This window comes from Ptychodera flava, unplaced genomic scaffold, assembly GCF_041260155.1.
Source record: "Ptychodera flava strain L36383 unplaced genomic scaffold, AS_Pfla_20210202 Scaffold_34__1_contigs__length_2629520_pilon, whole genome shotgun sequence".
In the NCBI taxonomy this organism is placed as follows: Eukaryota; Metazoa; Hemichordata; class Enteropneusta; family Ptychoderidae; genus Ptychodera; species Ptychodera flava.
Window position 1 is genome coordinate 2,255,226 of NW_027248356.1, and position 130,251 is coordinate 2,385,476.

General features: G+C 37.2%; 3 protein-coding genes and 1 long non-coding RNA gene across 4 annotated transcripts; 1 reads left to right on the plus strand and 3 right to left on the minus strand.

Moving 5' to 3' along the window:
- Positions 1 to 489: 489 nt before the first annotated feature.
- LOC139127659 (dehydrogenase/reductase SDR family member 4-like) lies at positions 490 to 8,224 on the minus strand. Its single transcript, XM_070693572.1, has 4 exons — positions 8,076 to 8,224; positions 6,298 to 6,475; positions 1,337 to 1,392; positions 490 to 1,203 (listed from the first exon to the last, which is right to left on the minus strand). The coding sequence occupies exons 1-4, from the start codon at positions 8,222 to 8,224 to the stop codon at positions 1,089 to 1,091; spliced, it is 498 nt and encodes a 165-aa protein (XP_070549673.1). The 3' UTR covers positions 490 to 1,088.
- Positions 8,225 to 12,038: 3,814 nt separating this feature from the next.
- On the minus strand, positions 12,039 to 27,232 carry LOC139127660 (dehydrogenase/reductase SDR family member 4-like). Its single transcript, XM_070693573.1, has 8 exons — positions 27,084 to 27,232; positions 23,512 to 23,589; positions 22,903 to 22,926; positions 21,969 to 22,039; positions 21,301 to 21,352; positions 19,628 to 19,762; positions 12,385 to 12,440; positions 12,039 to 12,153 (listed from the first exon to the last, which is right to left on the minus strand). Exons 1-8 carry the CDS (start codon positions 27,132 to 27,134, stop codon positions 12,039 to 12,041), a joined length of 582 nt encoding a protein of 193 aa, XP_070549674.1. The 5' UTR covers positions 27,135 to 27,232.
- A 26,183-nt stretch (positions 27,233 to 53,415) lies between these two features.
- On the plus strand, positions 53,416 to 65,936 carry LOC139127680 (uncharacterized). Its single transcript, XR_011551081.1, has 3 exons — positions 53,416 to 54,020; positions 54,606 to 54,727; positions 64,024 to 65,936. It is a non-coding gene; the product is annotated as an uncharacterized lncRNA (long non-coding RNA).
- Positions 65,937 to 104,264: 38,328 nt separating this feature from the next.
- On the minus strand, positions 104,265 to 117,505 carry LOC139127630 (dehydrogenase/reductase SDR family member 4-like). The gene is made up of 5 exons (XM_070693547.1): positions 117,439 to 117,505; positions 116,156 to 116,207; positions 106,265 to 106,399; positions 105,448 to 105,503; positions 104,265 to 104,773 (listed from the first exon to the last, which is right to left on the minus strand). Exons 1-5 carry the CDS (start codon positions 117,450 to 117,452, stop codon positions 104,659 to 104,661), a joined length of 372 nt encoding a protein of 123 aa, XP_070549648.1. The 5' UTR covers positions 117,453 to 117,505; the 3' UTR covers positions 104,265 to 104,658.
- Between the last annotated feature and the right edge of the window lie 12,746 nt (positions 117,506 to 130,251).

Here is a 130,251-nt window from a genome sequence, read left to right on the forward strand (position 1 = left end):
GGTCAAAGCTCCCATCTCTTGTTATTTTTAGAAATTCAGAATGTGACAAGTGGTTGACATTATTTCAACCAGGCGTATTCGTGTATCGACTATTTGAACTTTGGTCCTACTACCAGATAACACACTGCAATATTTTGTACAGCGTGGTGCAAAGTGTACATCAGCAGTTAAAATTCCTTTTGTCTGTTCACATTTTAGAATGAGCCTCGGAAAGAGAAAATTTGACTCTTTAAATATTTACAATAGTTTAATTTGCCGGCAACTAAATTTGATGAATATTCTTAGGCTATTATAGTACTACTTAAACTTGTATAAAGGACCTTACTTTTATCAGTATTATTTATTGAGGACAATGGCTCGAACCCAAAACATACAGCATCCTATCACCTAGCAGAGAAGCAACAGACAGAACCGCTCGGCCAAATCCCCCGCACTCAAAAGAGTTGTTCAAAAATGTCGCAGACTTTCAGCTTCGAGGCGCTTACTATCTTAAGGTAGTATGCACCTCGAAAGTGAAAGACTTAAACTTTTGCTGTAACTTTCCTCAAGGAATCTTTCAATCATTCTCTTTCAAAATCAGAATAAAAATAGGGGGTCACCGTGCAAATTTTGGTACTAGAGAAACAAATTACCCAAGATTTACCGATATTAGAAATTCAAAATGGCTGCCATCCCTGTGTTAACTCTATGGAGAAAAATAAAAATTTTCGAATTTCGAAAAACTAAGCCGGTGAAAAGTTTTCTTTCACCAAGAGCTTTAAAATGAACCCCCACATGTGGTATATCAGAACAGAATTGTAAAAGTTTGAGAGTCCGAATGTCTGTCCCCGAGGTGCGTTCTACCTTAAAGAAGTGCCAATATGAAAGCCGACGAATTATCTAATTGCATTCGGTAAAAAGTATAAATACTTGGTGCAATTAACTCGAATACATTAAATTATTTGAAGGATAATGTCGTTTCTCTGTTTATCAGACATTCTTAACACAACAGTCAATACGACTCAAATTTATAATGATAAAATCCACACAAACAGTTCACCATTGCACCTCACTATTGTAGGCCCCTGCCACAATAATGGTATCTTCCATCACAGTCTGGAATCCATACCCCCGGCAACGACTATGGTTTCTCCAGTGATAAACGACGCGTCATCAGAACAGAGAAAGGATGCTGCGCCTGCACACTCGTGTGGCTCGCCAAACCTATAAGAGAGTGTAAATACAAACTGTAAAATAAAATGTCAACAATTTATGGAAAGATTCACGTTTCTGTAAAGTTTGTCGATTTCTTCCAACACCTTCATGTGATAGAGGTTGGACAGACGCTGCAACTTACCTCTTCATTGGTGTCAGGCTAAGACCAAGATTGTGCAATTCATCGTTGTTTGTGATCTATGAAGAAGAAATGCAAAAATGTACTTCATAAGTCTTACAAATTACAAAAAAAACAACCAAAAAAACGTTCGCATCTGGGAGGTCGAATCCGAGAGAAAAATAGCTAAATTTTCTATTTATTTTTCCGATTGGGTCGGTGGGTGCAAGGGCCGTATTTAGTAATTGTCCATGTACTATCGGCATGGACGAATTACCATGTGAAATCCATAGTCAACATGACAAAACTACTTAGTCAATTGTCCAAGTACATTTACTACCGTATCTCTTCGACAATGACTATGGGTAACATTTCGCAAGGCAAATGATGTCGATCAGCACATTGCAAACTAAAAAGTCCTCTAACACGGCCAATTTGATCGCATTTTGAAACAAATCGACGTGCATCTGTATGGGGTAGAGTACTATCCTTGTGCACAGTTTGAAAGAAATTGACCTGGGCATGTCTGAGATATCTGCGTGAACGGACGGACGGACGCACGCACGCACGCACGCACGGACACACACACGCACGGACATGACCAAACCTATAAGTCCCCCGGACGGTGTCCGTGGGGACTAATAAGGCATATAGACAACATGTACAAGCTCTCTAGGGTGCTTGTTGTTGTTCGTCCATATCAATCTTTGCCAAAACAATACCAACAGCCGCATTTACTAGACCAGTGATGGAGAGACTGTGGTGGAAATTCATTTAAGATTTATTCTAACTGTAGCTATAGTCCGGTTTGCTGTTCATTCTTCATTATATACCCCAGAACTCTGAAATTTAAGTGTCTTACCCTCTTGCCTCCATATAAGGTACAGTTTCCTTCGTAAGGAAAAATGTACTATGAACATTCACGTGAAAAATCTGAAAATGATCCAAATAACCTTTTAATTATGCAAACGTATAATTTTACCATGGGGCAATAACAAGACTTGGTTATCAATGAGGCAGACGTGAACAGTCAAACTTTGATAGTGAAATTGCAAATTTAAACATCATTTTCATATAGTTGACATTAGTTGACAACCCACTATCATCGTGTGTTTAGCATTTTGGTGGGGATTTTATAGCAATATGTACATTTTGCATGTTCAGATTACAGCAATCAGGAATCTATCGAAAGAGTGATTCCATGGAAGAAACAACGCGCTGTGGAAGTTCATCTTACCTTTTCCCACTGTGACTCTGTCGTCTGGAAGGAACGGATGAAGGTAGGATTAAAAAATGTACAACTTCAGCAATTTTATTTATTCATTTTATTTTTCTACTTTCATCCAACAGGCGAACCCAATTACAGGATGAGGTACACATAACCCACTGCCCTATGGAGTAATAAGGAGTAAAGTGCCTTGCTCAAGGGCACAACACCGTGCTGGAGTCTCGAACTCACCATCACTTTGACAGTGAGTCCCTTATTGGAGAGAGATTTTCTATAGTATTGTTACAAATACCACATACCAGAATTGGCCATTATAGGAAGGACAAGATCACGTGCGTGTAAATATGGCAATCCTTGTCGTTGAACTTGGTACGTTTATAAGGGCAAGTATCGCAGATGCAGTCATTTTGTTACGGATTTTTCCTGAAATATGTTTGTCGCCCGGTTGCTTATTCGTTTGGTGGGATTCAGTACAATGCACGAAAAGTACGATAAGCAATCAAAATTTCATACAGATCTCGCGAGGGTTTGCTATTTAACACACATTACTAGTAGGGATAGTACGAGTGAACCTGGGTGATATGACGGGTGGATAAATAAACCCTTACAAGCTATTTTTGTCCAAAGTTCATTTGCTAATGCCCCTATGAGTTAAACTTTAAACTCTACCTATTTCAAAAGGTAAATAGCGTGATCATTTTTTCTCCAATCGTGTCACATTAACCTACGTTAACCCATTAAGGAAGCATTGAAGAAACATCGTTGTAACTTCAGGGACATTTATTTTGACTCTCAAACCTTTTCAATTCTTTTCTGATCTACCACTTGTGGGGGCTCATTCTAAAGCCCTAGGAGTAAGAAAAACTTTCCCAGGCTTAAATCAAAATATTTTGTCTCCACAATATCACATGAAATATTGTCGCGATCTGGGTTTCATTTCGCGGGATTACTTTGATTTAATGAGTAAAACGGCCGATCACCCTGGAGATGTGCAAAAATTTACTGGTTACTTTTATTCACAAATAAGATCAAGATGAAATTTTGATACATACAGAATGCCCTCTTTACCAATCAGACATGCGGATTCCATCACGTGAAATTGTCATGATCAATTACTGTCTTGCGCTGTCCCCATGCAAAGGGAAGTCGGCTATGGCCATCGGCTTCCGAGATATTACCGCTCTAGGCACTGGCAGTCATACGTACCTATTATAGCCGAAGTTATTTGAAATTTTCAAATTTATTTATAAAGGGAAAGTAGTAACAAGATCGAAATAGAAGTTTTTGTGCTAGGAGGTGTCGTGGCTCACAAAATATCACAGGCTTACGATCTTTGCGAGCTCGGAAAGTTCCGTTCGATGGCACCAGTGCCCACTGTGACCCAGGCTTCGCATACCAGGCCACAACAGGCCGGCACCACTCTCAGCCGGTGTCAACTGGCCGATCCCGATCTCGGTCGTCTCGGACTTTGATGTTTGCAGTTACACATATCTCGACCGTAGATACATTCATATTTTTCACTTGACGGAAACTCTGTTCTGTTGCCCGTGTCAGCTGTCGCCTCCACAGCGCTGCACTTAGAGTTCATGCTGCACTTGACAAATCGATGCCTTTGTCGCTACAGCCCTATGCTGCAAGTTCGATTCCGATCGCGAATGTGCGGCAACTTTTTATGTGATGAAGGAAATTTATCGTTGGTCGTTGAATGACTTGATTGTGCCCTCTATGTCGCCTTCCCGAAAATCATACGGTAATTCGGGTTTATCACCAGGTATGACGTCCACTTTGAGCCGTACAACCGGAAGCCGCGACGTTATTAGGCTACGCGTCGACGGCACCCCCATTCTATTCTTGGGAATGTTAGCTAAAGCTTTAGCGACTCGAAATTTCGTTGGTCATGCCTTCCATGCTTCCATGTCCGGATTTATTGGGTCACTTTTTAGTAAAAGTGTCATGACAACACGGCATCGATCTCGAAATATCGGTCTGTGCACTCAAACGTCGCGGCGTGCATCTAGTCTGGAAAAAAAATTCTGTTGATGACGTAGGACAGGGGTCATTATTTTGATTATGATAAAAATGTCACCAATCGGTTATTCATAAAATGGCGGGATTTATGTCCGAGGACAATCGTGCAGCGGAGGTATTGTCCGAGAAGTATAGCGTCGAGGACAATATACCTTCGCTGTACGATGTACTCGGACATAAATCCTGGTATTTTGTGACGATTTGATGAATAAGTTTAACCATGCCAAGTCACGATACAGATTTGTTATCTCGATAAAAATACATCATCAAATTAATTTACACCTGCGTCTGTAACCAATGGAGTTTCGTCGTACAGGAAGTTTCGGTAACAGCAGACGCGGAGTACAATAACCTCCATTTGAACTTTGACGTCATAACACTTTACGCCAACACGCAGGAGAAAGAGAGATTTCACATTTTTCAGGTGCCGCCAACGAACAATGCACTTTTAAAGGGGTACTAATTACGATAAGATATACTGTGCAGGACTAGTAATGTGAACTGACTAATTTTAAGTCATGAGGGTAATTAATCAGCCGTTTGTTCATAATTTGCACGCCAACTGATTTTGTTACTTAGCCCCGCACTCAAACTTCTTTTTATCCCCTCCCCACATATTTTTGCTGTTTCACCAACCCGTTTTGAATCTGAAGCCCCCCTGCCCTGTGGCGAAAAAAAGAACTTGTCGATTTCCCCTGCCCTGTGAAAAAGTTTCCCGAGAGTCGAGAGGCTGAGCAGTCTGGGTAACTCAGGAGACACTCATTAGAATATTACAGCACTCGTAACAGGCATAAGTACTTGCCCTGTGTCCCCAATTTCCTCTGTCGGAATTTTACAAGTAACTATCCTTCTCCTCATTTTTCCCCTATCCCGGTCCCAGGCCAATCATGCCTTTCCTGATAAAGAACTGCTCCCTGCCAGCTAAAATATGTCCCCTCCCCAAGCAAAATTGCATCTGATTTTTTACAAAAAAATACTTCGAAATATTCAGTTCTTCACTTCTGGCCTATAATTCTACTACCTGCGCTGCGCTGCGCGGGTTGAAATTTTGTTCTCTGCGGCGCAAGGGACGTGCTAAACCTTAAACGCGTTCTCAGTGTGCTTGCGATTGCTCAGTGCAGTGCGCGACGGGCATCCCCAATTGCCTACAAATTTCGACTTTTTTTCTGGAAAATTTAACTAAAAAGTGTATAATAATAAGTTTATTCTGATATGGTATGATATGATATGATATGATATGATATGATATGATATGATATGATATGATATGATATGATATGATATGATACGATACGAGTACTCATATTCTTTGTTTGAGGACACTCAAACTTGGAATAGCTGGTAAGCTGTTTAAATAGAAATAGGAAACTTTGCACATGCCAGTTTTGTATCTACACGTAGTTGATTGTGTTTATCTAATAAGAATGCCAATTAAAAAAAAATCACTGCATAAACTTCTTTTACTACTCCAAAATGTACACTAAGATGTTACATGCCGCAAGCATGCGGAGGTTTGAAGAACATTTACGACATTTGTGAACAAAGATTTTGGCAAAATAGCTCTTTGTACACGATCCAGATGTTATGTGTTCTCTTTTCATGGAAAAATCCTGAAGCATATATTCGCAGAGACACAAAACTAAAACTTTTGCCATTTAGGTCGAACCATTCAAACTATGACGATAACTTGATTTGGAAAATGTGTTACAAACAAATTAAATTTGCTTACTGTTGCTAACAAGTTCTTCCTTTCCTCTGCATTTCCTATATGACAGATGGTGCCAGGCACATCCAGGTTTTCAGATGTTAGTGTCTTAACTGCTCTATCTACGTTTTCTTGTCTTCGGCTACTAACAACCACGTGTGCACCGTCTTCAGCTAATCTCTTGGCGATGGCTAATCCAATCCTATGAGAAAGAGCATTGTTTTGAAATGCCATAATCTGGAAAATATCCATACTTCAAGTTATCATACAATATTAGATGCAGGAAACAACGCTATATCAGAAAACGATAAACTATTTTTTATAAGATGTAAATCAACTGTGCAAGCAATGTAAGGAAAACAGTGATCAAAGTTAATTTCAAAGTACATGCCATTTTTGTGATATCCTTTCCAGCTTTTTCGTGGTCACTGTATTATTTTATAATCACAGCGATGGATAAGTGTATATTTTAATAAGTTTCTCACACTTTGGTTATGGTACTTGTAGTATGCGCCTCGTACGTGTAAGACTTTGCTCAAACTGTCCTCAAGGAACCTTTCAACCAGTCTCTTTCAAAATCAAGAATAAAAGATGGTCGCAGTGCAAATTTTGGTACTATAGAAACAAATTACCCATGATTTACCAGTATTTTAAATTCAACTTGGCCGCCATCCCTGTGTTAACTTTATAGGGACAAATAACATTCGAAAGACTAAAACGGTGAAGTTTTTTCTACAGCAAGAATTTTAAAATAAGCCTCTGCCAGTGGTAGATCAAAAGAAAATTGTATAAGTTAGAGTTTTAATATCTGTCCTTGAGGTGCATCTACCTTACATGAAAGAAAGAGAGTTGTTGGTCCAGTTGAATGTACAAAATGTTGATTTTTAATATTGTCATATTGCATTAAGGCTTATATAGATCACATAGTGTTTTTGGATGTAACTGAAATGCCTCCTTTATCTTTATTCCTTAGAAGATGAAGTCCTCCTTAAGGTAGGGCGTACATCGAGGACAACTCTACAGGCTCTCAAATTTTGGCAATTCTTTTCTGATCTACTACTTGTGGGGGCTCGTTTTAAGGCTCATCGGGTACGAAAACTTTCCACCTGTTTGGTTTTGCGAAGGTAGAAAATTTGATTTCAATTGCGGACCCCGATGCTAACAGCTACACAATGGTGCAAGCAATAAAACCTTTGATGAGAATAACTCTAGTTTTTTCCCAACACTTAGGTGTTCATATGCCTTTTATAATTTCTACGCCAAGCTTGAGAGTAATAGTAATACTTTTCAACCACTAGCTGGAGGTACCATGAACATACATCTACAAAATGACTATTTTATTTTTATTTTCTTCTATAGGATTTCTTCTAGTAATGACAAAGAACAGCTTTCTCTTCATTTGACGAAGGAATTAACGGACCAGTGCATTTTTCCTTCTTTTTCTTGTACAGATTTTCTTTACTGGCTTGTACTTACATTAAGTCAATCATAGTGGCATTTGTTTTGTTTGATCATCGAAAATCCGATATAGAAAGTAAAACAATTTTGCTAGACATTTGTTTGCAATTTAAACTTTTTTCAAGTAAATTCTCTAAATGTTACTGTATTTTAAGGGTCACAGCCGATAAAAAAATCATTCAAAAATACCTAACCTAAGTTTTGAGGCATGTTACTAGCAGCACAATAATTTGAAATTTTGCAAGATCTCCAATATTATTTGATTTGCAGAGTGAAACGAGATTTTATGCAATTTGCTGTTATTTTTCAGACCGTTAAAAATGGTGAAAAAAAGAATTCCTTACCCATCGGTAGAGCCCGTTACCACGGCAACTTTGCCTTCCAGTTTTCTGGCCGTTACTTTCGATGATGACGTCATTTTCATCACACCGACTGGACGAAATCTACTTTGGTTTCTACACAGAGAAACCAGACACCTGTTAAGTATAGACATGGTTGTGTTCGTAACGTCAAACTGGTCTGCTAACTTAGACTACCTGTCTGTCCCTATAATGCAATATAGAAGTGTATCACAGGTCACGTGATACAACTCTCTTGTTATCACAGCATTGTGTTGCGTCACTCATGTCGATGAGTTCCAGGTCTTGAAAATGTGTATCAGATAAACAAACTACAAGGTACACATTCTAAAGTGTTATTTATAACTCTGTGTTTTTACACCTTTGACCCATACTAGCGGTACAGTACAGTGGCCGTTATCACCCAGTTTAACCATCGTGTGACTTAAGTCACGCGCTCTCATTGCTGTTATCTATCCGACGTGAGGCTGTGCCAGACAGCAGCTTATTGAAATGACAATGTACCGTTAATATCACTGACCCTTCATCAAGGCGATGGTACCAGAAGAAGACAAATGTGCTTATCTAGCTTCCTAAGGTAAATTTCAAACCTCATTATTGGAGTTTGTACCATATGACATTTCCATCTACCATGATTCAGCAGTGTTAGGGGACCGTGCCTTCACATTCTGACCTCACTACCTCATTATTTTACAAGGGTCTAATATTTGAAGTTAGGTGCGTAGTGTACTGTACGTGCCTTCGCCTTTTTGACCCAAATACCTGATTATTTCTGCAAGGTTTGCAAGCCTATAACACTGCGTGCTTATTTGGTTTTTAATCAAGTCATTAAAATTACCGTTTATTAGATAAATATTGAGTTTATCTTCAGTATCTTCAGTAAACATGAATAAATGCATTCAGATTTTTACAGTAAGGTAGAATGCGCCTTAGAGACAGATATTCTGACTCTCAAACTTTCACATTTTTTGGGTCTTGGTGAAATAAAAATTTTGAACGTTTTAGTTTTTCCGATTCACTCTCTGAAGATGATGTCTGCCGAACAAACACTGATGTTGACTCATTGCACAACATAATTTACAAAGGTTAAGTATTCACCGGCTAATTTTTGTGACATGGAGTTTAAATTTCCATGGACATACCACAGAGAATACCTTTCGATTTTTTTTAAAATTGCAGTTTTCTGGTAATTTTCGGTAAATCGCTTATGTGATAATCACAAATTGCATGGAGAATAGCGAATTTTTGCTTCATCGGAAAAAAAAATATTCAAAATTTCGAAGCTTAGAGTATCTGGAGCTTAAGTAAAAGAAAGCAATGTTCTCTTCTAGTGTGAGTGTTAATTCCCTTATGAAGAGAGTGTCGGCTCACTGTAAGCTGCAACATTTTTTTATCTACTGGTAAAAGTGGGAAATGGAGAACGCCCTTACTGATTCTACAGATTGAAACCAGTTCTAATTATTAATCTTTAGCATCAAAACTGTAACACTACGTCTGCGCAGTGAGCAGTAATAAAAACATCGAAGCCAAGGCAATACCTCTTTCCGACATTTTATTTGATACAACACTTGTAAAAGTACAGACAGTTTATTGGGCTGTTATTGACAAATCTCATTGACATTGTTTGATATTTTATACTTAAAAACTATCTACTGTTGATTGACCAATCAGAGTGCTCAATTCAGGGTGTTTTATCTACTCGTAAAGCCTTGGTCACCAAATTCCAGAAACGAATGACAGCGCCGTAGTAAAGTACTGTCCAATCAAAAGTGAACATGTCATATTCTGTAGACATCTGGTACGTTTAATATTCAAATTTGGTAACACAGCGGAAACCAGCTGCAACACAAAATCTGCTGTGCCCTAGGGCATTTATATAATGTGCCCTAGGGCATTTATAGGATGTTCCATTACATTGGAAGGCTATTTCACAAATAAAAGTTTTAATTCATATCCTAAACATGTTACACTGACAAAGGGGACGGTTGACGTAAACACATTGAAAACGAAAATATATCAATTAGGGGCGATAGTTTTTAAGTCGGATAAAACCCTCGTACTTGGGCTCTTCTGGTATATAAAGTCCAACCCTACGATAAATGTCTCGGCCTGCGGCCTCGACATTTTATCGTTGGGTTGGACTTTATATACCAGAAGAGCCCTCGTACTCGGGCTTTATCCTATACATAACGTACCGTGAACTGCTAAGAAGCTGTAAAGAACTCTCGTAATTCCAAGGTTGTGTCGACATTTTGGGACTCATCAAACCCGATCCATTACAGCCTCGCGTTAGGGGTGGACCATTTGATATCCTGGGGGTGGGGCTTGGAAGATTTCGCAAAAAAAGATTTTGAGGTCACCAAAAATAAAAAAAGATTGCCAGCAGATATGAAGTAAAAAAATAATGCTCGGACAGTTACTTAAAGTCTTTCTTTATTTTATTTTCGGCGTGCCATTCTAGCAGGGGAAGAGAAAAAAACGATCCCAGAGTTCACACGGTTGAGAAAAAACTCCGGTAGAGCACGGAGAAAAATGGTACTCACGCGTCACGGTCAATCTCCCGACGACCCCACCGAAAATCAAGTGGTCCATTCCTTAACGTTTTCGGAAGCAATACGACGTGGCAGAACGTGAGATTGCCTTCGGATACCCTGTGACGGTTCAGGGTACGCTGGACTTCGAACGGCCTTCCCCCTAACGCTGTTTTATTGTTAGACACTCGGGACGTGACAATTATTTTATAATGGGAGCAGTTGTTGATGTCGAAGTTGTCGCTGTTGTTGATTAACTTGGACTATCATTGCTGTGGTCGACCCAATTTCAAATATTGTGGTGATAGGTTCAAAAAATGCTTTCATTGTTCACGACTGGGTGACTGGTTAGTGCCGTGACGATCCTTGGACGTTAGTTCACCTACAGTCCCTCCACCCGCTCTGGGTGGAGGGACTGTGGCTCACCTAAAGATGACTTAGTCGTTGACCAGCGTCCAAGTTGTTTTGAAACACCATTGAGAATTGCATGAGACTATCATCTGATTAAGGCAGTATGCACCTCGGAAGTGACTTTAATAAAAACTCAAACTTTCCTCAATTAAGCTTTCAACCATTCTCTTACCAAATCAAGGATACCAATCTTGGGTTACCGTACATCGTTTGGTGGTAGAGAAACAAATTACCAGACATTAAAGGAGATTTGAATTCAAAATGGCAACCATCCCTGTGTTAATTTCTATGGGGAAAATAAAATTTTCGATTTTCGTAAAAACTCAGACAGTGAAAATATTTCTTACACCAAGAGCTTCAAAATGAGCCCAAAGAGTGAATACACAAGGAAAGAATTGTAAAAACTTCAGAGTCCAAATATTTGTCCCGAGGCACATGCTACCCAGCTCAGCACAAACTGATTTTTGCATATGATGTTTTTCCGTTGTCTAGTTCCTATGCCATTTGATTGGTATTAAATGCAGCACTTGTTAAAATACACATAGTTTATTGTCAGATATGTTATCGATAACAACTTTCCTCGCGACTCTTGACTTCTGAATTGTGGTTGGACCCTTGGACACGGTGTAAAACCTCAAGAATTCTGCAGCCTGGATGAGGTATAGATGAACAGTTATAAAAATTGATTCTTTCGGTGATTTTTCTCCTCGATCCCTTTGCATCGTGCTTGGTGGGATAACTTCAAATGACGCCACAGCTTACCACAGCTTCGATGGATAAATGGGTAATAAAGAATGCACTTGAAAAGCGATGTCTTATCAGATTTCAGTCGACACAGTCAACGGAGTACAGTTTAATGGGTAATGTTGTAGCTCCCCTAACCACACATGCGTCACACAGAATGTCAATTTCGCGACAATTTCCGTTCATTATAAAATTTCTGAAAAGCAGTTTTCCCTTCTAACGCCGCCAGAGAATGGCCCTGCCTCAATAATGGTATCTTCCATCACAGTCTGGAGTCCATACCTCCTGCGACTACGACAGTTTCCCCGGTGATGAACGACGCGTCATCAGAACAGAGAAAGGATGCTGCGCCTGCGCATTCGCTAGGCTCAGCAAACCTGAAATGGAATTATAATTAAATCAGTAGATTATCAAAATATGTTACAAATGAGTCATGATAGGACAAATTATGCAATCAACTGGTCTATAGCTAGTGCCGGGTATTCCATTACAATAATTGGAGGACAACCATCTCAGAGTTGTTCGTGGCCAGCCTTTGAAGTGTATGGTATTGATGAAATATCTGGATACTTCATCAGATTTTCTCTTTGTTGTGTAAACCTGCTTACCTTTTCATTGGAGTCCGGCTGAGGCCAAGATTATGCAGCGTGTCATTGCTTGTGATCTAGAATTAACGAAAATGTAAATCAGTGCAGCTTAAATGCTTGATATTATGGAACATTGATGCGGCGAACTTATCATCACCACCATGATGATTACGTCAGCGTGATTTTGTTCTCATTTTAATTTCCCAAAACTGCCGAGAGAGGGCTCCGCGGAAAGAGCAAGTGACATATCAATGTAAGCTATGCCATTTCATAGATTTATTGTGTGTGTCTGTGTACTAGACGAGTTGACTTAATGTTTTATACAGAACAATATTCGACTACAGTTGTTGTATTCATAAACTCTAACAAGGCACTGATGTCCAAGCCCGATCATACGGTGCAGTATTGTTACGTGCAGAGAAAACGAACAAAAGGGTGAACTCAGCAGTTAACGTTTAAACAAAATTTATTACGAAAATAAAACTAATTGCTAAGTCAGGGATAGAGTACAAGCTTTAAAAGTGTACAGACTACTTATCTCAGCTGGGACGGCAAAGCTCCAGTCTCAGAGTTGTGACAGTCAGTTGGATGAATGAACAGTCCTTTGGCTTGCAGGCTTGAAGCTACACAAAGTCCACAGTATAAATCCAGCGTTGGCAGTGAAGGTCTTGAAAAGTCTTGAGAATGACTACTGCTGGAGTTTAGTAACACACAAGAGACACGATCCCAAAAGTCTGACTGGAAGCTGTGCACGTCCCTTTTATAAAGGCATATAAGAACAATCTAGAACTTTTATTGACATGCTAATTACTGTTCTAAAATTATCTCCCTTACACAACTAATCAACTTTCCAGAACATTCCAAACATGACTAATTGAATTCAAGGTTGTGAGGTCATCAAGGGCAGTGACCTTGAGAATGTTCTAGACTAATTGAACTCAGGTCATGATGAGTGTGGGGGAAATGACCTACATAACACACCCCCTCTTCAAAAAAAGAAAATTTTTCAAAGAAAAATCTTTCTTTTACAAATGTAATCTTGAAAAGGATTTAAGTACTCAAATTTTGTTTTACTCTAAAGTAAAATTTCTTGAAAGTGAACAACAATAAACTGTAAATACGAGAGAGACAGCCTGCAATTAAATTGTCTCTGCCTTTGATATGTCTAATGTCAAGATTAAACTCCTGTAACATTAAACTCCATCTTAGCAATCTCTGATTTTTGCCTTTAAATTTCTGCAGAAAACAAGAGGGTTGTGATCAATATAAACCACTATTGGCTGATTTGAAGAAGTAACATAAACTTCAAAATGCTGTAAAGCTAATATCAAAGATAAACACTCTTTTTCAATTGTAGAGTAGTTTCTCTGGGATTTGTTAAATTTGCGTGAAAAATAGCAAACAGGATGATCTATACCATGACTATCCTCTTGCAATAAAACAGCACCAGCAGCCGTATCACTAGCATCTACAGCTAATTTGAATGGCAAAGTGAAATCTGGTGCAGACAACACTGGGGCACTTTGCAGTATGGCTTTAAGTGTATAAATGCCTGTTGGCATTGCTCTGACCAAACAAACTTTACTTTCTTTTTAAGTAAGTTAGTCAAAGGCTCAGTAATTGTGGAGAAATTTGGACAGAATTTTCTGTAGTAACCAGCCATACCGAGAAAGCGCATCAGTTGTCGTTTGCAGTTTGTATGGGAAAACTTGAAATGGCACTGATTTTGGCATCAACAGGTTTTACCTCACCCTGTCCTACAGTATGTCCGAGGTAAGTTACCCTCGCCCAACCAAACTCAGATTTGGCAAGGTTGACAGTCAACATTGCTTTACTCAGTCTCTCGAAGAACTTCCGCATGAGCTTGATGTGTTCCTCCCAGGTGTCACTATACAGGATGACGTCGTCAACGTAAGCTGCACACCCGTCTAGCCCGGATATGACGTCGTTGATCATCCGTTGGAACGTTGCCGGAGAGTTCTTCATTCCGAATGGCATCACCTTGTACTGGAACAATCCGTCTGGTGTAACAAAGGCGGATATTTCACGAGCACGATCCGTCAGAGGGACTTGCCAAAATCCCTTCAGTAGGTCAAATTTTGTCACATACTTGGCTTTTCCCACTCGGTCGATGCAGTCATCAATCCTCGGGATTGGGAAAGTGTCTGTCTTTGTTAAAGTGTTGACCTTCCTAAAGTCCGTGCACATACGATAACTGTGGTCTGATTTGGGAACAAGTATGCACGGCGAACTCCAGTTACTTTTACTGGGTTCAATAAAGTCATTGTCCAGCAGGTATTTGACTTCTTCCTGGAGATATTTCGCTTTTGTTGGATTCAGTCTGTATGGATGTTGTTTTACAGGCTTACTGTCCCCAACATCAACGTCGTGATAGATGACGTTTGTCCTCGTTGGAACATCTTGAAACAGGTGTTTATATTCGTGGAGCAGTTCTTTCACCTGTTGTTGTTGTTCTGGCTGGAGGTGTGCCAACTTTGTAGACTCCAGCTTCTCCAGGATTTCTGAGTTCTGAAGCTTGACCGAGCCCAGCTTTGAGTTTAGAGTATTTTCACTCAAGTCAGTTTCAGTATCACTATCTTCATAATGGTTTGAACTGACTGCACTGACAGGCTGAGTTATAGTAGGATTATCCCTATCCAAATATGGCTTAAGCATATTTATGTGACATAGCTGTTTTTGTTTTCGCCTGTCAGGTGTTATTATGATGTAATTTAAATCACTCAATTTCTTATCAATTAGGTATGGCCCAAAGTAACGAGCATGGAGTGGTTTGCCAGGAACCGGAAGTAGAACAAGAACTTTTTGACCTGGTTCAAACTTCCGTTTTGAGGTGTTTTTATCATATTTGGTTTTCATTGACTGCTGAGATGACTCAAGATTTTCTCTGGCTAATTCACATGCTTTAGAGAGTTTTGTACGAAATCTGACACATATTGCAAAATATTCAGACAATCATCATCGTCTGATAGGAATTTCTCTTTAACGAGCTTAAGTGGGCCACGGACTGTATGTCCAAATACAAGCTCAAATGGGCTAAAACCAAGAGACTCTTGAATTGACTCTCTAACAGCAAAGAGCAGAAAATGAATTCCTTCATCCCACTGCTTCTCTGTGTCAAAACAGTAGGTCCTAATCATGTTTTTCAAAGTTTGATGAAATCGCTCAAGAGCACCCTGACTTTCTGGATGATAGGCGGATGACCTATACTGTTTAATGCCTAGCTGATCCATTACTTGTTGAAAAATACCAGACATAAAGTTGGAGCTTGATCGGACTGGACACATTTAGGGAGGCCAAATAAAGTGAAAAATTTGACTAAAGCTCTCACTATAGTCTTTGTCTTTATATTTCTCAGTGGTATGGCTTCTGGGAACCGAGTTGATGTACACATTATTGTCAGCATGTACTCATTTCCTGATCTTGTTTTTGGTAGGGGCCCAACACAGTCTATTAGTATCCTACTAAATGGTTCTTGAAATGCAGGAATTGGCTGTAAAGGGGCCTTTGGAATGGTCTGATTTGGCTTTCCTACCATCTGACATGTGTGACAAGTTTTACAGAAATGTGCTACATCCTGCCTGAGATTAGGCCAATAAAAGTGACTGAGAATTTTATGATAAGTTTTCCTGACTCCTAAGTGACCAGCCCAGGGCGTTTCATGGGCCAGGCGCAATATTTCAGCACGATAGGGCTTTGGAACCACAATTTGATGTTTTATAGCCCAATCGTCATCAACCAAAACATCTGGAGGTCTCCATTTACGCATGAGAATACCAGATTTTGTATAATAGGAAACAGAGCTATCTGAAGTTTTATCTTCATCATCTACCCTGTCAAACAAAGACAAAATATCTGGGTCTTTGTGTTGTTCTGCAATGAGATTTGATCGAGAAAATGTCTGACTTTGGTCAGCAGAAGTTTTACTGGAAGTTTCAAATCCACGAGGGATAACAGAATGCTCCGTGTCAAACACCTGACTGAGAAAGGTGTCATTTAAGTCAACATCTGTGACATTATTTTTGAGAGTATTTTGATTCTCAGAAGTTTTCTTTGACATGGCTCGAGTAATGGCACATGATGGGAAAGGCCGGGAATGTCTTCCTCTATTGGCTCTGGATTTGATCTAAACTAGGATTATCAGTCACAAGTGGATTAGTAATGACCTTGTCCCCAGCAAGGTCGTTTCCAAGAAGAAGGTGAATCCCTTCAAAAGGCAAAAAAGGCCTAATACCTAAAGTCACAGGTCCAGAAACAAAGTCCGAAGACAAATAGACATTATGGAGAGGAACAGGAATGTAGTCATTACAATCTACCCCCTTAATAAGAACTTTAGAACCTGAAAATGACTTTTCAGAAAACGGCAGGGTATCTGCCAACAAAAGAGACTGGGAAGCCCCGGTATCTCTTAAAATTTTGACAGGGGTAGCGGAAGAGAAATCACTAGAAAGTGATATAAAACCATCATGAATAAATGGTTCGAAAATACCCATAATGCTATCTTGAGAAGAATTGACCTTGACCTCATTAATTGGGGATGAGAGGGGTTTAACCTCAGAAAATGTGTTGCACACATTATTAGACTCTAATTGAGTTGATGAAGAAATAAAGCCGGTGGCTTAGATCCACTTTGACCACTTTGACCTTCACGTTTTCTTTTCAATTTGAAACACTCTGACATTAAATGGCCGTCTTTCTTACAATAATTACAAGAAAGTGTACCAAACTGTTTTGTCAGAAGGAGATTGAGACTTGGGATCTGATGATGTGGGAGTGTTACTTGAACTCTGTGAACTGTTGTCATTTGATTTTCTACTGTCCTTTGAAAATTCTTGGATGAAAAGGAGGAGTTAAATTTACCTGCATTGTTCTGTATGAAAAGGACTGGGATGGTTTGCTGAGAAATGAAGATTTGTGGGTCAATGAATAATCATCGGCCAAACGTGCAGCAACCTCTAATGTATCTGCCTTTTGTTCATTGATAAACGTCTTGATGTCACTCCGGATGCACCTTTTAAATTCCTCAATCAAAACAAGTTGTCGTAATTTGTCATAATTCTGACTGACCTTTTCAGAAGAACACCAACGATCAAACAGTTGTTCTTTTGTTCGAGCAATTCAACATAAGTTTGATCCTTCACCTTCTCACAATCCCTAAATTTCTGACGGTAAGCTTCAGGCACCAACTCATAGCCCTTGAGAATTAATTCCTTCACAGAATCATAATTTGAAGCCTGCTCTACTGACAATTGAATGTAAATTTCTCTGGCTTTAACCACCAAAGCACTCTGCAAAAGCATAGACCAGGACTCCTTAGGCCAATTCAGACTCTGAGCAATTTTCTCAAAATGGAGAAAATATTTATCAACATCCTTTTCTTGGAAAGGGGGACTAACCTGAAATGCTTAGTGATGTCAAAATTGTCTGAAGGGAAGAATTTTCCTGACTTTCTAAGCTCTAAACGTCTCATTTCTAACTGCAGTCGGTGTTCTGCTAATTCTCTTTCCTTTTCTTTTTCCTCTCTTTCTTTCTCCCTTTGTCTTTCTTCCATTTGCAATTCTTTTTCTTTCATTTCCAATTCCCTCTCTTTCTGTCTTTCTTCTTTCTACCATTTCTAATCTTTCCTGCCTTTCTTTTTCTTTCTGTCTTTCCTCCATTTGCAATTCTTTTTCTTTCATTTGTAATTGCATTTGTATTTTTTCTTTTTCTAATGCCAATTTTTTAAGCTCCAAATCTGCCTGAATTTCTAATTCTAATTTTTTGAGTTCGAAGGAAGACTCAGGCTCATAATCTTTTAAGGCAGACTCTTCAAATGGCCAAATTAACTAAATGTTTTGCAATCTTGAATTGAATTTCTCGCTTGCGCATAGATCTTTTGACATCTACTTTAAGGAAATTTGCCAGTGCTATGAGGTTGTCTTTTCTGAGGGAATTAAATGTGTCCTGATCAAGGTCATCCATAAATTCGTCTGGCTTGAAATTCCGCCATGATTGAATTTCGCTGAGTTCACAGTATACAGTAGTTTTGAAAAGGCAGGCAAAATGTTGTCAAACGGCTCAAAATATTCGTATCCCGGACGAGCCCCCAATTTGTTACGTGCAGAGAAAACGAACAAAAGGGTGAACTCAGCAGTTAACGTTTAAACAAAATTTATTACGAAAATAAAACTAATTGCTAAGTCAGGGATAGAGTACAAGCTTTAAAAGTGTACAGACTACTTATCTCAGCTGGGACGGCAAAGCTCCAGTCTCAGAGTTGTAACAGTCAGTTGGATGAATGAACAGTCCTTTGGCTTGCAGGCTTGAAGCTACACAAAGTCCACAGTATAAATCCAGCGTTGGCAGTGAAGGTCTTGAAAAGTCTTGAGAATGACTACTGCTGGAGTTTAGTAACACACAAGAGACACGATCCCAAAAGTCTGACTGGAAGCTGTGCACGTCCCTTTTATAAAGGCATATAAGAACAATCTAGAACTTTTATTGACATGCTAATTACTGTTCTAAAATTATCTCCTTACACAACTAATCAACTTTCCAGAACATTCCAAACATGACTAATTGAATTCAAGGTTGTGAGGTCATCAAGGGCAGTGACCTTGAGAATGTTCTAGACTAATTGAACTCAGGTCATGATGAGTGTGGGGTAAATGACCTACATAACAATATATATATTTTTTTTTATGAAACATAGGTAAAATATCATTATGTATTACGAATTATGTGCTCATGCGTACTGTCAGTTATCACTAAAAATAGTATGCATCACACGCCAATGGCGACGAAAATTAGTTTGAAAAAGCTGCACAAATAACAACATGGTAGTGTTTTTTTCGGTAAGTGCCAATGTTTTGAGTTTTTATAGTAAGTGAGCAAACTGCGAGATACGCTATGCAGTATCATCATCGTCAACCATCTTAGCTGCGAGTGTCCAGTAAATGTGAGATTTTTGTCTCATGTCGAATTCCCGTGGATTCACTTCACCAACGATTCCTGCCACTACAAATCTACCGACAAGCTCTCTTAATAATATGCACTGACCAATGATTGCCGCAGTTTGTTTTATACAGCTATCTGCTGAGTCATCTCTTTAATGCGCATGCGTACATTAGAGATCGCAAAGGCTCAATCGTTTCTGTAGACTCGGACGCACGATGATTCTTTCTATAGTTTGTTTGGTCGGGCTTTTTTCTTTCTGTCTGAACACGAGTATTCTCTGCAAATTTATAAAAAGATTGAAAACACTCACAACATTGGCGAATCTTGTCTTGAAAATTCCAGGAGCGATGCAGTTTACTCGTATATTCTTCTCTGTTAGTTGTGGGACCAGTGCCTTGGTTAAGCCCAGCAACGCTGTCTTTGATACGCAATATGCACCAAATAACTGAAATATACAAATTATACGATAATGGCATCATATACAGACCAAGTTCTGGTATCGTGTACTTCAAATTACGCAGCAGTCGCTGCTTGGGGGCCTCGATATTTCAAGTAATGCGTTCATCTTCGTCTTGTAGTGGTTCTATGAAATGCAATTTAAGAAATTCCATGCAGAAATGCGGTCGGACTCAACACGCTGAATTCGGTAGCCACCTAGTCATACTAATTTTAATGTTGATGTTTCCACTGACAGTATATGAATATTGATAGACTGGTGAAGAAACAAATGATGTAAAAGGCAAGTTGTCGTGTGTTGACCGACATGCATCGCCGCAAACATTTTGATTCTGCAATCTTTGCTACTTCTTTCGGCGATTGTTTACACGTCTTGGCTGCAAGTGAAACCACTGTGCATGTTCTGGGTAAGTGAAACCATTGCACTGTTTTTTGCCGTAGCTGTGGCCAAAGAAAACATTTTCTGGTAACTTGGTCAACTTAAAGTCTATTAAAAATAGTTGGATCCAAACATGCAAACTTGATGATACTTTCAACAATGTCTTAAGGTTGCTCCATCAAAATCATTTTCACGTAGAACTTATGCATCTCAAGAACAGATATGCGGACCCTCATATTTTTACAATACTCTTCTGGTCTACCGCTTTTGAAACTCTTTTTAAAGCTCTTGGAAGAAAAAAACCATCGCCTTTAACCATAGAATTGACACAGGAGTAGCGGAGTTTGAATTTCAATGTATTGGTAAATGTTAAGTATTTTGTTTCTATGATACCAAACGTTGGTAAAGAGTGTGGTTGAAAATTTTATGGTGGAAAGTAAGTTTGAGAAAAAAAAATTAACTCTTTCACTTTTAAGACGCAGAATGTCTTTAGCAAAGTGTTGAAAATGCCATATCATTTGAATGTCATTTTCGAATATTTGCGATCAAGTTCAAAAGAGCTTGTATCCCCAGTTAAGCAAATTCAGTGGTCCATACACCTTGGCGACTTTCGACTTTCGCTGACTACAAATTGCATTCCCTCCCTCTTGCCACGCAGACCACATGATATTGACGAGAATAAATTCATAGAAGACTGGCGAAGTTAACTTCAGAACCGCGGAAATAACGGGAATCCTATTCTGGGGACACAAGATGTGGAGCTTATGTGTCCTCTATGGTGCCACAGAGCAACATTACGCTCACTCACTTGATTCTGGCTGATGATTGACCAACCGTTCTTGTTTCTGAAAGGCTATTTACAAAAAACCTAAATCTATCATGTACCACTCAACTCGATTTGAGTCTGTCAATGCAGGTCTTGTAAGTGAATAAATAAATAAATAAATAAATAAATAAATAAATAAATAAATAAATAAATAAATAAATAAATAAATAAATAAATACTTAACTTTGCTTTAGTTTATTCGTTGATTCCCCAATTATTATTGTACAGGCTCTCTCTCTCTCTCTCTCTCTCTCTCTCTCTCTCTCTCTCTCTCTCTCTCTCTCTCAGTAAATCAGTAAAACATATTATGAAGTACCCTTACCGAAAATGGTGAATACGCACCCTGAGTTGCAATAAACAGTACCGAACCTCCTCTGTACAAAAAAGAAGAAATAACACAAGATTCGTCCATATCATGTAGCATTCGATAGACTGAAAATGACTTCCTATATAATTGAACTATTTAGAATATTTAAATCCAGTTAGATGTTTCTTTGAGCCTAAAGGTTCTATTTTGTTTCATGGTCGTTTTCGATAAAGTCAATCACCGTCCCTCCACCCACGAGGGACGGTGAGTCAGTATAGTCGTTGAATTTCGTACAGTAGAGTCCTTTATACAATGGCAAGTCTAAACGGCACACAATAGGTGTGAGCTATTTACACGTCCCAAGACGTTAGCTAATATCTCCGTGAGTGTAAATTACACGCATGCGCACACACTCCAAATGAAACACACGAATACACTGCCATGAAATCGAACCCACAAAAAAACAAGTCGCAAAGCAGATTAGACTCACGACAGTTCTAACTCAAGTCTGGTCTAGCATTAAAAGCCACAGCAAATAAGCTTTGCAGTACATAATATGTAGCGGTATTTCTATTCCCTTGGGTATTATCCTATTATAGTCCTTTATTTTTGATTTGTTGATTTGATGGTTGCTTTCCCCGCATAATTAAAGCTACATCCGGGGACGAAATAACTTAACTTACCCCCTCGCCTCCATATAAGGTACGGCTTCCTTTGTCAGGAAAAATGTACTGTGGACATTAATATAGAACACCTGTAGGAGAATTAATGTAAACCGGTGACTATAGGAGAAAAAAGACAAACATCAAATTGAAATAACTACTAAAGACGAGTTACCGTGGGAATCGGACATATGACAAATTGTCTCTGTAATATTAACATGAGGTGATGACGTAGTGTGTCTACGTAATATCGTTTGTGAAGTCTGCGTGTACAGTCGAATAGTTTGAAAGTTTAACAGTGTATTATGCTCGACGATACCTCGCTAGGTACGAAACAATGTAAAAATAAACTAATTAACTATCAAACTTTCATAGAACACAAACACACACACAATAAAAACATAAATGAATACATATATCTCGAAGTATATAGATCTACGTCCTTTTGGAAATCGCATTGCTCAATGCGAAAAGCAGAGCGTTATAAATAATAACACATATTACTTCAAGTAAAATCAATAAAACCTGTTAAGTTTCATGCATCCTGCAATAGTATTCTGACAGTCAGAACTATCTGCCTGTCTGTTCTGTATTCTGATCGTCAGTCTGAAGATTTTAGTTACTGAATGCACGAAACGTAATTTGTGTTATACACACATGTATATATGACACACACACAGACATATATATATATATATATATATATATATATATATATATATATATTAACAAACTGAAACTGAGAGTGGCGTACATTATAAATCGAATTTAGTAACGGTTTTTCTTCATAGCTACAGTGAGTTCGGTAAGGTCACAAAACGTAGCGGTAAACTTGCAAAGACTCGTGACGAAGAGCATTGCATCTGCTCTGACTTTAGAAAAAAGCTAACGTTACAACTTAAAGGAGGCAGACCACTTCAGTAAGACGGAGAACACTGGTGTCATTTCATCTTACCTTTTCCCACTTTGACTCAGATGTCTGCAAGGAAACATTGAAAAGACTCATCAAAAATGAGCAAAGAAGACAAAAAGACGTTCACATTTATCATTTGCTGTGTTTATAAAATGTTGCCGAGTGGTGTTAAACGTGTTTTGCATCACCTTGGTGTTGTGTGTTACCGCTATAGTCGTGTTTCTTAAATGCAAGGTATTGTTGTCTCATAATTATATATTCTTGTTCTGTTAATTTCCATGGTATGTAAACATGTTGCGATCCCTTGCTCAGTGCGCTGTGACACACATGAACATTGAAATACGTTATCATTACAAAAGCGGTAAGGATTTGCCCTTTAGTACCAAGGAAGTGAAAACCTCTCGTACATTGGTATTATTTTCCTATGATTTATGTCAGTTGCTATATCAACTACTTATTCCCATTGTTAAGAAACACGATGCTCATGTACAAATCTTTTCCCACATTATGAATAGTATATCAGGGCGTTTGATATACCCATGAGACAGTAGTAAGTGTGTTTATGGCATACACAGAATTGAAAATGAAGATGATCTAACTCACATACTGACAGTGTTAAAAGTATGAATTGATCATCTTTGATAAACGCACCTCAAGTATTGGTCCTGTGTGAGGGTTTACAGCAGCATTCTGAATTAATATATCAATACCTCCATGTCGTTCTGCTGTCTGAAGAGAGAGAGAGAGAGAGAGAGAGAGAGAGAGAGAGAGAGAGAGAGAGAGAGAGAGAGAGAGAGAGAGAGAGAGAGAGAGAGAGCGTCACAGAGCGCCATAGCAAAATATACAAAATCACATGTGAATGTACAAAAATAGTTGTTATTGTAACTAGAGCTCAATGGGTGTCACACGTATATCCATCTTTCACCTACCTGAACATGACCTATTAATGATAAAATGATGAACGAATTTTACAGAAATATCGGTCATTTGCCAAATTCTTAATTTTTTGCTAGAATCATAAAAGGAGCAAGAAAGGAACAAAAGATCTGATAAAAAATGTTGTAGAATTCGCTTGGGTTTGCTTGCGACAGCATGGATTTAATGTCCCTGAAGAATGTTTTCGAATGACATCTTCAGATCCAACAATGTACAAAGTAAACTACACTTTGTTTGAAGTGTGGTACCTATCCCTTAAGGTGTTATTGGCTTGTAAAAGTAAACCCATTGGTCATATTCGATGCATAGGGCCATGTCTAATAATGTAATGGGCAAGGTTGACCTGAAAAATTTACTTTATGTACATATTGATGATAACAGGACGTATTTGATATGGATGAAAAAACCCAAATTGACCACAATTGCGTCAATCTAAAATAAACGGAAATTGACTTTTACCTAATATATTATAAATATGCATGACATCTCACAGCTTGATAGTATAAACAAAAATTGTGATTTAGATTTAATTTTAGTAAGTTTATCATAGGTTACACTCGAATGGCTTAGTATTGTTATTGAAGAGGCTATTGTAACTGCTGTGTTTTCGTGCTCCTTATAATTAAGCTCTCGAAAAAAATAAAATAAAATGGTATTCAACTCAAGACAACAGGTCACAACCACCAGCAAACTACAAAATAGTAAGCCTAAACCTCGCAATATTACAAATTCACATTATCCTAGGGGATCCAGTTTTCTAACAGGACCCCCTGAGTTTTCATGATGGCGACTGGCATTGGCTGAGTATTTTTCAGCTACAGCCAATTATTTTCATAACTTCTCTTCTGAAAAGTCCATCATGCTATGCTATCTGCAAACTGCAATCACATCTTCTCCATTATCATAATGTGTTAATCATCTTATACACCACCGCCAGTTTTCCTATACTTGCCTTTATGCTACCATAGCAAGATGTTTTATTGACCATGTGGTAGGACAAATGTAATCTATAACACTAGGCCTCTGCAGTAAACGACATGCGGGTTATCAAATAGGTACAGTCCTTCTCGTTAACCATAAAGTACTTGTTATATGTTTTATCTTTACTTTGTGTCTGCAAACTCGCCATCTATGTATCTTCAAGCTTTTTATTTTATTTTGAACTTTTTATCCAACCCTACACAGATTCCAAATAAAGCGAATTACCTTTCAGGGATTTTCAGCGCAACATTGTACGGCATTAAAACAAGATCAAGAAACTCTTCAGGTCAACAAGCATGACGTTTGTGAGATGTCGTTAACAGTTCATGTGTTTTACTACACATGGAAATTGATTTTAATGCAGTTTATATTACTCATATTTTTGGCAAACAAACGCCATTTTATGGGTGCAAATGGGTTCCAAACAAAACAGTATCCTAAACATTCCCGGGGGGGGGGGAGATTTTACCTGTTCCGGCCATTTGGATTCTTTACAATTATGCATCTAGGTTAGTACGCGTGAAGCGGGTCGGGGTCATTCCGAGGTAGACAGAGACCTTGCTATTTTTACCCACAGTCCGTTTGCTAGTGCCCTGCAGTTTAACCCTATCGTGTCGAGGTGACCTATATTGAAATCTACTTTGAAATGATCAATGAACTTTTGAAGATCCAATGCCCTTTACTGCACTTCTTAAATCTTCTCTGAAAGGTCAGCTGGTTATTGTTAAAACGATGAAATAACATACTTTTCTTTTCATTAAAATAACCACGTAATGTGTTTCCAAGGATAGTGTGGGCCAGTGAATACGACTCGACTGCAATTAATCACTGCGACAAAGTTATTCAACGCAAAGCGGTTAGTCATTCAATGAATGCGTGAAATTCAAGCATGCTAGCAGTGGTGAGCACCAGCAAATCCCGACTGAAGACAAAGGCTTTGACAACACCCTAGTATAATTCAAGATTATCTTCTGTGTTTAGCAAGAACTGAGTCGAGATCCCTCGCCTATGAGATTTCTACAATGAATAAGATAGCCCCCTCTCACTATTGCCACGAAGAAGTCGTATAACTCTCTACGTTATCTGCAAACACCACTGTAATACCGTTTCCATATGATCTCTGGGAAAGTATTTCACAGCTTACTGTTACTGTAATTTAGCTCCCACTTTCCATGTACTTTCCATTATTGCTTTCTGTTTTTCCCCTCCTACAATCTTGCCGCAATACAAAGTGTTTAACAAGTCAGGTAATTGTGTATGTATGTCTTAACTATTTTCTGACCGTCAGCTGAATTAATTAATTTTGCCAGTATTAATTAATAATGCTATATATCGAACGGTATGGTTGTTTATTTTGCAAATCAAAGCCCCACCAGCTGTAACTCTTGAAATTTGTTGACCTCAAAATATCTTCTTATTCTCTCCTGGTTTTCTCTGAATTCTACCCTCTGAAGGGATATGGGCTTTTACTGCATTAGGAAACCATTCCTTTGTGAAACATTTGACAAGTAAATTCAAATTTTAACGGTCATCTTGATTTCCCGCCATTTTCAAAAATTGGTAATATTATAAAGGAAACGGAACATACAGTATTACAGCTAAAAACATTCATCCCTATGCATTACATTGGACTACTCTGTGCAGTTCATGTGAAGATTTCAGTGCAGATATGCACAGTATCCACGGTTTTTGCTTTTCCGCATAGGGCTGAGATTTCATGAGTGCCACACATTTAATCACAGTGTAATTTTTATCTTGTTCAAAATTGCATATACAGTCCCAGCGGATAGTTAATAATGTATATACACACCTAAATTATTACAGTCTCACAAACTATTTTAGTTTGAAAATAAAATCATAAAAATAATGTTAAAAGACACTGCTAGCGGAGCTTCAAGTCACTGGTATATTTTACTCTAGTAAAAAAAATGCACGGTGACCCCCCCCCCCCCTTTACTACATAACCTACATACCCCCTCCCCCGAACTTTTTATTCTTGATTTGGATGAGAGAATGGTTGAATAGGATGGTTGAAAGTTCAAGTAAATGTTTAAGTCGTTCGCTTCCGAGGTACCCACTATCTTAATGATTAAAGTTGGGCCATGTCAATAGTTCATTAGGAATTGCCTGGTTGCTTCATAAGCTGTTACAGCCACTCACTAATTAAAATATTGTGAAAAAGTTAACCAAAAATCACTAGACATAAATGTGAAAATCGCTGACATTTGTTAGAATACCGTAAGTAATCTGACAATGGGAATACCTCATCTGGAATGTATGTCCCAAAATCAAACAAATTCGCTTACAGTTGCTAATAAGTGCTTCCTATGTTCTGCATTTCCTATATGACAGATCATGCCAGACACATCCAGGTTTTCTGATGTAGTGTCTCCACTGCCCTATCTACGTTTTCTTGTCTTCGACTACTAACAACCACGTGTGCTCCGTCTTCGGCTAATCTTGGCGATGGCTAATCCAATCCTACAAGACACAAAGCAATTAATTCGAAACTCCCATTACCTGGAAAATGTTCACACGAAGAATTATTTTACGAAATTAATATGTAGAAAGGAACGCAATTCCGGAAAAATGTAAACTATTTTATTAAATTTATAAACTGTAAATAGTATAAGAAAATAAGCGATGAAATTTATTTCATAAATAAATGAAATTACTACTCTTGAAATATCCTTTCCAGCTTTATCATGGTCCCTATATCATTTCATGATTACAACAATGTATAAGTTTATATTTTGTTAAGTTTCTCATACATTCATCAAGTGAAAGGAAAAAAGTTACCGGTCTAGTCGAATGTACAAAATAATCGCATTTTAACACTGTCATATGGAATTAAGATTTCCATAGAGCGCATAAAAATAGTTTGTTATTCAATTGAATGCCACCTCGACCTTTCATCTCTTGGACGGTGAAGCCATCCTGAAGGTAGGGTACGCCTAGAAAGCAACTCGGACGCTCAAACTTTGCAATTTCTTTTCTCTCCTACCAGTCTGTGCGCGGCTAATTTTACAGATCTTGAGCAAAAACAAACAAACTTTTAGCTGTCTTAGTTTTCCGAAAATTGAAAATTTCATTTTGCCCATAGAGTTAACACAGGGATATCGGCCATTTTGAATTTCAAATATCGGTTTAGGTGATTTCTGTCTCTGGTACCAACCTTTGTACGATGATCCCTTATATGTATTATTAATTGCTAAGATAATAGTCGACAGCTACCCGACGGTGCAAGTAATTCACCTTTTGAGTGATGTATTTTCCCAATTAAAATTCTAGTGCAACATTTTACCAATTTTTATGAACTTCTCTGCAATTTTTCTGATAATTTTGGATAGTTTTTATCAAAGTTTTGGCAAGAAATCTGACAACTATTGACTTAGGTATATTTTATAAGGGTGACAAAACTTGACTTCGGCGCTCAAAGGATTAAACCCTCGATGAGCATAACTATAGTCTGCTCCCAACACTAGGGTTTCCACGTGCTTTCCATTTTTACACCAAACTTGAGAGTAATAGTAACAGTTTTTCACCATTAGCTGGAGGTACCATGAATGTCCACCTACCGAGTGACAATTTAATATTTTGTTTACTTGAATATAATTTGTATCTAGTTATTACCAATAGCAGCTTGCACCTCATTGGACGAAGCAATGAGCTGACCAACGCATTTGCCCCCTTTTTTGTACAGATTTTTTTTCAACTGGCTTGTGTAGCAAGTCAATCATAAGTTATATGGAATAAGTTTTGTTTGATCACCAAAAATCCGATCAAGAAATGAAAACAATTTGCTTACCCATCGGTAGAGCCCGTTACCACGGCAACTTTGCCTTCCAGTTTTCTGGCCGTTACTTTCGATGATGACGTCATTTTCATCACACCGATTGGAAGAAATCTACTTTGGTTTCTACACAGAGAAACCAGACACCTGTTGAGTACAGACATGGTTGTGTTCGTAACGTCAAACTGGTCTGCTAACCTGGACTACCTGTCTGTCCCTATAATGCAATATATAAGTGTATGACAGATCACGTGATGCAAACTGGCGTGTCATTACGGCAAGGCGTTTTGTCACTGATGCTGATTGGTTGGAGGTTTTGAAAATCTGTACCAGATAAACCAACTACAAGTTACACATTCTGAAGTGTGATTTATAATAGTAGCTTTGGGTTTTTACACTTTTGACCCATACTAGGGATACAGTACAGTAGCTGTTATTACCGAATTTAACCATCGCGTGATTTAAGTCACGTGCTCTCATTGCTGTTATTTGTTCCATGCGAGGAGTTCTGCTAGACAGCAGCTTATTGAAATGCCAATGTACCGTTAAGATCACTGACCTTTAATCCAGGGGATGGTACCAGATAGAGACAGATGTGCTTAACTACGTTTCTGAGGTAAATTTCAAACCTCACTATCGACACTATGACACTTCAATCTACAATGCTTCATCAGTGTTTGGGGACCGTGCCTTAACATTAAAGAAAGTCTTACCTCACCACCTGATTATTTCTACAAGGTTTCACATGCCTAAATTTTGAAGTAATGTGCCTTGTTTATCTAATCGAGTCATTAACATCACTCATCAGATGAAGTGAACGCAAAGAAATATTGGTTTCATCTTCAGTAACCGTAAATAAATGCAGGCAAACTTTTACCTAAAGGTAGAACGAATGCTTCTCGGAGACGAACATTCAGACTCTCAAACTTTTAAACTTTTATTTCTGATCTACCACTCGAGGGGCTCATTTTAAAGCGCTTGGTTCGCATTGAGTGTTCATTCCAGTATTAGGAGAGTATTTTATCCGCTTAGCTGCAGAAAATCCAAATAGTTAACAAAGGGTGGCGCCCACTTTGCATGTCAATTATTGGTAAATGTTGGGTAATTTATTTCTCTTGTACCAGACTTTGCGCGATGACCCCCAAATGTTCTTTTATTCTTGATTTGGAAAGAGAACAGTTGAAAGATTCATTGAGGAATGTTTTGAGCAATAGTTTAAGTCTTATACTAGCGAGGCGCATATTACCTTAATACGTTACAGAAGTGTTGAATTAACGCTGACCAGGAACTGCTTTACGAATCGTTCTGAAAATATGATGTAAGCCGGTCAGGAATGCTGATGTCAACACATTGCATAACCTAATTAATGAAGGTTAAGTATTCACCGGCTAATTTTTGTGGAAACAGATTGTTTGATTGTACATGTACATTACCACAGAGAACATCTTCACTCATTTTGAAATTCAAGCTGTTGTGTTGTATGGCAGAACTCTATGGCCTGTGGGTACAAGCGCGCCGTACTAGCGGTATTTGCACGAGTGCTGCGGGGTATTCGGCGGCAGGTCGCTCGTGAAAGGACAGCCGCATATATATATATATATATATAATATATATATATATATATATATATATATATATATATATATATATATATATATATATATATATATATATATATATATATATTGGGTTAGGGTTAATTGTGTAATTTCAGCATTCCTCTAACCCTTTGTATTTACAACTTTCCAATCCTTAGTCGGTTTGCGCCATATGCTTTTGGCCAATTACCTAGAAATTACCCCCAAAAAACTTAACCACTGACACTGGTAAGTGGTTTTCTTACAAATTGAGACCTCGATGTCTCTTCCTTTTTGTTTCAATCAGTAATTTTGCTGCTGTAAGGGATACTTCCTTTTCCTTACGAACTTTACAGCATTCTAAAGTAGATGCTGTGTGCAAATAGTTCAATGTAAAACCTGTGCTGTTTGACTCTCTTTCCTTATTCCGTTCTGTCATGTCATATGAAGGAAAGTATCTTCGCTAGGTAAACAACGAATATTGGCATTTCTGCTGGCATATGCAGGGGAAAGAAAGATTCCTGTGAATCAGGAAGGATTCACACAGCATTAGAAAATATCAGGTGAGGCAGGGAGGAGAAAAAATAATGTTATAAGGGCAATCTTGCAAAGACCCCCGCCAAATATGAAATGCTCCATCCCGTACCGGTTTTGAAGCAATACGACCTGGCAGAACGTTAGGTTGCCTGAGGACTTCGAAAGACCTTGTCCTCACGCCATTTTATCAAGACACTGAGGATGTGTAATTATTTCATAATGGCAGTTCTTGCTAGTGATAAACTCGGACTATCATTATTGCGGTCATCTTAATTTCAAATATTGATGTTAGCATCTTCAAAACTTGCATTCTGTGTTGAGAACTGCATGAGAATGTCGTCTGATTACTGTACTATGCTCCTTGGAAGTAAAGGACTTGAAATTGTACTCAATCTTTCATCAATCACTGTACGAAAAGTCAAATTTGTCATATACTTTACCTGGGTGGTCACAGTTGACAAATTACCACCTTTATACCACATTTGCCAAGTTACCTAGGTAAACATGGTACAAAAGTGGTACTTTGTCAACTGTGACCACCCAGGAAAAGCATGTCACTATTAACCATTCTTTTACCAAATCAAGAATAAAAATGTTGGGCAACATGCAAAGTTTCGTGATAGATATTGTCCAAATGATAGCCTCCCCTGTGTTAATTTGTATGGAAAAATACAAGTACGGATTTTCGAAAACCTAAGACAGTGAAAATATTTCTTACACCAAGAGCCTAAAATTAGCCCCCACAAGTGGTTAACGAGAAAAGAATCGCGAGGCACATGCTACCTTAAGTTACTTTGGAAAGGTATTTACCAGAATCTTAAATTCCTCGAAGTGAAAGACTTAAACTTTTGCTCAAACTTCCCTGGATGAAACTTTACCACTCAAATCAAAAATAGAAACTGGGGGTCAACGTGTAAAGTTTGGAACTGGAGAAACAAATTCACATTTTGCCATATTTGAAATTCAAAATGGCCGCCATCCATGTGTTAACTCTATTTTGAAAATGAAATTTTGGATCTTTCTCCAAAAGCTTTAAAATGACCATCCCAACTATTAATATATCAGAAAAGAATTTGAGAGTCCGACTATCTGTCCCCGAGGCATGTTCTACCTTAATAGAAATAACGTAATACCTGACAAAAAATTTGATTTTAGGATAAAGTGTTGAACATATGAAAACTTATTATACTAACAACAATTGTAAAATAAATACAAATAAAAAAATTCAAATACTGATTATCAAACTTTGACATCAGATACTGAGAAATGTAAATTTTTGATGTCTAGAAACGTTAGGGGAATATCTAAGTTTATTGAACATGCATTTACAAGGAGAAAAGAGCGTTTATATGTGAATGTTTGAAAGCGTATTGTTTTCCGCTTACAATGCCCTCGTGACCTATATTTTGAATTGTCTTAAAAGTGACATATAAGCCCATTGGGCTGGGAGGTGTTAACCTTATGCTGAATTGTATTCTTTTTGAACCACTTGTATCTCATGTCACTATAATAAACTTAACTAACTAACTAACTGTAAAATAAATAAATACTATTACTTTATAATGACGGAAGGTCGAAGATAAAGGAACAAGTATCAAAGATTCCAATAAGATGTCTATTCGTTTTATTGATTTCAAGAAAGCTTTCGATTGTGTTTGGCATAAATTGCTGAAAAACCACGTAACGTGTAAACGTGTAATATATACAACACTAGTAATATCATGTATAAGATTGAAACATATATATATATAATATATATATATATATATATATATATATATATATATATATATTTATATACCCAGTTTTCTGTATACCCCCATACTTCTGACGTCAGAAGTAGGGGTATATGGTCGGCACTTCCACTAAAGCTTTTGTAAGCATTCTTCGTGTTCATGAAAATTTGATGTGGCCCCACAAAGGGAATTTACTGGAAAATGCGGGTAAAGGTAATACATAGCGAAAACGTCAAAGCTTTTCATAGGCGATGGTTGTGAAAATTTGTGGGTTTTTTTTCACTGGGGAAAACGAGAGCGTTCACTGTCGTCTGCTCCCTGCGTTTTGGTACTACCACTGTGCTAGCTCGTCACAAGCCGTAAACAGCCGAGTCATCGCTTTAAAATCGACATATTTATCTCCGAACAAGAATCCAATATGATGCTATTGAGAGACGAAAACGAGGCTGTACTACGGGACAGTGTGATCGTTTCGCTCTTGTTTTTCTCCGTTTTTCTCGTGCGTTTTACCACACTTTGTTGACTCTTTGTGTGGTAGGCCACTAGTGTTAAAGCTACTGAAGCTAGACTGAGAAGGAGAGTCCTTTGAAGTCGACGTAAACGACGAAAATACGAGATTGAAGATATCTGAAGGTAACTTTCAAAGTTGTGTGGAGTTTTACAATGGCTACGGCGGCAAGTCAGAATTATTCATCAGAAACTTATGCAGATGTGGTGAGCACTCATAAAAGAAGTGATAATGAAAGTGTGAAACCAGTCTTTCTCAAACACTATGACATCATCCGCAATGACAATAGTTCTCCAATATTATCTGGACCGGAATTGTTCAAAGCTATGGCTGAGGCAATTGATCCCAGTGGAATCACCGGAATTCAGCGAATAAGAGGGCTTTGGAGACTTTATGTAAATGACCATGCAGATCGGATAATTCTTCTAACAGGTGGAATCAATCTAAGAGGCAAAAGAGTTACACTGTACGATGAAAACCCCTACATAACATCAAGGCGAGACTCATCGGACAGAATAGTTGTCAGAAATTTGCCACTATCGGTAGACGACTCTGTGATCCGACAGAAGTTCTCCGAACTAGACTTACGAGTAAAATCTATTGTAAGAGGAAAGTGGCGAATAGATGGCAAGCTGACAGCGATAGACAATGGTGATCGATACGTTTACGTGGAGAAGTTGAAAAAATTAATTCCCTCCGAGTGGCAAGTCAAGATGGGCGGTTTCATAGTACTGCTACTGTACAGGGAAAGACAGCAAGTAAGAGGCGCTACAGAACCTTCTACCACTCCATACTGTTTTAACTGTCTCCGACAAGGTCATATGAAACAGGACTGCCGAAATGACATTGTATGCAGACAGTGTAAGCAAAGTGGGCATACAAGAGCACAATGCCAGTTTAACAGCCAGGAAACACATCCCAATCAACATGGTGTTAGTCCACAGAGTGAGTTACAAGGCCAGGCAGACCTTGATGGAAGTATCACAAGTGATATCAACTCTGAGCAGGATTCGGCGAAGGAGGATGAAACCAATCGTCAGGGACTTACTGCGGGACATTGTGACAGCGCTACCCGGACTGTTCAGGCAAAAATTACCAGCTTTGTTGCCGGGACCTCAGCAGCGCACGCACAAGTCACACCGAAAGCATATGACGCAAAGCGGAAACATGCAAGTACGTCGACAGAGCTATCTTCATCTACACTGCTGACAGATGCAGACCTGTCTGAGGTAGAAGAAGAACCGTCACCTACAGTTAAAGATAGCCGCAGCGACAGAAACCGCGCGACCAAACAAACGAGAGAAGTGAAGAAAAGAAAGAAGACCTCTGGACGGAGAAGAAAGTGAATTTTTCTAGGTTTTTTTCCCTTTAATTACATCTAATTTTTGTTAATGTCTTATTATAATTGGCATTTTCTCTCTGTGAATTGCAGAGGTTTACGAGGTTCTGAAAAACGAAAACAAATTTTTCAATGGTTGAAAGATCAAAAGGCTGTTTTTATATTCCTACAAGAAACCTACTGGGATCTTGACATCATGGAAAATATTCATTCAGAATGGTCGGGACATATTTACACCTCGTTTGGCACAAATCACAGCAGAGGTGTCGCCATACTCATAAATGATAAAATAGAATGTGAAGTAACCGACGTAAAGTCAAGTTTTGATGGTAGAAAAATTTTAATAAATATGAAAGTAAGAGATGAACTTATAACGATAATAAATGTATATGCCCCAAATCATTATAAAGAAAGAGAACAATTTTTCACAACCATAAAATCTTGGATTGAGAAGCATGTAAATTTGGAAGGCTCTATCATAATGGGTGGTGACTTTAATGCAATTATTAATCCAGAACTTGATAAGAAGGAAACAAAATGTCACAAGGAACAACCAAAGAAACTATGTAAAATAATAAAGAGTCTTAAACTGTGTGATGTATGGAGGGAGTTCAATCCGAACAAGCGGCAATTTACATGGAGACAAAAGACGCTAGGTATAGCCAGTAGATTAGATCTTTGGTTAATCTCAAATCATCTCATTTCCTATGTTGTCTCCACTGATATACGTCCAGCAATTATAACTGATCATAATGCTATTTCACTAAAGATAGCTTTGAAGAGCGTTTGTATAGGACCTGGGTATTGGAAACTAAATGTAAGTTTATTAGAAGATGAAGACTATAACAACTTGATAAAACACACAATAAATGATGTAATGAAAAATTTTCAACACACTTGCAATAAAAAGAAATTATGGGATATGATGAAAATTAAAATAAAAGAAGAAAGCATCAATTATTCGAAACAAAAAGCAAGAAAACGAAAATTGAAACAGGATTGTCTACAATAGCAAATAATTGATTTGGAAAATAAACTTGGTAGTAATAACGAAAATGTGTTAAAATTGTATGAAGAAAAAAAGAGAGAGCTGGAAGAGCTGTATGTGAACAAACTTAGAGGCATACAAATCAGATCGAGAGTTCAATGGTATGAAAAAGGGGAAAGGAATAATATATATTTTCTGGGACTTAAAAAGAAAAGATACAGAGAAAAACAAATCAATAAATTAATTGTAGATGATAAAACTATAACAAATCAAGAAGATATTTTGAAAGCCCAAGTTTCCTTCTATGAAAATCTATATAAATCTCAAAAAGTAGACGATGTAACAATCAGGGAGTATTTTGAAAATATAAATATAGATTGCAAGATAAGCGGTAGGGCGGCAAAATCCTGCGAAGGAATGATTACTGAAAATGAATGTTGCAAAGCGATTTGGCAAATGAAAACAAACAAAACACCAGGTATGGATGGTATCCCAGTAGAATTCTATAGAAAATTTTGGAATTCTTTAAAATCTGTTATCGTCTCTACATTCAATGAAGGGTTTGATGAAAGGAAACTTTCAGTTTCACAAAACACGGGTCTTATCACTCTCATTCACAAGAAAGACTCTAGATTCATCCTGAAAAACTGGCGACCAATTTCTCTTCTAAACCACGATTACAAAATTCTATCATGTGTGCTGGCAAACAGGCTTAAGTTTGTCTTACCAAAAATTATCAACAATGACCAAGTGGGCTATCTGAAAGGACGCTTCAGTGGTCAAAATGTGCGTTTAATTGAAGATGTTATCGAATTTGCAGAAAAGAAGAAAAAAGGTGGAGCAATTGTATTTTTAGACTTTTGCAAAGCCTTTGATACAGTCGAACACAATTTCATGTTTCTGGCATTAGAAAAGTTTGGTTTTGGTGTATCTTTTATCACATGGATCAAAACAATATATTCACAGTGTATCAGTCACATAATTAGCAATGGTTGGATAACACAAGCATTCAATCTACAGAGGGGCATCCGGCAAGGGTGTCCCCTGTCAGCTTTGTTATTTTTGATAGTTGTGGAAATATTAGCGCAAGCTGTAAGAAATGATAAAGAAATAGAAGGTTTTACAGTGAACAAGCGTCGTATCAAAATCACCCAATTAGCTGATGACATGCAAGTATATATTACTAAAGATAAGTCATTAGCAAGAGTTCTTAATCTAATCGATGAATATGGGAAATACGCAGGCCTGAAATTAAATAGAGAAAAAACAGAAGGTCTTAAATTTGGCCAATGGAAGAAACGGGATCTTGGATTAATTCCATGGCCAAATCATCCTATTAAAGCTTTAGGTATATATTTCGGTTACAACTCGGAGGAGGTAAAGCAGATGAATTGGGATAATAAATTGGAAAAAATAGCAGCATTACTTAACACTTGGAAAAAGAGGTATTTAACAATTTTTGGTAAAATATTAATACTTAAATGTCTTGCCATGTCCAAAATAATGTACGCTGCGTCCATGATAGATGTACCTATGTATGTAATATCACGTCTCAATAGTTTGTTTTATAAATTTTTATGGGGAGAAAAAAAGGGAAAAGTTAATCGATGGATCGTCATAAATAAATTTGAAAAGGGAGGCATAGAAATGATTGATGTTGAATGTATGATAAAAGCGTTGAAATGTAGATGGGTTGGGAGATTTCTAAATAGTGACAATGATACCTGGAAATCAGTGGCAGAATATTACTTTGAACCTTTTGGCGGCAGTAAATACATTTTTCGATATAATTTAGACAATAGAATTCTTCGTTCGATTACAAAACAAATGCCTGATTTTTATAAGAATCTTTTAAAAGTTTGGTACGAAACTCTAATGAATGACAAACAAGCCACTTTAAATCCATGCAAGGTTGGGGAGGAAATTATATGGGGAAATCGATTCATAAAAGATAATAATGGGAGCCTCTTTTTTACTGAATGGATTGATTCGGGGTTTATCTATGTCGCAGATTTATTTCACAATGGTCAATTTATTAAACTTGATTATTTGCTGGAAAAGTTACAAAACAAGAGAGAGTGGGTAATACAATACTTGTCTGTAAAGAATGCATTGCCAAAAGATTGGCTGAACTGTATGAGACCAGTGGCACAGAAAATTTCAGTAAATCGAAACACAGGTGTCCCTCGAATGAAAAATCATCAGCGAAAAGTCAAGGATGTTTTCCAATTTACATGTAAAGATTTCTACTGGAATTTTCTACAGAGTAAGGTAATGAAATCATATGCTCCCACAAAGTGGGAAAATGAATTAAAAGAAAAATGTAACTGGAATTTTACTTGGATAAGACGAGTTAAAAACATGAATATTAAAAAAATTGCACAGTTTAATTATTTTTTGATGTATGATAAAATTCCACACGGGTTAAATCTTTACAGATGGAAAATTATTGATTCATCAGACTGCAAAGTGTGTAAATGTGTTGAAAATTCAAAGCATTTTCTTTTTGATTGTAAACCATTCGTTAAACCCTTTTGGGAAAGATTTACTAAAATAGTGAATAAAATTTGCAATATAAATATCAATATTACATGGAAAAACATAATCATTGGTTATTTGCAAGAATATGAATGCTTTAAAACGATCAATACAATGTTAATGATTGCACTATTTGCTGTATATAAAGCACGGATTGTAAATCAAGAATGTATGTGGAAGTTTTTGATAGAAGAATTGACATGCATTAATTATATTAATAGAGATGAAACAATAGAAAAGTTTATTACGACTGTATAAAGATGCAAATGAAATGTAAGAGTGATATGTTATATTTAAATTGATGGAGAAATAAAGAATATGTTATTTTGAAGAAAAAAAAAAAAAAAAAAAAAAAGAATCCATATGATTTATCAAAATCAAAACATCATCCTGTCAGGTGATGGGTTACATTCTTAGCATCGGCAAAGTGTTGTATTGCTGTTGAACTTCTGCGGTAGGCTGTACTAAAGCGAGAATGTTTACTGTAGCAACGTACGGCAAACGCGGTTTTCAGAAGCTTGTGCCACTTCGTCGACAGCTCGATAGGAGCCACGGCCACAATGAAGTGTTTTCATAAGACACGAGTAAAATCGAGATCGAATGAACGTTACATGGCAAATGTTAAAAGTTTCTTGTTGCGCTTTGTTTACTGTGATAGTTTATGATTTTAGTTTCATTCATAAATATAGCTGCAAAGCAGCAACCACCGGGTTTCGAGACATCTCGGTCAACAGGGGCAATAGAGAAATACATATGCAAAAAGATGGGAGGCTATGGTAGTATTTGTGAAATCGAGGTCAAAAGTAGTCGAGTTGATGTGACATTTTGTTAAAAGAATTCAATATCATAGTTATCCCTTTATACCAAAAATCAGACCTCTGGCTCTATCACCTTAGCCTAGAATTAGATATGTGCATAATTAATGAGGTCTTGTCATGTGACATATTGACAATTGATTTCTATCCCATAGTACTCCCTGTGTACCAAAATTCGGATCTCTAGCCCTATTGGTTAGCCTAGAATTAGATATGTGCATAATTAATGAGATATGGTCACTTGCATATTTGCAATAGATTTCTATCCCATAGTAGTCCCTGTGTACCAAAATTCGGATCTCTAGCCCTATTGGTTAGCCTAGAATTAGATATGTGCATAATTAATGAGGTCTGGTCACGTGACATATTGACAATAGATTTCTATCCCATAGTAGTCGATGTGTACCAAAATTCGGTTTTCTAGCCCTATTGGTTAGCTCAGAATTAGATATGCACATAATTAATGAGTCTGGTCATGTGACATATTGACAATTGATTTCTATCCCAAACTACTATCTGTGTACCAAAATTCGGATCTCTAGTCCTATTGGTGAGCCTAGAATTAGATATGTGCATACTTAATGAGGTCTGGTCACGTGACATATTTGCAATAGATTTCTATCCCATAGTAGTCCCTGTGTACCAAAATTCGGATCTCTAGCCCTATTGGTTAGCCTAGAATTAGATATGCGCATAATTAATGAGGTTTGGTCACGTTGCATATTTGCAATAGATTTCTATCCCATAGTAGTCCCTGTGTACCAAAATTCGGATCTCTAGCCCTATTGGTTAGCCTAGAATTAGATATGTGCATAATTAATGAGGTCTTGTCATGTGACATATTGACATTAGATTTCTATCCCATAGTACACCCTGTGTACCAAAATTCGGTTTTCTAGCCCTATTGGTTAGCTCAGAATTAGATATGCACATAATTAATGAGTCTGGTCATGTGACATATTGACAATTGATTTCTATCCCAAACTACTATCTGTGTACCAAAATTCGGATCTCTAGTCCTATTGGTGAGCCTAGAATTAGATATGTGCATACTTAATGAGGTCTGGTCACGTGACATATTGACAATATATTCCTATCCCGCAGTAGTCCCTGTGTACCAAAATTCGGATCTCTAGCCCTATTGGTTAGCCTAGAATTAGATATGCGCATAATTAATGAATATGGTCACTTGCATATTTGCAATAGATTTCTATCCCATAGTAGTCCCTGTGTACCAAAATTCGGATCTCTAGCCCTATTGGTTAGCCTAGAATTAGATATGTGCATAATTAATGAGGTCATGGTCACGTGACATATTGGCAATTGATTTCTATCCCATAGTAGTCCCTGTGTACCAAAATTCGGATCTCTAGCACTATTGGTTAGCCTAGAATTAGATATGCGCATAATTAATGAGGTCTGGTCACGTGACATATTTGCAATAGATTTCTATCCCATAGTAGTCCCTGTGTACCAAAATTTGGATCTCTAGCCCTATTGGTTAGCCTAGAATTAGATATGCGCATAATTAATGAGGTCTGGTCACGTGACATATTTGCAATAGATTTCTATCCCATAGTAGTCCCTGTGTACAAAATTCGAATCTCTAACCCTATTGGTTAGCCAAGAATTAGATATGCACATAATGACGTCTGGTCACGTGACATATTTGCAATAGATTTCTATCCCATAGTAGTCCCTGTGTACCAAAATTCGGATCTCTAGCCCTATTGGTTAGCCTAGAATTAGATATGCACAAAATTAATGAGGTCTGGTCACATGACATATTTGCAATAGATTTCTATCCCATAGTAGTCCCTGTGTACCAAAATTCGGATCTCTAGCCCTATTGGTTAGCCTAGAATTAGATATGCGCATAATTAATGAGGTCTTGTTCACGTGACATATTTGCAATAGATTTCTATCCCATAGTACTCCATGTGTACCAAAATTCGGATCTCTAGCCCTATTGGTTAGCTCAGAATTAGATAATGCGCATAATTAATGAGGTCAAGGTCACGTGACCTGACCCAAAATATTTCGGTGACATTAACAGCCAATGATCGTCTATGTCGAAAAAGAACCAGACTCCTAGCTCTATAGTTCTTTTACCGGTTCCATGATGCAGTGCGCGCCAGGTATACAAAGCGTACGTTACGCATAGAACTTTTTAGCCGTAGGGTACACGCAGGGTACGTTACTCATAGAACTCTATGGCAGGGTACATCCTGACCTATATTTTCGTTGCTGATGGTTAGATTATACACGGGGCATTATTTGGCATTGCAAATTTGTGTCATTCTTCTATAACAATCCGTTGTACAACACAAATCAGCATGTTTTCACTGTTTTGAGCTTATATACGATGTTTGATAAAGTCACTGCAATGCATTGTGGGATAACCGGGAAAAGGTCTATTGCATGCGGTCTTGCCTGTAATGGGCATTTGTAAATCTATAGGGGAGGTCAAAGGTCACTGAAAAATGTGGAAAATAATACTTTAAAAATCTTCTTCTCAAAATCGGCAGGGCCTATGACCTTGAAATTTGGCATGAAGGAGCCTAGCCCTATGGTCTACAAAAATATCTGACAGAATTTTGATTGGTTTATTTTTATGCAAATTAAGCCAAGTTGAAAGTTTAATTTCAATATGGCTGCCAGGTCACGTGACCCATTGTTATGGTCATGTGATCAAAAAATTACTTGTGAGGAGTTTTACCTATGTGCCAAATTTGAAGTCTCTAGGTGCAACAGTGTTCGCGTGGCAGTTGCATTTAGAGGACGGAAGAAGAAGAAGAAGAAAAAGAATAATAATAATAAATATAGCTGCAAGCAGCGATGACCGGGTTTCGACACAAGTAGCAGCATTAAGAGCAAAAGAAAAATTAGATTGGGCGCATAATTAATGAAGTACAGGATGCAGTGTCATTAGGTCTCCCATCATACCACATATGAAGTCTGTAGCACTTGTGGTTATCAAGTTGTGGACATATAGGTATATTTAAGGTCAAAGGTCATCGAGGTCACATGACATTTTGTCAAAAATTTTTTATTGCTAAGCTATCCCTATATACCAAAAATCAGACCTCTAGCTCTATTGGCTGGCTCAGAATTAGATATGCGCATAATTAATTAGGTACAGGATGTGGTGTCATAAGGTCTCCCATCATACCAAATATGAAGGGTGTAGCACTTGGGTTACTTAGTTATGGCCATATATGTATATTTAAGGTCAAAGGTCATCGAGGTCACATGACATTTTGTCAAAAAAATTGTACTGCTAAGTTATCCCTATATACCAAAAATCAGACCTCTAGCTCTATTGGCTGGCTCAGAATTAGATATGCGCATAATTAATGAGGTACAGGATGTGATGTCATAAGGTCTCCCATCATACCAAAAATGAAGGGTGTACCACTTGTGGTTACTGAGTTATGGACATATACGTATATTCAAGGTCAAAGGTCATCGAGGTCACATGACATTTTGTCAAAAAAATTGTAATGCTAAGTTATCCCTATATACCAAAAATCAGACCTCTAGCTCTATTGGCTGGCTCAGAATTAGATATGCGCATAATTAATGAGGTCTGGTCATGTGACATAGGCTGGCTCAAAATTAGATATGCGCATAATTAATGAGGTACAGGATGTGATGTCATAAGGTCTCCCATCATACCAAAAATGAAGGGTGTACCACTTGTGGTTACTGAGTTATGGACATATACGTATATTCAAGGTCAAAGGTCATCGAGGTCACATGACATTTTGTCAAAAAAAATTGTAATGCTAAGTTATCCCTATATACCAAAAATCAGACCTCTAGCTCTATTGGCTGGCTCAGAATTAGATATGCGCATAATTAATGAGGTCTGGTCACGTGACATATTTGCAATAGATTTCTATCCCATAGTAGTCCCTGTGTACCAAAATTTGGATCTCTAGCCCTATTGGTTAGCCTAGAATTAGATATGCGCATAATTAATGAGGTCTGGTCACGTGACATATTTGCAATAGATTTCTATCCCATAGTAGTCCCTGTGTACCAAAATTCGGATCTCTAGCCCTATTGGTTAGCCTAGAATTAGATATGCGCATAATTAATGAGGTCTGGTCACGTGACATATTTGCAATAGATTTCTATCCCATAGTAGTCCCTATGTACCAAAATTCGGATCTCTAGCCCTATTGGTTAGCCTAGAATTAGATATGCGCATAAATAATGAGGTCAGGTCACGTGACCTGACCCAAAATATTTCGGTGAACATTAACAGCCAATGATCGTCTACGTCGAAAAAGAACCAGACTCCTAGCTCTATTGGCTAGCCTGTAATGGGCATTTGTAAATCTATAGGGGAGGTCAGAGGTCACTGAAAAATATGAAAAATAATACTTTAAAAATCTTCTTCTCAAATCGGCAAGACCTGTGACCTTGATATTTGGCATGAAGGGGCCTAACCCTATGGTCTACAAAAATTTAGGACAGAATTTTGATTGGTTAATTTTTATGCAAATGAGGTCAATTTTAAAGTTTATTTTCAAAATGGCCGAAAGGTCACGTGACCTTTTGTTATGGTCATGTGACAAAAAATTACTTTTGCTGAGTTGTACCTGTGTACCAAATATGAAGTCTCTAGGTGCAACGGTGTTCGCGTGGTAGTTGCAAAAGAAAGGCGGAGAAGAAGAAGAAGAAGAAGAAGAAGAAGAAGAATAATAATAAAAAACAGAACGATTACAAGAGGGTTTCGCACCATGGTGTCGAAACCCTAATAAAAACAGAACGATTACAAGAGGGTTTCGCACCCATGGTGTCGAAACCCTAAATATAGCTGCAGCAGCGATGACCGGGTTTCGACACGACATTAGAGCAAAAGAAGAATTACATAAGTGTCTACCTAATAAGTCACTTGTAATTTGTTACAATGATGCTGGAAAGTCATCTTAGACGTTCATTTTCGCAAAAAAAAATTGTATCAATGTCCCAAAGATCAGGCCTGAGCTGTGTTTGCCCATATATATATATATATATATATATTATATATATATATATATATATATATATATATATATATATATATATATATATATATATATATATATATAATCAAGTTCAAAGGTCGCCCAAAACCTTTGAGGTCAAAGGTGATCAAGGTTATGTGACATTTTGGCGAAGGAATTGAATGCGATAGTTATCCTTTATTTTTATAGAGTGGGATATGTGCATAACATGTTCAATTACAGGTATAATTGTAGCCTCATATTTTTGCCTGTCAATCATAAACCAGATCTGTAATTTACATTTGGTACAACTTAGTTCTGAGAGTGTTTGTTTAACTATTCTCGACCGTGGGTCATCCGGGTACTTGTGGTTTTTTTAAAGTCATTTTTGTGTCACAGCACTGTAAAGAAGTTCGGGTTTTTCAACCACCAAAACAATATTCTAAGTTTCAATATACCTAAATGACATAACTTTTAGTTCTGCTTTTTCCACGCAATTTCTGTATCATTCGCTCTACTGTATCGTCTGATCTCTTATTCATCGCGCTCGTATGATGCGTTTCACCTACTGATGTCACTCCACGGTCGAGAATGGAAATTTCAGTCCAGGATGACGCACCAAGAGGTCGCAATTTGTTAATGCAGTGCGTTCATTAAATAAATGGCGCTGGGTTCTGAATCAGTTTAGGATTACACGTTTTGTATTCGGGTAACTGAAGCCGATTTTAAAGTTCCAACATTATTTACGTTGCTGTTCAGTAAAAATCTGAACATACTAAACAAGTCTTACGGTAAAGTATCACTAAATATGCAGGATATTCACGTCATATATTTAAAAATCGGCTGAAGACATCTCTCGAAAATCTGAAAACGAGTCGACATATTTCAGATGAAGTCCAACTTCAGGTGAGTATGTTTACATGTGCTTTTGTTACTGCCGATTGATTCGAATTATAGTCCTTGCGAAAGTTATGCATGAGGTTTAGACCATGTGTGCATGTGTGTTGGGAGTTAGTACAACACTCGACAGTAATCATATAGCGGAAATTTTCGATTTCGAAGGAGATTTTGAAACATTAAAATGGGTTCGCGATCTTCCAATATGGCGGCTTGAGTTCAGTCACATGGCGTATATTGCAAGGCAGCTGAAATGGACGGTGAAAAAAAATGCGTTCAAAGTAATGGTTCTTTGTTAATGATAGTGAGAGTGGCATGTTTGTATCGTGAAATACATCTGTTTCCTTCAGGGTATTTTACATTCAGTGGTGTCGACAGTAAGTCGTTGAAATGTGCCGTATATAAAGTGTTGAGTATTTTGTGCTGGTGCTGTGTTGGGACCATCTTGATTTTGTGTCTATACGGCAGAATATGTCAAGAACGAGATCAAAGTGGGGAAATATCATATTTGCTCAGTTAGCTATTCCGTGTATAAACGATAGGGTTGTATGATGAATTGCGGAACATTTGGTCGTAAGTTGTGGTTTTTTTTTACTGAAATAAGTAGCAACCATCAGAGCCACATGTATAGTAGCGTGATTAAGTGACATGTGAAAATTGCGATTTTTGTGATTGTTCACAAGTATAGTACTTTGATTAAGTAATTATTTGACTGTTGGCTGGGTGTTGATGTGGAGTGCAGAAGTATTTGTGTTTGTTTTTAAGTATTGAGGGGTTTTATATGTCAGTGCATTGGCAATATGTGATGCCATTTACAAAATATTTTTAGGTAAGTACGGAATGTTTTGTATACCCTTATAGCCATTATGGAATGTTAGAAATCATCTGAAGGACAGTGTTAGCTGTTTAAGTTAACGTGTTCACTACCATTGAAAATGTATTACTATATACCAAGGCCAAACAGGGAATTTGACCCAAACACAGTCAATGTCAGTAGATCTTTAGTTATTGGAGGAAAGTTGTACTTTACCCCACAAACCTATATATTTTTGGTTAGCTCATAAAATTGTCTTTGCACTCATGTTACCATGGTAACATTTTGGTCACATGACGGGTCACATGACCAAATATGGTGGCAACATATATATCTTCTTTTGATGAAAATATATATTTGTCAAATAGTTTTGTGTACTGTTCTGTATTATTTGCTAATAAAGCATTAAAACTTAACAGCAATCTCATTTAGAATAGATTTATTCACACTAATAATGTTCTTCTGCCACATATACAAAGCAATTAACATTCTGTAAACAAATGCTTTGAGTACTGTATTTTTCGGAAAAGTACAATTCATGACTATCAAAGATATGTTCCTTGCACATCTGTCCAACTGTTAAGGCATTTAACAAAAGTTGAACAGCAAATTATTTTACTTTTTTGAGTTGGCAACCTTATCATATGTCCAGCTGACATGATCAAATATTTCAGACAAGCAGAGCTGATTTTATTTTCTTGTGTAAAATACTTACATACCACCAGTCAGTCAAAACTGAACTGAACTATTACAATGGAGTCCCATGAAACATAAAAATTCTTACACTAGAATGGAGTTCCCTAAACATCAAAATTCTTACATATGTAATACCTTTACAACAATACAACTGACAATGTTAAAGATATTTTCTGTAAAAGTTAAAATTTATACTTAAACTTGTATTTTCATATAAAATCACACTTGTTACTGCTGTTGTCAAATTTGATTTGGTAAATGACCAACAACACCACTTTGTTTCGTTGAAGTGTCAATAATATCAATTGAAAGTAAGTTTTTTGACAATGGGCAATTTACATACACTACTTCAGTTTGTTTGCCAAATCAAACTGATTTTCATGCTAAAATTGGTAAAAATTTAATTAGACTTTGCACAACAATAAAAACTCAAGGCTTAGTAAATATTTGTAAATAATTATAATGAATGCAAAGGATCTATTGTAAAATATCATTTGATTACTGTACATTTTGTTGTATTCTAGTGTGTAGTACAAGTTCAGCTGCACAACATGTGATGCTCATATAACATGCAGTGCATATACAATTCCATGCTGAGGATAAAAATGGAAACGTTAAACGTCAAGTTAAAATTTAATTTGGATATAAGTAGAGATATTTCATTTTTATAGAATAATCATTACCTACCATGCAGTACCACAGTACTAATTATCAAAGATCTCTTTCAAATATCCAAGAATAATCATTAAAAACTATAAGTCCTATTTACACATAGCCAAAAATATTTCTAGACTTTGTGAAACCACTTTTGAAGTGCACAAACTATCATCAAATTTGTCTAATGACAAGGATTGTTGATGTCATCTTTCAAATTTAGTTTTTTAGTTTGTTCATACAAGCACACACACCCTCCTACAATGGAGTAATGCCAAAAGATATGCCAAAGTATATGAGTTGAGTTGTGCTACAATCATCATGAACAATCTGATAGTTGATAACCAAGAGAACATTTTCCTGAGGACATACAAACATGCATTACATGAATCATTGTAATTAGGGTCTTCAACAGGTTAAAAGTAAATTCACAACTGTTACAATATTTATGCTACCTTTAACATGTAAAATACTAGCAGAAAGGTACTTTATGCAACTTTGGGTAAGCCGAGCGTAGTTAGTTTTTAGTCCCCATGGACACCGTTCGGGGGGACTTATAGGTTTGGTCATGTCCGTCCATGTGTGCGTGTGTGCATCTGTGTGTCCGTCTGTCCGTCCGTTCACGCAGATATCTCAGACATGTCCAGGTCAATTTCTTTCAAACTTTGCACAAGGATAGTACCCTACCCCATACAGATGCACGTCGATTTGTTTCACAATGCGATCAAATTTGGCCGTGTTAGAGGACTTTTTAGTTTTCACCTCCATAGACTCCCATGTATAAGGCAGTCTCCATAGACTCCCATGTATAAGGCAGTCCATAGACTCCCATGTATAAGGCAGTCCATAGACTCCCATGTATAAGGCAGTCCATAGACTCCCATGTTTAAGGCCAAGAAAAATAAAATCGTATTCATATTGCAAAAAGGATGCAGTGACACAGTTTTTAGTCCCCATGGATGAAGTCCAGGGGCTTATAGATTGGGTCATGTCCGTCCGTGAGTCCATCCGTTCACGCAGATATTTCAGATATTTTGACAAAATGTCACGTGACCTTGTGACCTTTGACCTCATATATATATATATTTGTCCATAACTCAGTAACCACAAGTGCTACACCCTTCATATATGGTATGATGGGGACAGCTTATGACGCCATATATTGTACCTCATTCATTATGCACATATCTAATTTTAAGCAAGCCAATTGAGCTAGAGGTCTGATTTTTGGTATATAGGGATGATTAGCAATACAATTTTTTTGACAAACTGTCACATAACCTTGGTGACCTTTGACCTCAAATATACATATTTGTCCATAACTCAGTAACCACAAGTGCTACACCTTCTTATTGTATGGTATGATGGGACAGCTTATGACGCTACATATTGTACCTCATTCATTATGCACATATCTAATTTTGAGCAAGCCAATCGAGCTAGAGGTCTGATTTTTGGTATATAGGGATAACTTTTCAATACAATTTTTTTGACAAAATGTCAGGTGACCTTGGTGATCTTGGACCTCAAATATACATATTTGTCCATAACTCAGTAACCACAAGTGCTACACCCTTCATGTATGGTGTGATGGGACACTTTATGATGCCACATATTGTACCTCATTAATTATGTGCATATCTAATTTGAGCGAGCCAATAGAGCTAGAGGTCTGATTTTTGGTATATAGGGATAACTTAGCAATACAATTTTTTTTTCAAAATGTCATGTGACCTTGGTGACCTTTGACCTCAAATATACATATTTGTCCACAACTTAGTAACCACAAGTGCCAAACCTTTCATATATGGTATGATGGGACACCTTATGACGCCACATATTGTACCTCATCAATTATGCACATATCTAAATTTGAGCGAGCCAATAGAGTTAGAGGTCTGATTTTCGGTATATAGGGATAACTTAGCAATACAATTTTTTTTCAAAATGTCATGTGACCTTGATGACCTTAGACCTTGATTTTACATATATATGCATAACTCAGTAACCACAAGTTCTATACGCTTCAATTTTGATAGGATATTAGACCTTCAGATTTCACATCTCGTACCTCATTTATTATGCACATATGTATTTCTTGGCGGCCAACACAGCTAGAGGTCTGATCTTTTTTCCTGTTTTAGAACCATAACTTAGACATGCCTCTTATTATAAATTGGGAAAAATGACATAAACTTATGTGCCCATAGATGTGAACTTATACACTCCAGCGATACTTTTTAATGACCACATTTCCCTGCCCATCAAGACTAATACTCCTTTTACAAGTGGGGACTATGTCATTGACAATGACTTGTTACTTTACATATTAATTGCTAAATCAAGATTTCAGTCTCCCTGCAATATTACTTTTAACACTATCAGCAGCTCATTTACTGTGGAATAAAGTATCAGATGGAAACAATCACATCACAAGACTGAAGAAACAGTTTCTGGGAATTTAATGACAGTACACATAACAAGACTGAAGAAACAGTTTTTGAGAATTTAGTGACTGTACACATCACATGATAATTTTTGCAAGAAGCTGGTGTTGTTTTTCATAGAGTAATAATCAGTAAATGTGATGAATACTGTTGTTGTGAAATTATGTAGAAAAAGATATATATGCTAAAGCATTCCAGTGTAAAAAGTGATCTTGAATGTACACTTATCATAAAATGTACTGTAGTATTAGGAATGTATGAATGCTAGGGACAACATGGCAGTTTCAATGTGGCTTTTGTATGTACTCAGTAACTCTGTAAGTAAAAGTAAAAAACAGCATCAAGGACAATGTTCATTGAGATTATTACTGTACTGCGGAAGGTCCACAGCAAGTTTCAAAGCAATCAGACAAGCCAGTGTAGACAACAATATTGAATGGACAAAAGAGAGCAAACATTTACAAAAATCCAGGAACTGTGCATATTTCAACAAAATTGAAAAACCCAAAATAAATTTGTTTGTCAACTTGTGTGTTGATTGATGTTTATAAGATATTATGGTGCTACAAAGTTGTTGAATATGCTATACTATGACTTTTATAGTGACTGTATGAGTATGTGTAAGAATTGTATGTATAATAGTTGGAATGATGGAGGTGATGTTGTGGTCTGTGTGTGTTGCGTTAACTATGAAAATGAACATTGTACTATATACTGAAATAGACAAGTTGATAATTCTGTTCCTCTTTATTTTTTTGCAGTTTTTGGTAACCAAATTTCTGACGGTAAGTGTTGCTGTCATGTGTTGTTTTGATGATAGATTACAATGCTTGTACTTTTATTGATCATATATTCTCAATGGGAGTGTATTTGAATTGAGCCAGGGACTGAGAAAAGGCCCTCTTGGCTAAAAAATCACTTTTGAGTTTTTATCATAATATAATACTGTGACGCTTAAATTTTCATTTGATCAAGTTTTTAGGGTCAGGTCAGGCCTAATTTGCATATTTATGCATAATTTGCATATATAATGAGTCAGTTTGGCTTCAGTCATGTTGACTACAAATACTTATATACAGCAAATTATTCAGGTTTTCCTGCAATTGTATGTTGTTTTCAATATTAAGTACAATGTATTTTATTTCTGTCATACTGCAGGACTTTCATTTTCAAAACTAGACTTAATAAATTAAACAAACAATAATTGAAAAGGGTGGAACATTGCCAGCAACTGCAATATTTTAAAGACAAACTGAGAAACAAAGAAAAATATAACCAAGTCTCTCTAAAAAGGACAGTAGCTTTTTCTTTTGATAGTTTTCCAGTATCTTTGTTCTTTATATCAAATATTTATTCTCATTCTAATTTTAAAAGTATGTTTAAACATTAAAATTTGTCAAGCTATATTAAGTAAAACACATGACTGTAAGCCCGGACTAAAATTCATGCTGGCGACAGGATTACACATTTTGTGTGCTTACACTACAGCGTGTCTATGTGTGATTCTTGAAATCTTAACAAGTCATCACATCAAAGAGAGTACGACAAACGCTGTGAGCTTTAATACTGAAAAATTCATCAAGGATTTCATCATTCGTAATGTCGGTCTCTGTAATATTACTGTTGACCATAGTTTTTTTGAGTCCGGGTATTCAATGTCATGGCTTACATTGGCATTTCCGCTGTCAGCAGTACTCATACTGATACTGAATTTGTCTGCACTGTTCAACACAGCCGTCAACACTCATCGATAGAAAGATATTTATGTGCAATGTCCACGAAATAATCGAGGCCAGACGTTTTGTCGAGAACTAATAACAGAGTTGCATTTTCAGGTGATATTACCTGCCTGTTTTAGACTCATTGGAGAAATACAATGCTTAATGCTGGCGATGACAACATTGATTGTACCACGCTCACACATGTAAACAATGTTCAAAATGGCAGCTAAAGTACAGCGTTGATAACTTACCCTGTTCTAAGAGGTCATATGATTACCCACAAGTCATATGAGTGGGCAAAATATGGAATAAAATCCACTAGACACCGCAATGCATGAGTGGAAATTAGCTGTTTTCATGTGGGAACTTTAAACGTGTTCTTCTATTATTATGCAAATTTGCTGAGAGGGCGCTTTTCTAATTCTACGGCCCAATGTAAGTATTGTTTCTGTGCATGTTAGCATCCACAGATAATCGAGGTGACACTGATGTTGTAATCAGATGAAATGTGGCAAAGTGTTGATCTTGTTTGTTAAATGTGTAGTTGAGTTTTGTGTGTTTGATACATTTTGAGGGAGGCTGCAGGCTTTGTGTTGTAGGGGAATAAAATAGAGACGTTTATGAACAATTTGTAGTCTTGCTAGTCATTGTTACAGAGTTTTTAAGGCTGTATTTGTATCACAAGACGGTGAAAGTAGACCATGGAAAAAGCAAGCGATTTTTGTTGTGATGGTGTCATGGGAACTTCAGTGTCCCAATGTTTGACAACCATTGATAGTTCTGTGATCTGAAAAGTAATTCTACCAACTGTAACGATGCATAATACTACTTGACTTTTGCATATTTAGATTGACCTGGTTAGGAGTATGTGTGTATGTAATACATATGTATGCATGCATGCATGCATACATGTATGTGTTCCAATTATGCATGTATGGATGTCTTGCTGTTTGTATGTCTGTATGTATGTGTGTATATCAATATGTATGTGTGTGTCTTTGAATGTATATTTGTATCTTATGTATATATGTGTGTCTGTCTTTCTGATGTGTTTGTTGAGCTGCGAGCTCTGTATGTATGTATGTATGTATGTGTGTATGTCATATCTGTATGTCAGTTTGTCCCCTTACCTCCGTACATGTCAGTATGTGTGTGTGTGTATGTATGTGTATATATATATATATATATATATATATATATATATATATATATATATATATATATATATATATGCATTTATATACACATGTATGTCTATGTATGTATTGTCTGTTTGTATGTATGTATGTATGTGTGGACGTATGTCTGTATGTCCGTTGGTCTGTATATGTCTGTATGTATATATATTTATATATATATATATATATATATATATATATGTGAGTCTGTATGTATGTATGTATATCTTTTCTGTATGTTATATTCCTATCTGTGTGTCTGTTTGTGTTCTGAGTGTGGTTGGATGTATGTCTCTATATGTCTGTCTGCATGTCTGTCTGTGCATATGTTTGTATGATATATAAATATATATAGATATATGTATATACAAAAACATATATATATATGTGTGTGTTTATGCATTTATATAGATATGTATGTTTTTGTAGACATGTATCTCTCTTTGTGTGTACATATGTAGTCTGTATGTATATATGTATGCTTGACATGTCTGTATGATGTCTGTCTGTATGTATGTTCTTATCACATATCTGTTTATATATATATATATATATATATATATATATATATATATATATATATATATATATATATATATATAAAATAAAAAATACAGCGGTGAATGAAAAGTGACCCATGCAGGATTTAAACTCACACCCCTGTATACATTATGGATGCTCTACCAACTGAGCTAATGGATCAGTTGGCTCAATTTGGGCGGTCCTGACTCTTATATGGAACGTTTCATTTGCTGTGCGTGGATAGTGAGTAAGGCTGCTAAACTTATCACCAAACCTTTCAACCTAAAGATCGCACATGATTCTACAGGGCCATGCACACAAGTCACCAACTTAGGAATCTGTTGATGGTAATGAGGATCAATCAAATGAATGATGCAAAGCCAAACAGTGGTAATTTGAAAATGACTCGCCATACCAATTTTTTAATGAAATACAGTGGTGTGTGTGTGTATATATATATATATATATATATATATATATATATATATATATTATATATATATATATATATATATATATATATATATATATATATTATATATTGCTATATGTGTGTGTCTGTATGTCAGTATTTATATGTATGTCAGTATTTATATGTATATGTATGAATATATGTATATTTGCAGGGGACCATGTTATTGAAAATGGCCTGTTAAGTTATGCTTTGATGTTAATATTATGTCTCAATATCTTTCAGATGCCACGCAAGAAGAATTGGAAGAGTAGTGCAGCGCTGAAGAAGAGGTTGAGTTTGGGTCGTGTCCCATCAACCACTGTCCATTTGGAGCATAGAGTCCTTCAGGACTGTCATAACATTGCAAATATATCCGAAAATGTTGTCCTTCGGGACTCTAATGACATGGCAATGAATCTGGAATGCAGTCCTTTGTGACTCTAGAGACATGGCAAATGAATCTGGAAATGTTGTCCTTCGGAACTGTAATGACATGGCAAATGAATCTGGAAATGTTGTCCTTCGGGACTGTAAAGATGGAAATGTAGTCCTTCGGGACTGTAAAGACATGGCAAATGAATCTGGAAATGTAGTCCTTCGGGACTGTAAAGATGGAAATGTAGTCCTTCGGGACTGTAAGATGGAAATGTAGTCCTTCGGGACTGTAAAGATGGAAATGTAGTCCTTCGGGACTGTAAAGACATGGCAAATGAATCTGGAAATGTAGTCCTTCGGGACTGTAAAGAAATGGCAAATGAATGTGCAAATGTGGTCCTTCAGGACTGTAATGACATGGCAAATGAATCTGGAAATGTAGTCCTTCGGGACTCCAATGACATGGCAAATGAATCTGGAAATGCAGTCCTTCGGGACTCCAATGACATGGCAAATGAATCTGGAAATGTAGTCCTTGGGGACTCCAATGACATGGCAAATGAATCTGGAAATGCAGTCCTTCGGGACTCTGATGACCTGGCAAATGAAACCCGAAATGCAGTGCTTGGTGACTCTAATGACATGGCAAATGACAATGTAAGTACTAGGGAAAGATTTATTTCATACAAGGAAGGAAATGAGACATCAGAACATGACATGACTAGTTTGGCAATGAAAACTACAAGTAATACTGAATATCAAGTGAGAGCGAATGGGAATGAAAGTGACATTAAAGTTGATAAAATGATTGACAGTGAGAAGGTTAAGATTAAAATTGAATGCTCAGATTTAGTGCAGGGCAGTTTTAACCAAAGTCATGCTCAATTTGGTGAGAACAGTGGGAGGCAGTGTGTTGCTAATAGCTATGTTTCTGTACTGTACAGTAAAATAAAAATGTGCAAATGTGGAATACATGCGACATGGATTTAATACTGCAAACAGGTAATGAATTGTATGGTTGTGTGCAGCAATCACCATCAGTGATGGATGTTTATCTTTTAGTCACAGAACTACCACAGTCTATTGAGTTGTTTGACACAAGGTTTAAGTCAAGTTTTGGACAATCTGTCACAGGTCTAATAGGTGAAGATGTCAATATAGATAGTTTTGTGATGTCTTTGTACAATGCATTAGTAGTGACATTAACACAATATGATGCATGTTTTGTTAATTTTGGAGCAGCTGTTTTTGCCGTATTGAAGAAAGAGAATATCTTCTATACATTTGACAGTCACTCAAGAGACTCAAATGGCATGGTTACACCAAATGGCACAAGTGTACTGATACCATTGGACAGTATTGAGGTAGTGTATAAACATTGCTGTAATTTAGCTACTTCTATGGGTATTGGTAGAAATGAACAGTTTGAAGTGACTGGAATTACTGTGAATATTGAATCTGACTGTGTTGCCAATGTAAGTAATGGAGACAGTAACAGTGATGATGAAGTAGTTGTTGTTGGTATAGAAGAGACACCACAGTTATATTGCCCTTTGGATTTTGAGTTGTGTGAAATGCTGTGCAATGAACTGTGCATTAAGAATGAAAATGTTACACATTTATACAGTGGTCCAGGTATTGAAATGGGTGACCCTTGTAGAACAAAGAAAATCAAGGAGGATGGAAATTGTTTCTTTAGAGCCATATCATATGCATTGTCTGGTACAGAGAATAATCACGATGTAATTCGATTGGCCATTATTAAGCATCTTAAAGACAATGGTGCAGTATTCTATTCCCATTTAAGATCTGGATATCAGTCAGTTGATGATTACCTTGTAAAATCTCGCATGCAAGATTTGGGAACGTGGGCAACCGAAGTAGAGATACTAGCAACTGCAAACCTTTTAAAATCAGATGTTTTTACTTTTAGTAGAGGTAAATGGTTGAAATATTCTAGCATTCAGATTAATAAGAACAGCGAAATTACTGGTAAATCAATATTTCTGAAACACTGTATGGAAGTTCACTATGAATTTGTGGAATGTGTCAAGCCCAGGGGTGTTCCAGTGTATGAATGTGACCATGCAATATGTACATCAAAGAATACAACTGAAGGCAAGGGAAACATTGGACACCGTAAACTTAAGAGGACTTTATCAACTGATGTAAATGAAGAAGTATACCCAAAACATGTTGATGGCAGAAAAAGAGCTGGTAAACAACTGAAGTATGAGGAGAATGTAGTATCTGTTGATGAGATTTGTAGATCAATAGCACATCGAGTCTTGAAACGCAAACGACGATGTACAGTTACTAGTCGAAGTACTCGGGTTAAGAAACAACAACGAGAAAAGGAACAACAGAGATATTGGACAGAATTTGAATTCCGTGCAAAAAAGAAAAGTGCTGTGAATAGGCAGTACATAGACAATGCTGTAAACAAGAAAGCAAGAGCAAAACAAATGTATATTGAGAATGAGTGTTATAGGGAAGCTAAAAAAGCAAAAGCAAAACAAATGTATACAGAAACCGAGTGTTATAGGGAAGCTAAAAAAGGAAAAGGGAAACAAATGTATAAAAACAAAGAGTGTTATAGGCAAACTAAAAAAGCACAAGCAAAACAAATGTACGGAGACAAGGACTGTTATAGACAAGCTAAGAGAGCACAAAGTATTGAGAAATATGCAAACAATGAGTCTCATAGGGAGGATGTTAAGGAACAAAGTATTGAAAAGTATAGACACAATCAGTATCACAGGGAAGCTGTCAAAGTGAGAAGTATTGAAAAGTATGAAGTGAATCAGTGTCATAGAGCAGCTGTAAAGGCAAGAAGTGTCCAGAAATATCAGGAAAATGAGAGTCACAGGGAGTTGGTTAAGGCAAGATACATTAGAAAGTATAAAGATAGTGAAAGCTACAGGGATGATACTAAGTGTAGGGTATTTGCCGCTCGACAGTCCAAAGCTAATAAACAGAAGAACATTGAAACTGTTACAACTATGTTTCGAAATGAAATAGTTCATGGCCCCAATTATGTATGTTCAGTTTGCTATCGACAACTTTTCAAAAATCAAGTAATACAGTGTAAAAGAGAAATATATTCGAAGAAAGGAGGCTTTGTAGCAAAGATTGCAAAGAAGTGTCTTGAATTTCACCAATGCACAGATGTATGTGATAGTGACTGTTTATATTGGAGACAGAAACAACAGAAATTAATGTGGATATGTTATACTTGTCATCGTAAATTGTTGAATGGGAATATGCCGCCAGAAGCTGCAGCTAATAATCTTCATGTAATGAATATTCCAAAAGAATTGAAATGCTTGAATTCTCTAGAGCAACATTTGATTGCTTTGCATATTCCATTTATGAAAATGTTAGCTCTACCAAAAGGTGGTCAGAATGGTGTACATGGACCTGTTCTTTGTGTTCCTTCTAGCCTAGAGAAAGGTACTTATGTTTTGCCGCGACAGGAGTCAGATGATCAAATGATTAGGGTGAAATTGAAACGGAAACTCAGCTATAAAGGTCATTACCAATATCAATATGTGAATGATTTGAAGATCAAAAGTGCACTTCATTACCTAACAATGAACAATAAGTGGTACAGAGGTATTTCTTTCAATAAAGATTGGAGGAATCATTGTCCAGGATTATTGTCAGATGATAAGGAGATGAATGTATTTCTGATGAAGATGGTACAAGACATGAGAGTGATAAACAAAAGACAGAACCACAGGATGATGCTAGAAATATTGAATCACAGGATAATGCTGGAAATAGCAAATCAGGAGATAATGCTGAGAATACAGAATCACAGGATAATTCAGGGAATGCAGACGCAGAGGATGATGATAATAATAGTGAAGAGCAGCAAGGAATGTTCATGGATACATGTCTTCAACCTGTTGACATAGCTCAGGAAGTTCTTGATCAGCATTTTGACAAAATCTATTGTGTTGCTCCTGCAGAAAGAAATCATCCTGTTGAAATGTTAATGATGAAAGTAATGAAGCAAAGTCTTTCCCTGTATTGTACCCTACTGGGTCACCAACTTTTCTGGACAGTCGCAAAGTGAGAATTACACTTGCACGATATCTTCATAATCGTTTGATGAATGTAGATAGCAGGTTTGCGAGAAACACCGACTTCATATTTTATGCTCAGTGTTTATCAGAGGTGCAACAAGTGTTGTCAAATGTGTCTATAGCAATGCGGAAAGGGTCTAGCAAAACATGCAGTGAAAATATAACTGCTGCAAGTTTAACAGATGAACAATCACTAAAGAAAATTTTAAATTATGATGAAGGTTACAAATTTCTGAAACCAATTCGAGGAACACCACCTTATGCAAAGTGCACAGAAAGATCTGTTTGCAATGGTGAGGCAGCTAGGTATTCCGACGTGGTTTTGCTCATTTTCATCTGCTGATATGAGATGGCCTGAGATGGTTGATAGTATTCTTGAAGCACAAGGTGATATTCGCAAAGCAGAAGAGCTGGACTGGTCAGAGAAATGTGCTGTGTTAAGAGATAACCCTGTAACAGCTGCTCGAATGTTTGATCAGAGATTTCATTACTTTTTGACACAAGTAATAATGTCACCAGCAGAACCTATTGGTAAAATTGAAGATTACTTTTATCGAGTTGAGTTCCAGCAACGTGGTTCACCGCATACACATTGTCTGTTTTGGGTGAAGGATGCACCAAAAGTAGACAAAGATGATGACGATGATGTCACTTCATTTGTTGACAAATATGTGACTTGTGAAATGCCATCCTCAGAATATGATGAAGAACTTCATGAAATTGTAAACAGTGTTCAAAAACACAGCACAAGGCATTCAAAATCTTGTAGAGAAAACATGGTACTGATTGTAGATTCAACTTTCCCAGACCACCTTCTGAAAAAACATTTATTGCTCGACCTGACACTGATGCTCAGTTGCCTGAAGTCATAAGAAAGGCTGTTAGTGATTTAGATAAAGCACTCAGTGGAATCAATTCCAAGAGTACAGAAAGTTCTGTTGAATACTATGAAGTAGACGAAGTTGAATCAGATCAAGCACCAAAAGTACTAAGTAAAGGTGAGGCCAAGAAAATTCTGTCGAAAATCTGGACTGCACTTTCAGATTCTGAGAAGACTTTCTCAACAGTTGAATCTCTGTTTACTAGTATAGGAGTTACACAAGACTTGTTTGAGAGAGGCGTGCAATGTATTAACTAAGAAAACCAGTGTGGTCTTGAAAAGAGAATCAAGTGATGTGTGGGTAAACCAATACAACAAGGACTTGTTACGATGTTGGAATGCTAATATGGATATACAATTTGTTGTTGATGCATATAGTTGCATTGTGTACATTATTAGTTACATATCCAAAGCTGAAAGAGAAATGGGCTTACTGTTGGATCATGCACAAAAGGAAGCTTCTAAAGAGGATAATGCAGATGCCAAGAAAGCACTTAGACGATTGGGATTGTTATATGTTAATAATCGAGAAGTGAGTGCCCAAGAAGCTGTGTATAGAGTGTGCAACTTGAGGTTGAAACAAGGATCGAGAAAAGTACACTTTATCCCAACAGGGGATAACCCTATCAAAATGAGTTTACCTCTTGAAATTCTACAAATGAGAAGTGAAGAAGGTGATCTTAATGAGGAGGAAATCTGGATGACTAGCATCATAGATCGTTATAAAAACAGACCAGATGGAGATATATTTGATGAAATGTGTCTTGCTAGTTTTGTATCTGAGTACAGATAATGTCGTCATCAGAGGTGTCAAATACATGTTCAAAGAAGAATGTTGTTAAACTGAAAAATGGTTTTGGTCATATGAAGAAAAGAACTCGAACTGCTCCAGCTGTGGTGAGATATGCAAGGTTTTCAGCAATGAAACAGCCAGAGAAGTATTATCAAAGCATTCTTCAACTGTTCTTGCCATATCAGTTTGATGCTCAGTTGAAACCTGACAATTTAATTCATATGAAGAATTCTATAACACTGGTGCAGTGAAGTGTGGTAGCAAAGCTGTAGAAAGGGTGAAGGCTATAGTTGAAAGGAATAGAGCAGTCTTTGAAAAAGAAGCTGATGTACTAGATTCAGCAGAGGAGATCCTTCGAACAAGTGATAACTTGGAAGATGCATGGGCTCAAATTCATCCAGAGTCTGAAATAGATAGATTGGAAAGTTTACAAGAGAGGAAGGACAATTATGTGTCAGATGAAGGAGAAAATGATGAATCTATACCTGACTTGCTGGAGAAAAAACAGAAAGTGTCAGCCTCAGAAGTGTATCACCAGTGTGGAATGTCAAGGAATGAAGCTGTAATATTGCTAAGATCTTTAAATAGCACACAGAGAGAGATATTTTACAAAGTGCGGAAGTGGTGTCTGAACAAAGTCAATGGAAAAAGTGTTGAAGCTTTTCACATGTTTCTAACTGGAGGTGCTGGCACAGGAAAATCTCATTTAATCAAAGCAGTGTACTATGAAGCTACACGAATTTTGGCTCGTATTCTACCAAATCCAGATGATGTATCAGTTTTGTTAACAGCACCAACTGGTGTAGCTGCGTTTAATATAAATGCTAATACCATACACAGTACCTTCTCAATAGCTATTGATGCACAACTGCCATACCAACCACTTGGAGAAGAAAAGATTAACACATTGAGATCTAAGCTTAGCAGTCTTCAAATTCTCATTATTGATGAAATTTCTATGGTTGATAAGAAACTACTTGGCTATGTTCACGGAAGGTTGAGACAAATTAAACAGACTGGTGATCAGTTGCCATTTGGTGGTGTAGCAGTGATTGGTGTAGGTGATTTTTACCAATTACCACCAGTGAAAGGAAAGGCATTGTATGTGAACAGTGAAGGAGTTGATCTCTGGAATGATTACTTTTCCATTGCTGAACTGACTGAAGTAGTGAGACAGCAAGACTCTGACTTTGCTGAAACATTGAACGTAATCAGAAAAAGACAGAAATCTGATGATTTAGATGCTCATGTTGTTACTATGCTTCAAAATTGTGAAACTGGTGAGGAGGGTAAAGGAATTCATATTTTTGCAACCAACCGAAAAGTTGATGAATGTAACATTAGAAAACTTCACTCGTTAAGTTCAGATGTAATTTGTATTAATGCACAGGATTTGTACAGAGATCCCAAAACAAAGAAATTAGTCAAAGTGAGTGGGCAACATCGTAAAGTGTACAATACCAATTTGGCAAAAACTGTTACTCTGGCAGTTGGTGCTCGTGTGATGTTGACGAAGAATATTGATGTGTCTGATGGTTTAGTGAATGGCGTTTTTGGCATTGTGTCATACATACATGTGGAATCCAGAGAGAGTTTTCCATCTACTATATATGTTTGTTTTGACAATGAAAAGGTTGGTGCAAAACTTCGCCGCCATACAGAGACATTATCAATGATACCAGAAAAAAGCACGCCAATCAAGTGTGAGGAAGACAAAGTGAATAACTGTGGAAGTATACGGCGTCAATTCCCACTGAAGCTCGCCTGGGCTAGTACTGTACATAAAGTGCAAGGATTAACTGTAGATGAAGCTGTAGTATCATTGGACAAAATATTCCAACCAGGACAAGCTTATGTAGCCCTAAGTCGAGTAAAGTCTCTAAGTGGACTTACTATAACCGATTTCCAAGAATCAGCTATATACTGCAATGACAAAATTGATGCTGCCCTGTCCTGTATGCCAAAGTTCATGACACCGTCAGAAAGGAACTCATAATGCAGATAGTTCATGTACCATAATGCTGCATAACATAGAGGGTTTGCACTCTCATTTTGAAGATCTGAGAAATGACCATAGATTTATGACAGTTGATTTATATGCTTGACAGAAACTTGGCTACCAACCTCAGATATGCAGAATGATTTGCAATTAAGTGGTTTTGCACTTTATCACAAGCCAAGAGAACTTTGTTACGATACATCTGACCCAGTGACATCTGAATTGAAGCAGCAAGCTCATGGTGGAGTAGGCATTTATTCAAGTGTGGATCAATGTATTGAAATCTTGGAATTGTGTATAACAAATCTGGAATATCTTGCATTCTATGTTAAAGAGATAAGATTGACAGTAGCTGTTATATATAGACCTAAGTCTTATAAAGCTGATGTGTTCAAGAGAAATCTGTTGAAATTAGTGATAGAGATTGAGAAGATCCCTGGTGGCAACATCATCATTGGTGATTTCAATGAAAACATATTTGTGTCTTCATGTTTGCTGAAATTGATGGAGCAGAGAGGCTTCTCACAGTGTGTTTCAGAGGCAACAACAGAAAGTGGAACATTGATTGACCATGTTTATGTGAAAAATGTAGACAGTGTAGGTGTCGAAGTTATACAAACTTATTTTAGTTTTCACAATGCACTTTTGTTGAAGATTTGAATGCATGCAAAGGTGTCATGTTAACTGTTTACCTTTGTGATGAAAGATGAGCTAGTGCTACATATGCTGTATGTGGTATATGAGTAGTTTACAGACTAGTATTGTACAAAGTAGAAGTTTTCAGGGAAACATTTCCTTGAATGGTAGAGAAAAAGGGTAAATATGCAAATGGTCAAGTGACTCATAATTCCAATGATATCACCATCACTTGTGAACTTAATGCAAGATATGGTTTTAAAGTGTGTGTAGATATACCATCTTCTGAAGCTGTTTCATTGACCATGTTTATGGAAAAGGAATCACAAAAGGTTATCCCGTCCTGATGAAAATAAGAAACAGATGGGGAGGGCAGATTGAGACGGGCCCCCATATGTGTGTGTGTGTGTGTGTGTGTGTGTGTGTGTGTGTGTGAGTGTGTGTGCTTGCATACAGGGCCGTAGCCTGGAAGGGGTAAAGGAAAAAATGTAAGAACAGTGTGCGCTCTTAGCCAATGTGAAACACCACTTTCCAAGCAAAGTCACAGATAAAGCAAGGAAATTATGCATAGGAGATGTAAAGGTATAGAATCCTTATTTAACTAAAACTTTTGACTGCACGTGGTGTATGCTTCAGGGCACACTGTCCTAGAATTTCACATGTAATAATATTAAGTAATAGGAGCTTAGCATTCCTGAAAAATCACCATTTTACTTCCAAAAGTGTTATGAGCACTGGTATTTACTTTGAAGGCAGGTGTAATGTGACTTGGGTAGAAGTTAGCATTACTAATGTAAACATTTAGTTGTATCAACCTTTTAGGTCACAATTTGTGGTTTGTGTAGTGATTGACTGGCTATTAATTCCTCAATCAGCCAGTGATGTAAATGACATGCCCATCATTACAATTGCATATGTTTAAGGATATATGGATAGACTATAAAATAGCCACTAATAGATGCATAGCTAAAGTTGAACCGTACCACTACAAAAATGTTCTACTGACAAACAGAGGTGCTATACATGTCTATTTTTTCAGCTAACAATTTGATGTTATTAGCATTTACACAACTGTGATGTACCATAGTGTTCAGAATATTTCATCTCTGTCTGTTTGTTGTAAATATTCAATGTTACCCTGAAGGAGAGACAAGATCATATGATCCTATGTTTATTCTACAAATGAACATTTATATTTGAACTGTAACAATTTACTGCACACACATATAGTGTTGTAGTGTTTGAGTGTAGTGAGAGAAAAATAATTAGTAATTTACCCAAGCCCAAGGTTCTGTCAGGTTACGGCCCTGTTATGCACAGTGGGAGGTGGGCTTTGAAATGATTGAAAGCTATGTGTTTGTTGAATTGCTTCAGAAGCAATAATGTAACTAACTCTGTTAGCAATTGACATTTAAAGTTGTTGGTCTGCAAAGAGGTGAAATTATAGATCTCAGATACACAAAAAGTATACAAACTGTAAACTCATTATGTGGAGTGGTGAATGGAAGTTAAGCAGATGCAGAACAATGTATTTTGAGATTCAGCAAGAAATGTCCCTTTCTGCCTTGCAAATGAACTGAGGGAATGGATTATCAAATGTTGCTGAAATGAAGTCGCTTGAAGTGATCTGCATTCATTTAAATCTGTTCTATGGAGATAGGGATGTTCTACCCTGAAAATATAGCTGACATTCTAGCCAATGAGCTTAGTGAAACCAAGGCCATAGTATGTCACTGAAGTTGTTTGTCTTGAAAGGTACGCACTGCACAGTAATAATGAAACATTCATAAATAGCATTACTGTAGTACTTTATTTGTATGTGAAATAATGAATGACCTTATGTTTTGGGAAAAGAGAATGTTTTAAGAATAGATTTGTTATCGAGTAGCAGACTTGTTTAGTTGCAATGTAAAATAGCATGTAATATGTGTGAAAGAATTTCTGAACAGTTCTCTATACACAAGTGGATTACTCAATTGTCTTCTGCACTTTTATTTAGTGAATGCAACCTTTAGTTTTGTGAATGGTGATTTGTGCCAGGAAAAACATGACATAGTAGAAATTTCGGTGTTGTTGACTTTGACTGTGTCATTCATAACAAGTTCATATAGGAAATTAAGATAGTGCAATGAAGTAAATGTAACATATTAAAAGCTAATGCTGGCCTCATCAAAATGGCATATTATGGCATAACAGACCTAAACCAAGTTGACAAATTTTAGTATCAGTAATATATGTATTTTGTCTGATTTCATTTTCAGGGTGCAATATCAACTCACCTATGGACTAATCACAATGAAAGAGGCATGTTTCATTCTCAAATTAAAGCAACTTTCACATCAGTGTGCAACAGTGGCACGGGAGAGTAACTGAGAGTTCACATGATTCTAATTTGGATGACTGTAACAGAAGGATACTCAAGTCATTTATTTTCATTGCCAGGAAGATATTTTCTGCAGATGATAAGAGCAGATGATAAGTCTGGACATTGAAGTGTCTTGCCACAGGAGAGAATGCATTTGTGTGAATAACAGATTCTGAATATCTCACAACACTGTGGAGTATGGAAATGTTCTCTACACTAATGTACCAGTGTCACTGTACAATATTGCCATCCCACGGATCTGTGAAGCAAGGAAAACAACAGAATGTTCCATTGCTTGTAACTTTTATGACTATAGAAGATGACACACAATGCGTCATTCTTTTTCTGAGTGTGACCCTGTTTGCAGATGGTGGCAAGGCACAATAAACAAGAAGTACTCAGATTGTTTTCCAAATACAAAAGAACAGATGTGACAATACTTCTAATTTCGGTAACTGCAGAATATTGATCTCACCTTGGTTATGGGCATTGTCAGATGTGAGCATTTTCTGCAAATGATAATAGCGCATGACAGAGCTGTAGTATTGAGAGTGTTTTCCAAATGGGACAATACATATGGAAGTAACAGAACCTGATTATGTCAGAACACTTGCTAAATATATTGATGTAAGCTAGTCCTGTTGGTGCATATTGTGCTCTGCATGACTCACTGTGAGGTGGGATGGTACTATGTCACCGTAGCATTCATCAAAGTGACGTCCATACACATTTGCCGTGTTTCAGTGCAAGTTCAGTCATTGTGGTAGTGACAACTCTTGTAAAACTGCACATATTGTTAAAGGAAAGTTGTCATTGAATAATATAAGCTGTGAGGCTCTTTATTTATTGAGGTTCATCACCACAGATTTGATATTCAAGAAGGCTATTTATGAAAAAGTGCATAAAAGTGTTTGAAAGAGATGTGGCTGGAGCATTGATTATAGTGTCACTATAACATAGTCATATTCATTTCATGCAACATCCAACTGTATTTCCACTACACTGTGCTATTTACAGTTAACTGTATTATATAATGAAAATATCCTTGATTTTATAGCAACTGTAGTTTTAGTTAACTGTAGGATGTAATTTATATATTGCTGAAGGAAATGCTTTTTCTGAATTATTCACCAGTATTGGCCATGTATGAGATGTGCTGTTGATTTCTTCAACACAACAATGAGGTCCATAATAATTCATTTCAAAAAGAGCATATCATTTGTTCTGCATCCAAAAACATCTGTACCAGCAGGGGGACTATAGTCTATAGAAACTATTGGAATGAATATCTATTTGGTATCCATCGTCAGCGCGTACCGTATGTATGTATGTATGTACCGTATGTATGTATGTGTATACATGTATGCATGTATTTGCATATGTACCTGTGTATATATGTACTTATGTATGTATGTATGTATGTATGTATGTATGTATGTATGTATTTATTTTTGAATGTCCTTAGAGAATATTTTGAGAATACCGGTACCTACAGATTTGATATGTGTTGTGAGGATTCAAAATATTTTGTCTGTTTTTTGTTTTTGATGTTTTTGAAAATATACTGTACTATTTCCAGATAACTGTAGTATGTAATATCCTTGATTGTATAGCAACTGTATTTCAAGTTAACTGTAGTATGTAATTTATATATCCTCAATTGTATAGCAACTGTATTTCCAGTTAACTGTAATATGTAATTTATATATCCTCAATTGTATAGCAACTGTATTTCCAGTTAACTGTAATATGTAATTTATATATCCTTGAAGATTATATATCCTTGAATAAAGTGCTGTGTTCAAAATTTGTCCATCAGTATTGGCTATGTATAATATGTGCCAGGTATTGGGATGATGCTAAGGTCAAAGATCAAGAGGAATCACAAAAATTTTTGGGTTCACTTTGGTCCCATACAGGTCACTGTTAAACAGACACTAGCCCATTTGGCCCTTTGGTCTCTTAAAGAGGACTTAAATAGCCTTTGCAATAGCATAGCTGCATAGAAATAGGGCAGGTCAAAGGTCACTGGAAAATATCAAATATAATGCTTTAAAATCTTCCTATCAAAATTGTCAAGGTCTGTGAGTTTGAAATTTGTATGAAGGAGCATGGCTATATAGTCTAAAAAGTGACATGAGCAGAATTTTGATTTATCACTTTTTATGCAAATGAACTAAAGTTTACAGTTTATTTTCAAAATGGTCGAAAGTTCACGTGATGTTTTGTTAAGGTAATGTGACCAAAAATTTACTTTTGCAGACTTGCACTTGTATACCAACTATAAAGTCTCTAAGTGCAACGGTGTTTGCGTGGGAGTTGCAGAAGTGCGACAGAATAATAATAATAATAATAATAATTACATAAGCACCTACCTAATGGGTCATGGGCACATGTATTAAAATGATGCTAAAAATCATCCTTCGAACCTGTCATTTTTGCAAAAAAATTGTATCACATACTTATGCCAGTTTACCAAAGATCTGGCCTCTAGCTCTATTGGTAAGCCAAGAAATACAAATGTGCAGAATAAATGAGGACCAAGATGTGACACTTTAAGAACTTATATCCTATCAATTTTTGAAGAGAATAGCACTTTGGGTTACTGAGTTATGCATATATGTATATTCAAGGTCAAAAGTCATCGAGGTCACATGACCTTTTGTCGAAAAAATTGTATTGCTAAGTTATCCCTATATACCAAAAATCAGACCTCTAGCTCTATTGGCTGACTCAGAATTAGATATGCGCATAATTAATGAGGTACAGGATGTGGTGTCATAAGGTCTCCCATCATACCAAATATGAAGGCTCTAGCACTTCTGGTTAATTAGTTATCGACATATACTCATATTTAAGGTCAAAGGTCATTGAGGTCGCATGACATTTTGTCAAAAAAATTGTATTGCTAAGTTAACCCTATATGCCAAAAATCAGACCTCTAGCTCTATTGGCTGACTCAGAATTAGATATGCGCATAATTAATGAGGTACAGGATGTGGTGTCATAAGGTCTCCCATCATACCAAATATGAAGTGTGTAGCACTTGTGGTTACTTAGTTATGGCCATATATGTATATTTGAGGTCAAAGGTCATCGAGGTCACATGATATTTTGTCAAAAAAATTGTATTGCTAAGTTATCCCTATATACCAAAAATTAGACCTCTAGCTCTATTGGCTGGCTCAGAATTAGATATGCGCATAATTAATGAGGTACAGGATGTGGTGTCATAAGGTCTCCCATCATACCAAATATGAAAGGTGTAGCCCTTCTGGTTACTTAGTTATGGACATATACATATATTTAAGGTCAAAGGTCATCGAGGTCACATGATATTTTGTCAAAAAAATTGTATTGCTTAGTTATCCCTATATACCAAAAATTAGACCTCTAGCTCTATTGGCTGGCTCAGAATTAGATATGCGCATAATTAATGAGGTACAGGATGTGGTGTCATAAGGTCTCCCATCATACCAAATATGAAAGGTGTAGCCCTTCTGGTTACTTAGTTATGGACATATACATATATTTAAGGTCAAAGGTCATCGAGGTCACATGATATTTCGTCAAAAAAATTGTATTGCTTAGTTATCCCTATATACCAAAAATTAGACCTCTAGCTCTATTGGCTGGCTCAGAATTAGATATGCGCATAATTAATGAGGTACAGGATGTGGTGTCATAAGGTCTCCCACCATACCAAATATGAAAGGTGTAGCCCTTCTGGTTACTTAGTTATGGACATATACTCATATTTAAGGTCAAAGGTCATCGAGGTCACATGACATTTTGTCAAAAAAATTGTAATGCTATGTTATCCCTATATACCAAAAATCAGACCTCTAGCTCTATTGGCTGGCTCAGAATTAGATATGCACATAATTAATGAGGCAGAGGATGTGGTGTCATAAGGTCTCCCATCATACCAAATATGAAGGGTGTAGCACTTGTGGTTACTGAGTTATGGACATATACGTATTTCAAGGTCAAAGGTCATGAAGGTCACATGACATTTAGTCAAAAAAATTGTATTGCTAGGTTATCCCTATATACCAAAAATCAGACCTCTAGCTCTATTACCTGGCTCAGAATTAGATATGCGCATAATAAATGAGTTGCAGGAAGAGGCCAAGGTCAAAGGTCAAGTTGAATCCCCGAAATTGTGGAGTGCAATTTGGTCCCCTACTGGCCATTGTCCAAAAGACGCTTGCTGTCTTGGACTTAAACATAGGCCAGAATAAGCCATTGCCATAGCTTAGCTGCATAGGTATAGGGGAGGTCAAAGGTCACTGAAAAATCAGAAAAATAATACTTTAAAAATCTTCTTCTCAAAATTGGCAACACCTGTGACCTTGATATTTGGCATGAAGGAGCTAATCCTATGGTCTACAAAAATATAGGACAGAATTTTGATTGGTTATTTTTTATGCAAATGAAGTCAATTTTAAAGTTTATTTTCAAAATGGCGGAAAGGTCACGTGACCTTTTGTTATGGTCATGTGACAAAAAAATTACTTTTGCTGAGTTGTACCTGTGTACCAAATATGAAGTCTCTAGGTGCAACGGTATTCGCATGGTAGTTGCAGAAGCGCGACGGAAGAAGAAGAAGAAGAATAATAATAATAAAAAACAGAACGATTACAAGAGGGTTTCGCACCCATGGTGTCGAAACCCTAAATATAGCTGCAAGCAGCGATGACCGGGTTTCGACACAAGTAGCAGCATTAAGAGCAAAAGAAAAATTAGATTGTGCGCATAATTAATGAAGTACAGGATGCAGTGTCATTAGGTCTCCCATCATACCACATATGAATTCTGTAGCACTTGTGGTTATCAAGTTGTGGACATATAGGTATATTCAAGGTCAAAGGTCATCGAGGTCACATGACATTTTGTCAAAAAATTTTTATTGCTAAGCTATCCCTATATACCAAAAATCAGACCTCTAGCCCTATAGACTTGCTCAGAATAGATATGCACATAATTAATTAGGTACAGGATGTGGTGTCATAAGGTCTCCCATCATACCAAATATGAAGGGTCTAGCACTTGGGGTTACTTAGTTATGCCCATATATGTATATATAAGGTCAAAGGTCATGAGGTCACATGACATTTTGTCAAAAAATTGTACTGCTAAGTATCCCTATATACCAAAAATCAGACCTCTAGCTCTATTGGCTGGCTCAGAATTAGATATGCGCATAATTAATGAGGTAGAGGATGTGATGTCATAAGGTCTCCCATCATACCAAATATGAAGGGTGTACCACTTGTGGTTACTGAGTTATGGACAAATACGTATATTCAAGGTCAAAGGTCATCGAGGTCACATGACATTTTGTCAAAAAATTGTAATGCTAAGTTGTCCCTATATACAAAAAATCAGACCTCTAGCTCTATTGGCTGGCTCAGAATTAGATATGCACATAATTAATGAGGTCTGGTCACGTGACATATTTGCAACAGATTTCTATCCCATAGTAGTCCCTGTGTACCAAAATTTGGATCTCTGGCCCTATTGGTTAGCCTAGAATTAGATATGCGCATAATTAATGAGGTCTGGTCACGTGACATATTTGCAATAGATTTCTATCCCATAGTAGTCCCTATGTACCAAAATTGGGATCTCTAGCCCTATTGGTTAGCCTAGAATTAGATATGCGCATAATTAATGAGGTCTGGTCACGTGACATATTTGCAATAGATTTCTATCCCATAGTAGTCCCTGTGTACCAAAATTTGGATCTCTAGCCCTATTGGTTAGCCTAGAATAAGATATGCGCATAATTAATGAGGTCTGGTCACGTGACATATTTGCAATAGATTTCTATCCCATGGTAGTCCCTGTGTACCAAAATTCGGATCTCTAGCCCTATTGGTTAGCCTAGAATTAGATATGCGCATAATTAATGAGGTCTGGTCACGTGACATATTTGCAATAGATTTCTATCCCATAGTAGTCCCTGTGTACCAAAATTTGGATCTCTAGCCCTATTGGTTAGCCTAGAATTAGATATGCGCATAATTAATGAGGTCTGGTCACCTGACATATTTGCAATAGATTTCTATCCCATAGTAGTCCCTGTGTACCAAAATTCGGATCTCTAGCCCTATTGGTTAGCCTAGAATTAGATATGCGCATAATTAATGAGGTCAAGGTCACGTGACCTGACCCAAAATATTTCGGTGAACATTAACAGCCAATGATCGTCTATGTCAAAAAAGAACCAGACTCCTAGCTCTATTGGCTAGCCTATAATGGGCATTTGTAAATCTATAGGGGAGGTCAAAGGTCACTGAAAAATATGAAAAATAATACTTTAAAAATCTTCTTCTAAAAATCGGCAACACCTGTGACCTTGATATTTGGCATGAAGGGGCCTAACCCTATGGTCTACAAAAATATAGGACAGAATTTTGATTGGTTAATTTTTATGCAAATGAGGTCAATTTTAAAGTTTATTTTCAAAATGGCCGAAAGGTCACGTGACCTTTTGTTATGGTCATGTGACCAAAAAATTACTTTTGGTGAGTTGTACCTGTGTACCAAATATGAAGTCTCTAGGTGCAACGGTGTTCGCGTGGTAGTTGCAAAAGAAAGGCGGAAGAAGAAGAAGAAGAAGAAGAAGAAGAATAATAATAATAATAAAAAACAGAACGATTACAAGAGGGTTTCGCACCCATGGTGTCGAAACCCTAATAAATATAGCTGCAAAGCAGCAATCAACCGGGTTTCGAGACATCTCGGTCAACAGGGGCAATAGAGAAATACATATGCAAAAAGATGGGAGGCTATGGTAGTATTTGTGAAATCGAGGTCAAAAGTAGTCGAGGTGATGTGACATTTTGTTAAAAGAATTCAATATCATAGTTATCCCTTTATACCAAAAATCAGACCTCTAGCTCTATCACCTTAGCCTGGAATTATATATGTGCATAATTAATGAGGTCTTGTCATGTTCCATATTGACAATTGATATCTATCCCATAGTACTGCCTGTGTACCAAAATTCGGATCTCTAGCCCTATTGGTTAGCCTAGAATTAGATATGCGCATAATTAATGAGGTCTGGTCACGTGACATATTGACAATTGATTTCTATCCCATAGTAGTCCCTGTGTACCAAAACTCAGATCTCTAGCCCTATTGGTTAGCCTAGAATTAGATATGCACATAATTAATGAGTCTGGTCATGTGACATATTGACAATAGATTTGTATCCCATAGTAGTCCCTGTGTACCAAAACTTAGACCTCTAGCCCTATTGGTTAGCCTAGAATTAGATATGCGCATAATTAATGAGGTCTGGTCACATGATATATTTGCAATAGATTTCTATTCCATAGTAGTCCCTGTGTACCAAAATTCGGATCTCTAACCCTTTGGTTAGCCTAGAATTAGATATGTGCATAAATAATGAGGTCTGGTCACGTGACATATTTGCAATAGATTTCTATCCCATAGTAGTCCCTGTGTACCAAAATTCAGATCTCTAGCCCTATTGGTTATCCTAGAATTAGATATGCGCATAATTAATGAGGTATGGTCACATGACATATTTGCAATAGATTGCTATTCCATAGTAGTCCCTGTGTACCAAAATTCAGATCTCTAACCCTATTGGTTAGCCTAGAATTAGATATGTGCATAATTAATGAGGTCTGGTCACGTGACATATTGACAATAGATTTCTATCCCATAGTAGTCCCTGTGTACCAAAATTCGGATCTCTAGCCCTATTGGTTAGCCTAGAATTAGATATGCGCATAATTAATGAGGTCTGGTCACATGACATATTTGCAATAGATTTCTATCCCATAGTAGTCCCTGTGTACCAAAATTCAGATCTCTAGCCCTATTGGTTAGCCTAGAATTAGATATGTACATAATTAATGAGGTCTGGTCACATGACATATTTGCAATAGATTTCTATCCCATAGTAGTCCCTGTGTACCAAATTTCGGATCTCATCTCTAACCCTATTGGTTAGCCTAGAATTAGATATGCACATAAATAATGAGGTCTGGTCACGTGACATATTTGCAATAGATTTCTATCCCATAGTAGTCCCTGTGTACCAAAAATCAGATCTCTAGCCCTATTGGTTAGCCTAGAATTAGATATGCGCATAATTAATGAGGTCTTGTTCACGTGACATATTTGCAATAGATTTCTATCCCATAGTAGTCCCTGTGTACCAAAATTCGGATCTCTAGCCCTATTGGTTAGCCTAGAATTAGATATGTGCATAATTAATGAGGTCAAGTCACGTGACCTGACCAAAAATATTCGGTAAACATTAAGAACCACTGATGGTCTTTGTCGAAAAAGAACCAGACTCCTAGCTCTATTGGCTTGCCTGTAATGGGCATTTGTAAATCTACTGGGAGGTCAAAGGTCACTGAAACATATGAAAATAATACTTTAAAAATCTTCTTCTCAAAATCGGCCAGGCCTGTGACCGTGAAATTTGGCATGAAGGAGCCTAGCCTTATGGTCTACAAAAATTTAGGACAGAATTTTGATTGATTGATTTTTATGCAAATGAGGTCAATTTGAAAGTTTGTTTTCAATATGGCCGCCAGGTCACATGACCCATTGTTATGGTCATGTGATCAAAAAATTACTTGTGAGGAGTTTTACCTATGTGCCAAATTTGAAGTCTCTAGGTGCAACGGTGTTCGCGTGGCAGTTGCATTTAGAGGGTGGAAGAAGAATAAGAATAATAATAATAATAAAAAACGGAACGATTACTAGAGGGTTTCAGACCCATGGTCTCGAAACCCTAATAAATATAGCTGCAAAGCAGCAATCACCGGGTTTCGAGACATGTCGGTCAACAGGAGCAATAGAGAAATACATATACAAAAAGATGGGAGGCTATGGTAGTATTTGTGAAATCGAGGTCAAAAGTAGTCGAGGTGATGTGACATTTTGTTAAAAGAATTCAATATCATAGTTATCCCTTTATACCAAAAATCAGACCTCTGGCTCTATCACCTTAGCCTAGAATTAGATATGTGCATAATTAATGAGGTCTTGTCATGTGACATATTGACAATTGATTTCTATCCCATAGTAGTCCCTGTGTACCAAAATTCGGATCTCTAGCCCTATTGGTTAGCCTAGAATTAGATATGCGCATAATTAATGAGGTCTGGTCACGTGACATATTTGCAATATATTTCTATCCCATAGTAGTCCCTGTGTACCAAAATTCGGATCTCTAGCCCTATTGGTTAGCCTAGAATTAGATATGCGCATAATTAATGAGGTCTGGTCACGTGACATATTTGCAATAGATTTCAATCCCATAGTTGTCCCTGTGTACCAAATTCGGATCTCTAGCCCTATTGGTTAGCCTATAATTAGATATGCGCATAATTAATGAGGTCTGGTCACGTGACATATTTGCAATAGATTTCTATCCCATAGTAGTCCCTGTGTACCAAAATTCGGATCTCTAGCCCTACTGGTTAGCCTAGAATTAGATATGCGCATAATTAATGAGGTCTGATCACGTGACATATTTGCAATAGATTTCTATCCCATAGTAGTCCCTGTGTACCAAAATTCGGATCTCTGGCCCTACTGGTTAGCCTAGAATCAGATATGCGCATAATTAATGAGGTCTGGTCACGTGACATATTTGCAATAGATTTCTATCCCATAGTAGTCCGTGTACCAAAATTCGGATCTCTAGCCCTATTGGTTAGCCTAGAATTGAATATGCGCATAATTAATGAGGTCTGGTCACGTGACATATTGACAATAGATTTCTATCCCATAGTAGTCCCTGTGTACCAAAATTCGGATCTCTAGCCTATTGGTTAGCCTAAAATCAGATATGCGCATAATTAATGAGGTCTGGTCACGTGACATATTTGCAATAGATTTCTATCCCATAGTAGTCCTTGTACCAAAATTCGGATCTCTAGCCCTATTGGTTAGCCTAGAATTGAATATGCGCATAATTAATGAGGTCTGGTCACGTGACATATTGACAATAGATTTCTATCCCATAGTAGTCCCTGTGTACCAAAATTCGGATCTCTAGCCCTATTGGTTAGCCTAGAATTAGATATGCGCATAATTAATGAGGTCTGATCACGTGACATATTTGCAATAGATTTCTATCCCATAGTAGTCCATGTGTACCAAAATTCGGATCTCTAGCCCTATTGGTTAGTCTAGAATTAGATATGTGCATAATTAATGAGGTCAAGGTCACGTGACCTGACCCTAAATATTTCGGTGAACATTAAGAACCACTGATGGTCTATGTCAAAAAAGAACCAGACTCGTAGCTCTATTGGCTAGCCTGTAATGAGCATTTGTAAATCTACAGGGGAGGTCAAAGGTCACGAAAAAATATGAAAAATAATACTTTAAAAATCTTCTTCTCAAAATCGGCCAGGCCTGTGACCTTGAAATTTGGCATGAAGGAGCCTAGCCTTATGGTCTACAAAAATTTAGGACAGAATTTTGATTGATTAATTTTTATGCAAATGAGGTCAATTTGAAAGTTTGTTTTCAATATGGCCGCCAGGTCACGTGACCCATTGTTATGGTCATGTGATCAAAAAATTACTTGTGAGGAGTTTTACCTATGTGCCAAATTTGAAGTCTCTAGGTGCAACGGAGTTTGCGTGGCAGTTGCATTTAGAGGGTGGAAGAAGAAAAAGAATAATAATAATAATAAATATAGCTGCAAGCAGCGATGACCGGGTTTCGACACAAGTAGCAGCATTAAGAGCAAAAGAAAAATTAGATTGTGCACATAATTAATGAAGTACAGGATGCAGTGTCATTAGGTCTCCCATCATACCACATATGAAGTCTGTAGCACTTGTGGTTATCAAGTTGTGGACATATAGGTATATTTAAGGTCAAAGGTCATCGAGGTCACATGACATTTTGTCAAAAAATTTTTATTGCTAAGCTATCCCTATATACCAAAAATCAGACCTCTAGCTCTATTGGCTGGCTCAGAATTAGATATGCGCATAATTAATTGGGTACAGGATGTGGTGTCATAAGGTCTCCCATCATACCAAATATGAAGGGTCTAGCACTTGGGGTTACTTAGTTATGCCCATATATGTAAAAATAAGGTCAAAGGTCATCGAGGTCACATGACATTTTGTCAAAATAATTGTACTGCTAAGTTATCCCTATATACCAAAAATCAGACCTCAAGCTCTATTGGCTGGCTCAGAATTAGATATGCGCATAATTAATGAGGTACAGGATGTGATGTCATAAGGTCTCCCATCATACCAAATATGAAGGGTGTACCACTTGTGGTTACTGAGTTATGGACATATACGTATATTCAAGGTCAAAGGTCATCGAGGTCACATGACATTTTGTCAAAAAAATTGTAATGCTAAGTTATCCCTATATACCAAAAATCAGACCTCTAGCTCTATTGGCTGGCTCAGAATTAGATATGCGCATAATTAATGAGGTCTGGTCACGTGACATATTTGCAATAGATTTCTATCCCATAGTAGTCCCTGTGTACCAAAATTTGGATCTCTAGCCCTATTGGTTAGCCTAGAATTAGATATGCGCATAATTAATGAGGTCTGGTCAAGTGACATATTCGCAATAGATTTCTATCCCATAGTAGTCCCTATGTACCAAAATTGGGATCTCTAGCCTTATTGGTTAGCCTAGAATTAGATATGCGCATAATTAATGAGGTCTGGTCACGTGACATATTTGCAATATATTTCTATCCCATAGTAGTCCCTGTGTACCAAAATTCGGATCTCTAGCCCTATTGGTTAGCCTAGAATTAGATATGCGCATAATTAATGAGGTCTGGTCACGTGACATATTTGCAATAGATTTCTATCCCATAGTTGTCCCTGTGTACCAAAATTTGGATCTCTAGCCCTATTGGTTAGCCTAGAATTAGATATGCGCATAATTAATGAGGTCTGGTCACGTGACATATTTGCAATAGATTTCTATCCCATAGTAGTCCCTATGTACCAAAATTCGGATCTCTAGCCCTATTGGTTAGCCTAGAATTAGATATGCGCATAATTAATGAGGTCTTGTCACGTGACATATTTGCAATAGATTTCTATCCCATAGTAGTCCCTGTGTACCAAAATTCGGATCTCTAGCCCTATTGGTTAGCTTAGAATTAGATATGCGCATAATTAATGAGGTCTGGTCACGTGACATAATTGCAATAGATTTCTATCCCATAGTAGTCCCTGTGTACCAAAATTTGGATCTCTAGCCCTATTGGTTAGCCTAGAATTAGATATGCGCATAATTAATGAGGTCTGGTCACGTGACATATTTGCAATAGATTTCTATCCCATAGTAGTCCCTGTGTACCAAAATTCGCGATCTCTAGCCCTATTGGTTAGCCTAGAATTAGATATGCGCATAATTAATGAGGTCAAGGTCACGTGACCTGACCCAAAATATTTCGGTGAACATTAACAGCCAATGATCGTCTATGTCGAAAAAGAACCAGACTCCTAGCTCTATTGGCTAGCCTATAATGGGCATTTGTAAATCTACAGGGGAGGTCAAAGGTCACTGAAAAATATGAAAAATAATACTTTAAAAATCTTCTTCTCAAAATTGGCAACACCTGTGACCTTGATATTTGGCATGAAGGAGCGTAACCCTATTGTCTACAAAAATTTAGGACAGAATTTTGATTGGTAAATTTTTATGCAAATGAGCTCAATTTTAAACTTTATTTTCAAAATGGCTGAAAGGTCACGTGACCTTTTGTTATGGTCATGTGACCAAAAAATTACTTTTGCTGAGTTGTACCTGTGTACCAAATATGAAGTCTCTAGGTGCAACGGTGTTCGCATGGTAGTTGCAAAAGCTCGTCGCAAGAAGAAGAAGAATAATAATAATAATAATAATAATAAAAAACAGAACGATTACAATAGGGTTTCGCACCCATGGTGTCGAAACCCTAATAAAAAACGGAACGATTTCAAGAGGGTTTCGGACCCGTGGTCTCGAAACCCTAAATATAGCTGCAAGCAGCGATGACCGGGTTTCGACACAAGTAGCAGCATTAGAGCAAAAGAAAAATTAGATTGTGCGCATAATTAATGAAGTACAGGATGCAGTGTCATTAGGTCTCCCATCATACCACATATGAATTCTGTAGCACTTGTGGTTATCAAGTTGTGGACATATAGGTATATTCAAGGTCAAAGGTCATCGAGGTCACATGACATTTTGTCAAAAATTTTTTATTGCTAAGCTATCCCTATATACCAAAAATCAGACCTCTAGCCCTATAGACTGGCTCAGAATTAGATATGCGCATAATTAATTAGGTACAGGATGTGGTGTCATAAGGTCTCCCATCATACCAAATATGAAGGGTCTAGCACTTGGGGTTACTTAGTTATGCCCATATATGTATATATAAGGTCAAAGGTCATGAAGGTCACATGACATTTGTCAAACAAATTGTACTGCTAAGTAATCACTATGTACCAAAAATCAGACCTCTAGCTCTATTGGCTGGCTCAGAATTAGATATGCGCATAATTAATGAGGTAGAGGATGTGATGTCATAAGGTCTCCCATCATACCAAATATGAAGGGTGTACCACTTGTGGTTACTGAGTTATGGACATATACGTATATTCAAGGTCAAAGGTCATCGAGGTCACATGACATTTTGTCAAAAAATTGTAATGCTAAGTTATCCCTATATACCAAAAATCAGACCTCTAGCTCTATTGGCTGGCTCAGAATTAGATATGCGCATAATTATGAGGTCTGATCACGTGACATATTTGCAAACAGAATTCTATCCCATAGTAGTCCCTGTGTACCAAAATTTGGATCTCTGGCCCTATTGGTCAGCCTAGAAATAGATATGCGCATAATTAATGAGGTCTGGTCACGTTACATATTTGCAATAGATTTCTATCCCATAGTAGTCCCTGTGTACCAAAATTCGGATCTCTAGCCCTATTGGTTAGCCTAGAATTAGATATGCGCATAATTAATGAGGTCTGGTCACGTTACATATTTGCAATAGATTTCTATCCCATAGTAGTCCCTGTGTACCAAAATTCGGATCTCTAGCCCTATTGGTTAGCCTAGAATTAGATATGCGCATAATTAATGAGGTCTTGTCACGTGACATATTTGCAATAGATTTCTATCCATAGTAGTCCCTGTGTACCAAAATTCGGATCTCTAGCCCTATTGGTTAGCTTAGAATTAGATGTGCGCATAATTAATGAGGTCTGGTCACGTGACATAATTGCAATAGATTTCTATCCCATAGTAGTCCCTGTGTACCAAAATTTGGATCTCTAGCCCTATTGGTTAGCCTAGAATTAGATATGCGCATAATTAATGAGGTCTGGTCACGTGACATATTTTCAATAGATTTCTATCCCATAGTAGTCCCTGTGTACCAAAATTCGGATCTCTAGCCCTATTGGTTAGCCTAGAATTAGATATGAGCATAATTAATGAGGTCAAGGTCACGTGACCTGACCCAAAATATTTCGGTGAACATTAACAGCCAATGATCGTCTATGTCGAAAAAGAACCAGACTCCTAGCTCTATTGGCTAGCCTATAGTGGGCATTTGTAAATCTATAGGGGAGGTCAAAGGTCACTGAAAAATATGAAAAATAATACTTTAAAAATCTTCTTCTCATAATCGGCAAGACCTGTTACCTTGATATTTGGCATGAAGGAGCAAGGCTATAAGGTCTAAAAAGTGACTGGAGCAGAATTTGATTTACCACCTTTTATGCAAATGAAGTCAATTTTAAAGTTTATTTTCAAAATGGCCGAAAGGTCACGTGACCTTTTGTATGGTCATGTGACCAAAAAATTACCTTTGCTGAGTTGTACCTGTGTACCAAATATGAAGTCTCTAGGTGCAACGGTGTTCGCGTGGTAGTTGCAGAAGCGCGACAGAAGAAGAAAAAGAAGAATAATAATAATAATAAATATAGCTGCAAGCAGCGATGACCGGGTTTCGACACAAGTAGCAGCATAAGGAGCAAAAGAAAAATTAGATTGTGCGCATAATTAATGAAGTACAGGATGCAGTGTCATTAGGTCTCCCATCATACCACATATGAAGTCTGTAGCACTTGTGGTTATCAAGTTGTGGACATATAGGTATATTTAAGGTCAAAGGTCATCGAGGTCACATGACATCTTGTCAAAAAAATTGTATTGCTAAGGTATCCATATATACCAAAAATCAGACCTCTAGCTCTATTGGCTGGCTCAGAATTAGATATGCGCATAATTAATTAGGTACAGGATGTGATGTCATAAGGTCTCCCATCATACCAAATATGAAAGGTGTAGCCCTTCTGGTTACTTAGTTATGGACATTTACTTATATTTAGGGTCAAAGGTCATCGAAGTCACATGATATTTTGTCAAAAAAATTGTATTGCTTAGTTATCCCTATATACCAAAAATCAGACCTCTAGCTCTATTGGCTGGCTCAGAATTAGATATGTGCATAATTAATGAGGTACAGGATGTGGTGTCATAAGGTCTCCCATCATACCAAATATGAAGGGTGTTGCACTTGGGGTTACTGAGTTATGGCCATATATGTATATTTGAGGTCAAAGGTCATCGGGGTCACATGACATTTTGTCGAAAAAATTGTATTGCTAAGTTAACCCTATATACCAAAAATCAGACCTCTAGCTCTATTGGCTGGCTCAGAATTAGATATGCGCATAATTAATGAGGTACAGGATGTGATGTCATTAGGTCTCCCATCATACCTAATATGAAGGGTGTAGCACTTGTGGTTACTTAGTTGTTGCCATATATGTATATTTGAGGTCAAAGGTCATCGAGGTCACATGACATTTTGTCCAAAAAAATGTATTGCTAAGTTATCCCTATATACCAAAAATCAGACCTCTAGCTCTATTGGCTGGCTCAGAATTAGATATGTGCATAATTAATGAGGTACAGGATGTGGTGTCATAAGGTCTCCCATCATACCAAATATGAAGGGTGTAGCACTTGGGGTTACTTAGTTATGGCCATATATGTATATTTGAGGTCAAAGGTCATCAAGGTCACATGACATTTTGTCAAAAAAAATTGTATTGCTAAGTTATCCCTATATACCAAAAATCAGACCTCTAGCTCTATTAGCTGGCTCAGAATTAGATATGCGCATAATAAATGAGTTGCAGGAAGATGCCAAGGTCAAAGGTCAAGTGGAATCCCCAAAATTGTGGAGTGCAATTTGGTCCCCTACTGGCCATTGTCCAATAGACGCTGCCTGTCTTGGACTTTAACATAGGCCAGAATAAGCCATTGCCATAGCTTAGCTGCATAGGTATAGGTGAGGTCAAAGGTCACTGAAAAATCAGAAAAATAATACTTTAAAAATCTTCTTCTCAAAATTGGCAAGACCTGTGACCTTGATATTTGGCATGAAGGAGCAAGGCTATATGGTCTAAAAAGTGACTGGAGCAGAATTTTGATTTATCACTTGTTATGCAAATGAGCTCAATTTTAAAGTTTATTATCAAAATGGCCGAAAGGTCACGTGACCTTTTGTTATGGTCATGTGACCAAAAATTTACTTTCGCTTAGTTGTACCTGTGTACCAAATATGAAGTCTCTAGGTGCAACGGTGTTCGCGTGGTAGTTGCAAAAGCGCGACAGAAGAAGAAGAAGAAGAAGAAGAATAATAAAAAACAGAACGATTACAATAGGGTTTCGCACCCATGGTGTCGAAACCCTAAATATAGCTGCAAGCAGCGATGACCGGGTTTCGACACAAGTAGCAGCATTAAGAGCAAAAGAAAAATTAGATTGTGCGCATAATTAATGAAGTACAGGATGCAGTGTCATTAGGTCTCCCATCATACCACATATGAAGTCTGTAGCACTTGTGGTTATCAAGTTGTGGACATATAGGTATATTTAAGGTCAAAGGTCATCGAGGTCACATGACATTTTGTCAAAAAATTTTTATTCCTAAGCTATCCCTATATACCAAAAATCCGACCTCTAGCTCTATTGGCTGGCTCAGAATTAGATATGCGCATAATTAATTAGGTACAGGATGTGGTGTCATAAGGTCTCCCATCATACCAAATATGAAGGGTCTAGCACTTGTGAATACTTAGTTATGGCCATATATGTATATTTAAGGTCAAAGGTCATCGGGGTCACATGACATTTTGTCAAAAAATTGTACTGCTAAGTTATCAATATATACCAAAAATCAGACCTCTAGCTCTATTGGCTGGCTCAGAATTAGATATGCGCATAATTAATGAGGTAGAGGATGTGATGTCATAAGGTCTCCCATCATACCAAATATGAAGGGTGTACCACTTGTGGTTACTGAGTTATGGACATATACGTATATTTAAGGTCAAAGGTCATCGAGGTCACATAACACTTTGTCAAAAAAATTGTAATGCTAAGTTATCCCTATATACCAAAAATCAGACCTCTAGCTCTATTGGCTGGCTCAAAATTAGATATGCGCATAATTAATGAGGTCTGGTCAGGTGACATATTTGCAATAGATTTCTATCCCATAGTAGTCCCTGTGTACCAAAATTCGGATCTCTAGCCCTATTGGTTAGCCAAGAATTAGATATGCGCATAATTAATGAGGTCTGGTCACGTGACATATTAGCAATAGATTTCTATCCTATAGTAGTCCCTGTATACCAAAATTTGGATCTCTAGCCCTATTGGTTAGCCTAGAATTAGATATGCGCATAATTAATGAGGTCTGGTCACGTGACATATTTTCAATAGATTTCTTTACCATAGTAGTCCCTGTGTACCAAAATTCGGATCTCTAGCCCTATTGGTTAGCCTGGAATTAGATATGCGCATAATTAATGAGGTCTGGTCACGTGACATATTTGCAATAGATTTCTATCCCATAGTAGTCCCTGTGTACCAAAATTTGGATCTCTAGCCCTATTTGTTAGCCTAATATTAGATATGCGCATAATTAATGAGGTCAAGGTCACGTGACCTGACCCAAAATATTTCGGTGAACATTAACAGCCAATGATCGTCTATGTCGAAAAAGAACCAGACTCCTAGCTCTATTGGCTAGCCTATAATGAGCATTTGTAAATCTATAGGGGAGGTCAAAGGTCACTGAAAAATATGAAAAATAATACTTTAAAAATCTTCTTCTCAAAATCGGTAAGACCTGTGACCTTGATATTTGGCATGAAGGAGCAAGGCTATATGGTCTAAAAAGTGACAGGAGCAGAATTTTGATTTATCACTTTTATGCAAATGAGCTCAATTTTAAGTTTATTTTCAAAATGGCCGAAAGGTCACGTGATATTTTGTTATGGTCATGTGATCAAAATTTACTTTTGCTGACTTGTACCTGTGTACCAAATATTAAGTCTCTGCATGCAGTGGGGTTTGTGTCGTAGTTGCAGAAGTGTGACACAAGAAGAAGAAGAATAATAATAATAATAAATATAGCTGCAAGCAGCGATGACCGGGTTTCGACACAAGTAGGAGCATTAAGAGCAAAAGAAAAATTAGATTGTGCGCATAATTAATGAAGTACAGGATGCAGTGCCATTAGGTCTCCCATCATACCACATATGAAGTCTGTAAAACTTGTGGTTATCAAATTGTAGACATATAGGTATATTTAAGGTCAAAGGTCATCGAGGTCACATGACATTTAGTCAAAAAATTTTTATTGCTAAGCTATCCCTATATACCAAAAATGAGACCTCTAGCTCTATTGGCTGGCTCAGAATTAGATATGCGCATAATTAATTAGGTACAGGATGTGGTGTTATAAGGTCTCCCATCATACCAAATATGAAGGGTCTAGCACTTGGGGTTATTTAGTTATGCCCATATATGTATATATAAGGTCAAAGGTCATGAAGGTCACATGACATTTTGTCAAAACAATTTTACTGCTAAGTTATCCCTATATACCAAAAATCAGACCTCTAGCTCTATTGGCTGGCTCAGAATTAGATATGCGCATAATTAATGAGGTACAGGATGTGATGTCATAAGGTCTCCCATCATACCAAATATGAAGGGTGTACCACTTGTGGTTACTGAGTTATGGACATATACGTATATTCAAGGTCAAAGGTCATCGAGGTCACATGACATTTTGTCAAAAAATTGTAATGCTAAGTTATCCCTGTATACCAAAAATCAGACCTTCAGCTCTATTGGCTGGCTCAGAATTAGATATGCGCATAATTAATGAGGTCTGGTCACATGACATATTTGCAATAGATTTCTATCCATAGTAGTCCCTGTGTACCAAAATTCGGATCTCTAGCCCTATTTGTTAGCCTAAAATTAGATATGCGCATAATTAATGAGGTCTGGTCACGTGACATATTGCAATAGATTTCTATCCCATAGTAGTCCCTATGTACCAAAATTGGGATCTCTAGCCCTATTGGTTAGCCTAGAATTAGATATGCGCATAATTAATGAGGTCTGGTCACATGACATATTTGCAATAGATTTCTATCCCATAGTAGTCCCTGTGTACCAAAATTCGGATCTCTAGCCCTATTGGTTAGCCTAGAATTAGATATGCGCATAATTAATGAGGTCTGGTCACGTGACATAATTGCAATAGATTTCTATCCCATAGTAGTCCCTCTGTACCAAAATTTGGATCTCTAGCTCTATTGGTTAGCCTAGAATTAGATATGCGCATAATTAATGAGGTCTGGTCACGTGACATATTTGCAATAGATTTCTATCCCATAGTAGTCCCTGTGTACCAAAATTCGGATCTCTAGCCCTATTGGTTAGCCTAGAATTAGATATGCGCATAATTAATGAGGTCTGGTCACGTGACATATTTGCAATAGATTTCTATCCCATAGTAGTCCCTGTGTACCAAAATTTGGATCTCTAGCCCTATTGGTTAGCCTAGAATTAGATATGCGCATAATTAATGAGATCAAGGTCACGTGACCTGACCCAAAATATTTCGGTGAACATTGACAGCCAATGATCGTCTATGTCGAAAAAGAACCAGACTCCTAGCTCTATTGGCTAGCCTGTAATGGGCATTTGTAAATCTATAGTGGAGGTCAAAGGTCACTGAAAAATATGAAAAATAATACTTTAAAAATCTTCTTCTCAAAATCGGCAAGACCTGTGACCATGATATTTGGCATGAAGGAGCAAGGCTATAAGGTCTAAAAAGTGACTGGAACAGAATTTTGATTTACCACCTTTTATGCAAATGAAGTCAATTTTAAAGTTTATTTTCAAAATGGCCGCCAGATCATGTGACCTATTGTTATGGTCATGTGACCAAAAAATTACTTTTGCTGAGTTGTACCTGTGTACCAAATATGAAGTCTCTAGGTGCAACGGTGTTCGCATGGTAGTTGCAGAAGCTCGTCGCAAGAAGAATAATAATAATAATAAAAAACATAACGATTACAATAGGGTTTCGCACCCATGGTGTCGAAACCCTAATAATAAAAAACAGAACGATTACAAGAGGGTTTCGCACCCATGGTGTCGAAACCCTAAATATAGCTGCAAGCAGCGATGACCGGGTTTCGACACAAGTAGCAGCATTAAGAGCAAAAGAAAAATTAGATTGTGCGCATAATTAATGAAGTACAGGATGCAGTGTCATTAGGTCTCCCATCATACCACATATGAAATCTGTAGCACTTGTGGTTATCAAGTTGTGGACATATAGGTATATTTAAGGTCAAAGGTCATCGAGGTCACATGACATTTTGTCAAAAAATTTTTATTGCTAAGCTATCCCTATACACCAAATCAGACCTCTAGCTCTATTGGCTGGCTCAGAATTAGATATGCGCATAATTAATTAGGTACAGGATGTGGTGTCATAAGGTCTCCCATCATACCAAATATGAAGGGTCTAGCACTTGGGGTTACTTAGTTATGCCCATATATGTATATATAAGGTCAAAGGTCATGAAGGTCACATGACATTTTGTCAAAAAAATTGTACTGCTAAGTTATCCCTATATACCAAAAATCAGACATGTAGCTCTATTGGCTGGCTCAGAATTAGATATGCGCATAATTAATGAGGTACAGGATGTGATGTCATAAGGTCTCCCATCATACCAAATATGAAGGGTGTACCACTTGTGGTTACTGAGTTATGGACATATACCTATTTTCAAGGTCAAAGGTCATCGAGGTCACATGACATTTTGTCAAAAAAATTGTAATGCTAAGTTATCCCTATATACCAAAAATCAGACCTCTAGCTCTATTGACTGCCTCAGAATTAGATATGCGCATAATTAATGAGGTCTGGTCACTGACATTTTTGCAATAGATTTCTATCCCATAGTAGTCCCTATGTACCAAAATTTGGATCTCTAGCCCTATTGGTTAGCCTAGAATTTGATATGCGCATAATTAATGAGGTCTGGTCACGTGACATATTTGCAATAGATTTCTATCCCATAGTAGTCCCTGTGTACCAAAATTCGGATCTCTAGCCCTATTGGTTAGCCTAGAATTAGATATGCGCATAATTAATGAGGTCAAGGTCACGTGACCTGACCCAAAATATTTCGGTGAACATTAACAGCCAATGATCGTCTATGTCGAAAAAGAACCAGACTCCTAGCTCTATTGGCTAGCCTATAATGGGCATTTGTAAATCTATAGTGGAGGTCAAAGGTCACTGAAAAATATGAAAAATAATACTTTAAAAATCTTCTTCTCAAAATCGGCAAGACCTGTGACCTTGATATTTGGCATGAAGGAGCAAGGCTATAAGGTCTAAAAAGTGACTTGAGCAGAATTTTGATTTACCACCTTTTATGCAAATGAAGTCAATTTTAAAGTTTATTTTCAAAATGGCCGCCAGGTCACGTGACCTATTGTTATGGTCATGTGACCAAAAAATTACTTTTGCTGAGTTGTACCTGTGTACCAAATATGAAGTCTCTAGGTGCAACGGTGTTCGCGTGGTAGTTGCAAAAGTGCGTCGCAAGAAGAAGAAGAATAATAATAATAATAATAATAAATATAGCTGCAAGCAGCGATGACCGGGTTTCGACAAAAGTGGCAGCATTAGAGCAAAAGAAAATTAGATTGTGAAATAATTAATGAAGTACAGGATGTGATGTCATAAGGTCTCCCATCATACCACATATGAAGTCTGTAGCACTTGTGGTTATCAAGTTGTGGACATATAGGTATATTTTAGGTCAAAGGTCATCGAGGTCACATGACATTTTGTCAAAAAAATTTTACTGCTAAGCTATCACTATATACCAAAAATCAGACATCTAGCTCTATTGGCTGGCTCAGAATTAGATATGCGCATAATTAATGAGGTACATGATGTGGTGTCATAAGGTCTCCCATCATACCACATATGAAAGGTGTAGCACTTGGGGTTACACAGTTATGCCCATATACGTATATATGAGGTCAAAGGTCATCGAGGTCACATGATATTTTGTCAAAAAAAATTGTATTGCTAAGTTATCCCTATATACCAAAAATCAGACCTCTAGCTCTATTGGCTGGCTCAGAATTAGATATGCGCATAATTAATGAGGTACAGGATGTGATGTCATAAGGTCTCCCATCATACCAAATATGAAGGGTGTAGCACTTGAGGTTACTTAGTTATGGACATATATGTATATTTGAGGTCAAAGGTCATCGAGGTCACATGACATTTTGTCAAAAAAATTGTATTGCTAAGTTATCCCTATATACCAAAAATCAGACCTCTAGCTCTATTGGCTGGCTAAGAATTAGATATGCGCATAATTAATGAGGTACAGGATGTGATGTCATAAGGTCTCCCATCATACCAAATATGAAGGGTGTAGCACTTGGGGTTACTTAGTTATGGCCATATATGTATATTTGAGGTCAAAGGTCATCGGGGTCACATGACATTTTGTCAAAAAAATTGTATTGCTAAGTTATCCCTATATACCAAAATCAGACCTCCAGCTCTATTAGCTGGCTCAGAATTAGATATGCACATAATAAATGAGTTGGAGCAAGAGGCCAAGGTCAAAGGTCAAGGCAATCCCCAAAATTGTGGAGTGCAGTTTGGTCCCCTACTGGCCATGGTCCAATAGACAATGGCTGTCTTGGATTTAACATAGGCCAGAATAAGCCATTGCCATAGCTTAGCTGTATAGGTATAGGGGAGGTCAAAGGTCATAGAAAAATCAGAAAAATAATATTTAAAAATCTTCTTCTCAAAATTGGCAAGACCTGTGACCTTGACATTTGGCATGAAGGAGCAAGGCTACTATATGGTCTAAAAAGTGACTGGAGCCGAATTTTGATTTATCACTTGTTATGCAAATGAGCTCAATTTTAAAGTTTATTATCAAAATGGCCGAAAGGTCACGTGACCTTTTGTTATGGTCATGTGACCAAAAATTTACTTTCGCTTAGTTGTACCTGTGTACCAAATATGAAGTCTCTAGGTGCAACGGTGTTTGCGTGGTAGTTGCAAAAGCGCGACAGAAGAAGAAGAAGAAGAAGAAGAAGAATAATAATAATAAAAAACAGAACGATTACAAGAGGGTTTCGCACCCATGGTGTCGAAACCCTAATAAAAAACAGAACGATTACAATAGGGTTTCGCACCCATGGTGTCGAAACCCTAATAATAAATATAGCTGCAAAGCAGCAATCAACCGGGTTTCGAGACATCTCGGTCAACAGGGGCAATAGAGAAATACATATGCAAAAAGATGGGAGGCTATGGTAGTATTTGTGAAATCGAGGTCAAAAGTAGTCGAGGTGATGTGACATTTTGTTAAAAGAATTCAATATCATAGTTATCCCTTTATACCAAAAATCAGACCTCTAGCTCTATCACCTTAGCCTGGAATTATATATGTGCATAATTAATGAGGTCTTGTCATGTTCCATATTGAGAATTTATTTCTATCCCAGAGTACTCCCCATGTACCAAAATTCGGATCTCTAGCCCTATTGGTTAGCCTAGAATTAGATATGCACATAATTAATGAGGTCTGGTCACGTGACATATTGACAATTGATTTCTATCCCATAGTAGTTCCTGTGTACCAAAATTCGAATCTCTAGCCCTATTGGTTAGCCTAGAATTAGATATGCGCATAATTAATGAGTTCTGGTCACTTGACATATTTGCAATAGATTTCTATACCATAGTAGTCTCTGTGTACCAAAATTCGGATCTCTAGCCCTGTTGGTTAGCCTAGAATTAGATATGCGCATAATTAATGAGGTCTGGTCACGTGACATATTTGCAATAGATTTCTATCCCATAGTAGTCCCTGTGTACCAAAATTCGGATCTCTAGCCCTGTTGGTTAGCCTAGAATTAGATATGCGCATAATTAATGAGGTCTGGTCACATGACATATTTGCAATAGATTTCTATCCGATATTAGTCCCTGTGTACTAAAATTCGGATCTCTAGCCCTATTGGTTAGCCTAGAATTAGATATGTGCATATTTAATGAGGTCTGGTCACTCGACATATTTGCAATAGATTTCTATCCCATAGTAGTCCCTGTGTACCAAAATTCGAATCTCTAGCCCTATTGGTTAGCCTAGAATTAGATATGCGCATAATTAATGATGTCTAGTCACATGAAATATTTGCAATAGATTTCTATCCCATAGTAGTCCCTGTGTTCCAAAATTCGGATCTCTAGCCCTTTTGGTTAGCCTAGAATTAGATATGTGCATATTTAATGAGGTCTGGTCACGTGACATATTTGCAATAGATTTCTATCCCATAGTAGTCCCTGTGTACCAAAATTCGGATCTCTAGCCCTGTTGGTTAGCCTAGAATTAAATATGTGCATATTTAATGAGGTCTGGTCACGTGACATATTTGCAATAGATTTCTATCCCATAGTAGTCCCTGTGTACCAAAATTCGGATCTCTAGCCCTATTGGTTAGCCTAGAATTAGATATGCACATAATTAATGAGGTCTGGTCACGTGACATATTTGCAATAGATTTCTATCCCATAGTAGTCCCTGTGTACCAAAATTCGGGTCTCTAGCCCTATTGGTTAGCCTAGAATTACATATGCGCATAAATAATGAGGTCAAGGTCACATGACCTGACCCAAAATATTTCGGTGAACATTAACAGCCAAAAATCGTCTATGTCGAAAAAGAACCAGACTCCTAGCTCTATTGGCTAGCCTGTAATGGGCATTTGTAAATCTATAGGGGAGGTCAAAGGTCACTGAAAAATATGAAAAATAATACTTTAAAAATCTTCTTCTCAAAATCGGCCAGGCCTGTGACCTTGAAATTTGGCATGAAGGAGCCTAGCCCTATGGTCTACAAAAATTTAGGACAGAATTTTGATTGATTAATTTTTATGCAAATGAGGTCAATTTGAAAGATTGTTTTCAATATGGCCGCCAGGTCACGTGACCCATTGTTATGGTCATGTGATCAAAAAATTACTTGTGAGGAGTTTTACCTATATGCCAAATGTGAAGTCTCTAGGTGCAACGGTGTTCGCGTGGCAGGGGCATTTAGAGGGTGGAAGAAGAAAAAGAATAATAATAATAATAATAAATATAGCTGCAAGCAGCGATGACCGGGTTTCGACACAAGTAGCAGCATTAAGAGCAAAAGAAAAATTAGATTGTGCCCATAATTAATGAAGTACAGGATGAGTGTCATTAGGTCTCCCATCATACCACATATGAAGTCTGTAGCACTTGTGGTTATCAAGTTGTGGACATATAGATATATTTAAGGTCAAAGGTCATCGAGGTCACATGACATTGTGTCAAAAAAATTTTATTGCTAAGCTATCCCTATATACTAAAAATCAGACCTCTAGCTCTATTGGCTGGCTCAGAATTAGATATGCGCATAATTAATTAGGTACAGAATGTGGCGTCATAAGGTCTCCCATCATACCAAATATGAAGGGTCTAGCACTTGGGGTTACTTAGTTATGCCCATATATGTATATATAAGGTCAAATGTGATGAAGGTCACATGACATTTTGTCAAAAAAATTGTACTGCTAAGTTATCCCTATATACCAAAAATCAAACATCTAGCTCTATTGGCTGGCTCAGAATTAGATATGCGCATAATTAATGAGGTACAGGATGTGATGTCATAAGGTCTCCCATCATACCAAATATGAAGGGTGTACCACTTGTGGTTACTGAGTTATGGACATATACGTATATTCAAGGTCAAAGGTCATCGAGGTCACATGACATTTTGTCAAAAAAATTATAATGCTAAGTTATCCCTATATACCAAAAATCAGACCTCTAGCTCTATTGGCTGGCTCAGAATTAGATATGCGCATAATTAATGAGGTCTGGTCACGTGACATATTTGCAATAGATTTCTATCCCATAGTAGTCCCCGTGTACCAAAATTCGGATCTCTAGCCCTATTGGTTAGCCTAGAATTACATATGCGCATAATTAATGAGGTCTGGTCACGTGACATATTTGCAATAGATTTCTATCCCATAGTAGTCCCTGTGTACCAAAATTCGGATCTCTAGCCCTATTGGTTAGCCTAGAATTAGATATGCGCATAATTAATGAGGTCTGGTCACGTGACATATTTGCAATAGATTTCTATCCCATAGTAGTCCCTGTGTACCAAAATTCGGATCTCTAGCCCTATTGGTTAGCCTAGAATTAGATATGCGCATAATTAATGAGGTCAAGGTCACCTGACCTGACCCAAAATATTTCGGTGAACATTAACAGCCAATGATCGTCTATGTCGAAAAAGAACCAGACTCCTAGCTCTATTGGCTAGCCTATAATGGGCATTTGTAAATCTATAGGGGAGGTCAAAGGTCACTGAAAAATATGAAAAATAATACTTTAAAAATCTTCTTCTCAAAATCGGCAAGACCTGTGACCTTGATATTTGGCATGAAGGGGCCTAACCCTATGGTCTACAAAAATTTAGGACAGAATTTTGATTGGTTAATTTTTATGCAAATGAGGTCAATTTTAAAGTTTATTTTCAAAATGGCCGAAAGGTCACGTGACCTTTTGTTATGGTCATGTGACCAAAAAATTACTTTTGCTGAGTTGTACCTGTGTACCAAATATGAAGTCTCTAGGTGCAACGGTGTTTGCGTGGTAGTTGCAGAAGTGCGACGGAAGAAGAATAATAATAATAATAATAATAAATATAGCTGCAAGCAGCGATGACCGGGTTTCGACACAAGTAGCAGCATTAAGAGCAGAAGAAAAATTAGATTGTGCGCATAATTAATGAAGTACAGGATGCAGTGTCATTAGGTCTCCCATCATACCACATATGAAGTCTGTAGCACTTGTGGTTATCAAGTTGTGGACATATAGGTATATTTAAGGTCAAAGGTCATCGAGGTCACATGACATTTTGTCAAAAAATTTTTATTGCTAAGCTCTCCCTATATACCAAAAATCAGACCTCTAGCTCTCTTTGCTGGCTAAGAATTAGATATGCGCATAATTAATTAGGTACAGGATGTGGTGTCATAAGGTCTCCCATCATACCAAATATGAAGGGTCTAGCACTTGGGGTTACTTAGTTATGCCCATATATGTATATATAAGGTCAAAGGTCATGAAGGTCACATGACATTTTGTCAAAAAAATTGTACTGCTAAGTTATCCCTATATACCAAAAATCAGACATCTAGCTCTATTGGCTGGCTCAGAATTATATATGTGCATAATTAATGAGGTACAGGATGTGATGTCATAAGGTCTCCCATCATACCAAATATGAAGGGTGTACCACTTGTGGTTACTGAGTTATGGACATATACGTATATTCAAGGTCAAAGGTCATCGAGGTCACATGACATTTGTCAAAAAAATTGTAATGCCAAGTTATCCCTATATACCAAAAATCAGACCTCTAGCTCTATTGGCTGGCTCAGAATTAGATATGTGCATAATTAATGAGGTCTGGTCACGTGACATATTTGCAATAGATTTCTATCCCATAGTAGTCCCTGTGTACCAAATTTGGATCTCTAGCCCTATTGTTTAGCCTAGAATTAGATATGCACATAATTAATGAGGTCTGGTCACGTGACATATTTGCAATAGATTTCTATGCCATAGTAGTCCCTATGTACCAAAATTCTGATCTCTAGCTCTATTGGTTAGCCTAGAATTAGATATGCGCATAATTAATGAGGTCTGGTCACGTGACATATTTGCAATAGATTTCTATCCCATAGTAGTCCCTGTGTACCAAAATCCGGATCTCTAGCCCTATTGGTTAGTCTAGAATTAGATATGCGCATAATTAATGAGGTCTGGTCACGTGACATATTTGCAATAGATTTCTATCCCATAGTAGTCCCTGTGTACCAAAATTTGGATCTCTAGCCCTATTGGTTAGCTTAGAATTAGATATGCGCATAATTAATGAGGTCTGGTCACGTGACATATTTGCAATAGATTTCTATCCCATAGTAGTCCCTGTGTACCAAAATTCGGATCTCTAGCCCTATTGGTTAGCCTAGAATTAGATATGCGCATAAATAATGAGGTCAAGGTCACGTGACCTGACCCAAAATTTTTCAATGAACATTAACAGCCAATGATCATCTATGTCGAAAAAGAACCAGACTCCTAGCTCTATAGGCTAGCCTATAATGGGCATTTGTAAATCTATAGGGGAGGTCAAAGGTCACAGAAAAATATGAAAAATAATACTTTAAAAATCTTCTTCTCAAAATCGGCAAGACCTGTGACCTTGATATTTGGCATGAAGGGGCCTAACCCTATGGTCTACAAAAATTTAGGACAGAATTTTGATTGGTTAATTTTTATGCAAATGAAGTCAATTTTAAAGTTTATTTTCAAAATGGCCGAAAAGTCACGTGACCTTTTGTTATGGTCATGTGACAAAAAAATTACTTTTGCTGAGTTGTACCTGTGTACCAAATATGAAGTCTCTGGGTGCAACGGTGTTTGCGTGGTAGTTGCAAAAGCGCGACAGAAGAAGAAGAAGAAGAAGAATAATAATAATAATAATAATAATAATAAAAAACAGAACGATTACAAGAGGGTTTCGCACCCATGGTGTCGAAACCCTAAATATAGCTGCAAGCAGCGATGACCGGGTTTCGACACAAATGGCAGCATTAGAGCAAAAGAAAAATTAGATCTGCACCTACCTTATGAATAATTGGCACATTTGTTAAAATGGTACTTAAAGTTATCCTTTCAACCTGGTACTTATGCCAGTGTACCAAATATCAGACCTTTCGCTCTATTGGCCTGCTCAGAATTAGGTATGCGCATAATTAATGAGCTACAGGATGTGGTGTCATAAAGTCTCCCATCATACCAAATATGAAGGGTGTAGCACTTGTGGTTACTGAGTTATGGACATATACGTATATTCAAGGTCAAAGGTCATCGAGGTCACATGACATTTTGTCAAGAAAATTGTAATGCTAAGTTATCCCTATATACCAAAAATCAGACCTCTAGCTCTATTGGCTGGCTCAGAATTAGATATGCGCATAATTAATGAGGTCTGGTCACGTGACATATTTGCAATAGATTTGTATCCCATAGTACTCCCTGTGTACCAAAATTGGGATCTCTAGCCCTATTGGTTAGCCTAGAATTAGATATGCGCATAATTAATGAGGTCTGGTCACGTGACATATTTGCAATAGATTTCTATCCCATAGTACTCCCTGTGTACCAAAATTCGGATCTCTAGCCCTATTGGTTAGCCTAGAATTAAATATGCGCATAATTAATGAGGTCTGGTCACGTGACATATTAGTAATAGATTTCTATCCCTTAGTAGTCCCTGTGTACCAAAATTCGGATCTCTAGCCCTATTGGTTAGCCTACAATTAGATATGTGCATAATTAATGAGGTCAAGGTCACGTGACCTGACCCAAATATTTCGGTGAACATTAACAGCCAATGATCGTCTACGTCGAAAAAGAACCAGACTCCTAGCTCTATTGGCTAGCCTATAATGGGCATTTGTAAATCTATAGGGAAGGTCAAAGGTCACTGAAAAATATGAAAAATAATACTTTAAAAATCTTCTTCTCAAAATCGGCAAGACCTGTGACCTTGATATTTGGCATGAAGCGGGCTAACCCTATGGTCTACAAAAATTTAGGACAGAATTTTGATTGGTTAATTTTTATGCAAATGAAGTCAATTTTAAAGTTTATTTTCAAAATGGCCGAAAGGTCACGTGACCTTTTGTTATGGTCATGTGACCAAAAAATTACTTTTGCTGAGTTGTACCTGTGTACCAAATATGAAGTCTCTAGGTGCAACGGTGTTCGCGTGGTAGTTGCAAAAGAAAGGCGGAAGAAGAAGAAGAAGAAGAAGAAGAAGAATAATAATAAATATAGCTGCAAGCAGCGATGACCGGGTTTCGACACAAGTAGCAGCATTAAGAGCAAAAGAGAAATTATATTGTGCGCATAATTAATGAAGTACAGGATGCAGTGTCATTAGGTCTCCAATCATACCACATATGAAGTCTGTAGCACTTGTGGTTATCAAGTTGTGGACATATAGGTATATTTGAGGTCAAAGGTAATCGCAGTCACATGACATTTTGTCAAAGAAATTTTATTGCTAAGCTATCCCTATATACCAAAAATCAGACCTCTAGCCCTATTGGCTGGCTCAGAATTAGACATGCGCATAATTAATTAGGTACAGGATGTGGTGTCATAAGGTCTCCCATCATACCAAATATGAAGGGTCTAGCACTTGGGTTACTTAGTTATGCCCATATATGTATATATAAGGTCAAAAGTCATGAAGGTCACATGACATTTTGTCAAAAAATTGTTCTGCTAAGTTATCCCTATATACCAAAAATCAAACCTCTAGCTCTATTGGCTGGCTCAGAATTAGATATGCGCATAATTAATGAGGTACAGGATGTGATGTCATAAGGTCTCCCATAATACCAAATATGAAGGGTGTACCACTTTGGTTACTGAGTTATGGACATATACGTATATTCAAGGTCAAAGGTCATCGAGGTCACAGGACATTTTGTCAAAAAAATTGTAATGCTAAGTATCCCTATATACCAAAAATCAGACCTCTAGCTTATTGGCTGGCTCAGAATTAGATATGCGCATAATTAATGAGGTCTGGTCACGTGACATATTTGCAATAGATTTCTATCCCATAGTAGTCCCTGTGTACCAAAATTCGGATCTCTAGCCCTATTGGTTAGCCTAGAATTAGATATGCGCATAATTAATGAGGTCTGGTCACGTGACATATTTGCAATAGATTTCTATCCCATAGTAGTCCCTGTGTACCAAAATTCGGATCTCTAGCCCTATTGGTTAGCCTAGAATTAGATATGCGCATAACTAATGAGGTCTGGTCACGTGACATATTTGCAATAGATTTCTATCCCATAGTAGTCCCTGTGTACCAAAATTTGGATCTCTAGCCCTACTGGTTAGCCTAGAATTAGATATGCGCATAATTAATGAGGTCTGGTCGCGTGACATATTTGCAATGGATTTCTATCCCATAGTAGTCCCTGTGTACCAAAATTCGGATCTCTAGCCCTATTGGTTAGCCTAGAATTAGATATGCGCATAATTAATGAGGTCAAGGTCACGTGACCTGACCCAAAATATTTCGGTTAACATTAACAGCCAATGATCGTCTATGTCAAAAAAGAACCAGACTCCTAGCTCTATTGGCTAGCCTATAATGGGCATTTGTAAATCTAAAGGGGAGGTCAAAGGTCACTGAAAAATATGAAAAATAATACTTTAAAAATCTTCTTCTCAAAATCGGCAAGACCTGTGACCTTGATATTTGGCATGAAGGAGCCTAACCCTATGGTCTACAAAAATTTAGGACAGAATTTTGATTGGTTAATTTTTATGCAAATGAAGTCAATTTTAAAGTTTATTTTCAAAATAGCAAAAAGGTCACGTGACCCCTGATTATGGTCATGTGATCAAAAATTTACTTTCGCAGACTTCTACCTATATGCCAAATTTGAAGACTCTAGGTCCAGCGGTGTTTGCTCCAGAGTTCCAAACGTGCGACAGAAGAAGAAAAATAATAAAAAACAGAACGATTACAATAGGGTTTCGCACCCATGGTGTCGAAACCCTAAAAACAGAACGATTACAAGAGGGTTTCGCACCCATGGTGTCGAAACCCTAATAATAATAATAAAAAACAGAACGATTACAAGAGGGTTTCGCACCAATGGTGTCGAAACCCTAATAATAATAATAATAAAAAACAGAACGATTACAAGAGGGTTTCGCACCCATGGTGTCGAAACCCTAATAATAAGAAAAACCCAATGAAAGCAATAGGAGAAGGCTGTAGGCATATGGGCCAGGGTACACATAGACAGGGATATGCTGTTGAGATGCTGAGGTCAAAGGTAGAGCTACTAGGTCAAAGGTCATTCGTTACCCACGAAGATAGTCCGGTTCAAAAAGTAGTGCCTGTCTCTACGTTTGAATAGCAGCTGATCAGCACTCAGTTTGTGGCTTACAAAGATAGAGCATGGGTTGTAAGTTGATTTTAGAGCCAACATGAGATTCATTGCAAAATCAGATCAGTTTTTTCAGAATGTGAAGCCAGCGAGGGTTCATCTCATTGAGTTACGTACGAGGCCAGCCTATAGCTTATGAATAGGGAATATGCTCAGCCAGCATTAGTGCACAGGGGCTGCTAATGCCAATGCTGGGCAAGCCAATAGAGCTAGGGGTCTGATTTTTGGTACATGGGGAGACGTGTGGAAGCCAAGATTTTTGGCAAAAAGTCACGTGACCAGGATGACCTTTGACCTCGATTTCACGAATAGGCTTGTAAACCAGTAACCACAAGTGCTACTGCCTTGATATTTGGTGGGATGGAAGACAATGTGGTACCACATCATGTAGCTCATTAATTATGCGCATATCTAATTCCGGGCTAGCCGATAGAGCTAGGGATCTGATTTTTGGTACACAGGCAGAAGTATAGGAGTAAAGTTTGTTGGCAAAATGTCACGTGACCAGGATGACCTTTGACCTCAAAAACTTTGTTTTCTTCCTTATAGCAAAAATCAGACCAGTTGCAGTATCTGGTACTCCGGAATTGCATATGTGCATATTTAATAGTGTGCTACATGATGCCAAGGTCAAAGGTCAAGGGGCTTCCCCAAAATTTCGGTGTTCAATGTGGTACCCAAAAAGGTCATTGTTCAAGACACACTTGCCTATTGGGACCCTTAGATAGGCCAGAAAAAGCCTTTGCCAAAGCTTAGCTGCACAGGTATAGGAAGGTCAAAGGTCATAGAAAAATCAGAAAAATAATACTTTAAAAATCTTCTTCTCAAAATCGGCAGGGCCTATGACCTTGAAATTTGGCATGAAGGAGCCCAATCCTATGGTCTACAAAAATATAGGACAGAATTTTGATTGGTTAATTTTTATGCAAATGAAGTCAATTTTAAAGTTTATTTTCAAAATGGCCGAAAGGTCACGTGACCTTTTGTTACGGTCATGTGACCAAAAAATTACTTTTGCTGAGTTGTACCTGTGTACCAAATATGAAGTCTCTAGGTGCAACGGTGTTCGCGTGGTAGTTGCAGAAGTGCGACGGAAGAAGAATAATAATAATAATAATAAAAAACAGAACGATTACAAGAGGGTTTCGCACCCATGGTGTCGAAACCCTAATAAAAAACAGAACGATTACAAGAGGGTTTCGCACCCATGGTGTCGAAACCCTAATAAATATAGCTGCAAAGCAGCAATGACCGGGTTTCGAGAGATCTCGGTGTACAGGGGCAATAGAGAAATAGATATGCAAAGAGACAAAAGGCTATGGTAGTATTTCTGAAAACGAGGTCAAAGATCATGGAGGTCGTGTGACATTTTGTTCAAAAATTGTATCCCATATTACTCCCTGTGTACCAAAAATTGGGCTCTCTAGCCCTATTGGTTAGCCTTGAATTAGATATGTGCATAATTAATGAGGTCTGGTCACGTGACATATTGACAATAGATATCAATCCCACAGTACTCTCTGTGTACCAAAATTCGGATCTCTAGTCCTATTGGTGAGCCTAGAATTAGATATGTGCATAATTAATGAGGCCTGGTCACGTGACATATTTGCAATAGATTTCTATCCCATAGTAGTCCCTGTGTACAAAAATTTGGATCTCTAGCCCAATTGGTTAGCCTAGAATTAGATATGCACATAATTAATGAGGTCTGGTCACACGACATATTTGCAATAGATTTCTATCCCATAGTAGTCTTTGTGTACCAAAATTCGGATCTCTAACCCTATTGGTTAGCCTAGAATTAGATATGCGCATAAATAATGAGGTCTTGTCACGTGACATATTTGTAATAGATTTCTATCCCATAGTAGTCCCTGTGTACTAAAATTCTGATCTCTAGCCCAATTGGTTAGCCTAGAATTAGATATGCGCATAATTAATGAGGTCTGGTCACGTGACATATTTGCAATAGATTTCTATCCCATAGTAGTCCCTGTGTACCAAAATTCGGATCTCTAACCTTATTGGTTAGCCTAGAATTAGATATGCGCATAATTAATGAGGTCTTGTCACGTGACATATTTGCAATAGATTTCTATCCCATAGTAGTCCCTGTGTACCAAAATTTGGATCTCTAGCCCTATTGGTTAGCCTAGAATTAGATATGCGCATAATTAATGAGGTCTTGTCACGTGACATATTTGCAATAGATTTTTATCCCATAGTAGTCCCTGTGTACCAAATTTGGGCTCTCTAGCCCTATTGGTTAGCCTAGAATTAGATATGCGCATAATTAATGAGGTCTTGTCACGTGACATATTTGCAATAGATTTCTATCCCATAGTAGTCCCTTTGTACCAAAATTCGGATCTCTAGACCTATAGGTAAGCCTAGAATTAGATATGCACATAATTAATGAGGTCTGGTCACGTGACATATTTGCAATAGATTTCTATCCCATCGTAGTCCCTGTGTACCAAAATTCGGATCTCTAGCCCTATTGTTAGCCTAGAATTAGATATACGCGTAATTAATGAGGTCTGGTCACATGACATATTCGCAATAGATTTCTATCCCATAGTAGTCCCTGTGTACCAAAATTCGGATCTCTAGCCCTTTTGGTTAGCCTAGAATTAGATATGCACATAATTAATGAGGCCTGGTCACATGACATATTTGCAATAGATTTCTATCCCATAGTAGTCCCTGTGTACCAAAATTCGGATCTCTAGCCCTATTGGTTAGCCTAGATTTAGATATGCGCATAATTAATGAGGTCTGGTCATGTGACATATTGACAATAGATTTCTATCCCATACTACTCCCTGTGTACCAAAATTCGGCTCTCTAGCCCTATTGGTTAGCCTAGAATTAGATATGCGCATAATTAATGAGGTCAAGGTCACGTGACCTGACCCAAATATTTCTATGAACATTAAGAACCAATGATGGTCTATGTCGAAAAAGAACCAGACTCCTAGCTCTATTGGCTAGCCTGCAAACGGCATTTGTAAATCTACAGGGGAGGTCAAAGGTCACTGAAAAATATGAAAAATAATACTTTAAAATCTTCTTCCAAAATCGGCCAGGCCTGTGACCTTGAAATTTGGCATGAAGGAGCCTAACCCTATGGTCTACAAAAATATCTGACAGAATTTTGATTGATTAATTTTTATGCAAATGAGGTCAATTTGAAAGTTTGTTTTCAATATGGCCGCCAGGTCACGTGACCCATTGTTATGGTCATGTGATCAAAAAATTACTTGTGAGGAGTTTTACCTATGTGCCAAATTTGAAGTCTCTAGGTGCAACGGTGTTCGCGTGGCAGTTGCATTTAGAGGGTGGAAGAAGAAAAAGAATAATAATAATAATAATAATAATAATAAAAAACGGAACGATTACTAGAGGGTTTCGGACCCATGGTCTCGAAACCCTAAATATAGCTGCAAGCAGCGATGACCGGGTTTCGACACAAGTGGCAGCATTAGAGCAAAAGAAAAATTAGATTGTGCGCATAATTAATGAAGTACAGGTATATATAAGGTCAAAGGTCATCGAGGTCAAATGACATTGTGTCAAAAAAATTGTATTGCTAAGCAATCCCCATATACCAAAAATCAGATATCTAGCTGCATTGGCTGGGTCAGAATTAAATATGCGCATAATTAATGAGGTACAGGATGTGATGTCATAAGGTCTCCCATCATACCAAATATGAAGGGTGTAGCACTTGTGGTTACTTATTTATGGCCATATATGTATATTGAGGTCAAAGGTCATCGGGGTCACATGACATTTTGTCAAAAAAATTGTATTGCTAAGTTATCCCTATATACCAAAAATCAGACCTCTAGCTCTATTGGCTGGCTCAGAATTAGATATGTGCATAATTAATGAGGTACAGGATGTGATGTCATAAGGTCTCCCATCATACCAAATATGAAGGGTGTACCACTTGTGGTTACTTAGTTATGGCCATATATGTATATTTGAGGTCAAAGGTCATCGAAGTCACATGACATTTTGTCAAAAAAATTGTATTGCTAAGTTATCCCTATATACCAAAAATCAGACCTCTAGCTCTATTGGCTGGCTCAGAATGAGATATGCGCATAATTAATGAGGTACAGGATGTGGTGTCATAAGGTCTCCCATCATACCAAATATGAAAGGTGTAGCACTTGTGGTTACTTAGTTATGGACATATACTCATATTTAAGGTCAAAGGTCATCAAGGTCACATGACATTTTGTCCAAAAATTGTATTGCTAAGTTATCCCTATATACCAAAAATCAAACCTCTAGTTCTATTGGCTGGCTCGGAATTAGATATGCGCATAATTAATGAGGTACAGGATGTGATGTCATAAGGTCTCCCATCATACCAAATATGAAGGGTGTACCACTTGTGGTTACTTATTTATGGCCATATATGTATATTTGAGGTCAAAGGTCATTTAGGTCACATGACAATTTCTCAAAAAAATTGTATTGCTAAGTTATCCCTATATACCAAAAATCAGACCTGCAGCTCAATTAGCTGGCTCAGAATTAGATATGCACATAATAAATAAGTTGCAGGAAGAGGCCAAAGTCAAGGTCAAGTGGAATCCCCAAAATTGTGGAGTGCAATTTGGTCCCCTAGTGGCCATGGTCCAATAGACGCTGCTTGTGTTAGACATTAACATAGGCCAGAATAACTAGCCATTGCCATAGCTTAGCTGCATAGGTATAGGGAAGGTCAAAGGTCATTGAAAACTTTAAAAATCTTCTTCTCAAAATTGGCTATTCCTGTGACCTTGATATTTAGCATGAAGGAGCAGGGCTATATGGTCTAAAAAGTGACTTGAGCAGAATTTTGATTTATCACTTTTTATGCAAATGAGCTCAATTTTAAAGTTTATTTTCAAAATGGCCGAAATGTCACGTGACCCATTGTTATGGTAATGGGATCAAAAAATTACTTGCGAGGTGTTTTATCTATATGCCAAATTTGGAGACTCTAGGTGCAACAGTGTTCGAATGGCAAGCGGATTTAGGAGGCGGAAGAAAAATAATAATAAATATAGCTGCAAGCAGCGATGACCGGGTTTCGACACAAGTGGCAGCATTAGAGCAAAAGAAAAATTAGATTGTACGCATAATTAATGAAGTACAGGATGTGGTGTCATAAGGTCTCCAATTATACCAGATAAGAAATCTGTAGCACTTGTGGTTACTGAGTTGTGGACATATAGGTAGAGTTAAGGTTAAAGGTCATCGAGGTCACATGACATTTTGTCAAAAAAATTGTATTGCTAAGTTATCCCTATATACCAAAAATCAGAGCTCTAGCTCTATTGGCTGGCTCAGAATTAGATATGCGCATAATTAATGAGGTACAGGATGTGTTGTCATAAGGTCTCCCATCATACCAAATATGAAGGGTGTAGCACGTGTGGTTACCGAGTTATGGACATATACTCATATTTAAGGTCAAAGGTCATCGAGGTCACATGACATTTTGTCAGAAAAATTGTATTGCTAAGTTATCCCTATATACCAAAAATCAGAGGTCTAGCTCTATTGGCTGGCTCAGAATTAGATATGCGCATAATTAATGAGTACAGGATGTGATGTCATACGGTCTCCCATCATACCAAATATGAAGGGTTAGCACTTGAGGTTACTTAGTTATGGCCATATATGTATATTTGAGGTCAAAGGTCATCGAGGTCACATGACATTTTGTCAAAAAAATTGTATTGCTAAGTTATCCCTATATACCAAAAATCAGAGCTCTAGCTCTATTGGCTGGCTCAGAATTAGATATGCACATAATTAATGAGGTACAGGATGTGGTGTCATAAGGTCTCCCATCATACCAAATATGAAGGGTGTAGCACTTGTGGTTACTGAGTTATGGACATATACTCATATTTAAGGTCAAAGGTAACGAGGTCACATGACATTTTGTCAAAAAAATTGTATTGCTAAATTATCCCTATATACCAAAAATCAGACCTCTAGCTGTATTGAGTGGCTCAGAATTAGATATGCACATAATAAATAAGTTGCAGGAAGAGGCCAAGGTCAAAGGTCAAGTGGAATCCCCAAAATTATGGAGTCCAATTTGATCCCCTACTGGCCATGGTCCAATAGACGCTAGCTGTCTTGGACTTTAACATAGGCCAGAATAAGCCATTGCCATAGCTTAGCTGCATAGGTATAGGGGAGGTCAAAGGTCATTGAAAACTTTAAAAATCTTCTTCTCAAAATTGGCTAGTCCTGTGACCTTGATATTTGGCATGAAGGAGCAGGGCTATATGGTCTAAAAAGTGACTTGAGCAGAATTTTGATTTATCACTTTTTATGCAAATGAGCTTAATTTTAAAGTTTATTTTCAAAATGGCCGAAATGTCACGTGACCCAATGTTATGGTAATGAGATCAAAAAATTACTTGCGAGGTGTTTTATCTATATGCCAAATTTGGAGACTCTAGGTGCAACAGTGTTCGAATGGCAAGCGCATTTAGGAGGCGGAAGAAAAATAATAATAATAATAATAATAATAATAATAATAATAATAATAAAAAACAGAACGATTACTATAGGGTTTCGCACCCATGGTGTCGAAACCCTAATAATAAAAAACATAACGATTACAATAGGGTTTCGCACCCATGGTGTCGAAACCCTAATAATAATAAAAAACGGAACGATTACTAGAGGGTTTCGGACCCGTGGTCTCGAAACCCTAATTACGACGAACGATGTTGCACTTTCATCTCAATTTTAAACAGTGTCCCAGGCGCTGAGAATATATGCGAACGTACGATCTTCATACGGGCATCGGTACTCCTCCAGTCCTCGCCAGTTTCGAGCAATTTAATGTTCCTAGGTACAGTGTGGTTGCATAAATGACGAGCAAGAACGATGTGATACAGTTCAATGGTGGTTTTATTCATATATTATGACCGAAGTCAGGATTTGACACGATTTTTAGATAGCAGTGAATATGACGACTACAGCATTGCACAGTGTGCTTGTTCGTACAGTATAAACAACGTATAAGCGCCGCTCCGAACAGCAAGACAAGGTTAAATTATTTCGATGCGTTTTTTACATTATTACTTACCTTCAAACAAAATAATGCATCTGAAGATACTATACCATCATCCTTTCCCATGATAACGGCTATATCCATTCAAGTTTTGCACGGAAAATTCGACAGCGAGAGACTTCTATGTCGCATCGAGAGGAATGTGCGTCCGCCACTCTAACATAATGAAGGTCCAAAATTAAGTCGCACGGGAAAGTGAATTTTATTTCCAATACAAGAAGTGGGTCTATGCATGTGATAAGCTTAAATATACAATCTCCCAGTATTTCTCACTCGTGTGACGTCATCGAAGACTCGTGTTTCCCCAACATAGCTGTATCCCTCCTCGAAACTGCTGCTATGTGGGGGGAACCCTCGTCTTCGATGCGTCACACTCGTAATATATATATATATATATATATATATATATATATTATATATATATATATATATATATATATATATATATATATATATATATATATATAATGGTCCTCCTACTTTCTGTTACCTTTGCTAGTTGATGTATATTAAATACAACACTTGTTAGAGTCCATAATATAATTTTCATTTTTCTCTTTACCTTTTGCACTGTGCTTTGTGGTATCGCTTCAAATAACACCTTTGACACCATGGCATACCACAGCTTTGAGCGATAAATGGGTTGTTGTAGGCACTTAATGGAAAGTTTCCAATCGGCTATCAAATTTATAAATCCCTGCACAATCACAATGAAAGAGGTCAACTTATAACGTTGCAACTCCACAGACCACCATGCTGCAAAGTGCATGTGAATATCGCAAAATTGTCCATTTTACTGTAAAAATTATGAAGAGTTTGCCCCTGCAACGTAACGAGTCATGGCCCCTGCATCGATAACGGTACCTTCCATCACAGTCTGAAATGCATACCTCCGGCAACTATGACAGTTTCACCTGTGATGAACGACGCGTCATCAGAACAGAGAAAGGATGCAGCGCCTGCGCATTCGCTAGGCTCACCAAACCTGAAAGGGAGTTAAGATTAAATCTGTAGATTGAAGTATCAAAAATTGTTGCAAAAAGAGTCACGATCGGACAAATTATGCCCAAAACTGGGCTACTGCTTGTGCCGAGCACTTGGCTTTACCATATGAAGACAACTGGCATAAGATTTGTTCCAGCTTTCAAAGCGTGTGGTATTTGCGGAAAGTCCAAGTGTAAAGTTTGTATAAGCATCAAGCCTCAACCACAGGGAACCTAGAAATCTGGCTGTTGGTGTTGTTGTTTGTATTGTTGTGTATGCTTATATTATTCGTGTTGTTGTTTTTGTTGTTGTTGTTTTTGACCAATAACATTTAACAAACATAACTATTCTGTTGTAGTTATTTCAAACGCTACGTAAATTCATTAATTATCCAAATGCAACTCCCTCCCAATGTACATTCTCTTCCTATGTGTCATTATAGGAAAAGATTGTAGGTTGCCAGAGCTCCATTGGTCAAATAATTATAGTCTCCGTGTAGTGATGCTTATGACATCTACATTATGTGTGAAATAACAACACAATAGTTATGTTCATTGAATTTTATTGGTCAACAACAACAACATGACTAATGTAGATATAAACAACAACAACAAAAAACAACAACAGCAACAAGATTTCTTGGTTCCCTATGCGCTAACCACAGTTTTTGCTTACCTCTTCATGGGAGTCGCCTTGAGGCCAAGATCATGCAGTGTGTCATTGTCTGTGATCTACAAATAATGAAAATGCATACTAATGCGACAAGAGCGCTAGAAATTATAGAAACTTTGAAGCAGTGAAATTCTCGGGATTACGTTGGCATAGTAAGTGACCTGTCATGACTACATCCAAATTACACGTTTTTGTGCCCAAATGGCACAACTCTCTGGCGCACGTACAACCTATTTGTATTGATGTCAACGTTCGATCATTGGAATGCAACGATAAATATTGTCGGATATTTTTGATGAAACTTAGTTAAATAACCATTACGCGTTGCGAAATATTATTTTTGTGTAACTTTTCCGTAATGATTTACCTGGTATACATCATCCATCAATTGAGATCACCATAAGTTTAAATAGGTGCGCAAAAAAACAACAATAAACATTTTTCCGGTAGGTGCCAATGTGGCCAGTTTCTATAGCTAGAGACGAATCTACGACCGTGGTACACGCTATTCAGTATCATCAGTCAATTTTCTTAGTTGTGAGTGCTCAGTACCAGTGTGAGATTTTTATCTCATGTCGGACGTGCGTAGATTTAGTTCACCTCCAACATCTGCCTCTGCAAATCTAAAAACAGGCTACTATATTCTGCTCAGGCCAATACTTGCTGCGGTTTGCTGTAGAAATCGAAAGCTACCTGCCGAGTCAACATCCTTTTCTGCGCGATGATGTTTTGTAAAATTTGTCTCGTCAGACTGTACTCTCTTCACAGTCTCAGCACAAGTGTGTTGTGTGCAAATTGCATAAAAAATGGAAATACTCACAACATTGGCAAATCTTGTTTTGATAATTCCAGGAACAAGACAGTTCACCCGTATATTCTTCTCTGCAAGTTGTTGGGCCACAGCCTTGGTTAAGCCTAGCAACGCTGTCTTGGACACGCCATATGCACCCAATAACTGAATAATACAAATTGTGCAATTATTCTATTATTTACAGGCCAAAATCTTATATCGTGTATTTCGAATGACACAGTTTAAACAGTTACCCTTGGGGTCCTCAATAATTGTGATTATTACATATGTACCACATATTACCAATCTGTTAGCAAAGAAATAAAGTTGGTATTTTAACAGATAGAGATAATATAGTCCCTCTAAATTTTTTGTATTTTCTAAAAATCTGTGACACTTTTCTAAGTGTTTTAGCGATTGATTAGGCTAATTATCACTGCTTTTAAATATCTTACTCATCGCTTGCGTTCAAGAAAAATATTTCACGTGTTTTGTCAACTGCCAAGCATTTTGAAAACAAGTCACTTGCCATTAACTAATGTTTAAATAGAAAACCATGGTAAAATTATTTTACGCTAAATTATGCAAATTAGTTATCCGGTACTACTTTCTATTGGTAAATATTGTCGCCTGCTCCCGAACAACAATAAATATTGAAGCAAATTGTATATTTGTGGAGGAAATTAAGTATAACAATTGGCAGAAATGCATTTATGTGGAACATTTGGAATCAGGATTTATTATATTTTCCAAGTGAAACTAATATCTCGGCACGGACGGAACAAAAACCTGTGACTACGATGGCAGCAGTAGGCCTACCGATGAAATCTACAGTTTAGCTGTCCACATCTGACAGATATGCTGTTTCGACCAAAGATGTCAACGCTCTCATCGGGTTGCAAAAAATATCAACAAAAAAAAGTCCAACACTCGACGGAGCTCATCGAAAGGCGATAGTGTAGTACCCTTGTCGGCAAAGACAAAATATGTCGTGGCCAGCAACGCGAGCGATAGATCCCGACATCAACCCCCCTCCCCGTCTCCATAGATCGGCTCCAGAAAACAACGCGATGATCAGTACTTCGTCATCCTAGAAATGTTGTTGCCAGCAGTTTAAAAGCAGTTACCTTGGCTATTCTCCAATACTCAGATCACCGGAGGAGTCTTTAACTTTACATTCAACATCGTGGCCACAGGAAACAACTCCACAGTAAGTGAGGCTACCCACAATCCTCCATGATCTGTACACACGGAGATCACTCACTGAACTGAAGCAAATTTCTTCTGTACAGAGAACAACTCGGTCCATATTTCAAAATTCTGGCAACATAGTTCTGATCACCATAATTTTCTGATTTCTCACTGTGAATAATGAGAAGATCAACCCTTTTTCCGCGGAGGAGATAGCAATTTTGTAATTTTGTCGACATAAATTTTTGACAGCCATACACAATATTTTCAAGGAAACTAAGGGAATAAGTTGCATCTGTGTTGGCGAAAGAAAGGCTATTGATTTTTTTTACTGTTCGTAACAAAGGAAATTTGCATGTCTGACAGGTGGTATGATGAGACCATCTTAGTTGCTGATAACTTTATCTTGACAAGTGTGCAATTTTTAGCACCTCCAAACATCAACTTCTCACTCAATTTCTCTTGAATTTTAAATATAATCAATAATTTTCGAACATAGTCTTATCAAATAATCCTGAACTTGAATTGTAAGTTAAAAATTGTTAAGAAACTGATAGAATTGAAAAAGCCTTTAGCAAAAAATGTCTGAGTGAACAAATCAAGGGGAATTGTGGGTAGCCTCACTTACTGTGAACTCTTCACCGCGTCTTTCAACCGTAGTCTAGCCATACCGTACTCGGACTCTAATTCTGAGATATAAGACTAAATTGCGAGCACGAGTTTGAAGTTTCAGTTATTCGAATTTTTGTTATAATTACAGTTGATCTTGTTACTCTATTATGCTAATTTTGTTTACATGTATTGAAAATATTTTAGATTTCTGCCCTGAAAAGTGTTTGTTTGTGTCTGATTTTGTTGTCTTAGTCGAGATGGAAATAGAGTGATAGAAAGAACTCGGTACGCTGTATTTACATATTTGATTATGAATTGTCGAAAGTTCCCCTAGCCAATCAGTGAGCTCGCAGCTGATGAAAAGTTCATTGACAGCATTTGCACACTATATAGAATCTATATGCAATCAGGCATTGTCGTGACAAACTCGAGGAACATATGTAATAATAACAGAACCTTACGGCCTTGGAGGGCGCTCTGTGGCGTTCCGAAGGTATTTCCCGAGGAATACGGAGTATTATGCCGCCAGTACTTTTTTCGCTTCTCTCGGAATAGTACAGGCGGCAGAATACACCGTATCCCTCGGGAAATACCTTCGGAACGCCACAGAGCGCCATCAAAGGCCATGGGCTTCTGTCATATCTTAGAATGGAAATCAAATAACTCGGTTTTTTGTCTTGTACTAGTTCTGTAAAATATGCAACATTGTCCATACAGAAATGCATAACGACACGACGAGTGTATAGCTACGATGAGCAAGCTGGGAATATTGTTGAACTTCCATCAAGACGACTTGACCGGCAAGAAAGAGAAACGGCGCACCCATAGGAAATCGGCCAAGGCCCTGCAGGGAACAGATTCAGCTCATTCCAGCCAGAGACAATCAAACAGAGTCAAGTATTGTCATTTCTTACGTGGAACGTTAGAGGACTCAAATACAAATGGTTTGATAATGATTTTATTTCATTCATTAAAACAATAGACTTTGTTTGTTTGGTTGAAACTTGGGCATCCGAATATGGCACTTTTACACTTGACGGCTATCAGTGCTTTGAGTCGATTCGTCCAAAGCTGTCCAATAGGGGTAGGCCTAGTGGTGGTGTTGCATGCTTTGTAAGTAATGGGTTTAGCCAGTACATAACCAAATTAGATAGTTATTCGGATTTGACAGATATCCTATGGCTTAAATTTGATCTGGCGAATCAAACACTTATTCTAGGCATAATATATATTTCACCACAAGGTTCATCCCAATATTCAAATGACGACGTATTTGTTCTCATTGAAAATGACATGGCCCACTTACGTAACTTGCATAGTGATTGTGAATTTGTTTTACTCGGAGATTTTAATGCCCGAACAGGTGGTTTGATCGATAGAATATCTCATGATGCAATTGAATATCTACCTATGGGAAAATAGCTACGCATGTGACAATGTACTTCCAGAACGCAATACTAGTGATGATGAAGCCAACATATATGGTAAACATCTGATTGCACTGTGTAAATCTACATCTTTGTGTATTGTAAATGGCAGAACTACCGGTGATCATGCCGGTGAGTACACATGTATGTCTGAAACAGGTCAGAGTGTTGTAGATTATGTTTTGATTTCCTCCTCAATGTTTTCACGTGTTATAGATCTAGAGGTTGGCAACAGAACAGACTCAGATCACTTTCCTGTTAGTGTAAAATTTAAAGTAGACTCAAGTAGTCATGAAGAAGTGGATCTGAGTGTTCAAAATTTGCCCTTACCTGGTAAAACATTTACTAAGTATGTATTTGATTCTACGAAATTTGATGTCAATTTTGCAAAGGAAGAGTTACAATCCATTGTGACAAATTTTTTAGAGCTGATTGAATCAGGTAATGATAAAATTGACGATGCTGTTCATCAATTTAATGATTTGTTTTATAAAGTGTCTAAGCCAGTGAAACGTTCCAAAACGGCACGTCCTGTAGAGAATAGCTGGTTTGATGAGGATTGTAGACAAACACGGAGAAGGGTTTATGCTTTATTAAATGTTTACAGAACAACACGTAATCCCCATGATTTGACAAGGTTTAAAATTTTGAAAAAAGACTACAGAAAGTTGATTTCAGATAAGAAAAACTGTCACAAGGCTTCAAAAATTGCAACAATCAAAAGACTCCTTGTTGAAAAGGATTCTTCGAAATTTTGGTCTTTTTTCAAATCTTATCGAAGTTCACCGCCTAGATCAATCTCGAATTCAGACTGGTTTCAGTATTTTAATTCACTCTTCAATCCTGATGTGGATGATGAATGTGGTGTTTTCAGTGAATTTTGGGCTGAAATGGAGAGATTTGTGCAAGATACTTTAGAGGGAGGTCTAGATAACACTGGAAATGCCAACACAAACATATGTGATGATATTCTTGATCAGCCAATTACTGAGGATGAAGTGAGACAAAGTGTTAAACACCTGAAAAATAATAAGTCCCCGGGTATTGATGGGATCCCCCAGAATTTTTCAAACGGTGTATTGATGTTCTCGCCCCACTTTTATGTAAACTTTTTAACAAAATTTTTGATAGCGGTTCATTTCCAGATGCTTGGTGTCAGGGTATAATATTTCCAATTTTTAAGAAGGGAGATAAATCCCAACCTAAAAATTACAGAGGAATTACCCTCCTACCCATTGTCAGCAAAATATATACACGTATTCTTTATAGTCGACTCCAGTTTTGGGAAGAAAACATTGCTCCTTTAAGGGAGGAACAAGCTGGTTTCAGGAAAGGCTATAGTACAATAGACAACATTTTTATTTTACACACATTTATTCAAAAGTACATTAATGTTAAAGGTGGGAGATTTTATTGCGCCTTTATTGATTTCGAAAAGGCCTTTGACAGAGTAAATAGAACGGCAATGTTTTTCAAATTAGGGAAAGCGGGATTACGGGGAAAATGTATATTTCTCTTGTGTCAATTTATGAGAGAGTGAAATCGTGTGTACTGGGCAGCGATGGATTAACACAGTTTTTTAATTGCCCATATGGTGTGAGACAAGGCTGTATACTTTCGCCATTTTTATTTTCCCTTTTCATCGATGACCTGTATAATGAATTTAAGCAAGATTCATGGATAGGCAGTTGCTCACTTGGCATGGTAGAGCTTTTTTATCTATTATTTGCAGATGATTTGGTACTCATTGCAGAAACTGCCATTAAATTACAAAGGCTTCTCAATCAGTTACAGATTTATTGTGTAAAATATAAGAGCAAAAGTTAACCTTGAAAAGACAAAGATTGTAGTTTTTCGGAATGGTGGTCCACTTCGTAAATACGAGCGTTGGTTCTATGAAGGGAAGAGAGTGGCTGTTGTCTCATACTTTAAATATTTAGGTATTGTTTTCTCCTGCAGTGGTTTATGGAGCAAAGCCCAAGAGGTTCTAGCTGATCAAGCGTCAAAAGCACTGTTTACTTTGAACTCAAAATTCCTCTATCTCAGGGACGAAGCCATACATATATGTTTTAAAATTTTTGACACGAAAATTTTGCCCATTTTAAATTATGGCAGTGAAATTTGGGGGGCCATTGAAGGAAATAACATTGAAAAAGTACATGTTAAGTTTTGCAAACAATTACTTAGACAAAAGAAACATGTTATTGACGCTGCGGCTAGAGGTGAACTTGGGAGATTTACGATTAGAACTGTGAGATTGCCCAGAATTGTAAAATACTGGTTGCGCATTTTGAAAACGAACCACAACAGATATGTGTATCATGCTTACCAGGTGCAATGCCAAATGGCAGAAAATGATAAAAATGTTGGGCTTTGAGTTTGAAAAGCATTCTGTTTGCATACGGGTTCGCAGAAAGTTGGTTTAACCAAGGGGTTGGAAATGAAGAAAGGTTTTTGTCAGAATTTAAACAACGTTGTCGAGACATAGACAACCAAAATTGGCATGACAAGATTCACAGTTTTAAAAGATTATCCACCTACTCTCTATTAAAAACCACGCTTTGTCTTGAAAAATATTTGAGTATTGTAATGAAACCTATTTTCAAAATGTATCTAACTTCATTTCGTATTTCTTCACATTCTCTGAATATTGAAAGGGGCAGATATGACAGTGTGAATGAAGACTGAGAGTCTGTACATGCAACAACATTTCTATTGAAAACGAATTTCATTTTCTACTAGTCTGCCCACATTATACTGATCTAAGAATGAAATATATACCAGAATATTACCATCTTACACCAAATATTGAGAAGTTTGTCTGTCTTTTACGAAGTGAAAACGTAGAAATCATTCGTAATATCTGTAAATTTTTATTTTATGCCTTCAAGAAAAGGAACGAAGTAGGCAGATTTGTATAAACACAGTTTGATTTGTATATCAGTGAACATGTACCTATGACCAAACATATACTATGTATTTATTTTTCTGTAACACAAAGGGCCGGTGGCCTAGAGTGAGAACAATAAATCTTATTGCATTGCATTATCACTGCTTTTAAATATCTTACTCATCGCTTGCGTTCAGAAAAATATTTCACGTGTTTTGTCAACTGCCAAGCATTTTGAAAACAAGTCACTTGCCATTAACTAATGTTTAAATAGAAAACCATGGTAAAATTATTTTACGCTAAATTATGCAAATTAGTTATCCGGTACTACTTTCTATTGGTAAATATTGTCGCCTGCTCCCGAACAACAATAAATATTGAAGCGAATTGTATATTTGTGGAGGAAATTAAGTATAACAATTGGCAGAAATGCATTTATGTGGAACATTTGGAATCAGGATTTATTATATTTTCCAAGTGAAACTAATATCTCGGCACGAACGGAACAAAAAACTGTGACTACGATGGCAGCAGTAGGCCTACCGGTGAAATCTACAGTTTAGCTGTCCACATCTGACAGATATGCTGTTTCGACCAAAGATGTCAACGCTCTCATCGGGTTGCAAAAAAATATCAAACAAAAAAAGTCCAACACTCGACGGAGCTCATCGAAAGGCGATAGTGTAGTACCATTGTCGGCCGTGGCAAAGACAAAATATGTCGTGGCCAGCAACGCGAGCGATAGATCCCGACATCAACCCCCCTCCCCGTCTCCATAGATCGGCTCCAGAAAACAACGCGATGATCAGTACTTCGTCATCCTAGAAATGGTGTTGCCAGCAAGTTTAAAAGCAGTTACCTTGGCTATTCTCCAATACTCAGATCACCGGAGGAGTCTTTAACTTTACATTCAACATCGTGGCCACAGGAAACAACTCTTCACCGCGTCTTTCAACCGTAGTCTAGCCATACCGTACTCGGACTCTAATTCTGAGATATAAGACTAAATTGCGAGCACGAGTTTGAAGTTTCAGTCATTCGAATTTTTGTTATAATTACAGTTGATCTTGTTACTCTATTATGCCAAATTTGTTTACATGTATTAAAAATATTTTAGATTTCTGTCCTGAAACGTGTTTGTTTGTGTCTGTTTTTGTTGTCTTAGTCGAGATGGAAATGCAGTGATAGAATGAACTCGGTACGCTGTATTTAAATATTTGAATATGAATAGTCGAAAGTTCCCCTAGCCAATCAGTGAGCTCGCAGCTGATGAAAAGTTCATTGACAGCATTTGCACACTATATAGAATCTATATGCAATCAGGCATTGTCGTGACAAACTCGAGGAACATATGTAATAATAACAGAACCTCACGGCCTTGGAGGGCGCTCTGTGGCGTTCCGAAGGTATTTCCCGAGGAAGGGGTATTATGCCGCCAGTACTTTTTTTTCGCTTCTCTCGGAATAGTACAGGCGGCAGAATACACCGTATCCCTCGGGAAATACCTTCGGAACGCCACAGAGCGCCCTCAAAGGCCATGGGCTTCTGTCATATCTTAGAATGGAAATCATATAACTCGGTTTTTTGTCTTGTACTAGTTCTGTAAAATATGCAACATTGTCCATACAGAAATGCATAACGACACGAACACGCCGAATTTGAAGCCACAAAATCAAACGAATTCTAATATTGATGATTCCAAAGAGACTATGAATGTCGAAAATCTGGTTAGGAAACAGATGGCTTGAAAAGTTAGCTGTCGTGTTGACCGACATGCATGCCCACATGTGATAAATTCTATAATCTTTGTTAATTTTTGCAGCGATGTTTTACATGTCTTGGAAGAAAGTGAAAGGACTGCGCTCGCAGAGCATTTTGGGCGAGTGAAGTGACACTATTTGGTACCTGTTCGAGTTTCTAGTACTAGTCCATCGCGAAAATGTGGACATAAACATCAACTCAAACTCGTACATAAGTTCAACAATATCATAGGTCTACTCCACCAAAATCGTTTTCAGGTAGAATGCACCTTGGTGACAGATATTCTGTCTCAACATAATTGAATAATTCAAATTTACTTCAACTGTAGGAATTTGTATATCAAATATCCAAAGCTATCAGACGAGTACCTTTTTGAGAAGCAATTTTTTGAGAAACAATTACAAAAAAGACGAAAAAAATACAAAAGTGTAGATTTTCAATTTGACTATGTCACATTTTTAGAATCCATAAAAACCAGTACACCAAATATCAAAGCTGTAAGACAAGCGGTGTTAGTGAAATAAATTTTTGACCAAAAATGACAAATATTTTCTTAAAAATGAAAATGTACATATTTCTGCACAATTTGAACAAATCTGAAATATGTCATCCCGAGGGACCTATATCCAAAATATCTACTCTGTCTGACCTGTATTTTTAAAGAAAGTTTTTAAAGATTTCTTGACCAAAACTGACAAAAATATCCTTAAAAATACACATTTTCATATATCACCACAATTTAAACAAGCCTCACTGAGCTCGCACTAAGTGAATAGCACATCAAATTTCACAATTGAGCAAGCGGCTCAGAGGAGATTTTTTGACCAAACAAAGCAAAAAATGCCCCAAAATACAAATATGTAAATTTCATTAAAATCCGAACAAACCTAACTGAGATCAACCCAAGTGAAGTGCGATTCAAATTTCAAAGCAATCGGACATGCAGTTTCAGAGAGGAAGGCAATTGTTGACGGACGACGGATGACGGACGGACGGAAGACAGAAGAACATACGATAACAGAAAAACAGCCAATTTGAAAAGTTCTGCTGACATGCGATGATTTTTTCTAAAATTTGTCCGCTAACAGTGGAGCTAAAATCCGTCGTCCTCCTTTCTTCTAAAATAAACACATTTGTTTTACCCAAAGAGTTAACACAGAGACCGCGGTCATTTTGAATTTCAATTTATCAGTAAATTAGATGGTTAGTTTCTATAATGCCTAAAGTTGCACGGTAACCCCCAACTACAACTATTGATTTGGTGAGAGTATGGTTGAAAAATTCATTTAGCAAAGTTTGAGCAAAAAGTCTAAGTCTTTCACTTTCGAGACATATACTACCTTAAGCCTCTCGTTAGATGATACGATCATTATGAAGTTATTTTCGTATTTTTTCCGATCAGATTTCAATAAAAACTGTATCATCGCTTGAGCAAATCCAGTGGTCCGTGAAACATCGCTCAGACTATATAATTTGCGGCTATTCCTCTGGACACGCCCATCAGTATATAATAGATGTTATGGACGAGAGAGAATGCATTTAAGACGGGCAAACTGAACTGCAGAACCACGGAAGTACGCCAATGCCGCAATTCCGATGGCACAATTCAACATATTGATTTCACGTGTTCCTCTATTGCGCCACTGACTAACATTTCGTTCACTCCTACATGACTCTAGCTCATGATTGCCAACCCAAGGCTATTTGTATCACTCAACTCGATTTAAGCCTGTGAATAGGAAATATTTTAATATGAAATAAATAAATAAATAAATAAATAAATAAATAAATAAATAAATAAATAAATCAAGTTTGGTTTGATTTCACTAATTATTATTGCTCTGTCTGTCTGTCTGTCTGTCTGTCTGTCTGTCTGTCTGTCTGTCTGTCTGTCTGTCTCTGTCTGTCTGTCTGTCTGTCTGTCTGTCTGTCTGTCTCTCTCTCTCTCTCTCTCTCTCTCTCTCTCTCTCTCTCTCTCTCTCTCTCTCTCTCTCTCTCTCTCTCTCTCTCTGTCAGTAAAACGTTGTTAAGTACCCTTACCTCGAACGGTACGTACGCAGTTCCACTTGCCATATACAATATCGAACCTCCACTGTACAAAAAAAAAACATGGAAAAAACACTGTCTTTATAGAGGACACAATTTAGCATACCTAAATCCAGCTAGAGGTTTGTTAGTGCTTACATTTTTTATTCGGTTCATGGTCGTACAATATAGTCAATCGTCTATGCCATTGCAAAACTACATTGTCTGACCCCTTCATTAGTACACAGGCGTTCCTTCATGTAATATCTCTGTACATGTAAATCATATGCATGCCCACACACTCCGAATCATGCACACACAAATACACTGTAAGGAAAGCGACACACACGAAGATTAACCTTGGAATACTAAGGATTAAAACCGACACAACTTGTTACTATTTAGTCTGGTCGAGTATTAAAAAACACAGCAAATAAGCTTAAACACGATTGGAACTAATTTGGGATAATTGGATTGGCAACATTTCTCAAAAATTTTAGAAATTTGTCTAATATTACACCATATTTGCTTACCATCTTTAAAATTTTATTCAAAATTTACGATGCTGTTAAAATGTTATGAGAAAGAATCAGTGCATGATAGTATCTAATGCAATATTGTTCAAAACATTTGAACAATATTCATATTTTAATGAAAATATGAGATTTTGTCTGTAGTTTCTTCATACTGAAACACTAGTAATAATCTCAGTTTGTCACTTTTCCTCGACCAAAATGAAGCTTTTCGATTGATTTACAGTTAAGTCAGTCAGGGTCATTTAAAATGTGCCCTGACTCAATTTAATGTTTATGAAGCCTTAAATTCACGAAAAAGTCAGGGGCATTTCAAAAGTGCCCTGACTCAAAAGTCGTTAAGTAGAGAAATTTTAAGCATTTTGTCTCATTTCTTTAGTACATTTACACAAAAATGAACTTTTTTTATGAAAATGAATCCGATGAAAGAGGTATGCAATAATCGTTGTGTTTTCGTTGTTTTGTTCGATGAGAACAATTTTTCAAATTTTACACTATTCTATCATTTTGTAAAATTTCAGCTGTAAAAATTTCGATTTCATTACATTTTCCTAATATTTACTCTCATCCAATTTTCCCAAATTAGTTTCCAATCGTGTTCTTAGTATACGCAATATTTTGTATCGCTACTTTTATTTCCTTTGGTATTATCCTATTAGGCCTATTGTTCTTTCCATTCCTTTTTCTATTTTTGGATTTCTTGGTGGTTGCATGAGTTCTTTGCATAATTATAGCGACATTCGGGAACGAAATGACTTAACATACCCTCTAGCTTCCATATATGGTGTGGCTTCTTTCGTAAAGAAAAACGTACTATGGACATTGACATGGAAAACCTGTGAGAGAATAATGTAAATCAGTATCTATAAGACCAAAAGAACGAACTTATCTACATGAAAGTGAAATAACTAAATAAGACGAGCGATCACTGAATTCCGCGTATGGAAAATCGTCTCTGTAATATTGGTGTGCGCTGATGACGTAAGGGTTCTACGTAATGCTGTTGGCGCTGTCTGCTCGTACAGTCGAATAATTTAAACGTTTCACAGTTTATCATCCCCAACGACATCTCACCAGGTACGAAACCATATCTGTCAAAATTTGATAGAACACAAGCACACACACACACAATGCATTCACGGACATAGACCCATACCATAGAATATATCACACAATTATAATTCATAATGGCGTACATTGCGAATCGAAGCTACTAACGGCTTCTTTGCATAGCTTCAGTGCATCTGGTAAGGTCGTACAGCATAGTGGTAAACGAAGAAGACTTCTGACTAAGCTCATTGTGTCTTCTCCAACAATAGACAAACTAAAATGTGAGATAACTTAAAGGAGAGTAACTTCTGTCAGTAAGAGAGAGAACATTTGTGTCTTTCATCTCACCTTTCCCATTGTGACTCAGTGGTCTGGAAGGAAACATTGAAAATACTGATCAAATTGAGCAACGGCAACAAAAAAAAAAAAAACTTTCTGTTTTTGTTTCCTTTGTGTAATGTATGTTGTTGCCGTGGTGTTAAACGTGTTTTTGCATCACCGTAGTGCTGTGTGTTACCGCAAAATTCGTGTTTCTTAAATACGACGTATTGTTGTATTGTAATAATATATCCTTGCTCTAGATCTATTAATGTCCATGCTGTGTAAACTGTTGTATTCCCAATGCCAAGAGTGCACTGTGACACATGTGAATAAGACCAGTGAGAATCACTTATTACGTCAAAAACGGATAAGGGTTCCATTCTAATGTCAAGGAAGTGTAAACCCTCCGACATTGGCATTATTTTCCCTTTGATTTATGTCAATTGTCATATCAACCACTCGTTCTGACTGAGAAGCGTTTGCACATTCAAACTATTTTCCTTTGTTAGTCTAGAGTATATGCCAGAGTCTAATATGTCCAATAAGACAGGGGTAAAGCACGGTGTATTGGGTGACAAATAGAATAGAAAATGCATATGTTCTAAATCATATACTGACAGTCCTGTTCAATTTATGAATTGATCATCTGTGATAAGGCCAAAAAAAATATGTGCTGTTCCGATTACATGGTTTTCAAAAATAGGGTAGGTAGGTAGGGAATTTTGTTTTTTAATTTCTCAATGTGCATTTTGTACGGGTTCAAACAAACTACCAGTGAACAATATCCTCATGAAACACACTCAAATTGAATTCCAATATATTAAAATAAAATATTCATCAGTAGCATTGAAGTGTGTGGTTTATTAGACTGCCACGGAAATTGATATGGCTGAATAACAATTCTTTGACAGGAAAGTGAACTGTTTATCCAAAGGTAAATCCTCAGCTTTTTGCAGTCACTCGCAAGAAAAACGCACATACTTTACGTTGAAGTTGTTTGTAGCCTCGCCAACCTGTATATTTGTCTGCTGTACTTCCAACCACGGCCCAGCAGCATCACTGGCACATTCAACTTGAATAGAGTACATTTTACATTCAGAAAAACCTGGATGGTGTTCCTCCAAAATTTCTTCGAATGTTCGGTTCTGTTTAACAGAAGACAAAATCGACCTTTCTTCGCCATGATCGCATTTGCGAAACAAAATTGAGTACACGTTATGTCCATCGCGAGTCACCATTTTGTTTGAGACGAGGCCTGCTATAAGTAGGGATACCAGGCCCTTTTTTGTTCTTGGTTAAACTTACTTGAATTGTATGTTTTCTTGAAGATCTTGTCTCAGGATTCAAAAAACTATCTTGTCTACTTCCATGGTTATGATTTTTTTTTTAAATTAAAATATGCTCGATTTTTTGGACAAATGGTCAAAAAATTTCAACACATGGCTAAGAGTCATTTTGTGGGTATCCCTATGAAAAATATAGTTGTATAATAATATTGATTCTCTAACTTATCTGCTTTAAAATACTTTTTTGTGCAATATATTGTAAGAGTACGGTATAAGGAGCTTTTGTTTTCTTTACACAGAGACTTGTAAATATGCCAAAACTTTTGTGAGACAGAGTTGAAAATTGGACGGCACCGTGTATACTACCAGTCACAAAGCTACTTTTCGCCATTTTCAAACTACTGTAACGTTCAGAGTTTTTAAGCTAGCTCTGTCAAATTTTGGACAATTAAACTTGAGTAATAACAAAAAAGAATAAATATATTTTAGATCTGTAAAATTTCTTAAATGTTACATTTGAGAAATTCTGATATTCAAAAAAACCAAAAATCATCGGAATATGTAAGTCATTGTTCAACTGATCAACTCACAGTACAGAATAATCCCCCTGGAGCTGTCCTTTTTTACACAAGAATATTACTCCCCCCTAAAAAGCTGTCATCTTGTTGTACTCAATTTTCCTTTAGCATTGAAATCTAGAGTCAGGGTCAGGGTTATGATTTTTTCCTTTCCTTTCCTTAGATTTTTCATTCTCTCTTCATTTGCCCGTCTTTCAACTTGTCTTGTTTATCAATTCCCGATTCCTGCACTACCCCTGTCTGTCATTTTCCCCAGTTTACGTTAATGCTGTTTAAAAATAAAGGTTGTTTACATACATTTATTATAATAATAACCATGGCGTGCTGACTTTATTCCCATACATCATTGAAAGAGTATTCATTTCTGTTGTCAAATATCATTTTGTAAATTTTGTGTAGCATCAACAGATGAAAAATAAACACAGTTTAATGTTCGCAAAACTACCAGGGTTAACGTTTGAAATCAGCTGATTGTAGCGTTGGCAGTTAGGGGCTGTTCAACGAAGTACGTACGTACGGCAAAATTCACGGTAAATTCCGAACGCACAGATTTTGAAACTACTCAGAACTGACCTTAACACACAGTCTTTGGTGTACGGGTTTATATTTTAATGGTAAAATGACTATAAAAAGTAAAATTGACCAAAATTTTGCTCGATTCTCTATCACAAAACACTTCAGGGTTTTCACTTGGCCTGCATAATATGGCCGCGCTGTGCATGGCGCGGTTCGGAAATGACAACAAGAATGTAAATGAAAGATTACATCAAAAAACGGCCATGAAAATGCTTCAAACTTTCCACAAATTTAATATAACAGTTGCTGTTTGGTATACTAACTCCGATCACTGAAAATTGTCCCTGCATTTTAGCGAAAACCTACCTACAAAACGCCGTTTAGGCACTGAACAACATACTGTAACGAGCCATTCCATTCTAACATAGGAAGTAGTGGCCTGAGAAATATGCGTGCCGCAGTACGGCACGCTGTATGGCGAAAAATAATGCTTGATTTTAAGCGCTAAAATGATACGATATTTTTTTCTTTATTTTCAAAAAAAATCCCATGGTAGAACGAGCAGTTGAATTGGAATTTTTTTCATCAAAAATTCTATTGAATTAGACCTAACACTTTTTGAAATACAGTAGTTTGAAAACCGGATACCGTTCAGTGTGCAACAACTGTCATTGTCATGTTGCAAGTTTTCATGAGAGCTGAGCGTCTGGCATCACTTCTATAAGAATGACGTATTAGTTCTGGCGTGATTCGCGCGATTTGTCATAGGTCTCGCGTGATTTCATGCGTTTAACGTTTTTTCATATCGTTATTTTTACTTCCGGGTTTACGAGGCTCTACAAAGTCTAGGGTCGGGGGGTTAAAATTGGGGTAGGTCGGGTAATCGGCACAGCACATTTTTTTTGGCCTAAACGCACCTCAAGTATTGGTCCGACGTACGGGTTTACGGCAGCATTCTGAATTAATATATCAATACCCCCATGTCGTTCTGCTGTCTGGAGAGAGAGAGAGAGAGAGAGAGAGAGAGAGAGAGAGAGAGAGAGAGAGAGAGAGAGAGAGAGAGAGAGAGAGAGAGAGAGAGGCTTAGTGTTATTGAAAATGTTTTACAGGACTTTAACATAATGTACGAATGTACAGACATAGCCTTATGGTGATTAGGGTTCAATGGGTGTCACACGTATATATATACCCAAATTTCACTTGACTGAAGATATATATATATATATATATATATATATATATATATATATATATATATATATATATATATATATATATATATATATATATATATATATATATATATATATATATATATATATATATATATATATATATATAAAACTGATAAATGACTTTTACAGTGTCAATCATTACTCAATAAGTGTTGTCTGCAAGAATGATACAAAATAGCAAGAAAGAAGCAAAAGGTCTGATAAAGAGTTGATCTGGACTCTGCCGGATGTTGTTTGCGGTGGCATGGATTTTATGTCCCTCAGAAATGTTTGCGAACCACATTTTTCCGATCAGACAATGTACAAAGCATAATTCACTTTTGTTTTCAACGCGATTGTAATCCCTTAAGTTGTACCTGGCGTGTAATTAGTAGACGTATTAGTCATGTTAGTTGCATAGGGCCATTAACATTGATGTAACGGCTAAGGTTGGCCTGCAAAATATACTTTACGTATAGTGATAAAAACAGAACGCATTTGACATAGACGAAATAAATCAAACAGATTGTTCAATTAAAAGAAAAACAGGGAAAATTGACTTAACCTAAAATAATTTAACTATGTATTGAAATCATACAACTAGATAATATAAACAAAAATAGTGATTTAGATGTAATTTTAGTAAGTTTAGCATATGTTAGAGTCTAATGGCATAGTATACTGCTATTGAAGAGCCAATTAAAAACTGCTGTATTTTTGGTACTCCTTAAGCCTCCGAAATAAAACTGATAAACATGGTATTCAATTCAAGACAACATTTCACAACCACCGACAAGACTACAAAATAGTAAGCCCACAGCTTGCAATATTACAAATTCATATTATCCTAGGGGTGTCTCTTACACAGCTACTGTATTTGAGAAGACCGCTAAGTTTCCATCGCATGGGCTAAGTATTTGTTATCTACACCCAATGATATTCATAATGTCTGTCGTAAAAAAAAAGCCTACACTGTAAACGACATGTGGGTTATCAAAAAGCCAACACTGTAAACAACATGTTGGTTATCAAATAGTTACAGTCCTTCTGTGCATCATTAAGGCTTAATCTTTGCATTTCATCTGCAAAGTTTCATCTCTGTATTTTATTTAAACTTTTTCTTCAGTCTTATACGGATTCCGAATAGAGAATATTACCTCTAGATCTAAAAGATAGAGATAAAGAGATTTTACCTGTTCTTGCTATTGGGATTTGAGACCATTCAAAGACAGACAGAGGCATTGTTATTTTTGCCCTAAGTCCACTTGGTAGTGCCCTGCAGTTTAACCCCATCGTCATCGTGTCGATTGAACTAAATTGAAATATACTTTGGAATGGGCGATGAACTTTTGAAGATCCAATGCCCTTGAGTGCGTTTTTTTAAATCGTCTCTGAAAAGACAACAGGTCATCGTGAAAAAAACCTGAAATAATATTTTTATTTTCATCTAAATGATCGCCTAATCCGTGTCCCCGGGAAGTAAGGGTCAGAAAACGACTTGACTGCAATTAATCATCGCGACAATGTCATTCAATGCAAAGCAATTAGTTGTCCAATGAATGCGTGGAATTCAATCATGCTAGCAGTGGTGAGCACCAGCAAATCAAGACTGAAGACATAGGCGTAGACAACACCCGGGTAAAATTTCAGAATATCTTCTGTGTTAGCTCGAACTGAGTCAAGCCCCCTCTCCTGACAGATTTCTACGATGAATAAGATAGCTACTCTCACTATTGCCATGCGAAAATCGTGTTACTCTCTACGTTAGCTGCAAACACCACTGTAATAATGTTTCCATATCTCTAGGAAAGAATGTGAAGATTTCAAAGCTTACTGCTACCGTAATTTAGCTCCTACCTTCCATGTACTTTCTATTATTCCTTTTTGTTTCTCCCCTCCTACAATCTTGCCGCAATACAAAATGTTTAACAAGTCAGCTCATTGTGTAGGTATGACAGTCAGCTGAATTAATTAAAACAAGAATCGGTTTGCGAGTATTTATTACAGGGACAATAATAAGTCAATCAGGACACCGAGCATTGGTCATGATGACCGGATTATAGTAAAATTCTGTAGTTGATAAACTGAAACAAAGTAGTGAAAAATTAGTCAAAAGTTACAGCTAATGTCCCTTTAATTTAGGTACGAGAATGGTTGAATAGGATGGCTGAAAGTTCGAGCAAATGTTGAAGTCGTTCACTTCCGAGGTACCCACTATCATAATGATTAAAGTTGGGCCATGTCAATAGTTCACCAGGAGGAATTTTCTGGCTGCTTCATAAGCTGTTACTATTTAAAGTATTGTTTGAAAAACGAGAGAAACATCAATGAAATCATGTTCATCATAAATCAGTGGACGTATATGTGAAAATCGCTGACATTTGTTAGTATAAGCATTCACCGTTGGGGAATACCTCATCTGGAATGTATCTCCCGAAATCAAACAAATTCACTTACTGTTGCTAATAAGTGTTTCCTATGTTCTACATTTCCTATATGACAGATCATGCCAGACACATCCAGGTTTTCTGATGTTAGTGTCTTCACTGCCCTATCTACGTTTTCTTGTCTTCGACTGCTAACAACCACGTGTGCACCGTCTTCGGCCAATCTCTTTGCGATGGCTAATCCAATTCTACAAGACATAAAGGAATCCGTAAAAATTCTCATGGTCTGGAAAATATTCAAATTAAGAGTTATTGTACGATATTAATACGTAGTAAATAATCCTTTCGGGCTTTTTTTGAGGTCCTTTTATCATTCATAATTTCGGTAATGTACAAGTTTATACTTTCATAAGTTCCTCAAACCTTCGTCAAGTGAACGGTACAGAGTTGTGGGTCTAGTCGAATGAACAAAATATCGACTTTAAACATAGTCAAATGGAATTAAGATTTCCATAAAAGGTGAAACCCTCCTGAAGGGAAAGTGCGCGTCGAGGGTAACTATTCTAACTTTTAAACCTTTGCAATGTTTTCCGGCCTACCACTTGTTGGGGTTAATTTTAAAGCTCGGTGAGCAAGAAAACTTTTCGCCGTCTTGGTTTTCCGAAAATCGAAAATGTTATTTTCCCCACAGGGCTAACAAACGGATGTCGGCCATTTTGAACCTCAAATATTGGTTAAATGTTAGGTGATTTGTTTCTCTGGTACCAACCTTTGTACGATGATCCCTGATATGTATTATTGGTTGGTAATGGTCGACAGCTACCCAACAGTGCAACTAATTGAACCCTCAATGAGTCTAGTCTACTCCCAACCACAGAGTAACATACACAGAGTGGCAACACTTGCATGCCTTTTGTTCCATGGTCGTCTCGGTAGACTATTGGCTTTTCATATTAAATGAGCTTAAAAGGTGTTAAACTTTTTGGAGGCTTGGTTTGTGGTTGATAATTACACGAGATTATGCGAAACATACGACGAGATGGCATCGTACTGCCAGTCGCGTAGCAACCATAGTTACTTTGTGAGCTCTCAGGCCAGAAACACTGCCTCACGCCAATCAAAACATAACACGCCAGCAGTTTCATAAACATGTCCTTTCTTGGCGCACGTGTAAAAGACGGTATGACTGACCGTAAACCATTGAGTAAACCAGACAGTATCGATAAAAGACTTTCAAATTTGGTTCAAACACACTCATTTTATATTCATAAAAATATGAGAGGAATTTTTAAAACGGTAAAACCCACTTTCCTGAAGCTCAAAACACTCCCGTTTTCGCCAGCACATCAATTCCGATCAGCACCACACGACAACAACAACACAAGCTTTGTCGAACATACTTTCGCTTAACAATTGGTGAAAATCCGAAAATTACCGAAGGGTGCATGGTCGGCACTCTTCGAAAAAGAGAGCCAAGAGCTTCGTGAGGCGAGGCAAACATGGATTGCTTACGTAACCGCTTCACGCTTTAAACAATAGCTGTTGCCACTCTGTCTGATATTACTCTGTGTCCAACACGGGGTTGCAACGAGCTTACATTTCCACGCCAAGCTTGAGTGTAATAGTACGTTTTCACCACTAGCTGGAGGTAAACGATGAACAACCATCTACTGAAATAACTATTTTATGTTTTACTTACTTGAATATGATCTGTACCTAGTTATTGTCATTGGCAGCTTGCATCTCATTAGACGAAGGAGTGAGCTTAAATACGCATTTTTCCTTTTTTCACTCACTTGTGCTTACGTCAAGTCAATCATAAGTTGCATGGAATAAGTTTTGTTTTTCACCGAAAATCCGGCTTAGAAATGAAAACAATTTGCTTACCCATCTGTAGAGCCCGTTATCACGGCAACTTTGCCTTCCAGTTTTCTTGCATATACTTTTGATGATGACGTCATTTTCATCACCCCGACTGGAAGAAATCTACTTTGGTTTCTACACAGAGAAACCAGACACCTGTTGAGTACAGACATGGTTGTGTTCGTAACGTCAAACTGGTCTGCTAACCTGGACTACCTGTCTGTCCCCATGATGTACTATATATATTTATCACAGGTCACGTGATGCAAACTGGCTCGTCATTACGGCATTATGGTGTGTCACTGATGCTGATTGGTTCGAGGTTTTGAAAATCTGCATCAGATAAACCAACTACAAGGTACACACTCTGAAAGTGTGGTTTATAACAGTAGCCTTGGAGTTTTTACACTTTTGACCCATGCCAGGGGTACAGTACATTGGCTGTTATCACCGAGTTCAACCATAATGAATCTTCCTCTGTCATTGCTGTTATTTGTTCCAGGAGTTCTGCCAAACAACAGCCTAATGGAATTCCAATGTACCATTAACATCACTGAGCCTTAATCAAGGAGATGCTACCAGAAAGAGAACAATGTGCTTATCTACCTCTCTGAGGTAAATTTCAAACCTCGCTATCGGAGTTTGTACCATATGACCGTGACTCATCAGTGTTCCTTCCCATTCTGACCTAAATACCTGATTCTACAAGATTTCACATGCCTAAATTTTGAAGTGGTGTGCGTAGTGTATTTAATTGAGTCATTACAATCACTTATTAGATAAAGTGAATGTAAACAAATATTGGTTTCATCTTAAGGATGTACGATCGGAAAAAGTAAAAGTAATGTCATTTTTTTTCAAATGGGGATTTTTGAATACCCACATATGTGAATAGTCCAAAACTGTGAAAAAAAGATGGGGTCACCGCGCTTGTTTTTTAACAAAATGACATTGAAAATTCACGGTTTTTCACAAAATCACTAAAAATCAATAAAACAGGTCATCATTTTCATATTTATATCATGATTGCATCTTTTACGTTTACACTGTAAAAGAATAAAGAAATTATAAACCTAAGCTACTTTGAAGATTTTACTTACATTAAAATTGAGTGAAAAAGTCATGATATTTATTTTTTAACCAAAATTGCAACAAATATGCTCCAAATTTTAGGAATGGGAGAGGGTAATTTATTAGTTATTGATAGTTTCTTCTAAGTAGAATTTCTCAAACTTTGCTAAATAATAGCTCTTTTTGTGAATTTTTCAAAACCACATTTTGTTTAGTAGGTCACCGAGCTCGATTTTTCACAATTTTGCAAAATATATGGCGATAAACCATGCTCTCCGGGTTCGTCGCACGAGGGCGCTCTTCAAATGCTGCTGACCTGCAGTGGCTACTTGCAGTGGCCTTGTCAAGGCACGGTCATGATTCAAGCCTACCTGCAAACTTTAATGAGAGGGAAATGACAGAACAAAGCAAAGACTTTTAGGTTCTTCTGCTTTTTAGAGTCTATATATTAATACAGCATACAAAAAATCAAGTAATAATTACGAATCATTCTGAAAATATGATGTAAGCCGGTCATGAATGCTGATGTCAACACATTGCATAACCTAATTAATAAAGGTTAAGTATTCACCGGCTAATTTTTGTGGAAACAGATTGTTTGATTGTACATGTACATTACCACAGAGAACATCTTCACTCATTTTGAAATTCAAGTTGTTGTGTAATTTGCGGTATTTCCCTTATCTTATATACTCACTGCATGGAGAATCACGAATTTTGTTTCACCAGAAAGAGGATATTTCGAAATTTTGAAGCGTAGAGTATGTGGAACGTAAGTGAAATAAAGCAAATTTCATTTGCTATGGAAGTAGTGTTAATCTCCCTATGAGGAAAGGGTTTATCCGCTCAGCTGCAGCATATGTTATTATTTAATTTGTCTTGTTGATCTATCCACAGTAAAATTAAGCAGTTGAGTTCACACGTGTAAGGAGCCTTGGATCAGTCATTCGAAAACCACAGAAACAGGTATGAACTGTTTTTGTCATATTTATGCAAGTGAATCAGGACAGGAATCACAAATTTGGTATCTTTGACAAAAAATAGAATGATTGAATTAAAACTTGAAATGTTGTCTATTATTCATGCTTTAAAATTTTAATAAGCTACACGCATTCGCTGTTAGAATTTTTTATTGAATTAAAAATATATATCATAGAAGAAATACAACACATAAATAGACTCTCAGTGATATATCAAGTCAATACGTCACCAACAATTGTGGAGTGCAAATGGAAGGTGTTACCTCATTGGTTATCACTATGGATACTGGTGTGTACACTTCGAAAACTGACTTACAACGGACGGGTTTTGTAAAAGGTCTGATCAACCTACCTGAATCGCAGTGTGAAAGTATCGATAACAAGAGGGACCAGATATGAACTGAAAATGCTCACGTGTTTCATACAGTATGTGTAAATTTGAACCTTTGCCACATGTTTGCAACTTCATTGGAAGTATTATGATCAACATAATGAACAATAATCACCGCTGATTAATTCTCAAAGGTCATGAAGTATACAAATATGTAATTAGCTGAAATAAAAATATTAAAGTTCTTTGACTGCTGTCATTTATATAGTAAGTGTAATTACCGTTGGCCAAGTCCTTCAAGCCATATATGCCGAGCTGTGAAAGCTCATTAGATATGCAAATTGTTAATTAGCTGACATGAAAATGTGAAATGATTTTCGATATTGTTTTAACCAGGTATAATCATCAATGTTGTCATGTTTTGCCAACTTTGATCAAGTAAATCCCAGTATATATCCTAATAAGCAAAGTTCATTAAATATGTAAATTAGGAATTGACTTAAGTAAAAATGCTTAATGATTGTCAATAATGTTGTATCATGGTATCTGCAATATATGTAGCAAGTTTTGTCAACTTTGGTCAAGTCAATTCAGATATATATCTCTAATTAGGAAAGTTCATTAAACATGCAAATTAGGAATTTGCTGAAGAGAAATGATTAATGACTTTCAATAATATTGTATTACAGTGTCTGAAATGTACATAGCAAGTTACATCATTTTGATCAAGTCAATTCAGATGAATATCCCTAAGTATGAAAATTCATTTAATATGCAAATTAGGAATTGGCTGAAGTAAAAATAGCGTCAATGACACTGTAGCTCCCATCCTGGACTATTTAGTGTTTGTTCTCTGGTCAGATATTTGAACATGTGTGAAAGGGATAAAGTGCATGAAGTGAAAATACTTAAATGAAATGTACTGGGACAGTGAAATATGTTTAATGTAATTATTCAGAATATAAAATGGAAAAAATACAGAATTAGATATATCGAATACTGTGATACAACCATTAACTCAACAAGTCATTTACAATGACATAGTCCCCACTTGTAATAGGAGTACTAGTCTTGATGGGGCAGGAAAATGTGGTCATTAAGAAGTATCATTGGAGTGTATATGTTGAGATCTATGGGCACATAGGTCTATGTCGTTGTTCCCAATTTGAAACACATGAGGCATGTCTAAGTTGGTTCTAAATCGGGAAAAGCAAGTTACCTAAATCGGGAAAAAAGATCAGACCTCTAGCAGTATTGGCCAGCCAAGAAATACATATGCGCATAATAAATGAGGTACAAGATGTGACATCTTAAGGTCTAATATCCTATCAAAATTGGAGGGTATAGAACTTGTGGTTACTGAAATATGCATATATATGTATAATCAAGGTCAAAGGTCATCAAGGTCACATGACATTTTCAAAAAAAAAATTATATTCCTAATTTATCCCTATATGCCAAAAAATCAGATCTCTAGCTCTATTCGCTTGCCCAGAATTAGATGTGTACATAATTAATGAGGTAAAGCATGTGTTGTCATAAGGTCTCCCATCCTACTAAATACAAAGGACATAGCACTTGTGGTTACTTATTTATTGACATAAACATATTATATTTAGGTAAAAGGTACCGAGGTCACATGACATGTGGTAAAAAATTTCTCTCCTATAGTTATCCCTATATACCAAAAATCAGACATCCAGCTCTATTGGCTCGCTCAGAATGAGATATGCGCATAATTATTGAGGTACAGTATGTGGCGTCATAACGTGTCCTGTCATACCAAACATGAAGGGTGTAGCACTTGTGGTTACCGAGTTATGGAAAAATATGTATATTGGAGGTCAAAGGTCACTGAGGTCACGTGACATTTTGTCAAAAAATTGTATTGCTAAGTTATCCCTATATACCAAAAATCAGACCTCTAGCTCTATTGGCTCGCTCAAAATTAGATATGCGCATAATTAATGAGGTACAATAT

Bases quoted from the DNA above. Each gene is read 5' to 3' on its own strand.
- LOC139127659 (XM_070693572.1), bottom strand. From the start codon at position 8,224: ATGTCTATACTTAACAGGTGTCTGGTTTCTCTGTGTAGAAACCAAAGT. The intron at 1,393-6,297 runs GTAAGCAAATTT...TCTTCTTCATAG, and splicing joins GGAAGAACTTGTTAGCAACA to ATCACAAACAACGATGAATT. The intron at 1,204-1,336 runs GTAAGTTGCAGC...ACTCTCTTATAG, and splicing joins AGCCTGACACCAATGAAGAG to GTTTGGCGAGCCACACGAGT.
- LOC139127660 (XM_070693573.1), bottom strand. From the start codon at position 27,134: ATGATCTGTCATATAGGAAATGCAGAACATAGGAAGCACTTATTAGCA. The intron at 22,040-22,902 runs GTAAGATGAAAT...ATTCTCCTACAG, and splicing joins CTGAGTCAAAGTGGGAAAAG to GTGTTCTATATTAATGTCCA. The intron at 19,763-21,300 runs GTAAGGGTACTT...TGTATATTTCAG, and splicing joins GTGCGTATTCACCATTTTCG to TTATTTGGTGCATATTGCGT.
- LOC139127630 (XM_070693547.1), bottom strand. The intron at 106,400-116,155 runs GTAAGGGTACTT...TGTATTATTCAG, and splicing joins CTGCGTACGTACCGTTCGAG to TTATTGGGTGCATATGGCGT. The intron at 104,774-105,447 runs GTAAGCAAAAAC...ACTCCCTTTCAG, and splicing joins AAGGCGACTCCCATGAAGAG to GTTTGGTGAGCCTAGCGAAT.